Genomic DNA, 123768 nt, shown 5'->3' on the forward strand with positions numbered 1-123768 from the left:
GCTCCGAAGTCCCCCCCCCCCCCCCTCCACCACTAGGCCTGGACCTCCTTTTATACCTCAAGGGGTTACCACATGGGGCCAACAACCTAACCTAACTTCGGTGGAAAAGTATTATAATCTTTGCATTAAATGCATGTCTTGTCTCTTGACTTGGGAAGCCAAGCACACGTCGTCTTGATGATGGGGCCTGTCAAATCTTGCCGCCTGACACGGGGGGTGCCCCTGTCAGTCACCATTTAATGGGTGAAGACTTCTGGGCTCCTATTACACCGGGAAACGGGAGCCTTGCTTTGACCAGAGCGGGAGGACCGACTCCGGTTGGGATAAGAGGATGAGAACCTCTCACCATCACTATTTGATGGGACATGTCAGGCTGCACGCCGCCTGACACACGAGCAGCGCACAGGCGCACTAGCCAGTCCCATCGGTCATTCGACCGGTCACAGACCGGTTGAGTGCACTGCACGCCGCATTTACGCGACCGCTCGGGACGCCATAAATGCGGGTATGTGGGCACCTGGAGACGAACACCTAACCCACCGTACGTGGTGACCTAGAGAGGGGGTCGGGGGAGCCCGACCCCTAGTCACCGGGGGGGGGGGGGGGGCGGCCACCACCCGACCTCGGGCCCGATCCCCTCTCGGGGGGAGCCACGTGGCGTCAGGGGCGGCCTTCTCCCTCTAGTCTCGGCCAGGGAGTGGCCGTCGCCCTACCTCGGGCCCGACCCCCCTCGGGGGAGGGCCACGTGGCATTGGAGGACAGCCTCCTCCATCCAGTCTCTTGGAATGAGTGGCCGCCGTCCTACCTCGGGCCTGACTCCCTTCGGGGGAGGGCCACGTGGCATCGGGGGGCAGCCTCCTCCGATTAGTTTTTGGGGAAGGAGTGGCCGCCACCCCACCTCGGGCCTGACTCCCCTCGGGGGAGGGCCACGTGGTATCGGGGGGCAGCCTCCTTCCTCTAAACCTGATACCCCGGGCCCATATCACCGACACACGCAATTTCTCTCTCCCCTTCAACCGGAAATTATTATTTTAGTGTGGTATCCGGGTATCCGCTGGCAAATAACCTTGTTTTGAGAGTGTTTTTCCCCAAAAGTGACTTCGGGCGGTGTCCTTAAGTTAAAACCACGAAGTCGCGATTTTCTGTAGTAAAATTTGTCTATATGTAGTGGAGTGCAGTACAGTACAACAGACTTTAATGGCAAAATTTGCCTACACGAAGTCGCATTGAATCAATGCGCCCGTGCGTACATGTGGGCTGTGGCTTCAATGCGCCAACTCGGATATTCGCAGCCATGTCTGCATCTGTCGATCCCTTGTCAAGAGCCACGAATCACAACGAAGTTTCGTGTTCCTGATGCTATCAAAGACAATGAATCGTGGTATTAATGGATTGACCGTTTCTTAGACTGAAATGATTGCTTGAGACACGCCATAACGTGGCTCTGATTGTGAATGGCCTAATCTCTAGACTCTGTACTTATTTATGGTATTGGGCCTCGAGGTTCATCAACCACTTGCCTGATGAACGTGTGTTTTACTAGTAGTTCTAATTGTAACCCGTAGATCCTCTTCCTCTAAACGAAAAGCTCCTTAAGAAACTCCCTAACACTTGGGTGCATGTACCGCAAGTCCAGAACTAAACAAAAATGACGGGGGATAGTGCACGATTTGTCACCTTCCTCTAAGCCTGACAAAAAGTTCTGCATACCAGATAAATCAGCTAAACAATTAGATACCCCAAATCTCAAACGCAGTTGATGATGAGGTGAAAACGAGAGAGATTCTCACTGTACATCAGTACATCCTGCCGAGAATCTTGACAGTAAAATGTATGGCTGCGAAGCCCGAAGGAGGTAATAACAAAACTAGTAATCCCAACAAGGCCCTGACGCCTGACTTTTCATTGAGCCGTGGTCTCCGCGGTGAAAGCGACGACTCCTTTTGGTATGGCAACATTCTTACACCCCTATGGCGACATCCTTTGTAGCAAGTCTGCAGGAGTGTGTGGTCTCGCACTCTGGCCTCGGCCTGTACAACGTATCATTTATCTCCCTTTTTTTTAGAGCAAATCGAATCCTTTTTTTCCTGCCCACAGATTCGCACAGCTAAAAGCGAAAGATGATGTATAAATTACTTAGTACGAAACTCTGTCTGTCATTTGGAAATACTACTTTTTTCTTTCTTTCTCTCGCTCTATCTGCAATTCCTGCATTTATCAAACTGCCTAACCTCTTTACGTGCAGAGAAAAAGAAAATGCCCCCCACGTGATCACATCCTGCACTCTATATTGACGGCATTATATCAAACATCCTGTACTTCGTTGTCATCGTGCGACTTCTTCGCGTTGTGAGTTGTGACCCGTGAAGACCGCTATATATACACACGCTACTAGCCCCTGTTGCATTGCATACACATATTCATTGCCTCATTGGTACTTTGGTTAGCTATGGGCTCCCTACCCGCCGCCGACAAGCCGTTGCCGGCGCTCCGGTACCCTCCGGCTCGCCGCGACGACGACATTGTCGACGACTACCATGGAGTTACCGTGCCGGACCCCTACAGATGGTGAGTGTCTTGTCGACGGCTGTTTCCGTTCCTCTGTAATCGATTCTGTCTTGTTTTGAGAGGCACTCTGTTTGTTACGTTATGTTCTGCGCATCTGCTTGTTCTGAATTTTACCCTTTCTACCCGGCTTGAACCATTTCTCTGTTCGTGCAACATGAAAAAACATAGTTCCTAAATTCATGGAAAGAAGTACTGCTTCAGGATAAGAGTGTTAGAATTCCTGAGGTTCAGTTTTTTTTTAATCTCATTTCTTAATAAACTTCGGCCGGCTTAGGGCCTGGCGAAACAGTTTTTTTATATAAAAATATTCATTAGATTATTGACATGTATTATCTACTTTATTGTAGGATAAATTAAATATTTTTTATAAACAAGTTATCTAAATAATACTTTCTCCGTTTCACTATGTAAGTCTTTTTTTTTGTGGGGCACTATATATGTCTAGATTTATTAATGTTAATATGAATGTGGGAATGCTAGAATGATTTATATTATTAAACGGAGGGAGTACAGTAGAAGAGATTTTCTTTTGAAAAGAATGTAAGTATTTTAGCATATGGTGTGCAGTAAGAATGTAAGACGCATTCCCTTGTATACCGCAGTCAAAACACTTGGTAAATCCCAGAATGATAGCGTTTGGAATACCACTATATAGTGCAGACGAAATGCAAATCGAAGCAGAGTGGAACACTTGAACACGATTCTTCCCGTACGTTCTCAGTCCATCCGATCGAAACAAAGCATGACTAATTTTGTTCTTATTATTGTTGGACCGTGCGTGGTTGATGATCGCTGATGTATTGTAAAATTGACCGCGAGTGAAGGATGGAGGAGCTGGAGTCGGAGGAGGTGAAGGGGTTCGTGGACGCGCAGGCGGCCGTGGCCGAGGCGGTGCTCTCCACCTGCGACGACCACCGCGTCCGCCTGCGCGGGCAGCTCACCGCGCTCTTCGACCACCGGCGCTACCGCGCCCCGTTCAAGCGCGCCGGCAGCTACTTCTACCTCCACAACCCCGGCCTCCAGCCGCACAGCGCCCTCTACGTCCAGGTCAATCAAAGCCCCCCACGCGAATCTCGAGGCCACCCAGCAGAGTCCGAGAGAGACGCTAGCTTTCTGCAATCTGAACCGTCGCTTTTGTTGTTGTTGTTGTTGTTGCAGCACGGGCTGGGGGGCGGGGAGGAACCTGACGTGTTGCTGGACCCAAACACGTTCAGCGACGACGCCACCGTGTCGCTCGCCATGTTCGGCGTCAGCCACGACGGCGAGCACCTGGCGTACGGCACCAGCGCGAGCGGCAGCGACTGGGTCACCATCCGGGTGATGCGCGTGCGCGACAGGCGGCACCTGCACGACGAGATATGCTGGGTGAGCTACCCTCTGCCCCCGTGCGTGGCGCACGGTCGATCGTTTCAGAGATCCCTAATATGATTGTGAATTCGAGAAATTTGCAGGTGAAATTCTCGGCCATCGCGTGGACTCGCGACGGGAAGGGGTTCTTCTACTCTCGTTTTCCAGCTCCAAAGTAAGTGCCAACATATAGTAGTGGATTTGTTGAAATATGCTACTCCTACAGTCCTACTTGACATAGCGTCGTTTGTTTGGACGAGCAGGAATGATGGGGCGCCATTGGGTGCTGGGATCAAGACTAGTGTTAATCTCAATCATGAAGTCTATTACCATTTTCTTGGAACCGATCAGTCAGAGGACCTGTTGTGCTGGGAGGACCCTGACCATCCCAAGTACATTTACACCCCTGAAGTTTCAGAAGATGGCAAGGTATGCAGCTATGGCCATGAGTCGATCAACTTAGGACGAAGTTTTGTACAACTCTGAATCTTTTCTAAGCATTGACAAACATGAGCTACTCCTGAGCTGATATCTCATCACTTCACTTGTTGCAGTATGTGATTCTGTCAGTCGCAGAAACTTCAGAACCGGTAAACAAGTTATACTACTATGACCTCTCGGCTCTCCCTGACGGCCTGGAAGGCATGAAGGGAAACCATGGCAATGCCATGCTTCCTTTTGTTAAGCTTGTGGATGAATTTGAAGCATACTACGCACTCATCGCCAATGACGACACTCAATTCACATTTCTCACTAACAAGAATGCTCCAAAGTACAAGCTGTCGAGGATTGATGTCAACGAGCCACACTCATGGATGGATATTCTCCCTGAAGACGAGAAGGCTGTCCTAGAGTCGGCTTGTGCAGTCCATGGTGATAAGCTTCTGGTAAACTACCTGTCGGATGTCAAGTATGTCTTGCAGATGAGGAGCTTGGTTACCGGGGAGTTGCTCCATGACATACCCATTGACATTGGCAGCGTCAATGGGATCTCTGGCAGACGTGACAATTCAGAGGTGTTCATCGAGTTTGCTAGCTTCCTTACTCCCGGAATCATCTATAGGTGTGATGTCAGCAAGGAGACTCCCGAGATGAACATATACAGAGAAATCTCGGTTGGTGGTTTTGATCGCACAGATTTTGAAGCAAAGCAGGTAATTTTCAATAGCATTACGAGCTCTTAGCACGATACCTGAACTTTGTAGAAGTACAATGCATTTTCAGAGTTGCACAATTCCTGTTTGTAATTCAGCTAGCATTTCTCCCTATTTTTTTTCCTCTCCATTTTTTTCAGGTGTTCTACCCTAGCAAGGATGGAACCAAGATCCCAATGTTCATCGTGTCGAAGAAAAGCATCGTTCTTGATGGATCTCACCCGACTCTGCTGTACGGCTACGGTGGCTTCGGCATGAACATGACGCCCCATTTCAGCGTCACCCGCATCGTCCTCATGCGGAATCTCGGGTTCGTGTCGTGCATCGCCAACATCCGAGGCGGCGGGGAGTACGGCGAGGACTGGCACAAGGCCGGGTCGCTCGCGAACAAGCAGAACTGCTTCGACGATTTCATCGCGGCTGGTGAGTTCCTCGTCTCTGCAGGCTACACGAACCCGAGCAGGCTGTGCGTCGAGGGTGCGAGCAACGGGGGTCTTCTTGTAGCTGCCTGCATCAACCAGGTTTTCTCACTGTAACCTCTTCAGTTTTTTCAGTTCTCTGCAGAAGATTGAGCAAGAACTCACTGTGGATTGTGCATTTTTTTTACAGCGTCCGGACCTTTTTGGTTGTGCTCTGGCTCACGTGGGTGTCATGGACATGCTTCGATTCCACAAGTTCACCATAGGTTCTGACTCATCCCTGAAACCCATATACTTGAACTTTCTTTTTCGTTGAAATATTTCATCTCACCAATGTGCTCGGCAACACTTGCATGCAGGCCGTGCATGGACCTGTGATTTCGGCTGCTCGGAGAAGGAAGAGGAATTCCACTGGCTCATCAAGTATGGCACTAGCCCTCTCTCTGACCACCAAGGAATTCTTAATCCTTTTTTCCTTCAGTCACATCATAACTTAGCAATGCCAAACTACTGACGTGCAGGTACTCTCCCCTCCACAACGTCAGGCGGCCATGGGAGAAAGGTCACCGGAGGCAGCAGTACCCTTCCACCATGCTGCTGACGGCGGACCACGACGACCGCGTCGTGCCGTCGCACACGCTCAAATTCCTCGCGGTGCGACCCGTGATCTCTCCTCCTACCTTCGCCGCCATTTTCTCTGGATTCTGATGAATTTTCTCTGTTGATTGGGGGCAGACGATGCAGCACGTACTGTGCACGAGCGTGAAGGAGAGCCCGCAGACGAACCCGATCGTCGCGCGGATCGACCGCAAGAGCGGGCACGGATGCGGCCGCTCCACGCAGAAAATCGTAGGCGAAATCTTTGCTCGTCTGTGTGTGTCACGTTTTTTTCTGCTGATTTAACTGAATTTTGCTCCGTCCGTGGGTGGCAGATCGACGAAGCTGCGGACAGGTATGCGTTCGCGGCAAAGATGATGGGGATCTCTTGGATCGACTGAACAAGCCTCCGAGCAGTTGGTGCCTTGGTGGGTGCTAATGGGTTTAACTTCTTATAGCATATAACCCTATAAAATTTGAGAGTTGGATCTAGAATGAGATGAACACAACTTCTGTATATTTTTGGCTTAAAAATATTTAAGGGCTAGATATGGTTGTGAAAAAAATCCATGGGTCTCACCAATATTTAGAGATTGGTTAGTTGGCTATGGTCATTAGATAGGTGTCTAAAAAAACCGTGATGTGAGAAGGATAAAATTTATTCCCTCTTACACTCGCCATAAGAAGGTGAGACTCAAACCTGGGTGAATGCATTCACAAATATGTGCGCTCACCACGGTTTTTTTTTTTTTTTGAGAATTACACAGTACAACGCAGATAGTCATAACGCACGCACGCAAACTTTACCCCTACGAGCATATTCGAAGATTGGGCCGGCAAATCCATCTTGGAGATTGACGAAGTCACCACAGAATTTGTAATGTAATTGGTCGGGTTTTTATAGTGATTGGCATGGTAACTTTGCATCTTCTATCTTCTTATGTAGTTCGCTGAAAAAAAATAGTGATTGGCATGGTTGATACTCGATATGTACATATATTACGGATTTCATCACCTATTCCTAGATGGAAAACAGTTGTGAAACTATGAATGTATAAAAGGAGCTTGATCATGATTTTCTACCCATATCTGGGAGTGCCGAAGTTTCTCTAATATTTTGAAGACGTATTCATTCTCCTCCCAATCCTAACCTACCATGCGCAGCGTGAGAAAACCATGTAAAAAACCGAACCAGCCCACCCACTGCACCCCCTAGGCTCCCTTCCCCGACTGTGTGAGAGAAAAAAAACTAACAGCGCCTTATCGTTGGCATATTTTCTGAATATGCCAAATGGCATATTTGCAAACGAAAATCAATTTGTGAATAAAACTTTTATATATGTGTGTGTTCTTAGCGATCTAAAAGCAAAGGCTGAAAAATAAATTTCGATGAAAAAACCTCAAAATCAGCTCCAAATTTAACGTTGAAAATTCAAATTTTGGCTGATAAGCATATGAATATGCCAAACGATGAGCCCATAAAGCACCATGTCTTCTTCTCGCTAGAAAAACCATAGTTTAAATAACCAACAGAAATACCGCCTAAAAAGCAATCCAATAGTCCCACCGGGAAAAGACATCTAAAATCAGTTTGGGCCTAAAAGACAAGTATGACAGTTGATTTTATGGGTCTATTGCAATGCAGGTCCATTTAACTAGTGGGGAGAAGGAGAAAGAGAGAAGGGTGTGTTCAAAGTAAAACAAAAGAAAAGTGGCCAAATTGCGAGCATAATTATTCAAAGCTAGATTAAATCATACTATTTCATATGGTAACTGTAGTTGATATACAACCCTCGCTAGAGTTATGGTAGGCAAGATTACAACTATTTTTTATATAGATCAATATCAATAAAGTATAATTGTATTCGATATACAACACTCACTTATATGGTTTAAAAGTACAAATGTATTTTGTATATACATTTTATATACCAATCAATCAATTTCTGTTGTTATAATCTAATAGACTACTACTGCATCTATTTCAAAATATAATAATTTTTAGCTATATATCTAGATAAGAATATAATTGGATGGACAATTTATTACTATATTTTAGGATATTTTAGGATGTATGTAGTAACTTATATTGGATGGATGATTTCAGGTGAACTTGAACATATAAACATTGCTCAAAGGGCACTACCGTATAAACCGAAACTTGGAGATGCCCAGCTCAATATGCAATTCAGGTTCTCAAAATAAAAGAAAATGCAATTCAGTGGAAAAGATCTAGAAAAGTGGTAACCGGCACGCGACCACGCGTACAGAGTAAGCTGATCGCACGCGTACACTATCCGGGCACCAAAACCGCTGCTCAAACCAACAAACCCTCCCGGCCCCGGAAATCCCACGAATCCGCAAACCAGTTCGCCCCCCAAATCCGACCGCCGCTCAAGCCCCACGCCGCGCCACCGGCCGCCACCGCCGCCGCGGACAGCCGCGATGCCGAAGAAGATGGGCGTCAACTCCAAGGCGGAGGCGGCCCGCGAGCGCCGCTCCGTCGCGGAGGCCGACCGCCGGGACCGCGTCGAGCGCGGCAAGGAGGAGGAGTACTGGCGCGAGGCCGAGGGCCCCAAGTCCCGCGCCGCGCGCCGCCGGGAGGAGGACGCCGAGAAGCGCGCCGAGGCCGCCGCCCGCAAGGCCGAGAACCGCCGCCTCGCGGAGGCCGAGGCCGCCTCCGCCTCCGCCTCCGCGCCGTCCAAGACGGCCGCCCGCAAGGCCTCCCGCGTCGGCGCCCCGGCGCCCAAGGTCACCGAGGCCGAGCTCGCGCGCCGCCGCGAGGACGAGCGGCTCCGCCTGGAGCGCGAGGCCGAGGCCGCCAAGAAGCGCGCCGCGCGCACCGCCGAGGAGGAGGAGTACGAGCGCGTCGTCTTGGTCGCCAACACCAACAGGGACGACTCCATCATCGAGGCGAGGTCGGTCGACGAGGCCATCGCGCGGATGTCGCTGGTTGACTCAGAGGGAGCCTTGCCCGCCGACAAGCACCCTGAGCGTCGCCTGAAGGCATCATTCAAGGTATAGTGACCAAACTTTGTGCTTATTTTAACTCAATTGCTGCCCGATAGTGTGGAATCGTGTTTACTTCTCAAAATATGTTGCTTGAAGACAATGAATTGAGCACCTCACTACTACCATGTATGCATATGATACAATGGTAGTCGTTGGTTGTAGACTTGTAGTTTCTACTTTCTACTGTGATTGTAAATCACAACAAAAATGGGAAAAAAATCACAACAGATTGAAGTCTGAATGCAGGTTAGTATGGCATGTATTATTTTTCCTCTCCACTTTGTGTCGTAACTTAATTATGGAAATTGACATGTTATCCCATTTTGTAATAGAATGACAACTGCTAATATGGTACTTCATTAGACAATCTTAAGTTTGATGTAGCACAAACTCGGTTAGATTTGATTTTCCCATATGATTATTTCATTATTTGACTTACTAGGATGTTTGATGTGCAACGATTGAACATTCGGCGTTTGAATTTATTTGTGATAATCTTGATGATAGGCATTTGAAGAAGCAGAACTCCCTAAGTTGAAGGAAGAAAAGCCAGGCCTAACACTGAATCAGTACAAAGACATGATATGGAAGCTATGGAAGAAGTCTCCAGACAACCCTCTTAACCAGGTTTGCTCACATAAAGATATTTAATTTAGCTTGTTCCTGCTTACACATAATCCTTGCACATTCTAGGTTATTGTTGTGTATTTTAATCTGCATGCTCTACCACTAAAACATTTTATTCAAAATTATGTTCCCTTAATGTTGTGAACTCAAAAAGGGTTACGATTGTCAATTGTGGTGGTCTACTCGAATGTACGAAGAATGGATGCAATTTGGGTATCGCATTAAAGTTAAGGTTTTCACTTAACACCACATGTTTTTACATTGGATTGGGCTGTTCTGCTGGCTTAGGATCATCCTAGAGGCGAGTAGGCAGCAGCCTGCAGCTTCTCTTAAGCACCGGCATTCATGACCCCGCCGGAGTTGTTGCGATGGTGCAGAACATGGGCAGGCAACAACCAAGGAAAGAGGGACCTAGGGCAGGCATTTGTGGTGAAGGCAAAGTGTAGGTGAGCAGCATGTCCATGCATGAGGAGAAGAAGAGCGGCTCCGGGGTGAATTGTCATGGATGGTGGGAATGTGCAGAGACATTGGTGATGACGGTGGCTAGGACGCGGACAGGGTGAATCCTCGACGGTGGCAGTGGTGGTGGCTGGATCGTGATTTTCTGACACGAAGGTTAGTGACGGTGGCAGTCAGGAAGCGGGCGTGGCGGCAGCAGCGTGGACACAGGGAAGGACTGAGAAGATGGCCAGTTCATGCTTGCTTGCGTTGTTGCGTTGATGGGTTGGCCCAAATAACCAAACCCCTGGCCCCGTCCAAGGTGCAATGGAGTGCAAAATATGTGGTGTTAAGTGGGAATCTCTAGCTAGACCTAGTCCAGTGTTAAACTTAGGTTAAAAAGATGGCCCAGTGTGAAATTTACTCTTTCTAATATTTGCTTTAACTAAGGAAATCAGAAGTACTATGATTCTTAGATACTTGTATCAATTGTCCATCATCTGACTGGTATTTATATTTAGGCTGCAGAGTGATGATGCATTCCTGCTGAATTGTAGAATTTCCAAGGTAAGTTTTCATGGCATGACCAGACACACATTTTACTGTCAACAATTTTCTTGAACAATAATGCACTAAAACACACTTTTTCTTGATGTGCAGACTTCCAAATGGGTCAGAACTTCATCAGATGCTCATGGACTGAATGTGTGGGAGATGATCAGCTTCTCGGCTAATAATTTACAAAGTGATGCAGTATATATCATGTGAGCTCGTTTTTGTTAGAGATTTTCTTCTGGTTCCTGTTGTGCGTAATGTGGTCGGGGGCACGTTCACTTGAATTTTAACGATTGTCAATTCGAAATTGTGGTTCATACAAGATAGCTATGGCATTGGCTCTCTACCCCAATGTAGGGGACACCTGTTTCTGTTTATATTTGCGGGTGCTTTCCTGCTTTCTCTGCTCATTTCATGGATGGAGTCATTAAGCGTCATAATCCGAGTTCTCACATCGGCAAGCTTGCAGCGTAGCAGTATAAGGGCTGTTCGGGAAGCTTTTAGGATTATGAGAGCCGAGCCTGAGAGGCAGATGGTTGGTAGCCAGCTTCTCAGAATTAAAAAAAGTTGGGTTCCCAGCTTTTGGCTTTTCATTTTCTGGATTCTACAACTTATAACTTCTCAGAATCTGGACCAAAAGCTGAACTGTTTGGGGGAGCGAATCTGAAAAAACAGGTTTCCCAGCTTCTAGCTTCTAGTTTATTTTCTGAATGCTACAGCTACAACTTCTCAGAATCTAAACCAAAGCTGAACTGTTTGGGGAGCTTTTGATTCTGGGTGAAGCTGTAGCAACTATAAGCTTCCTAAACTGGCCCTAAGCCAGTATAAGCATGATTTTTTTTTGGCAACTGTGGCTCATAATATATAGCTGTAAGTTAACATTGGAGCAGCTATAAGCTTCCTAAACAGGCCCTAAGCCAGTATAAGCATGATGTTTTTTTTGGCAAAACTGTGGCTCATAATACATAGCTGTAAGTTGACATTGGAGCAGACTGAGCTCAATTTCTCAAATAGCCTCTCATCAGAAGGTTATACTATAGTAAAATGACATATTTTCTGAACTTGCCTTGTGGTCTTCTGCAGGCTGCGCATTTCATCAGTACAGATAGTGTACAACACCAATAACCAATGATACGAACTGAGCATGATACCATATGACAATAGCATATTACTGCAGGAAGTCCATCTTAACGTCAGTGACATCGAGTTGCAGTATCTCAGTTCTGCAGCTTAACATGACGCCAACACTGCAAGAGCAGCAAGGTCGTTAATATATATGATATGATTTAAAGGAACATGGCGCCAATACAGCAAGAGCAGCAAGGCCATGAACATATTATGAATTTAAAAGGTCGGTTAAAAGGGCTTAGATAAGAAAATATGAGGAATTGAAAATTCAGGCTAGGTTTTTTTTGAAACGAACCTTGGGTGTGTGCGTCCAAGATCTCCGTGCACAAACTCCTTTATGTATGTCCCAGCCTGTATGGACACCAAGGTTGATTAAACCGGAGGGAGCAAACTACAGAATATAAATGCTTTTGATGAATTGCCTTATGACGGATTCACAAAAGCATTTAAGAATTGCAATATTTTTACAAATTGATCTGACATACAAAACCATAATATACAGTGAAGAAGACCACATTCATTCAGCGAAAAATAATAACCCAGGCAATCACAAAAGATAGAACTGACGGGAAGGACAAAATTGCAATGCTTACTTGAGTGCATAGATGCAACAGGTAATAGTTTGACCCGCCAGAAATTTTTTCAATCTCCATCCTGACAGATGGTTTTCTGTTTCTCAGATTTATGGAACATAAAATGGATTTGACAAAGCTGAAATCAGTCTCAACTCACCAGTGTATAATCCGTTTTCTCTCTAATGGACTTCTACGATGTAAGACTCTTATTGGCGTCTTTTGTACAATTTCCTACACAGCAAGCAAGAGTTACTATGTTCACATAGTATCCAAATACCTTAGAACAACAAAGAAAATAGAAAATCAATGACCTTAGCTAAGATCCAAACCTATTCTTTCCAAATATGAAATATATTAGTCACAAATAAGCATGATACATATAAGACTCAGATTTATTCGGAAACAGCATGTGGACATTAAGGCAGAGAAGGTCTTACTGGATAAACATTTGAGGCCAAAGGTTATGACTGTAATGGCCACTGGCAGTTTAAAATTTACAAGAAATCATCCATTATTTCCTGTGATCGCCCATACAGTATTTTTCTACTGTTGTAGACTTATTCTGCACAACCCGTGTTCTGGTTCTAATTTATTAGATCAGGACAATCTTATGGGATATGGCAGCACGTTGCTAGGTGTGAAAAGAAAATGAAAAAAAAACAACCAAAGAACATGATCAAAAGTCAAAACAACACTCTGCAGGTCTTTAGTAGAAAGAAAATATGTTATACCATATCTTTGATAAGAGAAATATTATGTAGGTCATCATCCGTCAGAGGGCGAGACGTCCATATGAGGGCAGCATACTGCTTCTGCACACGTATAGTAGAATTAAGCACTGACAATCAGCAAAAGGTTATCACCTTTCGGCAACAAAGTTATTTATGGCTTCAGACAACAATGCAATAAGTATGAAACATATTATGTTAAATACAATAACAAACTTTGATGCTATCGTTTCAGTAAAGTGATATATCATCAGTGGTAGAGTACCTGCTTCTCTGCTTCTCCTTCCCGCATCATTGTCCATATTTCACTGCCTACCAGCTTGAGATTTCTAACCCTGACCTATAAAATGCTGAAGCATAAGCACATCATATCTAATCCAAGTGCGATGTTGATACCCTTTACTGTGTTCTTACATGTTTCTTTTCAGAGTCATTAATCTTATCTGCTATTTGTTGAACTTCAGTAGCAGATGGAATAGATCGCACATTCAAGACTTCAACTAAGAATGGACGACCAGATCCAAGCATCCGAACCTGCATATATGGTTCATTCAGCATAGAAATAACAACAGATACTCTGATGAAAAAAATAGCAAAAGACACAACTCAAAACCATGGGATTACATCAATATCTTCTCTTCCAGCAGCATGGAACTTATAGCCATCACCTTTGCAGATGGCACGGACATTCTCCCCAATTATCTCCTACAAAGGGGTATGGGGATGTTCAGTTGTACTTTTATTTCTTGGGTTGAGACAGCATATAAGGTATTGTGTCTTACCTCAACTGATGCTTCCCCCATTCTCTCATCATCAATTATCCAACATGACTGGCTGACATTCCTTGAAAGCTGATAATGAGGAACGTTGTCATGAGGGAAACAACTCAGTTGAATCGCACAGCATCAATTAAAGTGCAAACATGCAAAGAAACCTTTAGTTTGCTTCTATGCACTGAGTATGAGGAAACACTTCCAAGTGGCATTCCTAATGGTAATAATCCATTACAGAAGACACTGCTGCAACAAAAATATTTTTCTGTTGCCTAACTTAAGGTTGTCCTATGATTATACAGAACTACATAGTTGTTCCAAGTACGTAATTAGGAGATTAGCAACTACAAAAAGGATTACTGTAGTGTTGCTGACATACTGATGAATTATGCAAGTTAAGACCAAGTATTCGTGGAGCATACCTTCAAGTATCTTCCACCAATATATATGGGTGACCGTTGGCAAGATATCACAAGATGGCAGGGTTCTAACACCTGAAGGGAGATATAAATAAGTGAACCAAAATCAGTAATATATATGTCTGATTTCTTGACCAAATTGGCACAATGATAGAACATTTGGCACCTTTTCAGGTGGCAATTGAAATAAACTACGGAAGTCTTGATCTTGAATGCCTTCAAGGGTCTTGTTGATGAATGCATCTGATTCACTTAATATTTGTTTATCATCATCTGTTGAGCCCCTTTTACTGCTTCCATCTCTTGATTCTGTTGAGACATCAGACAAAACAATAAAATAAAATGTTGAAAAATGACCGCCCATCAACAATGCAGTCTTTCTTCATTAATTTCTATACCTGTTTTTCTTTTACGACCACGGTCATTTGGCAGTAGCCTTAGAAGCTTTTGTGAACCTTCATCATGAGTATAAGTTAAGCGAATTCGAAATGAATTATTACCATGTTTCACATTCTGCACGAAATTAGTCAACCGTTTTGAGATAAGTAAACAAGCAATGCTTGATTTCAGGAGATATTATCAGAAAAAGGCATTTACCATTTGTTTTTCTACTGACGGTACTAGCAATATTCTCAAGGCCTCCTTCACTGACATTGTCTGTTGAGAAAATATTTTTTCATCGAACCAATTTGCACTGCCATATTTCTCTTTCATATATAACCTATTAAAGACAGAAATGCCAGCACGTTATGAAAATGCCAGTGCAGTGTCATCATAGATTTAATATAAGCACACAACAGAAAGTTCCATCTGTGGTTGAGAACAAACACAGTAAATTGTTGAAGTATAATTATTATCCATCAAGACTGAATATACTTCATTTCTCTGAATTTTTTGCTAATTAAAAAAATGTAAATACCTTTCACTTACAAATGGTTGCATTATATATCACCACTTACATAATTTTAGCTTTTAAAAATGATTAATATGTGGCACCCCTTCAGTCACAAACCAATTCATGGTGCTGTATAAAAAAGTGAGGCAAAAATTCTTAGGTGCAGATGGTTACCTAATGGCACGATCATTAGCTGCTATAACTGCAGGCAGTGAAATTTCTAGGGAGAACTCATCGACTTGGTGACCCTCTCTCTGGACTGCTTCAGATATAATTGAAGTAACATTATCGATAGGAGAAACACTACGGAGTGGTTCTACACCATCATCTTGATAGCAGGTGGGCAGTAACACTCCAAAGCAAATAGAGCAGTACGCCTCATCTTTTGACAAACATGAACAAGACCCACTTTTTGCGGAATCGTCATGCTCTTCAAGAAACGAATGCAGAACTGATGCCGTAAGAGAAAGGCATGGTGCTGCATAACTAAAGGCTCCAAAGAACCGAAAGATGCACCGCACACAGACCTGCAAATATTGTGCAAAAATGTTGACAAATTTCTCCGTGTGTGAAACTGAAAAATCATTGGGTTCAGCATGGCATCGAAATGTTCATTCAGTAAAGGGGAGGAAATGGATTCCACAACATAATCGTAGTAATACACGAACAATACGTAACACCCAGTACGCTATCCAAAAATATTTCCGTAATAGGTGAAATCGGAATTGGGGGAAGTTAAACATGGATTGGATAGTGAAAAGTGTGCAGCAGAGGGCATGACTGAGAAGACGAACCCCGACGGAGAGGAGGTGGTGGATGGCGTGGAGCGGTGGGAAGGAGGACGCCGCTGCGCGTTCGAGGATGCTCCTCGCCTCCGCATCCACGTCCGCTGCGGCCGCCATGGTCCTCGACGCGGTTGATTAAACCCTAGTTAATCCCCTCTAGTTCAGACTAGTCCTATGGAGAGAGAGACCTCCTTCCTTCATCTGAACTTGGGCCACCTGATTTAACACTAATCTCAAAGCAAACAAACCTCTCAAAATTTCACCCTTCTTCTTCCTCCCTCCTTGCTGCTCGCCGCCTACCGGCGGCCACCGGCACCGGTCGTAAAGGTCAGAGCAGAGCGAGGAGAAGGGTGCATTCAACACAACAGCGAGGCTCGCAGTCCGCCCATCGCCGTTCCTGCTGCGGTTGGGCGTGAGAACACCGTGATCCTGCCGCGGCCGGGAACGGACCGGTGCAGATCCCACCGTAATGGAGCGGAAATCGCCGCCGATGCCTCGGCCGTCGGGGGCGCCGAGCCGCTCGCCGCCGCGTCGCCGTCCACGGTGGTTGTCGGCCTCGAGGCGAACAGTGGCGGGCTCCGCAGAGAGAAGCTTTGCGCCGTAGAGGAGAACAGAGAGGTACGCTGCTCTACGTTTTGTGCTAAGGCACGTGTCACACAGATGTTCAATGTTCTTCAGAGATCAGGTGAAGGGCGGGCCAAGATCTTCAGAGTAATTCTTTTCTTATTAGTGATAAAACGATCTGCGATCAATTAACTTGCCAATGTTGTTCATAACCAATCCTGACAAAAAGACAGGTACGTGAAGAATCTCGCACGACAAGCACGCCGATGTGCGAAACCTGCTGAATTGCACTCTATATAATACACCATCTGTTTTTAATAGACGACACCGTTAACTTTTAGACATATTTAACCATTCGTCTTATTTAAAATTTTCATGTAAATGTATATATAAGCTTTAAATTATGCTTAAAATACATTAAGTCATAAAACAACTCTCAACAAAATAAATTATAATTATGTAAATTTTTCGAATAAAACGAATGATTAAACGTACGACAAAAAAACTAACGGTGTCATTTATTAAAAACGGAGATAGTACCGTGAGACACCACCACTTATTAGTACCAGCACTAACACTTTGCCAATCCAAGCACACGTACGATGTGCCCTTCTACGGCCGCAGCTCCGCCAGCTCGTGCACGTTCATCGGGTGGACGAACGCCCCGGGGTCGAAGAAGAGCTCGCGCGCGAAGACGTTCGACGCGGCGGCCGTCGGGTGGAAGTTGTCCCAGAAGAGGTAACTCCCCCGATCCAGGCACAGCGGCGCCGTCCCGTTGCACCCGCCAACGCCGCCGCCGCAGCACGGCCTGTCCAGCACCGTAAAATCTGCAGAAAAATCGCTACACCGTCAGGGACCCTGCAACGTTTTCGTATGCCCAGCCACTGGTGCAGCGAGATGAGAGGACGTACTCGCGCCAGGTAGGACCGTGCCGTTGAGGACGAGCTCGGCCATGCCGACCGAGTCGCCGAGGGAGTAGTGCATGCCGGGCAGGTCGGCAGCGAGGCCGCGCAGCATCGAGCCCAGCATCGGGTACAGCTGCCTGGAGAGGCCGTTCGCCGCGCGGGAGCAGCCGTGGAAGTCGAGGTCGTTCGTGTCGTGCGCGACCGCCCTCTGCGACGGGCAGCACCCCACCAGCGACGGGCTCACCACGCTGAATTTCCTCGCCCCGGCACCGTACAGGTCCTGCAGCCACCGTTTCTCATCTTGTTCAGATTTCTTGCATAACTTTTAGAGGGTTCGTTTTGGAGCATTGGATATACAGCTCTGCACCTTGAGGTGGCCCTTGTAGGAGGCGACGAGGCTCTGCAAGAATTCGGTGTCGTTGCGGGTGGTGTTCGACGGGAAGTCGGTGTACTCGAATAGGTCGTTGCTGCCGGTGTTGATGAAGATGAGGGATCTCGAGATGAGATCGGCCGTCCCGTTCCCCATCTTCTGAACGGCCGACGTGAAGCTCTGCACCTGGGCACTCATGTTGAACACTTCCGTGCACTGCTCAGACAAAAGCCATGTCAGTGTGACACACACCAACAATTAAGCGGACAAAAAAAAGACGAGTCAGTGCACGTACCACTTTCCAACCCGTGCTATCTATCAGCCCTGATCCTCCTGACGCGAAGTTGATACCTTTGCTCATCTGTGAAATGATGGTCACGTCCGGCAGGGAGAGGTACGGTGGCGGGCTCTTGTCGAAGCCAAGTTTTTGAGCTGCTCATCGATGCAACGATCAAACCGCCCGGTCAGTGACATTATCTCCAAATCTTACTAGGGAATGCTAGAAAATAAAAGCAAACGTTTCTTCTCGTTTTCAGCTACATACCGAGCTGGTCGGCCAAGTTGTATCCATTGCTGAACCGCCCGGTCGGCGACTGGAACGGGTAGTCGACGCCGTACCTCGGGTAGTTTGCCTTGCAGTTGGCCTTGCAGTTCGCCAGGAAGTTGTTGTTGCCGACGTCCACCGTGGAGTCCCCGAACACGAACATGGCCGGCACCGCGGGCTCCTCGGCGAGCCCGCGCCGCGCGAGCTCGAGCAAGCACAGCGCCGCCACGAGCGCGAATGCTCCGCGGCGGCTGGCCATCACAGCGATCGATTCTCTATGACTCTCTCGCTGTGCTTCTTCACTGCGATGGCGCGCGGCCGACTTGGCAGTGTAGACTTGCAGAGCTCGTCAACGTGCACTTATATATAGCATGCGTGGCGAAGAACGTGACAAGAGAAGAGATCGAAAGATCGTGTGTCAGCAATGCATGAACTGGGACGAGCCTGAACAGCAGCAGGCCAATGTCACTATCTTCGAATCCCTCGCCGCGGTTAATAACACCAAAGGATATCCTCCTTGTACCTTAATGCTTCGTGTTCTTGATCACGTCGACGATTAAAAAAAAAAGGCAACGGAAGCAATACAACTTCAACTTGCCAATTTGCCATTGTGGCTGTGAAAAGAGAGCGCATATCTGGACTGAAACGTGCTGTGCCAGCGCAAGGCAGAATGTCAGAGTACGGGATTATGGTTTGGATTTTCAGTCCGTAAATCCGTTTTCCGTTGCAAACTAGCGACGCTACGTACATCCCGTCGGTATAGGACAATATAAATCCGTTTTCAGTACGTATGCACTTCCGCATCGCAAAAGCATAGAATATATCAGCGACGAACAGGACACAATCGACATCAGTATTTCATACGCATCTAAATACGTACGCTACTAGTTAAGACTAAACAATTAGAGGAATCGCCTGTTCATGTTAGGTATACTGAATCCAGCAGTTCATGTTAGCCTGTTAGGTATACCAATCGACTAATCCAGCAATGGTCAATTAAAACCGAGGGAATAAGCTAGATGATTATGACTTTTTATATAAAAAAACACTTTCAGTAATTATTACTCCACTGAAATAATTGGTTAAATATATTGACTTTCTTATATTATTAGAAAAGATACACTGATTTCATAATTCATAAGCATTTGTTGGTCCACTTGAAATAAATAGCAAATTTCGCTATACCTGGTGGCTGGCTGCTCATATGCATACATTTCACATCGTAGACTATTGTCCGCATCCATGGTGTTTTTTCATTTGCGTAGACGAGCACATGAGCATCGCTATCCGATGCGGAGAAGCGTGTGGAAAGAGACTTTTTTCATCGATTAAGAAACCGGATCTTCGCTTCGAACTTCATGTTCGGCAGCAGCAGACGGGCATGCTGCATTAACTGTTGATACTAACTGAAGGCGTCTGTTCACTGCAGACAGCATCACGGAATCTGGAATTGATCTGGACGGCGACTATACCATGCTCGCTTGGGCAAGTGGACGACAAATGTACACGCTGACATGCACGTACGGCTCATGTCAACGAAGTTCGAAACCTGGTTCTGTTTCAGGTGGTTGGCCTGTTTCCAGTGTCCAAGCGCCCGAGACTCGCAAAGCTACACCACTACAGAAGTACAGATCGGTTCTCTGTACCGCTGTACGTGCCAGCGATTTGAGAAAACAAGGAACTAGCTTACTAGCGTAACTTCCGGTCCGATGGCATATTGGCAGGCCGCGGCAGGCACCAGAGTGAGAAACACGAATAACAGATGAGTAATTGCGACGATTACGCAAGTGACCTGGGCCAAAACTTGGGTAAATCCCTCCTGGCCCAACTACAGTAGCCCGCCCATTTTCAGACTACTCAGACTAATAGTAAAGGGAGGCAGAATCGACTTTTTTCCGAGTCCAATCAAGTTGATGACACTGCACGTTACTATGACTTTTTTCCGAGTAGGTATAATCAGGATGATTTTTTTAAAAAACAAATAAGCAAAAACACTTAACAATAACTATTTATAAAAATAAGCTGAAGTGCATATTTACTGGAGAATGATAATTGTGCAATGCATGGACGGTTGATATCAAAAACGGGAGAGATCTCAACTTTTATTTTTTAGCTTGCCACATGTTGAACTTGGTTGTATGATAACTAGATAGAAAGAAAAGAATAGCGCTGTTAAATCTTGATTTCGGGGGATTTGCAAATTAAACCTGGCAATGTGCATTGGCGAGTAAGAAAAGGCATATAGGCTACACTTTGGTCCCACCCCTTGTTTATATGGAGTTCATTTACGCCTTACAAACTGAACTCACGCTAAATAAACCCAACCAGCCAAACTTGTGATATGGCCGAGTAAAACTTTGATGCATTTGCGTATACGGTATATATACCTGGCCAAACTTGTCATGGCCGAGTAACTCCTGGTGTTGTGTTAGGGTCGTTGACAAGCACCAGCCGGTTTGTCAACTAGTACCGCGACAGGGTTCGGCTTCTGCCGCTCGCGTTGGTGGCGCGGCCGCAGCGGAGCGCGTTGCTCGGGATGGGGAGCTCGTCGCGGAACGAGTGCGACGGCGTGTACACGCGGAGGTAGAACTGCTGGCCCTGATACCTGCGCGCCCAGTCCTCCGACCTGAGGTTCCACATCCCCACATTGTCCAGCGCCACCAACACCGCCGTCCACGCCCTCGGGTACACCTGCACAGCGCCATCAAGCGAGCAATTTAGCCAGTCCGCAATTCGTTTTCGTGTATATCCGCACTGCTCGGCGCCCGCGTCGAGTGAAACGTGGCTGCGTGTGTTACCTGAACCGTGCACCGGGAGACTGCGTCGACGAGGTTGTAGCTCTTCCTGCTCTGCTCGCTCCACACTCCCCTGTCCATCCTGCGACAATGCCAAAATCAGCGAACAGATGAGACCAGATGGTGCGGGCTGCATTAGTCAGGAGGCATGTAACGTGGGCCGTACCCAACTACGAACAAGCTGTAGCCGTCGAGGTGCCAGATCTGGACGCTGTCCTCGCTGTTCTCGAACACGATCTCGAGGAATGACCGGTAGTCGGAGTCCATCACGGCCGCCTCGCTCCGCGGAGCCGCCGCGGCGCCCGCGGGCGGCGCGTCCGGGATGCCGCCGAGCCGGAACACGTCGCTGATCCTGTAGTAGTCGGCCAGCTTGAGCGGCGTGTCGGCCTCCACGAACGACACGCCGTTCACGGCGTACCGCTGCTTGCCGGCGACGTGCCCCGCCGAGTTGGCGAGCCGGATTGTGCGTGTCACGTTGATCGAGCCGTAGTGGTACGAGCCCTGCGGGTTCGGCCGTGGCCCGCTCGCCGTCAGGTTCGTCCTGGGATTGGGAAAACATCAAAAGAAACCCACCGGTCAGTACCAGCATCTGCCGTCCATCGCGAGAAACGGACGGTCAGGATGAGGCGATGCGGCGAACCTGATGGAGCGAGCCTGGTCGAGCGAGAAGTCGATGTCGTCGGCGAGGCCAGCCGGTGGCGGCGGCTCGGAGATGGTGGCGCTCGAGCCGGCGTAGCGCAGGACGGCGGACGAGTTGAGTGCACGCTTGGCGAAGCGGGTGGAGACGGTGATTTGGTAGACGCCGGGCGGGCGGTTGGCGGTGAACAGCACGGACAGCGACTGGCCGGCGTGGACGTAGAGGGAGCTGTAGGTGTTCTGCACCGTGTGCGTGCCCTCCACCTCGACCAGCGTCATGTTGTGGTCTTGGATCCTCAAGTTGAGCGTGCTCTGCAGGCCGACGTTGGAGACGCGCAATCTGTACGTCTTCCCTGCAAAAAGAAAAAAAAAGTACACACTTCCCGTGCTTGAAAATCTCACGGTATGATCAGATTGTTCAAGGTCACTCGAAAATAGTTGTGTTCTACGTAAAGGCAAAAGGCCTCACCTTGCTCAACGGTGAAGCTTGCGCCATTTGGACCTTTGCCGTTAATCAGGATGCCATCAGGGGAAGGCAGCTGCTTTCTACTGTCCAGCATGGCTTGCAGAGCCTAAGCAGCAACAGCAAAACAATCACTTAGTACAAGGATCCATCTACTGTTGATGAAATTAGTGTAACTGCAATGCCATGCCTTGTGGCTGGTCTTGTACCAGTCGCCGATCAGCATGGTGTACTCGCCGGCCGGCGGATCGAAGGGGACGGGGATCAGCGGGCGGCTGCGGATGCGGATGGCGCCAAAGCCGCCGGCGGCCTTGTGGAAGGCGAGCGACGGGAAGTAGAAGAAGCTGCCGATCTGGTCCTTGGCCTGCATTTGGTAGGTGAAGTTCTGGCCCGGCGGGATCGGGCAGTTCGTGCCGGACACGCCGTCCTGCCACGAGTTCTTCCTGTGCTGAAGCCCGTTCCTGCAATTGTTTGTGACTTTGCATTTTTGATTTTTGTAGTTACGGTAAAGAATCGATGTAATTGTGAGGGATGGCATGTTTGAAATAATGCACATATGCGTGATCTAAGATTGTATTTCAGGACCAAAAATAAACGTCGGAGGTGATCTAAAACTAGCATACATAACAAAAACGGAAACAAAGTGGAAACGTATGCCAACAAGGCTGTGTTTAGATTCAAATTTTGGATCCAAACTTTTAACTTTTTTCATCACATCAACCTGTCATACACACATAATTTTTCAGTCACATCGTACCAATTTTAACCCAAACTTCCAACTTTGGAAGAAACTAAACACAGCCTAAGGCAATAACTAAACTCTCTCTCTAAGTTTGTGGTGTATTAGATGCACGGACGCGACTACAAAAGCTAGCTAATCATGTAATCATCCTAATCTGCACGCAAAATGCGTTCCAAAACAAACTTCCACGTTTTGGGTTCCCCATGACAAATCTAGCCTAGTTGATGTTTAGCAGTATATTCAATCAAACCAAAGATAAGTTCATCTACAGAATAGTGCACAGAATTTGTACAAACTAATGATGAAAATGAGCAAGAACGCAGATTGACTGGGTGCAACGCTTGAGAGCGTTTCTGTGTAAAGTGAACTTGCCATGACAGAAGAAACGGCTCCGACAAACGGTTGTGCACGTTGACGATCAAGTTATCATTCGTCTGGCAGTCAATCTCCGGCCCCGGAAATTGCCCATTGATCAGAATACCCTACATGAAGAAAAAAACACACACAAACAAGTACTAAAAGAATTAGAGAAACAGCGTACACATCAACCCTGACCAAAGATGAACAGCAGAACAGATCCATCAAAATCTACACCTGCTGCTGGACGCCGAGAGGATTGATGTTCCCAGTAGTAACCTCCCAATCGAAAAATCTATACGGATCTTCTGCCCGTGCGGAGGAGACGAAGACGAACATGCAGACGCAGACAGCGGCCAGGGCTCCCATGCTTCGCCGTGACGACATGACGCCGGTCGACGCTAGCTGCCGGGAGACGGTGGTACGGCGGTCAGGCGGCGGAGATCGATAGCGCGCGCGGCGCCTGCTGTGGACTCTGCTCCGGGTCCCGTACGTCGCACATTTTATAGATGAGATCTACTGGGACGCAACCGCAACAGCATCGATGTACGTGAAAAAAATCATCGTTATTGAGTTTAGGCAGGGTGGTTTAGTTTAGGAGGAATTTTAATTCTGTTACAAAAGAGATAAGATATTACAAGGGGATTGGTAACAGAATTTGTGGTATGTCTATGGAGCGATGGACGGTCGTAAAATTCGTGGTGTTTCTGTTCATCTTAGCTGATGCCTTTGGGGATAGACGAACTTCCAAGTTCCAATGTCTTATCTGCCCTTTGTTTGTCCGGTTTTGTTCATGTCCTTATATTTTCAACGCGGAACAGTTTTATGGATATCTCTTCTACATGTCCAGCATTGATACGACCTAAATTAAACTGGTCCGGAATAAGTTTTGTGACAAAGTTGTGATTAATTTACAGACCGCGCGTGTACTCATATGTATGCGTAAAGGAAAGGAACACGTACGTTTGTGCTTATTGTTGACTGCATTACAAGGCAGTATTACCACCGATCTCAACTTGGAAGGCAAGGTTAAAAAAAAAATACAAGACAGTTGTAGCCACCGATCAACTGGTAAATTTACAAGGCAAATTTTGAATCCGTATTTGCCAGCAACGCGGACTATCATAGCTAGTATTTTTGACTTGAAAGAAAAACTGGTAAAACTCTTGGGCCTTACTTCACCATGAGATCGTCCAAATGGGCCGGAGCTGCACCGCAAAAGCAGCCCACGGGCTACAAAGCACGCGCGTCACTCGCTCTCGCGGCAAAGCCTCTCTCCCTCCCCCTCTCGCTGTCCGGTGGGCCCAGGTCGTCCCCACACGACAGCGCTCCGCCTCTCCTTCCCGACTCCACCGACCCCCCGCCGAGCTTTCTCGCCTCCCGCGAAGTCGCCACCGCGCGCTGCTCGTCCGTCGTCGCCGCTGCATCCGCCTCCTCCTCGTCCTCCCTACGGCCGTAGGGTGCGGCGGCGGAGGGGGCGACGATGCCGCGCTGCGGGGCCGGAGGTCCCTGCGTGTGGATCCGGGCCCTATCCCAGCCGCAACGCCACGGTGCGCGCTACCGTTGTTTGGTTCGATTTTGGCTGTGGTTCCGATTTCGCTGTGGGTCTTACCGATTTGTGCGCAGGGAGGAAGCCATGGCGGGGCGTGAGGGTCGTCGTGCTGCTGCTGCACGCGCTGTTCATCGGCGCCGTCTTCCTGCTCAATCCGACGCTCCAGAGGCAAATCCACGAGGCCAAGTGGTACGAGTACGACCCCCCCCCCCCCCCCCCCCCCTGAAATTTCTCCGAAATGTTTCCGTCGGAGTTCGTGTTATTGGTTTCTGTTTGAGCTATATGGAGTCGATTTGCTCCTAGCTTCGGGTGGCAACTAGGGCTCTTTACATGGGCAACATTTCGTCGGGTCGTAATTGGCAATTGGCTTGTGTCAGGTCGCAGCCTGCTTTAGTTGAGAGCAAGCATGGTTTTTATGTATGCCTTCTATCTGCAATGCCGTCTGTGAGGATGATGTCGTGAAATTACTGGGCTGAGAGCCTTCCAGCATGTTATAATAGTGTAAATTGTATTTAAGTTTGATATAGAAAAAGAAGGATTGCGTGACATGTTTGGACAATTAGCATGGTGTCCCGCAAATGGTGACATGGGGGCTAAGGGCATATTGCTTGGCACTCATTTGTTTCGTTCATCCTATTCAACACCTGAATTAATAGAAGTTTTAAATGGAACAACATGATTGCCGTATGATTTTCACCAAATATGTTGTCTAAAATTTGTAGTTTACTATGGACATGCCAGGGTAAATCTGCTTCGAACAATGCTGCAGTAGCATTATATCATGAACTTTATAATAATATTAGTGGATAAAGCGGTATGTTATTGACCTTGAAAACTAAAAACAACATATTTTGTTACTTAGATAACAATTCGATATTCCGAACTAAGATAGTATAAGCCATAAAGCATACCGTATACACCTGATGGAAACTGATGGTTTTTGTTTGTAATTTAGAGATTGTTGTCTCAGATGTTCTAGTGCACATTTTATGACTTGGACAAAGTGACCTTCATAGGAACTGAATAACTATGCTACTAGAACATAAGTGAATTATAAATGCCTATTGATCAATAATTCAATAGATACAATGTGTTGCTCCCTTCCTTCCTTATCAAGCTACCAAGGTATTATCGGAACCACAAATCACTTTTTACTGTTAAAAGTTGATGAAAAACGTGTTTATTTAAAATATTATATAGTCCATAGACCATGTGCATATTTCTTTGTTCATCTTGTTGTCCTTGAGCTATATGTGAAAATAGAGCATCGGATCAAAAGTTGTGCCTATATTTAAAAAAGGGAACATGTATGTTTAACAACCAGTGCTGACATGATGATGGCATCAGCAGACCTTTGCCCCTTTCCTATAATCCACATGCACGTACTTCTTCTTCTAGCAGGTCCACGTGTATGTGCTCAGTTCTCATGAGACCCGTGTTAGCCAGCTTTTGAAGTTTTAAAAACCAGCAGTTATGCTTTATTGACACATATTTTCAATGAGGGTCCACTGAATCAATGGCCAGATGTTTTTTTTTCCTTTTTTGTGAGAATTCGTGATTCTTCTCTCTTTTCTTAGCACTTCTAAAAGGCCTTTGACCAACTCTTATATGTAATATGTAGTTTTTTTTTCTATTTTTATCTTAGCACCTCTAAAAGGCCTTTCACTAACTATTGTATATTATATATACTACAGCTGAATGTCAGCTGATGCTGTCCAGCCTATTTGGAAACTGAAAACACTATTGTGTCATTTCTCTGTTTATATGTATATCTAGAAGAAATTCCATCACCCCTCTATTTAATCTTATTCTACAATCTGCTTTGATGGCAGGTACATAATTCTATATGGGTTGCTGGTTTTACTTACCTTGGTACAATACCTATATACAGCCACTTCTTCTCCAGGGTAATTGATCCTTGCGGATGTTGAAGTTTTCCCTAGATGATGACACTTATACGTTGCGTTTACTTGACTCTTGTGCTGTTAGATATTTACCTGATATGTTGACAGCTGGCTCAAGGATGCATGCAACCTTTATTAATACAACAACTCTCTCAAAGTAATGTCTTACTTTATGTTGTTTTGCCTTATGATATATATGTATTTTAAGTGCTGAGCCTGAGTATCGTACACCACTTATTTATGCTAAATTAAATGCCTTTGTGATTAAGAAAAGGCAGGCCAATTCCAAAAGTGGAAGCTTAAACTCTGCCATGAGTCGCAGCAAAATAGATCAGCAAAATCCACAATCCACTACAGCTTTGTTACTACAGCAGACGATGGATCTATATCCTCCTGGGACATCCACCAGGTACACCTGTTTATGTTTGGAATTTATGCTGCTGAAGTGTAATATTCAATATCTTTTGTCATGTAATTTCTGTCCTGTGATACAGTTGTATGCCTCCATTTTATTTTAGGGATTTCACATGCTCTTACTGCCGGCTCATCCAGGTATCTTTGGTTTTCCAAATTTGGCATCCAGAGATAGTATTAACTGAATACAGTGCTCCAAAAATATACAAAAACAAAGATAATTTGACTTGACATAATGTAGGTCTTTCAAGGATGTAACAAACTAACAATCTGCATTTTGTAGGAGGTATGCTTATTATGGTGATTAGTCTTGTGTTATGCCAATGTACTGAATGACAGGACCAGTGTATCTTAGATTATGGCATGTGCCAATCGCCCTATTTTTTTGGTATCTACTAAGTTGAATGTTGGTCTGCCAATGTATGACATGACCAGTTATGACTACTAGCATCCTTTCTCATCAGTGTGTCCAGTCTTAAGACCCCTTATGCTTTCCACAGTCCAAACGATAATGAGAGTTTCTCTGGCTTGATTTTTGAGAAGTCATAACCATCACCCGTCACAATCTATATAATTAGAAAAAGGTAGACACTATCTGAAAAAGAGAGAAGGACACACTGAACTTCTTTTCCTTCATGAACACACCGTGCTATGCTCGTTGTTCTTCTCAATTAACTTTGTAACTGCTCACATTTGTATGCATTATCCATATTTTTTAGTTACTACAAATTTCATTCATACTAGCGTGTCTGAAGTTTTTTGTCCTGTCTACTACCTTTTGCAGCCTCCACGCACCAAGCACTGTCATGACTGTGATAAATGTGTCCTCCAATTTGATCATCATTGTGTTTGGCTTGGAACATGCATTGCTAAAAGGAACTACTGCAGATTTTGGTGAGTTCTGAATTTATATATTGTGCAGCTTAGTTTGAACATATGCTTCTCAGGTGCAGCATAATATCCTGTGTGGTGTATGTCATGCAATCTCTACATAAGCACCCGAGTGTCCTGCTTCAGTTAACATGTGTTTATTGTGAGAAATCAATTATTTGTGTGCTCATCCATCCATTATTTCTTTAGGTAGTCAATTTGTGTCTTGTCTTAATTTTTGTACTCCAAGTCTCTGTGGCCGAACTGTAGATCGAGAAAACCTGTATGAAGATACCAGGTTATAATGGTTATATGCCTTTTGCCTAATTATCAAACCATGCCCTCACACTTTCTTCATCTTGATTCTTATCAAGGATTTATTTGGCTGCAATTAACTGTGCACGGAAGCTGTGCTAAATCGTTGCCATGCCTTTCCTTTAATATTGATCTAGTAGGAATTAGCAGGACTGTGTGTTCCCAGCAATTCATTCAACCTATACCTCCCATCTTCCATAGTCCAGAATTCTAGAAGTCTGATGCTTGTTATTGTGTTACATTTTCTTGAGGAGGTTGGTCAGGGATCATGTTAGTCTTAATTCTTAGGCATCCTAAATGGAAAAAAAAAAAGGAGCTAACATGCCTCATTGAAATGTACATATAACAATCTAATGTTGTTCTATTATATGACTCATCGAAAGTCTTGGCGCTATCCTCAGGACATATTAATGTTTTTCAGGTGGTACATATTCGAACAAACAGTTTTAACTGTCTGGACTGTTGCTTTCTACATTCAGTTCTTTTATTTGGGCATCGTTGTATCCTGGTATGTATTTTACCCCTTTTAGACCCTATATGCACAAAGATTTTTCAGTTGTGCCTTTTAGTTGGTCTCCAGTTTGATTCGCCAGACATCTCATCTGAGTATATTGGTTATTTTTCATGGACAGGTGGAAGTTTGCTATTGGTATTGTACTTTTGGTAGCATTGATATTAATCCTCGTGGTCCTGCTGCCCTTGTTGATATTCCATGCGTAAGCTTCTAGTTTATATGCCTGACACCAAAATAGTTGAAGATCTGAATGTCTTATGTGTCATAAATACACAAACCAACCGTGATCCAGGGTTTACTACTTCGGTATGCACAAAGCTACTGCATGCAGGGGCGCCAGGAGGGGGGTGGGGGCTGAAATTTTGGGATGAAAAAAGTGAAAACTGAACAACTTTTGACTAAATTTGAATAATTCACAAAGAAAAACAAATGAAAAAGTGAAATTTTCGGACGAAGGGATGTGAAATTTTGGAAATTGCAAACCCTACCGTGAACCTTCTGTACAACTCTTGCTGGTTCTGGTAGTTGTATTGATGAGCTTGTTTATATGTCTGCAGTTATCTTGCTCTTACGAACCAAACAACATATGAAATTGCCAGAAGGAAGCGGATTTCTTACCTAAGGTATTAGAATGGCTGAAGATTAGCAATTATGCTTGTGTATATGTATTTGCTTGTCATTACAACACAAGTAATGAATCATTGGAATTGTGCCACTTTCAGGGAGGTTCCTAGCAGGGTTCATCCATTCAGCAAAGGCATTTGCAGAAATCTGTATGATCTTTGCATCTCTAAACAGAGGGGATTTTTTCTGGAAGCAGTGCCCCCGCTGGAGGTACTACAAGCCAGAGCTAGACCTTACACATGCCGAGATGTAATCTCCTGCCGGTGCTGTTAGGAGCTTGGTATATGCTCTATATCTGGACTCACTAGTTTAGTGTAATGCAAATAATATGGTAGCTATAATTTGTGTCTCATTTTTCATGTACAGTGTATGCGCATTTTTCTCCTAGAAAATCTGGATTGATCGATATCCATACCTTGATCTGAGTATGCTCAAATCTGGATTTTTTTTTCTTATGCATTTGTAGATTCAGAAATGGTGAGAACTCTTATCAGCGTACAGGATGACGGATAGAATCCTGGGAATATATGGCCCTGTTTAGTTCACACTAAACTTCCCCCCAACTCCCAACTTTCCATCACATCACATCACATTCAAAACTTTTCTACACACATAAACTCTCAATTTTTTTTTCAAACTACCAACTTTTCCTAAACTTGTCTCTAATTTCAGGAACTAAACACAGTCAACCTTTACTTGTATATTCAATTGTGTGATCCAAGGGCCCGACTGGTAGTGCTCCCAATTCTGGTTCTTGGTGATTCTGATTCCAATTCTCCTGAATGGCTGAATCAGATCGTCAACAGAACCAGAACCAGATGTTTGGCTAACAAACTGAATCCTTATTCTGATATGACTATGAGGTTGTCCTTAGCTTAATTGCCCATATTAACATAGGCAAAAGTACTTGATACCATTTCTAACGTATTCCAATGGTCTGTTTTTACCACGCACACAAACTTCTTTTTTAAAAGAGGGCAAAAGCTTTGTTTCGTATATATTGATAGAGCAGGGTGAAAAAAAATACAAAATGTTATTCACATGGCTTCATCAAAACGAGGCCCGGGAAAGGCTCTACGGAATTCCTCCCAAAGCGGTAAGCTCTCTTAAGCTAGTCGCCCCCACCCAAGTGGCCGCTTCTTCTTTAATTTTGGCGAGAACGATCATTGGTGGTTGGCCCTTGTTCCGAAAGATTCTTGCGTTCCGTTCGCACCACAGCTCCCAGGAGATGAGAATCACTAGGATCTTTATGGCCTTGGTCGAATTCTGCATACTGTGTGTAAGCATGTACCACTACTCTTTGACGGAGGTGCAACTGTCCCAATTCTGGAGATTAAGGTGTAGTCCCGACCATCATTGAATCTCTATCTAGATTCGTCGGGAGAATCTACAGTGGGTGAGAAGGTGGACTACCGTCTCCTGTGTTATGTGGCAAAGAGGGCAAACCTGCTGATTTGCCCATCCTCTTTTTTGGAGCCTATCGGCTGTCCGCACCCTGTTTTACAGGATGAGCCACTTTGGTGGCGCCCAACACTTCCAAATTGCCCAGCACACACAAACTTTTGTTTTTCTTCTTCCCTGTACCGACAGCCATGCATCTTTTTGTTTTTTAAGCTGCCATTTCTGTCCATCTTCCTCATGGACTACATATTTCTGTTGCTATAATCTCTGCTCTATTGTTCTGTATGACTGTATCTCGTTCGATTTCGTTCTCATGTGCTCTACTGTACTCGGTAGTTGGTAGTAATGTTGAAGTGTTATTAGAGCATAGCTTCTAAACAAAATCAACCTATTACAGTTGTGCTGAGAAAAGACAAAATCACCACACTACATTGCGTTTTCCGTCGGTTTCACAGGTTTTGCTGCATTTGCAGTTTTCTCACTGGAAATCCGCAGGCTTGAAGAACTTCACATGCAGGCCTTTCTCCACAAGGCCCCAGAGATTCCCAACTATGAGCACGAAGCTCAGACCCATGCCAAGGCTTCCCAGCCCCCAGTTGGTGTACCACATGGCGGTGCCCTTGGCCGGCCTCATGATCGCCACCCACATGAAGCACGGGTACGCCAGCGTGACCGGCAGCGAGATCCCCCCGAGGAGGCCGGCGAGTTCCGACAGGAACGGCAGCGCGACGGCGATGAGGAGGTTGATGGCGCCGAAGAGGGCGCGGAAGCCGGCGCGCATCCACCACGGGCACGGCCGGTTCTTCTTGTGGACGTACCCGGTCTCCATGTTGTCGAACACCGGCATCGCGTAGATCTGATACGTGGTCAGGCAGTTGACGATCACCAGCAGCGTCGCGGTCCCCAGCACCACCCTGGACACGTCCTGGCTGTGGAACTTGTACAGCGCGCTCAGGATCCCATTTGGTGGTATCTGCATCGAACGAACGGACACACGGGGTCGATGAATTTCACAAGAGAACATTTCAAGTTTTTTTGTTCATCGTTCAGGCCAGATGAGGCATTCTCACCTGGTCGCCGTAAGCCCAGAAGCCACCAACGGCCACAGGGTACAAGCAGAGTGCGATGATGACGTAGGCAGCTTTGACGCCCTTCCACATCGGCACGTGAGAAGGATGTTTCAGAGTTGATGGCATTGTGGCCTGCGAGTTGATGGCCAACATACACTCATCAGTGACCTTATCTTTTCCATCGTTGTCAGTGGTTGAGTGGAGACGGAAAGAGTGAGAGAGAGACTTGACCTGAATCTCGAGCACAAGATTGTGCCCCCTAAACGCGAACGCAATGATGCCGAGGCCATTCAGGATACCAATCGCGCCGTCCTCCTCGTCGGTGGCCCTGACCGGGTCGTAGGACACGCCGGCCACCCTCCCCTTGGCCACGGACACGACCCAGATCATGGTGCAGTACGCGACGGCCGCGGTGGCGCCGACGAGCGACACGCCGGCGATGGAGTTGAGGTTCGGGAGCTGGGACAGCAGCGCGGCGACGCAGACGAACACGAGGTACCACTCCACGGTCGTCAGCGGCCGGGCCAGGCACACCTCCCCGCACGCGATGTTGAACAGCAGCTTCATGCTGCCGCCGCCGACGATGATGAGCGCCGTGCAGGTGCCCGCCGACAGGTACATGACCGGGAGCAACGCCAGTATCTTCCCCCATTTCTCGCCTGATCAAAGGCGAAGGCATGCATGAGAAAACAGAGTCGCCGCAGAAAGAGTCACAGTAAGTCGCCGTGAACTCAAGAGGAAAAAAAACGCACCGAAGACGGTGGTGGCGAGGTACATGTATCGGCTGTACCGGGTGCCACCAGCGACGGGCTCGTGGAGCTTGACGAGCAGCCACAGCGTGTAGAGCTGCCACGCGAACGCCACGGTCAGGCAGATGATCGCCCATGTCCTGCAACACACACACAGCGCGCCATGTCACATGTGCATGTTCCAAAGTTTCCACGTACTCGCTGCTACTACTAGATCACTAGGAGTAGTACGTAACACGTCGAGCGCGTACCATCCGAGAAGGGAGAAGGCGACGGGGAGCACGAGCGCCTGGAAGCCGATGCCGGAGCTGAGGCTGTGGAACGCGGCGTAGTAGGCGTTGCCGCTGCGGGACTCGGTGATGGGCAGCCAGGCGTCGCGCGGGTCGGCGAGCCGCGTCATTTGGCCGACCTCACCCAGGTAGCCACTCACGCTCGCCACCGCCTTCCTCACGGGGCTGGCGATGTTCGGCGTCCCCATCCCCCGCAGCGGCGACGCCCGGCTGCTCGCCGGTGCCGCCGGTGACTGTATCTGCGACGGCGGGGTCGACACCGGCGGCGGCGTCGGCGTCGGCGGAACCGACGTCACCTCGCTCGACATGGCACAGGCACGCCGCTGCTGCTGCCCGCGGCGCTACGACGTAAAACACCACGGGCGGTTTGGTGCGTTTGCTGGGCGGGATGCTTGAATCCCGGGAGGGTTTAAGGGTAGACGGGATTTATAGGTGGTCGTCTCTCGCGCGGTTGGTGATCGAGTGGGCGAGTCATACTCATGGAGCGTAGGTGTGAGGGCGAGCGGCAGGCAGCGCGAGCACGGAGCCGTGTGTATGGAAATTGACTCGAGGGCAGCACGACCGTACTAGTCCCGGTCGTAAAATAGTGGCTCGGCCTGTCTCCCTCTCTCGAGCCAAACACGTACAACGATCGAACAACGTCCCCACCATTATACCGTAGTCGGACGGAGGTAGGCCATCGACGCAGCCGGTTGACTGGTACATGTGCAATGATACATTAATTTATGGGACTGCCCGTCTGCCATTTGACATAAATAAAACACTATAAGAAACTAGCGAATTCTGGTACGTTGGATCAGTTTGAGATTTGTGCAGTGCCCAAACCTAACCTCCCTCCTCGTTCCTCACTCACTATTAAAAAATGATTTAAAATGATTTTTACAAACACTCCTAGCTAGTTCATTTTCACATACGAAGAGATACGTATGTAAAAATATTTTAAGGGTGTTCACTAAAGACCTGTTTAAAAAATAAGATAATTTTTGCATACAAACCTATTAAGAGGTCCGCATGCCAAATCTTCACATCCAGTCGGACGCGCATTCTTCCCTCCCTCTTCTTTTCTCTCTTTTAAGATCATAATTAAGTCCCTCTACTTTGCTCCTCCTCCTCTCCTCAATCTCTCTTTCCTCCCCTCTTCCTATCATGTATTCTTCTCTTTCTATCTCACCCCTCATCCCCTTCTTGACAAACAACGACGGGAGTGACCAATGGGTGACGATGAGAGGGGCGGTTCATCGTTAAAGGCCTCTGGAGAAACGCGCAGTAGGTGGGTGGTGATAGGACTATAGGAGTTTGCGCCACGACGGGTGGATCTACCACATCCAGCCCCGTGACGGGCGGATCCAGCGCCCTTGGCACTTCGACGGAAGGTGTTCCCGCATCGCCATCTTCTCACTGTTGAAACGTCCCTGCCTCCTAACTACTCATTTAGCTTTACCCTCACCACCAACACACGCCCACCGTCCACTGTCGACCCTGTGGCTTCGGTGGTGCCGTTACGTTGTCTCTTCGCCGCCGTCATCCCTCTAAACTTAGAGAACACTCCCCTCTTTCCCCTTACCTCACCCTGTTCCCACCCTAACTCTATTCTAAAATCTAAACCCTAAATTGTCAGGTCACTGTCAGCGGTTAGAGTTCATCCGAATCACCGGAGCTAGTGAAAGAGTCTTAGCACGAATTAATCATGAAGCACATCCCGTGATAAAAAAGTAATTGCAATACTTAAGGAGCTAGTGAAGGAGTTTCATCACGAATCATGAAGCACATCCCGTCGAATACAAAATGGTGATTTTCGCAGATATTTAATTTTTATGCATGCGGCTCACCCAACCGCGCATGCGAAGATCGTCTTCCTTCGTCTGGAAAACCGATTCTGTATCAGTGTTTAGGCCTATATTTTTGTATATTGTTATTTAGCAGTTCCATATAATTATTCGGACGATCTGCATGCATGGTTATCTGCAGAAAACCCATTGATTGCGTCAATGCACGTGGTTTCAAACGACACGTGCTGATCTCCATGCATGGTCCAAAACCCCTCTTTGGTATAAACGCATGTGGTGTGAGCTCAATAGTTACGGGCGTCTGCATAGTGCACAGAGCCACAGACGATCGAGAACGGTAACGAAATCACGATATCACGCATGCCGGCCTTCGATAACATTCTCCCCATGGCTAAACATCAACGACGTGTCCTGCTTCGTTGGTGACTGGTGAGACAGTTGAAATGCAGAACCAGATTTCAACACCCAGGTTACAGAAATTTCTAAGGCTATTGACTAATCCCGTGCATGATTTCAACGATTAGCTACGACGTGGGTGGGAGATACAGGATTGCACGGCACTACACTGTTTTTTAGTGCTTCCGTAGTACATATTAGTCATTTAGTCTAGGTTATAATTATCGCCGGAACATCGAGTGCTCACGTCCATCTCAGCAAAAGGGAAGAAAGATTAGTTAGACCTCGTAGTCAAAATTAAAGGAGGAAAAGATTTGTTTTGCGTACCAAATTTCATTCTTTTTCATTAAAGCCGATAGACAAGATTCCATAAAAGCCATGCAGTACTGTTGCGAGTGGATCCTTTTTGTGAGACATGTGATTGCTTATTTGCTTACCACAAAACAACTGAGATATCATGGGGTTCAAATCTGTACCGTTCTGCCCAACCCAAATAATCTATCGATCGTTATTACGTACTGACGTAGCACTCCAAAATCAAAGATGACGTTAGGTAGCTTCAGCTTGAGTCGTTATCAGGAATCAATGTATGTTTCCACTATTGTATAGCACAATAGCTACTCCCTACTGTTTCTTAATGAGAATGTACAATCCACTTCAAAGTGTGGGAACATTTTCTCCTGAAGTAGTTAAGTAACCTACCCAATGTTATTTTTGAAGGACATTTCCTACTACCAAAGTACGTATAATTAAAAGTTTTTAAACGTCATAGGTCAACGGATGTTCACGAAAAAACAACGTTCGTTCACAATCCACATGAGAGTACCCGGACAAAAACTTAGTTGTACAACTACCATACCTATTTCCTGATGGTTGGTGAGTGATGACCAAGGGCTGGCACAGGTCTCGCACGGTTAGTTAATGCAGTGTTTGACAAAATAATAATAATAATCTGAAGCATTCCAACCTTAAAAGAAAAATAAACGTGTGGTATGGTAACCAAAGCCATTTGTCAGGTGTAGACTTGTCAAAAGGAGCCAGCTTGGAATTTTCCTGAGGCAATGAGCAGCGCATGCTGCATCAGTTCGGTCGGTGAACTGAAAGAAACAACGGGTCACTTGCGCGGCAGAAAGCAAGCATGAAAGAAGCAAGCGAAATAAAGACGAGGAAGTGGAAGGAGATATGATGGAAATGGTCCCTCTTTTTTTACAAATAAAAGGCACATTTCCACGGATTTTGTTTCACTCATGTGGTGTACACCCAAAGAACGACCGTCCTCTGCTGCGTTGTACGAGAGGTAGACACACTGATGCTGCCTGCTTCTGCGAGGCGATGAACGGCAGAGGATGAGAGGAACACCTGAACAAGGAAATCTCTGCGGACAAGATCTGGTCTCTCACGATGTACCTGCACTTGCAGTCTCTCATGGCGTTTGTCGAGGAAGATCTCGCATGAGCTACCTCCTGCACCGGGTAACCAAACGCATCTCTCGTTTACTTCAAAAAGGAAACTAAAGAAGAAAAAGAAAGAAAAGGAATCAAGCGTCGTGACACGGACGCCGCACTTCCTCGACCAATGGCTTCTCCATCTCTCTTTTTTCGCTCCTTTTTTTTTTCTTAACGAGTTACAGGGCACGCTAGTAGTTAGTGCCGATCGACATCGCGAATACACCAAGAATGGACCGTAGAATTGCAGAAATATACTCTCGGCCGTCGACATCCTGCGATTCCTGCCGTGAAAGGGACGCAGTGTGCGATTGGGTTGGGTGTACCTAGGCAAAAGAAGGACATATAGCACATGACAGAGGGCTCAGTCGTGCTGGAGGAAACGGCGCAATCGCACAGCGACCACACCACGACAACCGGGGATTCCAGCAGCTTCGCGGGCGTTGGACTCGTCAGGCGCCGCACGGCGGCGCGCTCTGCGGGTGGCGACGACGACTTCGCTTCCAGCATAAGCACGGTGTGTCACACCTCACACGACAGACGAGACGAGACGAGACGAGACGAGACGCCCTTGCGCTCGGCGCCGCCAATCCCCACGTTAGCCCCCGCGAACCCGACCACGGCGCTCCGGCCCACGCGGAGATGAAGGCTGCGTGTGAATAAGTTCATTTTGATTCCCTTCAGAGCATGCACAATAACACACTATTAGCCGTCTATAAATATATTTTAATAAGATAACAGATGAGAGAGAATAGCAGCAGGCTACAGATCTATAGTCAGCTGCAGCGCGGACTTCAAAACACAATATATGTATGACAGGTGAGACCATATATTAATGGTATAGTAAGTAATTATTGTATGAATCGACTATTAGATTGGCTATAAATGAATTGGAGCTAGTAGTGGGCTATACTATTAAACCTAAGGCTGTGTTTGGAACCCTGGGTTGGGAACCTCTGTCCATTGTATTCCGCGCGCACGCTTTTCAAACTGCTAAACGATGTGTTTTTTTGTAAAAAGTTTCTATACGAAAGTTGCTTAAAAATCATATTGATCTTTTTTTTTAAAAAAGCTAATATTTAATTAATCATGCGCTAATGGACTACTTTGTTTTCTGTGTGCACTGTGCATGTTGGGGATAGATTGTTCCGAACACAGCCTAACTAGTGGTCGAACCTGATTCATATCGTAAACCCTGAAACCTAATCCACAATACCAGATATATCTCGACCCCGCTCCTATTAAAACTGATGCAAATTGATTCTCTCGGTGGTTTTGATAGCGGTTTCATTAACATGGTGTCAACATGGCATCCTAGTCATCAAATAAATTTACAAAAAAAGTTGGTTTGGGGGGAGGGGGGGGAGGGGGTTGAGGAGGGGAGAAAGCGGCCGCGTGTTTGCGCGGCTAGCCCCTTTCCAGCTCCCTCACCCGCTGCTACCTTGCTGCTGTCAGTTGTGTTGCACTGGGCGCCGAGAAGAAGAAAGGGGGAGAGAGAGGTTAGTAGAAAAATATGATGATAGGTGGGCTCTATTTTTTTTAAAAAAATTATTTGATGGCTGGGATGTCACGTGAACGTCACGCCATCGAGATCTTCCTCCAAAATCTTCAAGGTATTCAAATCCGAATTTTATGGTTAAGGGGTCAAGATATCCGGTGGTACTCAGGGATACAAAACAAATTCGGCAACTAGGTGAAGGTGTCAAAATGGACTTATTCCGGCTGTGTGCGCTGTGCCTGTGTGATACTTACGCCACAGGCCCAATATACCTAAGTCCCAGTGTAAAACGGGATGGGACAGTGAGGCAAGGCCTTTTAAAGAAGAGTCCATAAAGCCCATGTCTTTAAGGATTTCTTCATGGACCACTATCCTATATTCCTATATGGGCTGTTAGTAGCACTAACTATATTTCTCAGACTGTAAATACCGTAACCTACCAGCTAAACTGTTTGATTTGAGTCTCTTGTGTCTATACTTCTTTTGCCTCGGAAAGCTGTTGTAATTGCATCTCTTGTGTCTAGGGAAGCTGGACTCTACTAGGTAACAGCAGAATCAATCTGAATATGCTACCTGCGGCCAGAGGAATGTGCTGGCATTGTTTTTGCGCTTGCTTTATAATGTTTGCATCGGTGCGCCCGTATGAATTCATCCGGCAAAAGATTCGACAGCGATCGAGTGACGGTCCATGCCACGCTATCCTCGTGAGTGAACAGAAAGGCACAAGCATAGGTTTTCATGAACCAAATTGTTGTCATCCTGGAGGCCTACTTTCTAGCGTGTACTGTACTCCGTAGTATATATGGATTGGTCATGTACAGATCAAACATTATGAACTAATTTTCCTTTAGTTTACACAAATGGATATATGAGGCCATGAGGGTTTTAGCAGCGAATATGTGAAGGGGGTGGGGGGGGGGGGGGGGGGGATCACTTTTTCCAGTATGGTTCATCAGTGCACAGTGCTTAATGTTTGTACGCTTGTAGTTGTACTAGCAAAGGGCATGCATGCTGCCATGCTTTTCATCTCCTACCGAACGGCGGTTCTTATATTAGCCTCATGCGTCTAAACAAATATGATTGCGATTACTATTCTAAATTACTAGTTTATGTCTTAATCTTTGAGTCGTTATGCATGCTGAGAGTTCAAACATCATCTTTCGCATGTGTACTTCAAACATCAAATCTGATTTAAATATTATCCGGAATAACTTTACGTGACTTTGTTAGTAATATATATATATATATATATATATATATATATATATATATATATATATATATATATATATATATATATATGATTGAAGGATAAATCAAATCAGGCAGATATGTAGTCAAAAGTCAGAACTGATTCGTGGCATCTTTGTGAGGAACAAATTAATCTAGCCGAACGGCCCCGTTTGTTTCTATCTACACAAGACCAAACCATGATGTCATACACGATATTAAACAACTGCCTATCTTATAGTCGTGTGCTCCAAATCTGATCACTAGTCCTAATCAAAAGTCACAGAATTTTCAGTAGAGTACAAGTATATATCCATTTGGGATTTGCTTTGTGGGGGCAGAAACTTGCACACAAAATAAACAAGTCATGCTATCAAGTCTCAACAATTCAATAAATCCACGAATTGACTGATTCTTGGCTGCATCTTTGTCGAACACGTTTAAATACACCAAACCTGAATCAATATCAGCAATAGGCCGCAATGGACGGGCAAAAAACCACTATTTTTCGCTTGGCAACCCTAATAAATGTATCACAAGGAGCACATTTTGGAAGAAAAGCTTCAATCGCAAGTCACAGGATATGATCGTCTACCTAATTGAAGCGCGTACCTTGCTTATGTAGATTAGCTACCCCAAGTCAAAGAAGATGCCAAAAGTTATAATTCGCTTTTCGGCCGATTAAATTACACTCGCTTGTATAAACTGTGCATGTTTTCGATATAATACTCTCAGCTAGATTAATTATAAAATTGTATACGATTGTGATGAGTTGCTGATGACGCGTGTGATGGTGATGATCTTCTATTCGACGTTCAACATGTCGTTTTCCTACCGTGAGCAGCACAGAGTATTTGTGTCCCAAATTGCTTCCACCAACACACAAGTAATGTAAGAAAAACACCCGTCATGGCTTTGAACTTTGACTTTTTCCTTAAATCATTTTGATCATATGCAGAGCTCTACGTATTTACCTCCTATATGCATGCCACTATCTTGTGATATGATGGCATTTCAAACTTGAAAAGACAAATCAGGTCATAAGAGAACTGCAGCTAGCGTCGTTGAGACGAAATTAAGAGACCAGAGCAATGTTGGCTTCACGAGCTATAAGACACTTTTATGGTCTTTTGAATCAAAAGAATTATGGAGAAATATTTATAAGATTAAAATCGTATGAGAAAATTTTCTATGTGATCCTTTGATTCAAAGGATTGGAGTTTATAAAATCCTATAAAATTCCTATAAAACGGCTCATTATACGTAGGTTTTGGAGGAAATTTAGTAAGAGAGATCCAATCTTCTGAAAAAATTCCTTTAAGTTAGGTGGTGTTTGGATCCAGAGACTTAACTTTAGTCCCTATATTTAGACACTAATTTAGAGTATTAAATATAAACTACTTACAAAACTAATTACATAAATGAAAACTAATCCGTGCGACAATTTTTTTAAGCCTAATTAATCTATAATTAGAGAATGTTTACTGTAGCATCACATAGACTAATCATGGATTAATTAGGCTTAATAGATTCGTCTCGCGAATTAGTACAAGATTATGGATGGGTTTTATTAATAGTCTACGTTTAATATTTATAATTAGTGTCCAAACATCCGATGTGATAGGGACTTAAAAGTTTTAGTCCCATCTAAACAGGGTCTCAATCTCTCCCATCTAATCATTACTGTGTTTTCTCGTGTTTTACAATCATCTGTTTTACACTTAGATTTTTATCACAATCCTGTGTTTTTTTCTTTTTTCTTTTTTTTTATTTCTACGATCCAAAGCTCTTAGATGCGTGGTTCTGAGGTTCTTCGGGGTTCAGAGCTCTGACCGTGCATATACTTGCTGTTGCTCGCTAGCCGATCGGTTGTCCAAGGGGCGAACTACACATCGGTCATAGCCAGACCGGAGTTCGTCGCAGTCTCACCTCCCTCTTCGTGCTCGCCGTCGCATTCGCGTGCTGCGTTAATCAAGGCAGCCACATGATCCACGCGCGCCGACCTGCCTGAATTCTAATGCTTCATGTGTATGCATATATCATACTCTGCACGAGTGTGTTTTATAGCGAGATTTCAGTAAAACCCTATGAACAGGTATGCAACTTTGATGTGAACCCTGAAGTCTGAGCATTGTTATTGGGGTGCACCGTGCACCGTGCACGACTACGTTGGGCCAGCCGGTGCCCAACCTCTTGACAGGAGAGGCAACACTAGACAAAACCTTTTGTTGGCACAGAACTGTAATGGATGCTACCTGTCGGCGTGGCCGGTCTGGTCTGTTCATCGAGGTAGCTGGCGAAAGGTTGACGGGCGTTTGAGCGTATAACTGTGCTGATAGAGCGCTGCCAAAATATTAGTTGGGGACAGGCATCATCAGGGATGTAAGTTTATACAAAATGATTTTCCCGTGGAATTTTAAACGAGGCTAAATAGAAATATAATTATTTTTTATATACTACTATTATCTTCTATTTCTATAAGTATAATTACGATTTCTATATGGTACTGAAAATAAAATCTAAATTATTTTGCAGAATTGAAAATACAAGTATATACTCTTAATTATCCTATATTTTTAAAATAGAATTAAATGTAAGATACAAATCTTAGCTTATGCTTTTATAGGTGCATTTCTATTTTGTATACAAATCAATCTGCATCGTTATAATTTATACTCACCAAAATCTAACGGTGTCAGTATTTTTTTTTATTAATGTAGGAATTCCTATGTCTCCAGAGCGAACGTGGTGATCTTTTAATGCTTTCGATCAACGTAGGAATTCATAAGTCTTTAGAGCAAGCGTGGTAGCTTATTTTCAAGCTATCTATGTACACCTCAGGTTTTGAATAGATCGCACCGTTGACTTGTAGACATATGTTTAACCATCTATTAATAAAATTTCTACAAGTATACAAAAAATACAAATAATGCTTACAGTGCTTTTAATGACAAACCAAGTTAGAAAAATAAATAATAATTATATATTTTTAAGTCAAATGCATGCAAAAACAACAGAGAGAGGAGGCAGTAGATAGATATATAGTTAGATGGAGGTTGATCATATATAACAGATAGATAGATAGATAGATAGATAGATAGATAGATAGATAGATAGATAGATAGATAGACCCCTTCTTCATTCTTGAACCCACTCCTGAATATTTTGACTATAACTTATTGGAAAACAAGCCCATCTTTCACTAAAACATATCTAAGTTAGCTCAGACGTAGCTGCCCTTTTTTTGGCGTCAGAGCGATCTCATATATCTAACTCTCGTAAGGATAGGATGAATGAATGAATTTTTGGTGCTGATGAGATCCTATCTTTGGAAAAACAAAGCTTCAGCCAGTTCTATTCTAACCTGACTGACTTCCTCACCACCAGAGTGAGGTTGGCCCCAAGAAGAGGCAAGCCCGTAGATAGATAGATAGATAGATGAGATTTGCTCCGGTTCAACAAAAAGTATCTCGAGGTACCGGTACATCACGGTATCAAATCGTTTTCGATCGTTGGATCTAACAATGCGGTACCTCGAGTTACTTTTTGTTGGATTAAAGCAAATCTCTAGATAGATGGATGGATGGATGGATGGATGGATAGAGGATCTGGTTAGCATCGCTCCAGCATTTACCAAGGTTTGCGTTGGGCTAGGACTTCGAAGCGCGATAGAAAAAGCTCCAGTTGAGGAAAGAACAAATGCCAGAAAATGGTTGGGAGGAGGCCCAATGATGAACGACTACGAGGCGAGATCCAACATCGGGGCCATTGCTAACTGCTGGCGAAAAGATGCCGCACAGTTTCTGAACCTTTTGATTGATTCTCGTCCTACACGCTTGAAGGCGGACTATGCGTCTATGCCCTACGCGGCTACGCCTCGATCACCGAGAGCGATCGATCGATCGCGGGAGCACCGCACCGGCGTTGCACGGCCTCGTGAGATGAGATCGTGCATGCAGGATTCACCCGTAGACCACACAAATCGGGCCCGCACCGACGAGCCAGCCCCCGCCGGCGTGGACCATTGTCCGCCACTCCACCCGATCACAGAAAACACACGCGCGTTTCTGCCATAAAACGCCAGCACCCAAAGCCCAGCGAACGAAAACGTCGCCAACGTAACGTCCAGTCCGCGCTCCCTGCAAGGCTTCAACGCACGGGGCAGTCAATGTGCCCGAACAGGAACGCGCGGCTCTCACGGGCGCCCTCGTACGTGTTGGTGTTGCCAAGCCCAAGCCAGTAGTATATAACCACACGAGGACGACGTACTCGTCACTTGACACAGCCAGCCTACCCGCGGTGGCGCGTTCCCAGGTGATCCTGCAAGACCAGTACACACTACACATCCCACTTCCTCCTTTTAAAACCGGTCTCCGTTTCCCCAAATCGCCAACTCGGCACGGGCAAGAAAAACGGGCAGAAGCGTACGCAACGCCAGCCACGCCGCTCGGCGAAAACCGCGATGGCCGGGTACCGCCGCACCATCTCATTCCCGGCGCCCAGGCCCGCCGCCTTCGCGATCGGCGCGACCGCGAGGGACAAGCTGGCTGCCGCGTACCACGTCCGCTCGGCCAGCCTCCCCTGCCGCTTCCACCCGCTGGTGGTGCAGCTCGACGACGACGTCGCGGCGCTGCGCCTGGTGATCGGCCAGTCTCCTCCCGCCGCGCCGTCCGCGTCGTCCGTCTCGGCGGCGGCGTCGCAGGTCGGGAGGGTGCTCGTGTCGCTCTCGGAGCTGCTGCACCACCCGCAGGCGCAGGAGCCGCTGCGCAGGCTCGGGCGGTCCACGTTCGCGGAGCGGCTGCTCGACGACTTCCTCCGCCTCGCCGACGCGCACGGCAGCTTCCGGGAGGCGCTGGTCGGGCTCTCCGCGCTCCAGGCCGAGACGCGCGCCGCGCTCCGGCGCGGCGATCCCGCGCGGCTGGCGTCCGCGGCGCGCGCGCAGCGACGAGCCGGGCGCGACCTGCCCCGCCTCGCCGCCGCCGCTCGCGCCGTGGTGAGCAAATCACCCGCGCAGCTACCGGAGGACCTCCCGGCCGACACCGCAGCCATCGCGGCCGCAGTCGCTGACGCGACGATCGCCGTGGCATCCGGCTCCGCGGCCGTCTTCTCTGGCCTCTCCTCCCTCTCCAACTCCGCCGCCGCCGCCCGTGTCGAGGTCGCCTCCACGCCGTGCTGGGTCACCGCCCCGGCAAGACTGACCGCCTCGTCGGACGAACCAAGCACCAGCCACCATCGCATATGGTGGGTGGCCGACCTCGTTCGTTGGATGTCGCGCGCCAAACGGCGTTCCGCCAAGAAACAAAACGACGGCGGCGGCGACGACGGCGAGTCGTCCACCGTGCAGCTCCGATCTGAGTCCCGCGTGAAGCCAGAGGAGAAGGCGCGGAGAGCGGCATTCGAGCGCCATGAGAACTTAGAGCGGTGCATCGCCAGCGTCGACAGCAGCGGCGAGAAGGTGTTCCGTGCTCTTGTCAACACTCGAGTCTCCTTGCTCAACATTCTGAGCCCAAGCTTCTGATGCTCGAATTACTCGAGTTTAAAATTTGAGTAGCATTGAAATTTTAGCTTGTATGCTTGGACAACATTTGTATATACTACGAAAAGAAACGTCCCAGAAGCAGTTGTTGGTTCGCAATCGCCTGCATTTTTATGAGTTTTGGAACCGGCGTTCTGAATTATACAAATTAAGACGCACATTTTGGTCCTGTTCTTTCATTCTTTGGCTCCAAGCTATCCTCCAACAAACCTATGGAATCCAAATGAACCACAGTCTATCCAAAGAACCTTCTAGCTAGATTGACCCAAAAAATTGTCATGTGCGAAATGTGATTGCAAAATAGCATATGGGAGCACCAACTTCCCAATACTCCAAACACCATGAACGCCTTGGAGAATTGTGAAAACCCCAAGTTCAGAACCACCTGAGTTTTCTTCCCATGTCTTGATGAAAATTCATACACGATGTTTGTGCTAGGGTGAACAGAACCACAAGACTTGTTCTTGTCCTGTACGCACCAGAAACGACACGAAATTTATGACCATGCGTCGCTCGATAGGCGCCACAATTCCACAAACACTGTTGCTAATATCCAGTATCCAGCAATGACATTCTGTCGCCCACTTGGCCAGTCTTGCAACCGTCGACATTGGCTTACTGCGACATCGTTACAATTCAAAACAAAACAGCCACACAGGGGAATGAATGATGATGGGATATGGATGAGTCCAAAAGAATCATTAGCAGTACAATACGTTTCCCAAGCTCTCATCCCTGTGAGACGAGCACGTGCTGTCGGGTCGTCTCTGCTCGCTGCCGGGGACATGCTGAACTGGTTGAAAATATAATTGGGCGTTCGCGAGGGGAATATATAGCTGGACTGGACGCTCCTGTGCTCGGAGCAGGCACCGCCGGCTCGATGGACAGCTCCGATCTCTGATGCACCCTGCGTGCATGCGTTTGGTGATGAGGGAGAGTGGTGAGAGTCGGTGTGGATTCCTCCACACTTTTTCTACTTGCCCCTGCCAATCCGAGTCGGCTTTCAGATGCCTTTCTGCTTGTAAGCTTGTTCGTGAACTAAAATTGGCAGGTATATCATGTGCATCCGCGACGTGCATGTATATATGCCATCGATCATTTGATCCGCATATGAGGCATGCACAGTGCATGTGAAGTCGTCGTGCGATGATGCACTGGGCGCGCACTCAGAGCAGGTCTGCAGGGGCCGACCGGCGACGAACGCGTGAATAATAATATGACCATTCATCGATCTCAGATCTCCGGTCCGTTTCTTCAGTTATTAACCTGTCACGTCTGCACACGGCTTGAAAACTTGCAATCTCGACCAGGGTTGACGCATTGCAATTGCAAAACTCCAACTCTGGGTCAGCCCGATGTTGAGACCTCGACGTATACGAAACGGGCCAAGAAGCCATGACGACCGGCACGGGAATTAAGCTGTAGTCGCTGACGCGCTTTCGCACGGCGAACCATCGGTCCTCGTCTCCCCAAGTGCGCCCTCGCCCTCGCAGATAAGAACGTCGCTGCTGCCGGCCGGCGTCACATGCGCCTGTGCGCGGGGGGACATGGATGCATGCGGTTCGTGTTTGTTTAAGGTTTTAAGCGAGAGCGAAGCTAAGGCTAGATGGCGTCGCCCTGGCTGGCGGAATAATGTAATGGGAGCGCGCAGGGTTTGGCTGGCCGGTTCCCCGACAGGTTGCTGCCGATCGTTTCACCGTTTCGTGGCTGGTTTCTTTGGTGGCGCTCAGGGCTGCAGCAGCCAGCAACTAGCGCCCTCGTCGTCTCATTGCTTGGCTTTCTTCTCATGCGCTCCGTGGTGGCAGCATGCCAGCACAGGTTGGGTCGTGCGCGTCCCGGCTGCCGTGCCGGCCGTGCCATGTCGGCCGGGATTGGTTGGCTGGTTGGACGGTTGCAACCGAACCGGTGTCATGTACTCATGTCTGGCCTGACTAGTATGGCGTATTTGATGAGGAACGTATGGCCCGTTAAACGCCGAGGACATTATGGGCCTTGGCCACCACTGGCCCAGTATCTTCTGCCAATACTCGGCAACTGGCCCTGGCCTACTAGAAAGCTTTGTATTCCTCGTGTGGTATTTCTACTTTGAAATAAGTTCATTTTAGGTTTCTCATCTTAACATCGAGTTTGAATTACGTATTTAAACCGCAATACTAGAAATGTTAAAACCCCATCTTTCAAAATCGGGTTAGGTAAGGTCCTAAAACAATATGGATGGATGTTTTGACTAACATAGCATCCTAGTCAGCAAAATCTGATGTTATGTGTTAGCGTTTCCCATCTTCTCTCCAGGTCTTCAAGGAAGCATGCGACAAGGAGAGGTTCGGTAACAGGTGGTCCACAATACAATTTTTATTATATTAACTAGCACATATACTATAGTTTTAATCTCGATCAAATTTTTAGGTGGTCTATGGACCACGGTGCCACCTAGCTAGCTACACCACTGCATGGTTGTGCCGAGCAGTAAGCCGTTACAAACGGTCTCCAACGACATGGTTGCACCCAGTAGTGGGTTGCTGGCAAAGTCCGTCGCCTGGAACCTCACCGTCTTCCTCCTTACCATGTCGGCTGACGCATCGCAGTGGGTGTTCCACTCCTATGTGAATGGCTTAAGTGGTGTTTGGGTAGATGTTGTACACCCATATGTCCGTTGTTGCTGCTCTACACACACGCGCGAATGTCATGTTCACATGCTGCCACCGCACTACGCAGTCGTCATCGAGCATAGGGGGCAAGGGGAGTGTTGCCGCTGTTATGGAGAATCCCATTCTCACCACCGTCCGACCGTGCTGTACCCGGGCCGCGCCGCCCATGTCTTCATCGCCATCAGTGCCATCCGTGTGCCTCCTACTCCAGGCGACGCCTCCTCATTCTCCTCTCCTCTACCGCCGTCGCGAGGGGTGCCAAGCACCGTCTCGCGCTCATCATTGTGAAGCTGCTCGTGTCCTATCGCTCCGCACTGCTCCTCTACCACTCACCGCCCACTGATATGCGCCACCCCCGCCGGCGCTCAACTCCTCTCTCATCGGCCAACACCCTTCTCCCTACCACGCATCGCTCTTCTCCCCATCGGTCGCCGCCCTGGAAAAATATGGGGAAGAGAGGGGAAGAGGGGGAGAGAGAAGGAAGAACACTAGCTCGCTAGCATATGGGGCCGCATGAGTCCAACGCTGACTCATTTTGGTTGACCGTAGTTAACTCGTCACGTCAGCCAAAACCAGACATGATAATTCTATAGGACCTCGAGTACCCTGATATTACAAGTTGAGAGACACATTACATCTGGTTTGCGGTTCAAGAATGTAATTTGAACCCGACATCAAGATAAGGGACCCAAAATGAACTTATCCTTCTACTTGAATTGACGCAGCCCAAAATGGCATGTTGGGCTCGAAAGCTGGCCCAGTTTATATCAGCCTAACATCATTCTGTCGTACAGGTATTTATTTTCTCGATTACTGAATGATGATGGACTTAAGTACCCTTCGTCCCTGTTAAGTCTTCAACACCTATATGCACCATACTACACGCATATCATCTGCAGGACCCCAAATGTCCTTCACGGATCATAAATAACCAGTATTATAGCAGTAGTTGAAGAATGAAGTCTCTTTAATATGGTTAAGGTTTAAGGCGCCCAAATACCCAATGGTCCAAAAGCATCCGCTAATCATTTAGGCTATCACCATGCTAGACTGATATCTGATGATTCATTCAATAGGCCAATAACCATGAATACGGACTCATGCGTCTATGATTAGAATCTGGAAATGGTTGCAAAATACAGTGGTTGTTAGCTGTTACACCACTATCTTTTGCTAAAATCAGTAATCAAGTACCTGCATGCGCTTCTTTTTATATTGTTCTCTTGCGGTAGGGTTTGCCGTGTTTGCTCCCCCTGGGCCATGGCTTTACGGTTCTGTTCCGTTGATGATTGTGAGGGCTCCCGGACTCCTGCCACATTATTTCTGCTCTGGCGCAAATTCTTTTATCTTCTTTTTGTTCACGAGTATCTGAAAGGCTGGTGTAACACCAACCACACCAGGCACGCTTGATACCTGCATAATGACTTATGAGTGGATAATGTGCAATAGCCAAATGTATCTTGATATACTCATAGCCCCTCTCTCCCAAACACCCCCTCAGGAGTCTCTTTATTCTTGTTGATGCGATTCATATATGTGATTGGGACAGTATAGTGACATTTTTCAGAATAAAACTTTACCCTTTTGCAGTTAACAGTCCATAGATATAGGAGTATGCTATATCTGATGGTTGCTGCACTGGACCTGCTGGCTGCTGAGTGGTGAGTTCCACATGTTTGGATGGTGCTGTCATTGTTGCTCGTTATGGGAGAGAGCCTTTTCTTTTGGAGCGCTATGCGGATCATGTCTCTCGTCCTTGCCTAAAGATGAAAAGAACCAGAAATGTAGCGGACTAGCGGTAGAGCTAGCATGTTTCTTTCCCTTCAGCCAATTATTGACCACTCAAGAGTCTCAGACGAACACACGGGCGCACACACAAGAGACCATTTTCTCCTTTTCAGTCTGAAGGAGATTGTTCATTGTCGTTTCGTTCACGTATCATTTGCATAATTGCATCTATTATATTATTAAGATAGCTCGAATAGAAGGCACCACATTCGCTGTGGAGGCTAGAAATTTCCACATTAATCGGAGAAAAGAAGAAAAATATAAACCGCTAGATCATAATTGGTCAAAATTACAACGGTGTAGATTGATATCATAAGTCATACGAGACATAAACGTATTTAAAGTATTTAGAGATAGAGAAAGAATCTATTAGGAAATAGACTAGTCAATTTTGGCTAGAAAGAAAAAAAAAGAATCGAAATCATGCCTCCCGAGTGGCGAGTGGAAGCCGTGCTAGACTTGGATTAGCTATTGTATTTCCAGTAGGTGCTGACTAGCTGGTACGTATTGTCCTCATGTCCTGTGACTCATGTACTCTCATGCATGCAGCATACGTGCACACACAAAAGCAAGAAACTAATTAAAGAAGTACATCAGTAAGGCATGTTACTGGATTTTTTTTCCAATGCTAAACTTACAATTAGTTGAGTATATATTAGAAACAATGCGTTTACAGACAGACATGCCGTTAAATCATCATGATCATGGTGGTCATTCGCTGTAGAGGCTAAAAATTCCCATATTAATCGGAGAAAAGCAGAAAAATATAAACCGCTATATCATGATTGGTCAAAATTACAACGGTGTAGATTGATATCATAAGTCATACGAGACATAAACATATTTAAAGTATTTAGAGATAGAGAAAGAATCTAATAGGAAATAGACTGGTCAATTTTTGCTAGAAAAAAAAAGAGGAATCGGAATTCCTGCCTCCCGAATGATTTTCTAAAGAAGAATGGTCTTTTTCTTTCTTTTTTTTTGCTAATTAGAAAAATAAAAATCATGTGTTTCAACTACGAATACAATTTATAAATAAGTAAAATTGGTGATAAAAAATAAGGACTATTGAAAAAAAAGACCATCTAAAACACATGATGAGATTAATTAAGTAATAGCCCTATAAATGAGTAGAGTGGTGGCGGTTGATGGGACATCTAAAAACTATTAAGAAGACATCAAATATAATTCTAAAGACGATTAAAAGAAGGGATGACGGGCAGGCCGCAAAGTAACTGGTCAAGGTGCTCAGCGGGACTTCCAGAGAGTAAAAAAGCCCCAATGATAATAATATTCGATTTTTAAAATCTCAATAATAATAAAAAGAAAAGGCAGCGGGCGAGTCGTGCAAGAGTAAAATGGCAGAGCCACCGATGGTTGGTCGGACTTCTAGAAAGTAAAAAAATAAATTCTAATGATAGTTATGTACGATTTTTACAATCCCAATGACAATAAAGAGTAGACGGCAGACATGTTGTAGAGGAATAGGCAGCGTTTGACGGGACTTCTAAAAATTATAAAAAATCAAACCAAACGAGACAATAAACTCTAAAAACTACGTGGTCCAATTTTTAAATGTTCGGGACTTCTAAAAAGTAAAAGAATAAACCCCAATAATAATCATGTATATTGTTTGATTTTAAAATCTCAATAATAATAAAGAAGTGAAGCAGCGGGTGAGCCATAGAGAGTACAGTGGCAAAGCCGCTGACATTTTGGCGGGACTTCTACAAAGTAAAAAATGAACCCAAATGATAATTATATTCGACTTTTAAAATCCCAATAACAATAAACAGAAGAGGCAGTGGACGGGCCGTACAGGAGTATGATGACAGTGTTTGACGGGACTTCTAGAAATTATAAAAACGAAACCCAACGAGACAATAAACTCTACAAACTATACGATCCAATTTGTAAAGGTTCCAAGGAGAATGAATAGAAACGGTGGTAGATCAAGCAAGCAAATAAAAAAAGTAAATGACAAAAGTAAGTTGTAGTATTGGTGTGACTTTTAAAAACTACAAAATTAGAAACACGGGGATGATAAGGTTTGGTCTTTCAAAGTTTTAAGACAACGAGATAGATATATTTAATAAGTTTTAAGTAAAATCGTATTAAAAAATATATAATTTTATATGGGTACTACCCGCGCAATTGCGCGGGCCACCCAGCTAGTTTCCATTAAGCTATGGCAGATTAGGCTTTCCTAAATAAGGCTGTTAATAAACAGAGACTGCAAGCCTGGAACCAACAGAAAATGTATTATATTTCTACACCACCGGAAAACCACCTTTCACCGTCCAAAAGTACAGGTTCATAAAGAAGGGCAGAGGATAGATGGCAAGAAATTCAAGAGGCGCGATAGCAAGGCACAGCGTTGAGCTTGAGCATTGGCCTGCGCACGCAGAAACTTTAATTCGTGGCAGTTTTGACCCAACTAAATTTTGCCTCTACTCCTATTTTATGTGGGTACGGATCTTTATTAAGGCAGGCATAAAGCTGTCTTGGGGTCCTGATAGATCATACGGTGACCTATCAGAGATAAGAAATATGATGATGCTGGCAACAAATGCAGATTAATGATTTATCCCTGCACGAAGGATGCAGTATGAATTCTGTAATGCATAAATTGCAGTACTAATACTAGCGTTTTTCTTACTCTGTACATCTCTTGAAGTCTCAGTTTGATTTCTGACAAGTGCTCATGGTTGATCCGTTACTAAGATCAACTTTCTTTCTTTAACTTAAAACATGGTGTGCGACTGTCTGCACCTCGTATCAATCTTGAACTTTCCATATGCGTCATCATATTTTTCTAGGTTGATGATGCTCCCAACACCCAACTGGAGATAACTTATTCGCCATTTGCAGTTCACAAATCTGCATTGTTGCTTTGGACGATTGACTTTGTTCAGTCGAGGAAAACTATCAGCATTTTGTATACCGGTCAGCTAGAAACTATTCAGAGGTCGTGCGCACACTGAACATCTTACGTAGTTACATATAGTTCCAGTTCGCGTGCATGAAGCAAGACTTGACTTCTTACCATGGAATATAATAAGGATGCACGTAGTGAGTAGTGAAGCGAATTGTTTAAGTACGTTGCAGTTATTACGATCTGATCAGGGAGAGTTTTGTTACCATGTGAATCAAGAAACTTCTATACTTATAGCGGCCATTTGGATTGACAGTTGCATAGGGCCATGTGTTTTTGAATTGCTGATCTGAAAGCCCTACGCCATCTCACTGCGATCATGGTAGGGTCTTTCACCCACATGATAGAAAACTCATGCCTCCTCAATAGAGTAATCAGATGGTTCATATGCTGATGTGAATTAGGTGGCTCAGCCGCTCAGCTCATGGGGGGTCTCCAATTCTGGGAGTGGGTTTAATAATTAAATGCCGTAACAGATTCAGATCAAACTCGTCAGCACTTTCCAGAACGTAATTACCGTTTAGGTCGGACAAGGACGTCCTCAGTGGAAGATACTGTCGACTGACAGCCAGCCATGGGTTCTGAAATCCTTAAACATTCATGCCCTTTTTTACAACATGTTGGACTTTAATTTTACAACTGAATAGTGTCCTCATCAGAGCGTGATTTGCAAGTTTCAGACCATATGATGCTCCCCTCAACAAGTCACCAATACAATAATAGCACCATTCTGCACGTACCACGGATGCTAATATTTCTTCCTGCCACCACGTGAGCCGCTCAAGAGATCGCTAGCATGGACACTTCTTTTACATTATGAATTTGTGAGTTGTGACTTGTGACCACAAGATTGAGAGGATATGCGGCTTCAATGGACAAACACAAAGGTGATCCTACGAGAAGCTATTGCTCTTTTCTTCTCCCTTTTAGGGTCCCTTGAATCACAGGGGAGAAAAAACGGAGGAATAGGAAAAACACATGATTCTAACAGGAATTGAAGTGTAAAACAGAGGATTGCAAAACATAGGAAAAACACATGAATGGTCGTTTGATTGGAGCGCAGGAAAAACGCAGGAATCGGACGAGAGAGATAGACTCAAAGGAAATTTTTCAAGAGGTTGGAGCTCTTGTTAAATTTCCTCCAAAATCCACATGCAATGTGACATTCCATAGGAATTTCATAGGATTTGGAAAGCTTCAATCCTTTGAATCAAAATGCCAAATAAAAAATTTTCCTATAGGATTTGAATTCTATGAAATTCCTATATAAATCCTTTAATTCAAAGGGGCCCTTAGCCGGTTAGACTGGCTAGCTCGGCCTCATGCCCTCATCAGCTGCGCTTCTTGTTTCATTTGTGTACAGATTGTCCTGGACCAGTGGGTCGCGTTTCTGTCACTCCTACTCCACTGACCAGTGACCACTGCCCATGCTGACCTGCTGCTTAGCACTGTTTGAGCTGCTTATCTAGCGGGTAATAGCCCTTAACCGAGATGGTGGCTAGCTAACTACTAGGTTCTAATTGCCCATCCAAACTTGTCGGCAGACGAAGTCGTTGATATGAATCATAATTAAGTCGGTGCTAATGGAGGAGGGGACGCCAGTACCACGGGCTTGAATTTGACCAATGTTCTACTACCAACAGCAGTAGGGTGATTAAGCAGTGAAAAGTGGCAGTGTGACACTGTCGATTGAACCCCACTGTAGCAAAAAGGGCAGAAAAACTCACATGAACAGAGGAGCTGTAGAATTGATGATTGAACCAGGAAGCCAGAGAAAGTCATGGACGGGAAGCAGGAGCAATGCCTTTCTCTCGCTTCAGTGGTTGCATGGAGTTAAAAGGCATCAGACATGGCAGGTGTCACTGCCTGGGCACCGTAGTGAGAGTGAGACATGCCCAGAGGTAAAGAAAGCTAGCTCGAACAGGTGCAAGAAATGATCGCCACCAATCCGGCCCTCGGATGCCGTCCGAGTTAATTTTATCTGCAGCGTGATCTCCTTGCAGGGTTGCGTCGAGATCCTGCCGATCGCCATGGCCATGGCCATCCTTCCCCTCGCCAGAACTTTGCTCACTTCGGCCATGGCCATCCTTCCCCTCGCCAGAACTTCGCTCACTTCCCAAAGAGGATGGAGGCTTGGAGCGGTCCAACCTGAATCAGTGCACCAACCACGGTGTGACGTAAGGAAGACAAACAGTGAAGACAAAAGCAATGAATTTGCAGGGAAGGGAAAAATCAATGAATTTGCGTTCGGATCTTCAGAAACACGATATTTTTATTAGAGGAACATCAATTTTTCATTTTTTAGAAACACAGTACAAACAGACGTCCACGTGCACACTCATCCTTATGAACGCACACATCAATATACTGTCTCTATAAGCACCTTTGAAAAACTGTACTAGCATATCTTAAGATTATCAATTGTTCATGTATCAGGAATAGATCTCTCTTAATGTTTGTTACCATGGTAATTGTGTTTATTGCCAGGCTATGACAATGGTAAGTGCTTGATAACTCTACCAATAAAAGGAATTTAAGTGAAATATTTTTTTAAAATAAATTTTGTTTGATTTTCTTGGTGTTCATTACGATAAACCGCACGGTTACTGGAACTAACACCACGGTACATTAAAAAGGCAACCACAATATGTTAAAAAGGTAACCTTGAGAAATAAATATATTCTTAAGGTGCACCTTACACATTATGGAAGTTGGCAACAGTAAAAAGTTTCTTATAGTGCACCTCAAGCTTACAACTTGTCATAATGAATAAAAAAGTATTTTCTCTCATTTGCTTTCTCTCTCCCCGCTATCTCAAAGAAGTTGGAAGCCATTTCATATTTTTATTTTGTACCAGTGCCCATGATACAAGATACTAAAGACTATATACATTATGCATCATAGCATTATACGTTGGCATTGCCCTAAACCATTCAGAACTCGCTAGAGTATGGACAACGAATGTATAGTCACTTCTAAAATAGGCCACGTGGCTACCACCACACATTAAAATAAGTTTTTTTTCCACGATACACAATGATTTTAGTGTGTTATCAATTGTCACATGTGTCTTTGTCGCTCTGTATTTCAATCCCCACTCGCCCCTCCCCACCCCCAACCCCTAATCCCCATTTATGTGGGAGTAAAAAAATTACACGTAACACCCTAAAAACCTAAAAATGATATAAATCCTTGCGTCACCCTTCTCCCCTCGTTAGCACACTCTTCTCTCTCCGTGCCTCTCCCCTCTTTTTCTCTATGCCGCTGCCTTTGCCCCCTCTCCTTTGACAAGCTCCTATGCAACAAAGGATCATTGGGTTGTCTGTCCATCATTTGGTCTTTTCCATTGTTCTCCACCTGTCATCTCGTCCTCGTTGTCGTTGGATGAGACGTAGAACTTGGCAGGGTGGCATGCGCCGATGGAGAGAAGCTTAGCAGTAGTGACAGGCTCAACCCCTCACAGATCAAGTGATGGCGTCAACCTCGGCGGCGGATCAAGCTTATATCATGGCAACCCCACTTTTCCTCTCTCCCCAACGAGCACAAATTGAGATGGTGTGGAGTGGCGGCCGTAGTCGAATACCTCGATTGTGAGTCGATGACACGACATATGGGGCAATGACTTCAATTGTAGTTCGAGCAAAGACCTTGATGTATCTAGTCATAAGCTTGGCGGATTTGGTTGCGAGAACTCGCCCGGTTGCTCAAGTTGGTGTTTGATCTTCACTGTTATTTCCTCTCTCGTATTTTATGAGCCACACTTGAGATGATGTCGGATTAAGGTGGCATAGGGCATGAGTGGCCTCGCCCCTATCGAGACAAGTGTGCCCCATGCAAGGCACCAAATTAATTCATTTTCTCTCTCTTCTCTATGGCTCTGTTTTTCCCTCAAGGTTCCCAACCTCGCATTTCTCGTTTTTCAAGCTTCTCAAATTACTAAGCGACGTATTTTTTTAAAAAAAAATTCTATACAAAAGTTATTGTGAAAAATCATATTAATTCAATTTTTAAAATTTTTAAGCTAATATTTAATTAATTATGTGTTAATTCATCGCTCTATTTTGCGTAAGAATGAAGAGAAAGTACACAGCCTATATCTCGTTGCTGACGTGATCGAGCGTGCCCACATGTCACCGTGGATTACTGTTCATGCCTTTAGGATTTTACGGTATTTTCTGAGAATGTCACTAACGCCGTGTTTAGCTCCTAAATAATTCTTCAAACTTCCAACTTTTCCATCACATCAAAACTTTCCTACAAACATAAACTTCTAACTTTTCCGTCACATCATTCTAATTTCTATCAAACTTTCAATTTTAGTTTGAACTAAACACAACTAAAAGTAAAAAAAAAAGAAGTGAACTTCAGAAAACCTACGAGATACTATTCAACATGAAGTATTCCCACCGTCTTAAAATATAAGGAATTTTGAACGGATGGGACACTTTCTAATACAATAAGTCCAAATTTATTATACTCTGAAGTGTTTTATCTGAGATTTAACAGGCATGCTATAGCTGGGAGTACAATCTTTACAATGTTCTTGTTGTTTACTGCAGAATGACATTTATCATCATGTTCATGGAGAATGTGGGGCAATTGCTAGAGAAAACATCATGAGACGGCGCATACCTGCAGGAGAGCCGGCGAGTCGAAGGTACAGGTTCTCACCAACGGCACCGGCTTTCTCCGAGTCGAGAAGCTCCCCCATCCATACCAAGCACCTTGACGGTCACCCGTCGTGAGGATAGTTCTCAAGTTGGCGTAAGCGTATGCCGTGCACGAGCAGTTGCGGTCGCACTCATCGGCACACTCCTCAAAGGTTCTGTTCCTGATGTACAAGAACTTGTCCGGCACCTTCATCCCTGGTAAGGTGAAGAAATGGTCTTGGCCACCGCATCTCAGCTCCTCCTTTCTTTGGCATCCTCTGGAAGAGTTGAGGCTAAATCCATCGGCCGGCTCGAAGCCATCAAGGCACTTGCACTCCTGGAAGCTACCGGTGATGTCGCAGTAGCCGAACGGCCCGCAGGCGCCGTAGTGGAGACAGCCATGGCCTGGTCGCTCGAATGGGCTCGTCCAAGTCGATGATACGTTGTTCCATGCCCGGAAGCTCACGTTCCCGGTGTAGTCCAGCTTCCAGTGTGTCAAAATGCCATCAACTGCGTTGTATATCGCGTAGATCTCCTCGCCATTGTCAACGATCTGGGACCATATGTACCTGGTGAGGCCGGTGGCCGTCGCGCCGTTCCAGACACCGCTGCGCCACGACGGGCTCGCCCCATGCCAGATGACGATCTGGAGCCCCCACTGGTCAGGGTCACCACTGAGGGAGAACTCGCAGGTGGACGGGTCGCGACGACCCCTCCAAGCAACTACGCGCACCGCCTCATGGTTCTTGTAGTTCGTCCATAGCTTGAAGCCAGGGAGGCCAGGGAGGATCGTGTCCGTGGGGTGATCGGGCAACCGGAGCATGAAGTTGCCCGTGTTCTGCAGCACCGCGGTGGCTCCACCACCTCCGATGGTGACCGTGTTCGCCGTGGTCCAGATAGTGCGGCCCTTGGAGTCGGATAGCACAAGCCCGAAGGTGTTGGTAATAGCCAGCCTCGCCGTATGGGTGGTGATTGGGTTGTCGCGGTTGGCGACCCAGACATAGGTGCGCTCCGGGATGTTGTTGTACCATATATACAAAAGTTCGCCGCGCGAATCACGAAGTGAGTTCTTGCCACGAACGCACCCAATACACTCCAATATGTCCAAAAATCATGTTTTGGTGGTTTTTGAACTTTTGCATTCCGGTGAAAAACTTCACACCCACGTGTGCCAATATATGTCAATATTGGCATTAATTGACTATTTTGAGACGGAGGGAGTAATTACTTAGAAATCGGGTAAAAAGTGTTCCGAAAGTGTTCAATCTCTGCATTTTGAAAGTTGAAACAAGCCATGGCTGTCGTTAGCGTATGGCCTATGCAAGCACTTAATAGTCCTACTAGCAGTAGCGTGACAAAAGTAACTGCGCGCAGCGCACTGATGATCATCAATGAAGCATGGTTCCGTCGTACTCTCGTACACCTACTATTCCTGTCGTCCTCTCCACGAGTTTTATCATTACTACGCTGCGCAGAAATACTGAGTACTCCGTATAGCAATGTCCACTGCAGAGGTATTTATAGGTATATAGGCAGCAGAAGTAGCGTTATGTCTTGACGTAACAAGTCGTGCAATTGCTGCGAAACTCTACGAAATTCGGCGACATGCATGACCCTTGCTTTGGCTGTGTTGGAAATTACAAGTTGTGTGTAGGAAAATTTTGATGTGATAGAAAAGTTAAACATTTAAAGAAAAACTTTGGAACTAAATAAAGCGTTAGTTAAGGTAACACGACCAAGAAAATGACTGTTGTATCAATATGGCCCTGGTTAGATTCTAACTTTTTTTCTTCAAACTTTTAATTTTTTCGTCACATCGAACTTTCCTATACACAAACTTCTAACTTTTCCATCATATCGTTTTAATTTTTTAAAATTTTTAATTTTAACGTGGAACTAAACACAGCCAAAGGCTGTATAAATATAATGTCATGGTTTATCCTGATTCGTGACAACTGAAGAAGGGCACGGAGCAACAGGCTGCGTGCGCCGCGGCTGTGCGCCCCGACCAGCCGGCACGTACCAGGCAACCTCCCACACCTGTGTCGATCCAGGCAGGCCGAGCGCGACAAGCGTCAATGCACCGCACGGCCGTTCGGCGCGGCGCGGCCAACCCAAAAACACACGCGCCGGCGCCGCCTTCCCGCCTCTGATCCGATCCGAGCACATGACCGGATTACTCCCCCCGTCTCTCTCCTTCCACGCCCGCACGGCCGCACACCCACCGCTCCGTCATCGTCATCCCGTCCACGACGCGGTCCCCTCCTCCTCCCGACGCTCTGCCGCCGGGTCGCCCACCTTCCCCCGTGGACCGCTCCGCTTCTGGTCCAGTACTACTACTACTGCCCCGCGACTGGATTTCCCCCGTGCGACCCCACCTCCCCACGCTGCGGTACACAACAAAAACCGGCAACAGCTGCCTGCCACGGCCAACGGGCCAAGCCCGCAAACGATAAAAGAGAAGATTCTGACCGCTCTGATGAGCGAAACCCTCCCTCGTCTCCTCCCCACTCCACTCGCTCCCTCATCAGCGTTTCGCTCTCGTTTCGTTCGGTGTTGCCGCGCGCGCGCGCGCCCGCATCATTGCGCCATCACTCTCTCGCTCGCGCTGGTCGCCCAACGCCACCGAACGCCATTATGGTGGGCGGATACTAGTAGCAGGAAGGGCGGAGCGGAGGGGGGAGAGGGGAGAGGGGAGAGGAGTGTACGCTTGCGGCAGCGGTGTACGTTCGTACGTGCGGGCGTTGAGTGATGGGGTGCAAGGGGTCCAAGCTGGAGGACCAGGAGGCCGTCGCGCTGTGCCGCGGCCGCGCCGAGCTGCTGGCCGCCGCCGTGCGCCACCGGTACGCGCTCGCCGACGCGCACGGGGCGCTCGCAGACTCGCTCCACTCGATGGCCGCGCCGCTGCACCGCCTCCTCCTCCTCCAGCTCCAGGCCTCCTCGCCGCAGCTCACGCTGCCTACGGCACGCAAGGGCGGTCGTCCGCGGACCGCCGCCGCCGCCGCCACGTTGTCGCTTCCTCACGGCCGTTCGGCGCACCTCGACGACCTCGGGTCGCCGTCCGGATCCGAGACGGCCTCGCCGGCCGACTCGCCCCTCTGCGCATTCCCCGAGCAGCAGCTCCCCTACCCGCATTACGCGTACGGGTACGGGACGGGGCCCGCGTTCGCGTACCCGCCGCCTCCGGCGAGCTCCCTGCAGTTCTACTACGCGCGCAGCCGCCCTCCGCCGCCGTCGGTCGGCGTCGCGCAGCGCGCGCCGGTGTCGACGGAGCGCGTGTACTACGGCTCGTTCGACCCGACCAGCGGTTACCCGCAGTATTACGCCAACGGCGGCGTGCCGGCCACAGCCGCGCCGCAGCGGATGGCGGCTCCCGCGCCTCCTCGTTCGCCGCCAAGGGAGAGCTCCTGGGCCTTCTTGAACGTGTTCGCGAACTACGAGCCGTACGACAACTACTACTACGACTCCACAGCCGCAGCGGCCTCTGCCGCGGCGTACACGCCGAGCAGGAGCTCGCGGGAGGTGCGGGAGGAGGAGGGCATCCCGGAGCTGGAGGAGGACGAGGACGACTGCGTGTTCAAGGAGGTGGCCAGCGGCGGGTACTCGGCTGGGAGCGGCGGACACCGCAGCCGGCGCAGCTCGATTGGTAGCCTGAGCAGCGTCGCCGAGCAGGAGAACGCCGTCATTGACAATGACGTCGTAGCTAGCACCAGTGAGATATACCGGAGGCCACTGGCACACCGGAATGTCGCCATGCGCGCGCCAGCACAGGCAGCGCAGAGGGTCGCCGGCAACGGCGGCAATGTGGATGTTGCCGGGGAGATCAAGGCCCAGCTTGTTCGGGCAGCAGAAGCAACAAGGGAGCTCGCGCCATTGCTGGAGGTCGGGAAGCCGAGCTACCAAGAACACAGCCATGGTAAGCTACCACCTTTTCTATTCTTTTCTGTGCTGCATTATGTGCTGCATTATGTGACTTGCATTGTTAATTCTTTGGGGTTAGCTTCATCACGGCTGATGTCGTCAATCCCTGTGCCTAACTTGGGGTGCAAAGGCGTGGACTTGGTGGACATTAGAGGAGGAGGGGTAATGGTGGACTCGAAGAGCCTATCCTTGACACTGGAGAAGCTCTATTTCTGGGAGAGGAAGCTGTATGGTGAGGTCAAGGTATGCTCATCTTTGGGACATGATTTGGTGATTGATGATGATGTGCACCGAAATTAGGTGAAACCATAATGCTCGTACATATGCATTCTGTTTTGGTGTCAAACATATAGAGGTAATGCAGAACAAGTTACGACTCTGTTGCTCACAGTAGTGTCACTAGGTCCTCTGGTTTGTATCTTAAAGTTAGTTCTACGCTAGCTCTGGAACTTTGATAGTGTTTTATGTATAGTCCAAATGCCCTTCTGCTTGAACAAAAGTAACAGTATCTGAATATAGCATTGGCATCCTACTAAAGAATTTTGACCCCCAATTTCTTGAGATGTCACGCAATACATTACCTAACTTTCAGGTATCTAAAAGGTTGCAAATGCTGAAAAAAATGTGATATCCATCTGTTGCTAGTCATAGTGTTACTTGATTTGTTTTGCTGGTGGAGGAGCTTTGTTAGCATTTTCTTATTAATTGATCTTGGCATGAAAGGGTCCACTAGATTGTACCTGGTATTATGGGAATTGACTTTGCAGGCTAACGGCCAGATCTTAAGCACTCCTGTGACTAATAGCTAAAAATATAATTACTCTGTTGAGCTCCAACACCGTCTCATAGGTAGCTTGTGGAACCCAGAAAAACACATGAATATGGTTCTGAGGTACCTGTCGGTTTTGTTTCAGTGATGGGGATTTGGCATATTTTTTTCTTTTCTGTTTTGTGTCACAGTTTTATGCAATTATGACCTGCTGTAGACTGGTGCAGAAGAAGTTTGGTCCTGGATGGCGGCAGGTCCATTTAAGCGCTATGTCTAAGCTTTTCAGACCAAAATTCAGTGTAACTGGATAGTTTTGTTCCCTGGGATGCTAGGTTTATAGTTGTTGTAGAGCTGCTTCATGTGAACCAGCGTTGGCCATGTCCATGGATGTGTTCAACCCAATATCCTCTTTGCATAGTATTCTTACTGCTCTATTATATTTCTCTCACAGGCCGAGGAGAAAATGCGTTTACTTCTTGCCAAGAACTCTAAACGACTCAAATTATTGGACCAAAGGGGTGCTGAGGCTCATAAGATCGATGCAACAAGAAATTTGCTGAGGAAATTGTCAACAAAGATTAAAATAGCTGTCCGTGTTATTGCCAAGGTTTCAAGAAAGGTAAACAAAGTGAGGGACGAGGAATTAGGGCCACAAGTTAATGCCTTGATCCAAGGGTATGTCCCCCTTTTAACTCAAGGATAGTTGCTCCTACATTTTTGTTAGGTTATCTTTTTTGTTGTTAATCTGAATGTTCAAATCTGATAGTTTCAGTAAAATTCAAATCTGATAGTTTCAGTAAAATTTCAAGTGTTACTTTGATGTTATGCATTGCGAACTGAATAAATTCAATGAACTGGGGGAAGGTCATGAATTAATATCTATAATTGTTGAATGAGTTAGATTCTTTCATATTGCACATTGAATTGTGAATAGGTGGTATTAAAAGGTTGAAGTACCTGGCTGCCTCTTAGCTGACTTCCCTCAATAACTTTCATCTATGTCTCATTTAGTTCCAGCCCTTTCTAACAAAGTGATAACACTTGATAACACTTTCCAGGTTTATCAAAATGTGGGAGTATAAGCTACACTCTTACCACACACAGTTTCAAGTGATCTCGGAAGCCAAAAACTTGGTTTCTGTCGTGTCACGTGAAAATGGACCTGATCTGGCAATGGAGCTTGAACTAGAGTTGATTAAATGGATCATCAATTTTTCGTCTTGGGTGAACGCTCATAGGAACTTTGTAAGGGCATTGAATGGATGGCTAGCACTCTGTCTTAACTACGAGACTGGGGAGACAACTTATGGGGAACCCCCTTATTCACCCGGAAGAATAGGCGCTCCATTGGTTTTTATTATCTGCAACAGATGGTCTCAAGCTATGGATCAGATTTCTGAGAAGGATGTGGTTAACGCCATGAAAGCTCTTGTGTCTAGTGTACAGCACTTGTGGGAGCAGCAAAATCAAGAAGAGGGTGAAGAACGAATCCTAGCAATCCGAGAAAGGGAAAGATGGATGAAGATGTTGGAAAAGAAGACGCTAGAGGTTAAAAGGGAAGCTGATGAATTAAACAAGAAGCTGGCCCTAGTACTGAGGCGGCAGAGTTTGCATCAGCGTCCAACAATGCAAACATACGAAGCCCATTGTGTTGAAGCAAGCAGCGTACATATAAATTTGAGGTTAGTTCTTCAAGCTCTGGAGAATTTTGCTGCCAACTCCCTGCAAGCCTTCCAAGAGATACTGAGGCAATCTGACAGCTGAAGAAGGTGAGGTTGTTGAGAAGACAGCATGAAAATGTGGTAGGCCGGAAGCAAGAAGAGAACTTCCAGCAGCAACCCGGTTTGTTAAAATTTTGAAGCCAACTCATTAGTCGGAAACCAGAGAATATGGATCAAAACATATGAAACAGACGAGATGGTGAGCACGGTGACCATGCAGATGAAATAAAACTTGGATGGGCTTTGTACGAACATGGAGGCTCAGATGAAGGAATTGAGAATTTGAGATGAGGATTTTTGTGCTGTGCCGTTATAAATTTCTTGCCAGAATTTGGGGGCAGAAGAGATGAGGGTTGTTCTGTCCTGTGTTCAAGCAGAGTTTACCCACTGGCTGGGTGAAGAACCTGGATGCCATGGTTACTTGAACACCACCAGAATACAGAAGTACGAAATGCGGTTCTACATTATGGGCTCTGCTTCTACCTAAAGGATTAAGGTACTGTTTCATTTTGGTGATGGGGGGCATGTACAGTGACTGAAAGTAGTCAGCTGAACGTGCAATAGGAAAACTATTACTACCTCCGTCCTAAAATGTAGCTATTTCTAGCACAGTACTTTGTCCTAAAATGAAGCTATTTTTCTACCTACATTCTCCTCTCAACCAATCACAAGCATTTTTTTCATCTATTTTCTCTTTTCAACCAATCACACACCTTTTTTAATCATTCTCATCTACTTTCTTAACACCCGTGCCAACCTCAAAAATGCTTACATTTTGGGACGGATGAAGCAGTTGATGCACGGGTTGTACATAACTATATATTATGCTGTATTCGCAATGAAGTTTATGAAATAGTATTGCCACTAGGCATTAGTAGCTTGCTCAACGCTGCACGTACACTTTAAAAGGTTTTGTGTGACGCGCTTGCAGCCACGTTGAAACAACAAAGTACGTCGTACATACAGCATAAATGATTTGGTCCCAGTTTGGAGTTCTGTTTCTATTGAATCTGTACCGATCCCAATCGTAGATGCACCTGCCTACATGATCCAACAGAAAAGCAACGAATAACTCTATACGCGAACAAATCTACGTCTTTGCAGAAGATCCATTAATTCATACGGAGAATCAGTACAGCTAGCTTACTTGAATGCTGCGTGCATCCATGGATGATGGATCCGCCTTGATTCCTCAAATCAGGCGTCAACTCGACCGTGCGCTGATCAGCCGATCACCGAATCCATCCACAGGACGCACAATCCGCTGTACCGCACGTAGCACGTAGGTAGGCGGCCGCCGGCCGGACGGACGGTGGAGGCGAGCAACTAACCGGCCAACCGGTGCCGGCGGCACATCAAGGCGTCGGTGCGGCCGGGCAGACAGAGAGGGGATATCATGGGCGGGCCCGGCGCGACGAGCGAGAGCCGAGCCCGAGAGGCATACGCACCGCGTCAGATGTAAAGCCCAACTGAGAAAGAAAGCTCGGTGGAAGCGCAGGGCCCATCCGGAAATGCTACTGGGCGAGCGCCCAGAGCAATCGGGTAGCCCCCGGGGCGCTGATTAGCGACCAGTCGCGCCCCCCGCGGCGCGCGCGGTCACTTCTCCTCTCGTAGTCTCTCTTCTCTACGGCATCTCTACGGCAATGTATATACTATATATACTTGCGTATAATTATATATATAATTTTAATGTAAAAAATTATACACATGTATATAAAGTTTGTGTGTACATATAAAAAACCTAAAAAACACGTGTATACAAACTTTGTATATGTGTATACAAACTTTATATACGGGTATAAAAACCCAAAAAATACACGTATATACAAACTTTATATATGTATACAAACTTTGTATATGTGTATAAAAAATTGGTAATACATATGTATACAAGCTTTGTATACGCGTATACAAAGTTTGTATTTGAACATATACAAAGTTAGTATACGTACGTATTAAAAAAACAGAAAAAGAAACGAAAACAGAATGTACGGAATAAAAACAGAAAAGAGAAACCGAAAAAACGGAAAAAAAGGAACATGCGCCAAAAAAAAAGCGGAAAGAAAAAACAATAAAAACGAGAAAAAAAGGAAACCGTACGGAATTGCGAAAAAAAATCAGCGCGCAGCGCCCCGCCCGCGCCCTCCTCTCCGCGCGCGACACGCGTCCAGTCGCGCGGGGGAGGGCGCGCGCGACTGATCGCTCATTAGCAATCTCGCCCCCCCTCCCCTCCCTTCACCTGGTTTCCTTTTTGGCACCGCATTACTTTTATATTTTAGTAAATTTATGCACCTAAAGTTTATACACCTCAAGTTTACACATCTAAAGTTTAGAGACCAAAAGTTTATATATCTGATTTAAATTTGAATTTGAATTCAAATATTTTTTATATATAGTATTTCTATACATATAAAGTTTATACACCTAAAGTTTATAGACCTAAAGTTTATATATCCGATTCAAATTTGAATTTGAATTATATCCGATTCAAATTTAAATTTGAATTAAAATATTTTTTATATATAATATTTCTATACATCTAAAGTTTATACACCTAAAGTTTATAGACCTAAAGTTTATATATCCGATTCAAATTTAAATTTGAATTAAAATATTTTTCATATATAGTATTTCTATACATCTAAAGTTTATAGACCTAAAGTTTATATACCCGATTCAAATTTGAATTTGAATTCAAATATTTTCTATATATAGTATTCCTATACATCTAAAGTTTATACAACTAAAGTTTATAGACCCAAAGTTTATAAGTCAAAAGTTTACATACCTGATTCAAATTTGAATTTAAATTCAAATTTTTTATACATAATTTTTCTAACTTTTGTTTTTTGTTTTAAATTTTGTTGTGGTGTACTGTAATAGGAAAAGAAGGGGAGGAGGAAGGGGAGAAGGGAGTGGGGGACGGGACCGATCGTTGGGCTCGATTGTCCATTAGGCCCCCCGGGCCCATCGAGCCTGGTGCCCAACGGGGAAAGAAGGGCTTCTCCCCCATCGGCGCCACGCACGCGGAGGCCCAATCTGTAAGTCCGTTCTCGAACGCCTGGCACGATGTGGCGTGAGCCGTGAGCACATCATCCACCATCACGTATTTCACGTGAGAGCGTGCGCACGCGCGGGAATTGCAGTTGGAGAGATGGGTAGCATAGCACGGCGCGGCACGTACGCCGAACGGCTGGCTTACCGGTGAGCACGCACCACGCCAGGGCCGGGCGCGAGGACAGTAAGCAGAAGCAGGATGGCCGCCATGGCGGAGATGGCGTGGCACCGGCACGGCACCGGGGGGTTGGTGGTAGGGTGGGGGAAAGAGAACAAACGTGAGGTGGTACTATTGTAGCAGAGTTTGGCGGCGATCGGAAGAGGTCACAAGAACAGCAGCCAGCAGGCCGTCCCAGGACCCCAGTCACCCAGGTCTGGGCCAGAGGTGGAGGTGTACGTCAGTCCGTCCCCTTCTGTTTCTTCCGGACGGATGCTACTCCCTTAGTTTTTTTTTTCACTGTTTTTAACGTTTGACCATTTATTTTATTTAAAACTTTTTTATGATTAATTATTATTTATTGTTATTAAATGATAAAACATACTGTGTGATTATTTTAAAAATTTTTTTCATAAACTTTTTAAATAAACGGATAGTCAAATGTTGGTCACGAATACCCACGGCTACACTTATTTTGATCCGAAGATAGTAGCTATTTCCTCTATCCCATAAAATAAATCGGTATGTGATACATCCTCTATCTATAATTCAAGTATTAGGACGTAAACATCCACTCAAGTTTCAAGTCAAAAATAGCAGTTCAAGAAACCAACAAGACAACCAGCAATAAGAAGTCTTGGTCTCTCCGCACTCCGCACAATGAATATAAACACAAATATGCCGCTGAATGCCTGGGGGGTGGGGGGGGGGGGGGGGGGGGGGAGAAGAAATTGGTGAAGGTAGGTGGTCTTTTCAGTAAAAAAGAAACTACTATACCAAAACTGGAAAATATATGCTGAATGTATCAGGTAAAGTTCCTCCTTTTCTTTTTTTCCCTTTCATTTTGGTGTCATGCTATGTACAAATTTCACGGGAGCAAAAAACCTAAAAGTTACATCCACTTGTTGAAAGAAAGAAAAAACAAGGGTAATAAGAAAACGCATACCAAAGGAAAAAAAACAAAATAATACTATAGCATCTATTTATGGTACACAGGTAAAATATTTGAAAGAGTAAAAAAGGAACTAAAAAGTCTTCTTTGCCTCTCAGCATTCGCAGGAAACTAACACAGCACTGTACAATTTTCTTTGCGCATACCGAAGGTCTGTTTCTGCATTAGCAAGACACAGAACATTAGAGTGCTGAAGTACAAGTCAAATAGTACACAAATGATAGTCAGCCACTCTGCCTAGTTTGATTCAACTTGTCTCCTTTACCGCAAATTTGTTCATAGCAAGTACTTGTCATTACTCGTTATTGCCGAATACTATGATCAAAAGCCTATCTTTATGACCTTAACCAGACATGAATATATAAATGCATAGTGCATAATTCTTAATGCATCAAGTATTCAAGTGTAACAAATTCACTAATTTTGTATTTACCTGTGTTCTCTGTAAGAAGCCCACACTGATTTCTACAAGTCTCCATAAAAAAACGGAGAATATAAATTACGCTGCAGCTTCTCTCTGCTAAAAACTTCACCAGCAATCCAGTTTAGCTGAAAAACCTAATTCTGATACTATCCATTTTACATGTCTAGTCTGAGACCATGTCCTCCAATTCATGCATGTCTGAATCAGTCTCATTTGAAGAATCCCTTCCCAAGGGTGCATTCTCGCCGTAGTCCAGATCTCTCCAGTCAAACTCACCATCATTAGCACGTTTCTCCATTGCTTCCCCAATCCGATTACTTGGATGAGGCTTACTATGCCCACTTCTTCCCTTTGTCTTTGCGCAAATACAGTCCATAGGGTGCTCATGGAATTCACCTCTTCCAGGTTTTATCTCATTGGGCTCCCCCATAAATCCCTTCTGAAGTGTCTGAACTTTGGACGAAAATGTTTCCCAACTCATGCTGGTTCGATTGAGAAAGAGTGAGTAAAGCTTCTTGGCATTGGGCCTTATGGTCCTCTTGTGCCCAAAATACCTCCTGAAATTCAATTTTCTCTTCAGAATATGACCAGATGTACCCAAACTATTTCTGAGAAACGGGTAAAAACATTACCTTCGACCAGCCAACATTCTGGCCATGTTGCCGTTGTTATTTGTCACAAATACATCACTCTTATCACACACAATATAATCAAGCGCTGCCATGCGAGATGAAAATGAGAGGAAAGGCGCCAACTCCTCCTTGCTAGCTAGAGTTTCCTTTGAGTGGAAGTTTGGGAAGAGCGCTTTCAGAGGTGCCAGCGTCTCCTCTCCACCATACACCTCACCTGATGCAACATATATGTGCACATCCTTCCCAAATCCCAATGCTCGGAGCATGAGGCCAACCTCTTCTGGTGTGAGAGGGCACTTACCGTGCCTACGTTCTCTGTCAGGGTTGCTTGCCTGCATATAAATTTTCAAATGTGTTAATGTAAAAAAACTGAGATTGTCACACTTCAATAAACATAACTAGGGGATATTCTCTTACATGCAGTGTCTTCCATCTCTTACGGATTGCACCGAGTTCTCTTCTCTCAATTTCCCCACCTCCAAAGTAGCAACCAGAGAAGGCGAGCATGTCAGGCTCAAATCTGTCACAGCATGTGTGGATTAACAGAGTTTGTGCCATGCATACTTTATAAAAACACAAAATTTAGGCAAGAAACAAAACCTTAGGTGAAGGGCAATGAAGCGTCCACTTTTGGCTCTCATTCTTTGGACAAGCATTTCGCCCATCTTAAGAATTGGATCTGTGAACTGTAGTGCATGATAATTGACTCTGCACCTAAGCTTTTGAAGGTTAGTCTCCAACCTATTGGAAACCCGGTAGTCAAATTTGGTAAGCTGGACAACCTGCATGGACAGAAATGCAATAGAAACAATCATTATTAAGCATTTCTAGCTGAAAATTCCAAATATAGAAAGCACAAATTGTACTTACATGCTTTTTCAAAAGGGCAGGTAATACTCGGTTCTCATAGCATTTTGCAGTACACTTCCTAGGAATACGCATTTTGTAAGGATATGGTGTTTTCCCATTCCTGTCAGGTACTTGCCGTATGATCTTTACATCGTTTGAGAGTGAGGATATGAATGACTCAACATCAAAAATATCCGCAAAATCACTGTGATACAGAACACAAAATCAGCAGAAGTTACTTCACTAAATTAACCAAGACAGGGTAAAGATTGTGACCTTGCATCTTTCCAGAAGGATTTCTGATCCAGGTTGGGAATGACAAGTGTTGCATTCAGAATACGGGCTGCAACAACAGCATCTATGATCTGAAAACCACATAAGTAGCATTCTTTGAGAGTCATTTATGGGTCGAAGAATATTTGACCCAAAAAAAGGCAATTATTGTGGAAAAAAGAAAACATGATGCACCAACAGGCGAATTTCTTCCAACTTCATTTCTCTATTTACTAAGGACCAACATAAGCACTCGAACACAGCCAAATTAATTTCTCCGAATGCAGTCTAGCACTAATTAACAATGGAAACTCGGAGCAGTAAATAGTAAAATATGAAACAACTGAAGTCATGCAGGGCATTCAAAAGAAGTTTAAGAGTATACTAAGGCCCTCTTTGTTTAGGCTTAGGCTTATTGGCCTAGACTTTTAAGTCAGTTTATTGACTTATATGATTTATAAGCCAGTGGATTTAATGTCCTAAGTTTAGTGGTGGAGTCATACATCTATCTCATATAAGCCAAAAAAAGCTTCTCCAACCTAGCTTTTGGCTTAATAGTGTTAGAGTGGCTTATGGCTTCAAAAAAACCAAATGAAAAAGCTGCTTGTTTGTTTTGGCTTAGACTTTTCGACTTATAAGTTGGCTTATAAGCCTAAACAAAGAGGGCCTAAGAAAAGACAAGAGACACACGGATGCAGTCACGCAGCGTATCAACAAGTTGTTGGGAGTGTAACCAACTGCCAGCCGATCATATCAAAGAGCAGTTGGGGTGAATTACTGATTAGTACTTGCTGGACGCGTGCAACTGAAGAAACGGATTTGGAGCTAGCTACAACAGTATCAGCATCACTACAAGTTCCCGAGTCTCACCACTGCTATACATAAGGTCACAATTCTGCCACTAAAATGCTCCCCAAGCAACATAAAAATTCAGACGTTTTACGTTTCCACTGAAATAACAAGATGATTTTACTTGTCGCGTTGTTCAGCCAATCAAAAACTGAACATTTCTCGATTACCAGTTCGTAACTTCGTACAGTATGATCTTACCCCTGTTCGCTGCTGGTTCAGGCCGCCGCTCGTTGCGATCATCAGATACCGATTCGGCTCCGTGACGGCCTTGGCATCTGCCGGACCATAAAAAGGCGAGCTTTATTGCCACCAAACATGAACAGTGTATAATTCTGGTCTTCTCCCGAACAAAAACTTTCGTACACGAAAACAAAACCAAAAGGTTTGCAAGTAACGCATACCGGCGAACGCCTTGGTCGCGTTGCTGCAGCCGAAGAAGTTGCTGGCCAGTTTCGACGCCCAGAGCTCTTCGCCCAGCTTGCTCCCGCCGCTCTGCGGAATCCAGAATCAGTTAGGCGAATTGGCGATTCACCAATATCCACAAGCAACAGAAGAAAACAAGCGAGAAATTCCTGCACTCACAGGAACGGCAAAATCGACGGTGCCAACTACATTTCGGCGCAGCTCGCTCGGCTTGTTCAACTGCTCCGAGAAATAGGAGGGGGGGAAGGACAAGAAATAAATCAAACATTAATAATACGAAATGGAACCAGATGAAACCGGAGGCGAAACCCATTGCATGAATCAACGACTTCCGCCATCCGAAATCTACGCTTTATGCGGGAGATGTTACCAGGAACGGCGGGTTCGGTCGCCGCACAACACGGTGGCCGCCACCCCCGCCGCCGCCGCCGCCGAGCGGCGGCGACAGGAAGCAGTGGAAAGCGACGACGACGAGCAGCAGTCCCGCCGCCGTGAACGCCGCCGCGGCCGGCGCCACCGCGGGCACCACCCACCTGCCGTGGTGCTGGTGACGCCGCCGCCTCGTCCCCATGCGCCCCTCCTCCTCCTCCTCCTCCTCCTCCTACGCACGCACGCACGCGCTCGCCGGCGCGGCGCGCAGCTCCTCCTCCTCCTCCTCCTTATTGGCTGGCTGCGCCTCGTGCTCTTCCCGCCGTTTTTGATCGAGCGCGCGCGCGTTCCGATGCGCGCGGATTCGCGGCAGAGAAGAGAAGCGAAGCGGACGGAGGCGGTGGCGAGGCGAGCTCAGTTGGGTGGCAACAAATTGGAAAGCAGGTAGAGAAACCAAACCAACACGAGAGGAACTTATACACAAATAACGAAAACCTAAGGGCCAAAGTGCAAAAGTTTCCTTGTGTCCCAGTAAAAAAAAAATAGGGGAGATCAGAGCGAATCTTCACCGATTAGCCATTTGTTATTTCGTTTGTCTGTTCGTTTTGGATCTAAGCCAGAGTTAACTATAGTGATTATTCGGTTTGTTTTTTTGTGTGATGCTTGCATGAACCGATCTGGCTTCTTCTGCGTGTGTCTCTTAGCTACTACACCGAGGAACATGCCGGTGTCTACTGGTAGGATGAGGCGATCAAGCAATATCCGCTAACTTGACGGGGGCATTCCGCAAAAAACTCTCCTGCTCTTCCGCCGCATAATGGTGAGATTACATGGATTTATTTATTTAACCGCTGTAAAAAAAAAAGTCCACTACCAGCACAATTAATTAATTAAATTATGTGCTCATTAATGGTGCAATATGCTATTCATCAGTGTTTAATTCGCTAGGAGTAAACCGATCGATTTAATCATCGCAGACTGCAGCACACGACGTGCAAAACGTGCAAGTTGCGTTTTCTTTTATTTCACTCGTAATAACAGTAGAATTCGTGTTGCACGAACAGTCCATGTGATGGCTGGTTCAATGGCTGTACGACTGCTTAGATAATCCGAGCAAGCAAACCTGCATCCGATTTGGATGGATGATTCGTCCCTGACTCGCCTTTCCAACCATGTGTCACGCAAAAAAGGGCGCGGGAAAAAGGAGTTGGTCGCTCTGATCAGGTTTGGCACATGAGCAGAGTTTTTTTTTTCCGCACATCTCAACATAACAGAAAGAATCATATTTCAAAATTGAAGGGAAAAGATTACAACACAAAGAAAAGGTGTTTTGAATTTTGTAATGGATAGATATGCTCTATAACAGAAGAAAAGGAGCAAATGGTTGTTAAATATATGAGCGTAGCCTGGGTACAAAAGGTTGACACCATCGTGGGATCGTGCTACTGTATAAAATAATTGAATAATTTATTGGGATTCCCTGATGAGAGATTACAGGGTCATGCCATGATGCAAGTTGCATCTGCAGGCTGTAGCTCGACGACGATTGACATCGAGTTTAAAAAAAATACATTTTTTAAGAAGTAAAAACTGCATTGTTGGTACTCTAGGCAGGGAAAACAGAGCACTCCTGTCTCAGTTTGACAGAGTTTTTTTAAAAAAAAAATCATCTGTGACATCATTTAAACCCGTTGCAATGCACGAGTTTCACATTAATACCATTCTTGCACAGAAAATTTATGAAATTCACTCTGGAAATGCAATGCTCACGAGTTAATACTAATCACAACAACTAATAAATATTAGTAGAAATTTGTTCAATACATGCTCTAGACTGGCCAACCCCTAGTCTCAAAATTCGTATGGGGTTTAGTATAGTCAATGTACAGTTAGCATTTCAGCAGTCTAGTCCCCTGCCTTTACCAGTGATGAGAATAAACCTGGCTAGAGTAGAGGTTAGTTTAGAAGATCTGCATGTGATATCGATGGCGGCATGCATATAAAAGTTTGTTACTACTTACTAGTGTGTGGCCAAGCATATAGTGGGGCTAAGTAGACCCTAACAAACTGGACACAAAGGGGCAAAAAATTGACGTGTGGCTGGGTTGATTAGAAGAGAAGTCTCAATCAATCTCTAATTTCAACCAAGCTGGTCCTACCCCCATCAAGTCATGAAAATTTTTCAGCTCTTCTTTTTTTTTTCTCCCACTGTGTTTGAGCAATAATTGGCTTGGGCAAAATTATCTTTTTATGTAGGATCAAAATCATCAAATCCTTGTCCTCCATGTCATTGTATATATTGACTTGATCTTTCTCACTCTTTAATTTACCTCTTCTAGATGAAGCAACCAAGAAATCTGGTGCACTGATTTGGTCACGGTCTCAGACATTGAAAAGAAAGCACTAGAATATTATTTTTTCAAAAGGGGATGCTCTAATTAGTAATTAACATGGCTTAGAGGCTAGGGTGTTCCCATGATCTGCAGTATCAACGGCTAAACAAAACATCCATTACTTAAAAGAGAAGCTCAGTTTAGCTGATCAAGTAGGAGTATCATTTTTTTCCCCCAAGGTTCTACCAAAAAGTCTCATAAAAATGCATTGGAATATCAAGCAGCTGGATGCATGATCAGTAGAAAACAAAAATAACCTCGGCTGAATATTTATGTATATATGATTGCCATAAATTATTAATTATTTGTTTGTGTGTGATGAGAAAGGGAAACGCCAACAAACGACATCTATATGATTATAATTGACAATTCGGCTGTGCCCATGTGTACGTGATTACCTGTGGCCATGTGTACACAAAATTATTCTCTAGATAGCATGCACTTGTTTACGGCCACCCTTTTGAGTTGGCCAAAACTCCATTCAATGGCTGTCTGGTGTGATTCGGGACCCTTTTCCTCCCGTGATAAAAGCCCATTTGGTTGCTAATTAATCAAAACAGGGATGATATGGAGAATTAATTAATGTGCTGCACTTGATGCCTAATTAGAACCATCCATTTGGTCCTTTCCATGGCACCGGCGCCGGTGTGGATACTGAACTTTTCTTGATTTCTTTGGTCACACGAGAGGACGAAGGGATATTTGGGGAGTGCAGAGGTCGGTGGTCTGATGGTCTCTGTCTCTCTCTCCCTGAATCCTTGTGCAAGTGTACACCTGTAACTGAAAAGGCCAGTAAGTACTGTACATGATGATCTGGCAACATCACTAATCACCGAAACGTAATTGCTGCTACTAATGCATAGTACATGATACTGTCAAGCGTGCTCACTACCAGCAGCAACGTACCATTGCCTGAATTCAGGGGGTGCCCATCGTACTGTACTCTAACATCACTTATTTTCGACCGTAGGGAGTACAGTACTACAAGTACAAGCTACATATTCCCATCTTCCTAAAACACGAGCATTATACGTGGCAATATGGTTCCTTTTTTTTTATTAAGATGTAGAGTAGATTCTATCTTAATTTTTATTAGTACGTTTGTCAAACCACTAAACGATATATTTTGTATGAAAATTTTCTATATAAAAGCAGCTATAAATTATTAAATAAATTTATTTTTAAGTTTGTAATAATTAAAACTTAATTAATAATACGCTAATGATTTTTCCGTTTCACGTATCCGACCTTAATCTTCATACATGTAAAAGGGGCCCCGCTACTACTATGCTGCAGTCTTCAGTTCTGCACGGCAAAGCAGAGAGGGACAGAGTGTGCAACGGTTGATGAAGCACAGCAAAATGGAATCCGAATCTCTTTTTTGCTCAGCAACCAGCAGTCACAAGCTCACGGCCAAGAGGCGAAGAGAGAGAGCAGGCCGTGCGCCCGTGCCACCGTGCGAGGCATCCGCTGGTTACGTGCGAATCGGATAAAGCGGAGGCAGTTAGAGTACTACACATGCTGCTGAACCAGCACGTTCTGTCTCGTTAGCTATCAGCCGTTTTTAATTGTACATCGGTTTTTAGTTTTGAGTATATCTATCTGGCTGAAGCCACGAATACCAAATTGCCAACGTATACAGATTTCCAAATTGCCGTGCACGTGACTGCGTGAGCACTCTTGGTAGGTGAAGGCGTGAAGCTGCTGAGACTGAGAAAGTGAGAAGAGAAAACAGCAGATCTACTACAGTATTGTAAAGTGCAGCACTCATCAGTCATCACAAGGGGGTAGTTAGTAGTACTGGCAGTACTGCTACCGTAGTAACTAAACAGAGGGAGACCATCAAAGCAGCATGCAAATGTTCAACTAAACAGGGAAAATCTTTGATTAGCTAGCTAGCTAGCTTTAGGACATGTGCTTCCTTTTAATCTCCTCTGTTATTTTGTCTGTCTCCAGCATGATCTGACATAAATAGACTCGGAGATCATTTCCCTTTCCCCATTGGCAGAGCTTTCGTCCAACAGCAAGGGCGGTCCATCCACAAAGCTTGCTACCAACTCCAACTGACCAATTTCCATGCAACGAGAGGCGACGAGCCGGCGAGGCCCATGGCTGACTCCGACTGAAAGCAAGCAACCTACCAACCGCTGTATTATTATCATCAGTACGTAGTACGTAGTAGTACTAAACATGCCTAATCTACGGAAAGGGATAGGATACGTGCTCGATAAGATCACAAGAACAGGAGAGGAGCATATGCAATTATGCATCATCATCATCCGAGCTAGTAGCACCCACTCGCCGATCAATCATGGAGAGGCAGCTGAGCTGGATTTAATTTACTATACGGCTTAATAATGTTAAACCCAACATCACAAACGATCGAGTAACTTCTACAGACTAACAGGACATTGCACAGGTGTCGTCTCATCGTAAGCAGCTTCATTAGAGCAGGTACAATAGATACCCATACGCTGGCTATATCATACGTGGAAGATGGAAAAATAGAGAGAGAGAGAGTAAAACGGCCGCTAATTTTATCGCCGGCTTGGCACAAGCTCCAAACCTACATGCACGTGGGTAACACAGGCTTGCTGAGAGTAAAAGGCTGAAATGGCGGGCCCTACATATAATAAAGTAAATTTGTTTTATAGCAGATGGACCAACGCGTTTTGTACTGATTAGCTCTTAAATTACCTGCAGATGATGTGTATGAAATTAGAGTCAGCAACAGGCTGCACTATTAAACTTGCTCTTCGTACTACACCTCATCAGTAATCACTGCAGCGAAGTGATCGAACCAAACCAAACCAAAAGCGAAAGCCCAAATGATTCGCGAGGCAGAGCTGACGAGCATGTTGGGAGCACATGGGGGGAGCACAGGATACAGTGGCTTTGCCTGGGGCCGGAGTCATTTGTTGGCTTGGCTACCCACAGCCGCCTCGACCACACTGCAGGCTGCAGGTCTGAAGCATAACGGCCTCGCTCTCGCAGTCGCAGCAGCAGCAGCTTTGCTTGGAGTGGAACCAACAGGAGGGCGATGTCTGATGATTGTGTTGTTGTTGTGTGTTGGATGCGCGAGGAGAGGGACGAAGTGTCAAAGTTGATTGGGATTTTGGAAATCAACTGTTAGATGGTGACACTGGTTTCTGAATTCTGATAAGGTTAGCTTAATAATCATATTTCCTCTGTTTCACAATGTAAGTCATTCTAGTATTTTCCACATTTATAATAATGCTAATGAATATAGATAGATATATATATCTAGATTCATTAACATCAATATAAATGTGGAAAATACTATAATGACTTATATTGTGAAACGGAGAAAGTATAAGATAACAAAAAAATCAGGAAAGGTATCGAAACCACATCTTTGTTACGTTATCAGTTTTGAAGCTAACAGAGACGGAAGTATGGGATAAGTATGATTAACCAAGAGAATTTGAGCATTGCTATACAGTATATGGAAGCATCGCATACGGAGTAATCTTTTTCAGCTTTGCTCAAATCTCCAGCACAACATAGGAGTAACAGCTGCTGTACTTGGCATTTCGTAGTACTACATCAGTACTACTCCGTACATGGAAGCAATACGAGCTTTTTGATGAGCTTCTCAGATCTCCAACATACTGTTCTACTGTACTCCGTAAACATTTCATCATCTGTAGCATTTCATCATCTAGGCGTAGAACTACTACTCCTATGCAACGCCCTGAACCAGTAAACTGAAGGGGGACAGAGTCCAGCTTGGCAGTGGATCGCGGGGAATGATGTAGCTGACAGACAGGTGGGCCCCCACCCCCACCAATGGTGGGCAGGAGGCATAAGAGCAAGTATAATAGTGAGCTATAAGCCTACTATAAGTTTATGTAGAGAAGAGAGGTAAATAAAAGAGAATGATGTTGACTCTCATATAAGATTTAGCTTAACACAAACTCCAAGACAAACACATTAAATGTATAAGTAAGAGATAGAGAGAGGAGAAGAAAATCATAGCTAACTTATAGCTAATCTATTATATGTGTTAATTTTAAGATGGACTAATAGTATAATAGTAAGGAGTGAGCTATATTATTATCCTTGCTCTAAATTAGGCCGAGCCGGGAGTGGGCCCATCTGACAGGGAGAGGAATGTGGCCAGCTGCCGATTGGATTTGGTAGGAAGCAGATTCTGGCATGGCTCAGCTGGCGCCTTTGCTTGTGCTTGGAGTTTTCCTCCCTCTACTCCGGGATGGATGCACCCTTGTGCACATTGGGAATCGGAGCTGCAGATCAGTGCCGCTATTGGTAGGCTAGGTTGCCAAGAACCGAGAAGGATACCCTAGTACTACCTTCGTCCTAAATAAGTACAGCCATGAGTTTTCCTAAATAAGTACAGCCATGAGTTTTCACGTCCAACTTTAATCGTCCATTTTATTTAAATTTTTTTTATAATTAGCATTTTTGTTGTTATAAGATGATAAAACATGGATAGTACTTTACTCGTGACTTATGTCTTTAATTTTTTTAAAAAAATTTTCAAATAAGACGAATGGTCAAAGTTGAGCGCTGAAAACCATAGCTGCACTTATTTTAGGACGGAGTTAGTATACTACTTTGGAGTTTGGGTAGGAGTGGTCGAGTTGAATCTTGAATTTGAGTTTGTTTATCCCAATTTGAGGGCAATGTCAATGCGAGTGGAGTACATATGATTAATTATTCGCTGATGGACCGCATGTGTTTCATTTGTAGCTCCACTCTGTCGGTGCACGCGGCACAGAAAAGAAACTACTCCTAGAGATTTACTTGGGCTAGTACAGCCCATTTAAAACACTCAAACAGGCCCACTAATGGACCATTTGACCAGCCTTTTATTAAGGGTAGATGGTACCTGAATTTCAGGAAAATGATGTCATCTGGCTATACAGAACACAATGCACAGTACCTACCAGGAAAGCAAAGCATAACTATCAACATTTCCTTTACTATCAATCTGCTATTCATCACAATGTTTGGTCTCATTTTTTTTAATTAAAAAAATCAACTGAGTGTACCTATCAATACTGTGAAAAAAAGAAGAAAAGTGTACCTATCAACAAAAAAGAAGATAAAAACAATAACCTATGCACAGAGACTATCGTACCAGGAGTTCTATACAGCACAACATGAACTACTCCAGTTTATGAGCAACAAAATTGGCGAGTAATGCAGAAGGTTACCAGCAAATCCTGCAAACCACCAGAATTGGCGAGTAATGCAGAAGGTCACCTAGTGTGGATTCAAGTGCACCAATCCAGAATGTCTAACATTATTAGTTCTTTACGGCCCAGCGTCGACCCCTTATCTCATAGCCATCAGATGCCAAATCACCACCTCCCCAACTGTCCGCAGCAGCAACCGTGCTTACAGCTCTCCGATGTTTTTTGCCCTTCGTGAACCCACTATCACTTGTGCTACCACCTAACAGAGGATCATCAATTCCACGAACCGGTCTATCTGGTGACACTGCACTCACCCAGTTGTCATCCTGGCTTTTCTTGTTCTTTTTCATCAATTTGTCAAACCGCTTCTCGACTGGCCGTACAGCTTGGTTAACAGTGAATTTAAAATCCTTGATCACCTATAGAATAGTAAAAAGAGGACGATGGCCCACAACAGCACATGCTAATAAGTTCATGTAACCATGTGAAAAATCAAACATATGTATTCATAAAAGGCAAGATTTGTTTGTAGAACTCACATATTCCCCACTGCCAACCACGAAGTCTCGAACACTTTCTTTTATGTTTGTTGTGCTTCTCTCATCTGGTTCCAACTGCGGAAGCTTCAATTTGGCGGGTCTGTTACTTTCCTTTATTTCAAAAGGATCTACAGGGTCCGAGGATACATAATCCCCGAGTACTGAGACGTTTCCTGGTGACTGGTTGGCTTGCAGCTCATAGGGCTTCGCAGGGAACACATAGAGGTGAACAATGGAAGCAATGCCCATCTGTGTTGGCGGGAGAACGATGCTATCAGATATCCACAATATCACAAAAACATCAAGGAAAAGCAGCTTCTTTATTAGGACAAAACATTGATAACTCGTATGGTTCTTGGAAAGATAAGTACCTCTATGCAGATAATGAAATCTTGAATGCTCGATTTCAACTCCAAGCTCTGGGCTAAAGGACTTCTAAGTAGGCCCAAAGAATACATTATTGCAATTACCACCCCTTGCCACCATGTCAAGAATACTATTGATTTGAAAGAAAGAAACTTAGCCAGAGGCTTTATATGTGCCAATTCATCCTTGGTAGCCGTATACCATTCTACTAAACAGTACAGGGCCCAATATTGACTAAAGTTCAGGACTGCAGCAAAATAAGGGTATCTGCATCACAACAAAATGTGGAGTTAAACACAAGTGAGACAATGTGCAAGCAAATCAAGACAATTCAATCATGAAGATGACAGACAATCTAACTTCTGGATGTAATGTCAACTCTGATGCATATATAAGACCCAGAGTACGAATACTGCCCTTTTCCCACATATGAGTAAAAAATAATTAAAGGTATAACTATCTTACCCACATCGCAAATTGAACTCTCCATCACAATATACACCAAAAGCTTCTAGAAAAAGAGATAAGCTAGCCGTGACTGTCTTTATAATCACCTGCATGAGCAAAATACTTAACTAAATCAAACTCAATCTTCCAGATTTAGTAAATAGCAAGAAAAGGAAAAATAGAGTAGTGGAAATACATATTGGAAGATTCCAAATTTGATAATCAGGTAAAAACGCATCCCCAATCTCCAGGGTTTCAATATGAAGTTCACAGGAAAATGATGATGTATGATTCCCTTCTCAGAGGCATGATCCAAGAGGGGTTGCCTGGAACCAGAGCCTCCTTCCCTCTTTAAAAAAGCTATTGTTTTATCCTCCCCACCTACATTTAACCAACCACAGTAAATACACATATACCAGCTAAAACACACAAGGTGAGCTGAACACTAGCACACTACATTGCCTAGGCATGAAAACTTACAAGTAAAATAAAACTACAACAGATGGCCAATGCCACTGAAAGACACAAATGAAGGTATCACAAATTTGGCTTAACAGTGAAACAAGCTTCATCATGTTCAGGCTACCTAAGTATCAATTTATCATAACATCTTAAGGCACCAACCAGTAAGAAGCTTAGCATATGGTGCGATCTATAAGAATATAAGATCGCATTGCTTACATTATTTTTCTGGGAGAGTTACTACACACTAATCCTATGGAGAAAAGCATGCTTTCCAGTTCTAAGATTTATATAAAGGCAGAGCCACAAAAGTAGTCACAAGAATGAAATCATTCATCATTCATTCATGTCATAAGACTGCAATGTTCAAAACATGTCTCGTGCCGTCATGCTTATTCTGAGAAAATGAGCTCGTTATATCTAAACTATATAAAGCAACATCCTAAATATTGGCGCTAAATAAACCCTTAGAGAACATTACACTAAATGTGAAACCACAGTCAAAGGTAGCTGCTGAATGTAACAAATTAGTGGTCATCCTCAATGTATGTTGATATAACTTACCTAAACATGCAGTAATATACCTTCCGAAGCAGTACATAGCAAATGCTTCATAACCATCACGCAAGATGCCACAGTAAACACTGGTATTTGGATTTATCAACGAAACATACTGGTCCAAAAGGAGAACAATGTCATCACACATATCATTGGAATAAGTAAGCACCTATGAAGATTGCTTTGGATGTCTCACCGACTCAATTGCATAGCATGGGACCATCAAGATAACACCGAGAACAAACTTTTGTTCCTGCAGAAGGTAAACAAGGACCCAAAAAAAGTGAGTGTATGCTTGTCAACAGAACTATTTTTAAAATTGATGAGAAGGCGCAGGAAAGGGATGTACATACCTCTGGATTATTGTACGCTGAGAGGTGCTCAAATATAAGGTATATAGAGAGGGAAAGAGAGAGCAGCACGAAGAATCCCGCAACCAGAGTGGCCCAAGTTGGCGTGGTGTATTGCGCCAACAGGGGCATGAGCAGCCTAAGATTGACCTTCATGGTTGTGCAAAAATTTTCTTCCAACTCCTATGGTCTCACAAGACCTCAGAAATCAGCATAATTCAAAATGAAATTCTGCACAGTTGCGGGCATCTCCATATGCATAGCAGCTGTTGAACTCAATACCTAATTCACCCCAAAAAAACAATCAGAAGCTGACAAATTCACATGATCCACGCAGAGAAACTATTATCTGCAGATAGATAATAAAGAGTTCGTATCCTGTATATATGAAAAGCCCCTCAACAACGCAAATCAATCAATAGATTACCCATAAATCAGAGAATTTTCTCTCGGTGCTTCCTGGAATCCACTAAAGTTTAAGAAGTTAGAACTGAGACAACAAGCAACCAACCCAACCACCCAACCAGAACGAGAGCGTACGGGGAAAAGAAGCTAGGGCGACATCGAATCTGTGGCTGCAAGTTAACCAATGGAAGCACACGAAATTCGACCTAAGATCGCTTCGTCCCCTCCCCCCCCCCCCCACCCTGGAAGCACACGGCGGCGCCTTCACACACGAAACAACCTCCCGCCTCCCCCTGATGTAACATGCCCTAGCCCCTACACATGGATGTGAGCAGAAGAGATGGGGGGAGCTCGCTCGTGGAGGGAACCCGACCTGAATAAGCACACGTGAGGCCACGAGCGGCGAAGGCGGCCAATCTACGGCGGCTTCCGGCCGACGGCGGCGCCTCCGCGCGTGATTTCCCGCGGGACGTCGGCGAGGGAGAAGAGGGGGAGAGGAGGAGTCGTCGTGGTCGTGGCTGCTCGCCTCGCCTGCCCCGTGGCCCTGTGGGCCTTAATATTTTCGAAGGGATGGAGGAAGGAAAAAGTACACCGAAGGTCCCTCAGCTTATCATCAGGATATAAAAACGTCCTCGTAAAAACAGATATACGAGGTCCCTTAACTATACAAAACCGGTCACAATAGGTCCCTCGGCAGTTTTTATCTCGGTTTTGTTCTACGTGACGGCTGAGTCAGCGTGGGCCCCACGTGAGCCTCACATGTCAGGGTAATCCACATCATCACCCTCCCTCTTTCTCCTCTTCTCTTTTTCTGGGCGAGGCAAAACGGCGAGTTCAAAGGCCGGCAGGCAAGGCGGGAGAGAGGAGGGCAGCGGTGCCGCGACAGCAGCCTGCGCCTGCAGCGGGGAAACACGGCGACGCGGTGGTGACGATGCGAGAGAAGGGGAGGGCAGTTGCGGCGGTAACACGGCGGGAGCGTGAAGAGGACGGGAGGGAGAAGGGGCGAAGCGGCGGCAGGCGAGATGACGTGAGCGACGGGAGGGGCTCTGCGAGGTTCACCGGCGCTGGGGACGATGATGGCTTGGGGGCGTCGCGGCGCCAATCCTGGTCGGAGGCCGCCTCGGCATGCGCGAGCAGGAGGAGCACGGCACAAAGGCGGTGCGCCGAGAGCGGTCTTGCCCGCCACCGCCGCACTCACCCGCCAACACCACCGCACCGCCTGCTCAATGTCGCCATTGTCGTCCAAGTCGAGCCCCAATGAGCCACCTGCCCCTATAGCTCCCAACGACGGCGACGTCCTCTAGCTCTCGGCAACGACGGCGCTTGGTCCTAGCGAGCCGCCGCCGTCGCGCCTGTCCCTGTCTCCTGCCGCTCCGGCTCTCGACACCGACGCCAACACGTTCCTCTCGCCTCACCGCCACCGACAAGCCGACGCCGACGCCGGCCTCCCCGCACCTCCTCACCGTCGTGGCACTGGTCCTCGAGCGCCCTCATGGCGTCGCTATCCTCGCCACATTCCTCCTGCCTCGCCACCACCGCCAAGCCGATGCCGACGCCGGATTTGTACTTGGGAGGAGCTTGGCGGCCTCCCTGCGCCTCCGCCATGCTTCCCCACTGCGGCGCCACCCTCCTCACTCCTGCCTCACCCCGGCTACCTTGCAGATAAGTGTGAGAGAGAGAGAGATGAGGAAGGGAGAGAAGAGGGGAAAGAGAGAGAGATGAGGCTGACGTGGATTACCCTGATATGTGGGACTCACGTGGGTCCCATGCTGACTTAGCCGCCACGTAGGATAAAACCGGGATCAAAACCGCCGAGGAACCTATTGTGACCAGTTTTGTATAGTTAAGTGATCCCGTATATTTGGTTTTGCGGTTCGAGGATGTTTTTTATCCCGATGACAAGTTAAGGGACCTTCGGTGTACTTTTTCCATGGAGGAAACACCAGGTGGGCCCGGCCCATAGAGAGAATTGGTGGGCGGCGGTTTGCCCAATGCCCCCGGCCCACGCAGCAGCAGCTACCGTGGCGGCTGCGACCAGCGAGGGCAACCACCTCGTCGACGTCTCGACGACGACGACCATTCCGGCGCCCTCCACGGTGAGTGATTTCTCGCCCTCCCGTCCGCCGCTGCTTCCATGTTTCCAACTCCCTTTCGACATCGATTCTTCTTATCCGCCTCCCATGTGGATTCGGATTTAGCTAATTAGGTCTCTTTCCCCCATTATTACCTTTTAAATTGGGATTGTGAGCAGCACAGAACGGCATGGCGACCTCTCCAGCTTATCCTCCCCCTGGATCCGGTGAGGGTTTCTCCAAACCGCCCGCTACAGGTAACGCCGCCTAAACTTGCCCTTAGTCTCAACCCCTGGATACAAAGCATGCGCTTCTTTACCTTTGAAAGTTCAAGAAATACAGTGAATAAGATAAGGCAGATTTATTTGTTTCGCTTTTGGTACAAAGATGTGATTTTTAAAAGAAACTAACAGGGTATAACAGGAATGCCTATTTTCTACTGTGATTTTTCGCTCAGTTGCATCACGTGAATAGGATTACAGTAAACGTGTTCTCAATCAGTATTTGATCTTTGCGTTTAGTCGTCTCTCCGGATCTGAAAGATTTGGCCTTCACCTGGTAATCATTTCGATGCATTCATTTCCCTATCCAGGAGGTTTTTGAACCTTGATCCACTTCAATCTCCAAGCAACAGTCTAAATTTAGCTTCAAATTTTGGGTTACCTGTATTTTTTTTCTTTCATGAAATGGAATTATTTCCAAGCTTGTGGTGGCGTCTGTATTGGGTTTCTTTCTCCAAGTTATATTAAGTTTGGTTTCCAAAGAAGAACTTATATTTGCTTTACTACAAAAAAATCATCGGAAAAGGGCTCTTCTGTTGTACACCGATTTATTTATTTGATGCATGTATATAAATTGCTCTCTAATGCATTATAAAGCAAATAGCAATTGATGTTTACAATGATCAGATCCTTGTTCAAGTGGCCATTGGTCAGACCTCCCAGTTGATCTCCTTCACCGCATCTTGCATAGCCTTGAGCTCCCAGAAGCCCTTGCTGTAGCCGATGTCTGCAAGTCATGGTGCTGTGCTGCCATAGCTGCAGGTGTTCCTCGTTCTTGCACACCATGGCTAATGTCCTGGTCTGACAAGCCTCCACATGAACTGGAATATGATGTCTTGCTCAACAATTGCAAATGGCAGTGCCCTATGGGATGTGAATTCCACGACCTTGTCAATGGCCACAAGACTTATGAGGTTAATTTGCCACAAGTGGCTTGGGTTGGTGCATCTCATGGTTCGCTTGCTGCTGCTGATAATCTCTCTAATCTTTTGCTTTACAACCCATTTACCTTTACCACAATCCCTCTTCCGCCGATCACTGATCTAGGGTGTGTGGAGGCAGTCTATGACAGTGAAGGAAGCATTGTGAGATATCGCCTTGGAAAGCACAAGGAAAGTGATGCAAAATTCCTTGGTGTCTGGTTCTACCAGAAGCTTGTGCTGTCATGTGCTCCTTCTCTAGGTGGTGACTATGTCGCGATGATCATCCACAGCTCTGCTAATCGGGTCTCGTTTGCAAGTGCAATAGAAGGTCGCTGGCGATTGGCTTCAACTATAACCCAAGGTAGCGGCGACCGATACGCTGATTGCGTCTACCACAAAGGCAGGTTCTACACCCTGACTATGTATGGTGTTCTTGAGATGTTGGATCTTGATAATCCATGTGAACCAAGAAAGGAGATTTTTTTCACCGAAAGGAACACGGAAAACCCTTTAGTTTTCCTCAGATTCCTAGTGTCAACACCATGGGGTGATCTTTTGCAAATAAAGTTTTCTCGACGTGTTCATCGTACTAAAAGACTTGAGCTACGGCTATGCAAGATTGAGGTTGAAAATAACAGATTGGTAAGATTAAGATCTGCGGTTGCAGCAGCAGCCCTTCGGGAGCATGCGATATTTGTTGGACAAAATCATTCGGTGTGTTTGCCCATCAGGGATTTTCCAGAGCTTAGGTCCAGCTGTGTCTACTTCACAACACCTTGCTTGTGTAACGATGATCATTTTCCTTCTAGGCGGGAAGGTTGGAAAGGTGTAGGGATTTACGACTTGCAAAATCAGATATTTGAGGATGTTTTCCCTTCTTGTGAGCGTGGGTATTCGACCTATCTCCCTATTTCTGAAGTTTGGATCACCCCCAGCCCCGGCCTTTGAAAGAGTACCACATAGCCTTTTAGAAGTTTGCTGGAAGCGTGGAACGGATCATTGCTGCCGTGTGCTTACATTGACTTCAGACTTGTACTTAACTTATCAATGTTATTGTTATATATATTGTTTTGCCGCCTTTTAGAAGTTCGCTGGAAGCCTGGAACAGATCATTGTCGTGTGCTTACAATGACTTGTACTGAACTTATCAATGTTATAAGCATCCGAGTGTTGTAGCCCATGTTCTGTAAGCCGGTCCACTGTTCAACAACGATTGTAGATTGCCAACCATGTAAAAAAATTGCACTTCAGAGGTGCCCAACTCTTTCAAATTCTTCTCTAAGAAGCAAACCTAATGGTCCCAACAAAGGTCTCGTAAGCGGATTTGGATGAATAAACTCCAGAATGATAGGCTTCATACATGTTGATCCGGAGAATCAACGCATAGAACCACCCCCCTCATTGGTAAGTCCCAGCGAACTTATATATTGTTTTGCCGCCTTTTAGAAGTTCGCAGGAAGCCTGGAACGGATCATTGCCGTGTGCTTACATTGACTTGTACTGAACTTATCAATGTTATTGTTATATACTGTTTGCCTGTGGAAATTTTGCCATATGTGCGCTTCATGCTAGTTTTTGTTGTAACTATATCTTGACATTGATCGCAATTATTTTATTTCTTGTTGTAATGACTAATGAGGCACGCAGCGTGATTTAGATTATTGAGTATATTATTATCATGAATTATCTACTCAATTATAGGGATAAATTAAATGTTTTTATATATAAATAAATTCAACAAATAACTTTAAATAATTGGCCTAAGCAATATTCCACATCATAAGAAAATTTTTAAGAAAACATAGTATTTCTTAAAGCAGATAACAAATAATTTATTTGAATAATTCAATAAATAAGTTGGTAAATAGGACTAACAAATAGCAATAAATGTATTGATTGATTGATTTAATCATTTTTTTCGTTAATCGCGATTGTGCCCATTCAATCCGTCTTTGGTAAGTGGTAACCACTTACGCACACTCGACTATTTGTAGCTCGCTGTCGGCGATCGGGTGATCCATGTTTAACGTTGTTACCTGAATCATCTGCTGGAAATGCTGCCACAACAACGAAATGTTCCTTTGAGCAATGTACAGTCGCAAGATCTTTGATTTTACTAAGGCTGCCCTAGTTTTTCAATATTCTGTCCCTTGTTCAATCTTACTCCCATTTAGTCCTTGTTTGGTCCGCGAGAAGAAAATTTGTGAGTGTCACATCGAATGTTTGACCAAATGTCGGAAGGGGTTTTCGGACACGAATGAAAAAACTAATTTCATAACTCACCTGGAAACCGCGAGACGAATCTTTTGAGCCTAATTAATCCATCATGAGCATATGTAGGTTACTGTAACACTTATGGCTAATTATGGACTAATTAGGCTCAAAAGATCTGTTTCGTGATTTCCCCCTAACCGTGCAATTAGTTTTTATTTTTAGAGTAGAATACACCAACGGTCCTTAAACTTGTCAGGAGGTTTCACTTAGGTCCACGAACTTGCAAAGCGCACATCGAGGTCTTTAAACTTGGTTTATTGTATCATCCCGGTCCAAACCCGTGTTTTACCGTGGTCTTGCCTACGTGGCATGGCACGTGGACGATGACATATAATTCTTTCTCCCTTTTTCCTTTTTTTTCTCCCTTCTCTTTTTTTTTCTCCTGCGCAACCGAGCCACCGCACGCCATGGGCGCCGCCACTGCCGCGGTTTTGCCGAGCAGCCGTGCTGGAGGCGAGCGCGCGACGGCGGCAAGCACGCAGGGAGGAAGACGGCGGCGTTGATGGGGGGGGGGGGGGGGGGGGAGGACAGCGGCGGCGATGGGGGAGAAGGGTGGTGACTGGGGGAGGAGGACGGAGGCAACTGGGGAAGGATAAAGGCGGCGCAGAAGGGCCTCGCGCACTCGCAGCTTGCCGCCCTCGATGCCGCCTGCGCGCGCGCTTCCCACTCACCGCTCGCCACCTCCGGCGCCGCCCGCACGCAGGCTCGCTGCTCACGGCACTGCCGTACTCCTCCCCCGTCACCGCGAGCCCAAGCTCCGCCGCCCACCGCCGATCTCCGGCCACGCGTCGCCTTGGGCGTCGCCCACGCTCCCATCCTGCCCCGTGGCTCCGGGTCAACCAGCGGTGGAGCCAGCAGCACGCCGCCAAGGCCCTCAGCTCAGGTCGACAGAGAAGGAGAGGCCGCTGAGCTCGGCGGGGAAGGAGATTAGCGAAGACGGCCAGCGGCAGTGATGGACGAAGACAACGGCCGGCTGCAACAAGCTTGAAGACGGCGAGGAAATCGGCAACGGGCGGACGCTGGCACTGATGGCGTGACCAGGGAGCAGCCGGACCGCGCAGCGAGCAGATCCGCAGCGTGCGACTACGACGAGCCGAGGGTGAGGTAGGTTGATGTCTGCGGCTGCTACTTCTCATGCTGCCTTGTTGGATTTTTGGATTTTGGATTGGTTGCTTGCTGCTGCTTGGATTTAGGCACTGGATCTGACTTGTTGCTGCTGTTGTTTGCGCTGATGGAGTGGCGGTGGACAACGACGAGCAGCCGAGGTGTTGGATGGGCTCGCTGGTGGCGAGGAGCTGCCAGCGCGCCAGTGTGGACTCGGAATTGATGGGCTAGGGCACCGCCGTGTTGACCGGCGGAGGCACGGAAGAAAAAAAAAAAAAGGAGAAGAGAGAAAAAAAAGAAGGGAGAAGGAAGAAAAAAATATAAAAATTTTATGACATCGTTCACGGGGCGTGCCACGTAGGCAAAATCACGGTCAAACGCAGCTTTAGACCGAGATGATACAATAAACCAAGTTTAGAGATCTCGATGTACGCTTTGCAAGTTCATGGACCTAAGTGAAACCTTCTGACAAGTTTAAGGATTGCTGGTGCATTTTACTCTTATTTTTATCTATATTTAATGCTCTATATATGTGTCCAAAGATTCGATGTGATGTTTTTGGAAAAAAATTGGGAAAATTAATAAGGCCTTTTAGTTAGTGGGTGTTTAGATCCAGGGCTGTAAAGTTTGGACGTGTCACATCAGATATACGGACACACATTTAAAGTATTAAACAAAGTCTAATAACAAAACAAATTACTTCGTCATTACCAAATGTTTACTATAGCACCATATTGTTAAATCATGGAGCAATTAGGCTTAAAAGATTCGTCTCACAAGTTAGTCGTAATATGTGCAATTAGTTATTTTTTAGCTTATATTTAATACTTCATGCAGGTGTTCAAACGTTCAATGTGACAGGGTGAAAAATTTTGGGGTGGGATTTAAACAAGGCCTTAATATGCAGAGGGCATTTCCACAGGAGTACGATCTGCAAAAGTTTGACTACGGAGCAATGCTCAATTTGCGGAGGAACATTGGGCAAAAGAATTGAAAAATGAGGCCTTGTTTAGTTGGGGGAAAAAATTAGGTTTGGTTGTCACATCAGATATATAGACATATATTTGAAGTATTAAACATAGTTTAATAACAAAACAAATTACAGATTCCGCCAGGAAATTGCGAGACGAGTTTATTAAGCCTAATTAATCTGTCATTAGCAAATATTTACTGTAGCACTACATTATCAAATTATGACGTAATTAGGCTTAAAAGATTTGTCTCGTAATTTACACGCAAACTGTCTAATTAATTTTTTTTTCATATTTAATACTCCATGCATGTGTCCAAACATCTGATATGATGGGTGAAAAGTTTTTTGTTTTGGGTTATTTAGTTCCCAAAACAAAAAACTTTTCACACATCACATCGAATGTTTGAACACATACATAGAAACATAGGTCTTGTTTGGATCCAAGGGATATTTTATAGCCTTCCCTCAAATAGTCCAAATAGCCTAAAAAGATCCAAAAGGGTGGGCTATTTGAGGGATATCTGGAAATAACCCAAAAAAAAACTATCACACCTAAGGAGTGCTAATTAGGGCTATTTTAGGTGGGACCCACTGAAAAAGTGTCTTTTCTCTTTATCTCTCCATATGAAAGTACATAAAGGCCAAATAGCTTTCAAAATAACCCTTGGATCCAAACAATTTAGGACCATTTTTTTTGAAAGGTTATTTTTTCTTCGCTAAAAAATAGCTCTTAAAATAACTCTTGGCTAGTTCTTTAAACATGCCAATAGTTTGAGTCGTAAATCGTAAGGCATTAGAATTTTGAATCCGAGTAGTAGTGCATTTGTATAATTTCTTTTTATGTTTTTTCTCCTAGATAAGCACACACTAGTAGTAACTAAAAACAATATGGCAGGACCCTATCTGACCCCGAGCTGGTCGGACCTTCCGACCGATATCCTCGTCATCCTGCAACGCCTTGAGCTCCCCCAAGCCCTGGTTTTTGCAGCCGTCTGCACGTCATGGCGCTCGGCCGCCGCAATCGCCAGTGTCCCGTGTTCATCCACGCCATTGCTCATGTCTTGGGCTCATCTCCTCGAACAGAGAGAAGCCCATCAGGTTAAGGTCGGTTCAGCCATGACCTGCAGCTTCCACCATCTCCTCGATGCCCACAAGTCCTACGATGTGAGTTTTCCCCATGGATGCTTTGTGGCATGCTGCGGAGCCTCCCATGGCTGGCTGATCCTCGTAAATGAGCTCGCCAATCTGGTCCTCTGCAACCCGTTCACCTCGCGCGCGATGCCTCTGCCGCCGATCACCGATTTCGCTCGCGTCGAGGGGGGATGCGAAAACGTATCGTTTCGCTGGAGACCGGGTTTATGATGCGGAGCACATGGCAACATGGTTCTACCAGAAGGCGGTGCTGTCTCGCAGTCCATCGTGATATGGACTGGGTTTCTTTTGTTAGGCCAGGAGGAAGCAATTGGCAGGTGGCTTCAACTCTGGATGTTAACGGGAAAGATCGGTATGCCGATTGCGTGTACCACAATGGGGGCATTCTACATTGTGACAGTTCTGGGGATAGTGGAGAAATGGATCTTGAAGGACCGAACGGACCAACGAAGGAGGTTATTGTTTCCAAAATGCAATATTTACCTGGACTTCTTACAATGCACCTGGTGTCTACTCCGTGGGGTGACCTGTTGCAAGTGCGTGCAATTTCGCGAGGTCAAGTGAAGAATGGTACGAGACTCCAAGTTCGCGAGGTTCATCCTGATGGGAGCAAGAAGGTATCACCAAAATCAAAATCAACAATGGCCCTAAAAGAACATGTGATATTTCTCGGGTTGAATCACTCGGCATGTTTGCGCACCAAGAATTTCTCGGGGCTAAGGCCTCGTTGCATCTATTTTTCTGCTCCTTTGATGAGAAGCACATGTGATCTCCTTTATATTTGTCATGGATGGGGAGGCGGTAGGACCTACGACATGTTTCCCCCTCTGTGTACGTAAAAAGGCTATAACCCCTTTCCATCCGAGGTTTGGATCACACCAAATATGTAATGGAATAATCTACTTTAATCTCAGAAATATTGTAATTTGTCTACTTTAATCCTCTTACGCATGAAGTCACATATTTTACTTCCGAAGTACTCACTCCGTTTCAAAAAGAGTGTCTTTGCAGAAAACCAATGGCATACCAGAAAAGGAGCTAAAAGACTGCCATACATGGCAAAACGTTGAATCACAACATTTCTGTAATATTTTCAGTAACAATCAGCTGGAAATATTGAGTATATATCGTCCATGAAAAGGCACTAACAAGAACAATAAGTGTGCTCAGCGAAGCTCCTAGTTACAGTGCTATATACATAGTGTAACTGTGAAATTCAGATGTTCAATTTTTGGGATTCCTTTGAAGTTGGAGCACACACCAGCTAGGACATACTCTCCTCAAAAGGCAAAGTTGGATCATCAATTGGATGAGCGCCTTTGGGCAATATATTTCTGAAATAAAAGAACAAACCAAAACACCAACCTTGAGCATATTTTGCTATTAATATGGAGTAACACCATTATAAAGCATTATATGAACTAAAATCTAAAAGGCTGTTAGAAGATGGATGATTACAGTAGTATTGGCTAGCTACAAAATGCTATACGGCACTTCGACCAACAACGTTAGACTACTTTAGAATACAAGATGCAAGTGTCTCTAGTGATTCATCTCAAACTGGATTTAAACAAAAAAAAAAGCCTTCATGGATTGTGATATGCTGGTTGGTATGGTGCTAAAAAGTTAATAGGATTCATTAAGAAATGTGTTCGATGGATTAAAGCATTTCTTATGACAGCTAAGACCAGCAATTATGGAACATAGCTCCATGTTAGTTATATTTCCCTTATGAAAAGTCTCTAAGACAGAATAGCCTGTTTATTACATTTAACATCTGTGCTCATCTCGATAGAGGGTCTTTTCACAAGTGACAAAGCAATATCTTTCGTAAGCCACCTAAAAACCCTTATCAGAATCATCCACAAGTTTACTCCAAAATGTAGATTACAGTTTGATCATTCTACAGTTACTTTTCTTTACTAGTTGTACTATCACATACCGGGTATTATTTTCTTTTAGTTGGTATAAAGTAAGGGCACTCCTTCCTTTCAACGACAAAAGCTCTCCTATGGTACTTCTATAAAAAATGTAGAATGATAATAAGGTTCAGATTAGTGTATTTACCAATATCTCATCTGTTGATGGGCGATTGGAAGGAATTAGAGCTGTCAATTTCTTCAGCAGTACACTGTCACCACTCCACTTCCAGTCCGCTGGATGTATACCTTTTCTCAAGTTTGTCAAAACATCACGTTGCTCATGTCCAGTTTTGAAAGGGTAGAACAACTCGAAAAATATAACACCTATACTGAATATGTCAGTCTGAAAAGGGATAACCTGAGTTATTAGGTACTCCCTCCATACTCGTAAAGGAAGTCGTTTAGGACAGCGACACGGTCTCCAAAACACAACTTTGACTTCTTATTTCTATAAAAATATTTATTGAAAAGTGATATATGTATACTTTTATGAAAGTATTTTTCAAGACAAATCTATACATATAATTTTTACATTTTCAAACTTAACAACTTAAGAGTTATTTATGATTTATATTCCCAAGGTTTGACTTAAACATTGTCCTAAACGACTTACTTTATGAGTATGGAGGGAGTAGGTATTGCATGTGAATAAAACTGTCATAACTGAACAGTTTGTCCATACGCATACCTTTTCAGTAACATGTTGTCCTTCCTTCAGCTCGGGGGCACTATACATTGGAGTACCACGGTCTGGAGTTCCTTTCAATTCATCAATCTTATTTGTTGCCCAACAAGCATGGCCAAAATCAGCGATTATCACTAAACCATTTGATCCAAAGAAAATATTGCTTGGCTTTAAGTCCCTATGTACAATGCCCTCATGGTGAATACACTGGACAGCTCTTGTTATTTCTTCAAAAAGCATCCATGACTCTTCTGTATTTATTTCACGTGGTCCAAAACGAAGATCATTCCTAAGGGTCCTGCAGAATAGTTTCAATTTCATGTCATTGGTTTAACACATGCAAATGAGAGTGATATTCAGGTTATCACACACAAGCATGCAAAGCATCAAGTGCGAAAGTTGTATGGCTAAATTGTGAACCCATTGTTCTAAACCCTGTAACATGTTTCATACCTGAGACAATGCTCCATTAGAATGATCACATATTTATCCTCACTGGAACTTGACAGATCATCTTCGGTGGAACAGGATTGATCATTCTCAGTCGAACATGATAGATTCTCACTAAAATATGGGTCATCATCAGTGATCCAAGCCTAATGCAAATAAGTACAGTCAGATCATTCATAGGTTTCCAATTGCAACTTTGCAACATATATGCGAAAGACATTTTTGTTACGAACTTATAATTTACCTGGTAGAAACTAACTACACATGGGGCTTTTAGACAAGACATGATTTTCACTTCCCTGTAAACACATAAGCAGTTACAATAGACTTGATAAGCATGTTTGAACTTTGAAAAAGATCCATCCTGAGGGGAAAGCCACAAACCTAGGCTCTCTATTGTTGATTGCGTCCATATCATCAAAGTTTTCTGTTATTTGCATAATTTTCATTGCATAGTGAACTTCAGGGATATCATGATGTTGACACACACTGTCACGAGCCACACATTGAAAGACTTTGCTTGTTGAACCTCCACCTGTTACAAATTTCTTTCTGAGAATGGTTGTGAAACTTTTTAATTCAATAATTTATGAAAATGCATACAAATTGCTCACCCAACAGCTTAATGACTCTATAGTCATTTGCACTAATTTTAGCACATATTAGCTTCTTGAGATCGTCTGAGAATTCCTACAAGAAAAAGTGAAAGGACATAAACATAATACTAAAAAATTACCTTCCAACAGCGAAGCAATTAATTAGTAAATACAACTATTTACCAAGGGACCTTCGAATTGTAAAATAGAAATAGAGTCCTGAGACCAAATGGCGGAGACCTGAAATAAATTTCAATTTCTATAATTCAAGAAATAATACGTTTAATCTTTAGGAATTCCATTTATGGTCCAAACCTGAGTTCTGTCATCATCAATTTCAGGTGCAATTGCAATGGTTTTTAGCACTCCCTCCTTCTCATTCTGCTGTAGCCACTTCACACGATATCCTTTTGTGAATTCCCAACAGCCATCGCCTTGCAAAAGTTACAAGACAAAAGAAGAGAGATTGAAACACAAAAGAACTTTCAGTTTTTTTTTCAGTAATTATTTGATCTTATTCCTACCGAAAACAGATAGCACAACACGCGGAATTCCTGGCCACATCCGTATCTGTACTGAATAATACTTGTGCCCATGTCCCTCTTCCTCTTCCGTTTCGTCGCTACTCCCGGAAATCTCCTCCTCCTCCTTCTCCACCCGCTGGTCTTCCCTCCTCAAGGGAGGGGAGACGAGCGATACCCCTGACGTCGGCAGCTTCAAGCAGCAGGAGATAAACCGCCGCTTCCTTGCCGGGATTAGCATCCTCTGCTTCATCCGTACCGATGGCGCTGGCATGGGCTCGGTGAGGCAGCAGAGGAGACGGCGGGTGGGAGAGGCCAAACCGCCCCACCTCAACGGCGCCACCCTCTCCGTCGAGCAAAAACATGAGCAGCGACATCGGCGGCGGCGCATCGGTAGCGGCCTCCTCCGCAGACACCGCCGAAGCCGGCGCAGGGTGCTCTGCCGCAGCAGCCATGATCGTCGCATGAAGCACGCCGAGCGGATGCGGTCGGGGGTGGGGGATGGGGGGGGGGGGTGGGACTCGCGGCGGGAGAAGGGGAGAGATGGCGCAAACCCTAGCGAGAAGATTGCCGCCGCGTTGCGAGGTAGCCGAGGAGGAGGAGGAGAGGGAGGCGCCGAGGCGGGAGCCGGGAGGCGATGAATTGGGGGAGAAGAAGTGGAGCCACACGGATTCTTTCTGTGGGACCCATCAGCAGTCACCGAGTCACTGACATGTGGGCCCGCTTAATAGACGGCCCACATGTCAGTGACACAAAGTTAGAGAGAAGCAAGAATATGAGATGCACAGGTGAGGCAGATTTTAGTGCCTGAATAATCAGGCAGCAACTCAATACTCCCTCCATCTCGAAAAAAAGCAAATGAACATTTCTAGTATAATGAATCTGGACAGTGCTTTATTTAGATTCGTTGTACTATGAGGTATCTAGGTTGGTTTTTTTTTGGGCGGAGGGAGTACAACATACTGAACGCACCAATTGGAATTTTCATTTTTTTTAAGAGGAATCTGAAAGTCTCAACATGCAAGTTATTTTCTTCATGCTACGCAAGAACACATGTAGATTTACAAGAGATTCAGCTTACATAGGCTGAATGCCTGAATCATTTATTAGCCCCCCAGTATAACTGAAGGACTGACCACCACCCAGATTATCCATCATTCACACCAAGTTTACATTACCACAAAAGAGCTGTAGTAAGGTAAATCTGCTGCACTTTTGTGAAGCATCAACATGCTTGCTGTAGTTGTTCTGAAGCTAAGTTAAAAAAATCTATCCAGGGGAATAGATTCATTCAACAAGGCTGCTTCTGAAGGTTGTAACCTCCTGCTCCTGACTCGAGCAAGAAGAGAGCAGGCTCCGTTTTGGCTGCACACCCAAACTTGAACGTACTGTATTTCCGGTGCACGCCGGTGAGCTTGCCTGCTCCGGCCTTCTGGTGGAAATCTACCATCATCCTAGAACACTCACTGAAAAGGAGAACAAGAGAAAGAAATATGATCAGCTCAAGTATGATCACCATACATCTGAAGACATAAATGCTTGTAAACGCAGGCAGGGAATGCGAAGGCGAAGTGCTACTTACAGAAGCTGCTCTCCGGTATATCTACTATGTAGTTCGCAGGTCTTTGTCCACTGCTGGCAACGAGTGAGAGCACATTGTGCTGTGTAAACTGCAGCAGCAGCAAGAAGCGAAGGTCGGTACTTGAGCATTTGGTATTCCACCAGGGAGAGCTCCAGAATGAAAAAGGAAAGTAGCTGTAGCTGTGATTGACAACATGCATTATATTGGCTGTTGGGAGCTTTGTTATTCAAGTGATGAAAAACACTGATTTTGTAATGTTAGGATAAATCACCTGCTTGTCAGACTGAGCTGCCTTCAGAAACCGTCTCATAAAAACGTAAGGTGTTGGTACAGACATGTTGAACTGGAGTGTGTTTAGGATCAACTTTTCCTACTCAATGAGGAGATTTACTTGTTTAGTACGACTGCCAACAGGCCATGGCACTCTAAAATAAAAGAGGACAATATGCAAGCACACACAAATATGAAGAGATAATAAAAAAGGATGTAAACAGAGATATTAATTTGGATGTCATAGAAGCATTGGTCTATTTGGATATCTAAGGACTTGTAGCATTGGTCATGAAGTCAATGTAAGTGCATACTGTATTGAACGAAATACCATTTCCAGAATTTGTCCTTTTGTATAAGCCCGGTCAGAAATTAGCACTAGATCCTCGACGACAGGGACTGCGACTTCCTCATATTTGCAAGCAAGAAGCATAGCTGTCACTCCAACTAGCTGCAACTTCTTCCTTGGCACAACTTGTTTTTCCAAGAATCTGTCTACTATGTTAACAGTAAGAAAGAGAGTCTCATCCATCAGCTCAAACTTGTGATGGACCTGGCAAGACACCAAATAAGATATCAAATTCAAAGATTGAATCTACTAAAAGATAAGAATGATTCTGGGTCTGCATATGCTTCTCTACCTCAATGAGCCAATCAATCAGAATTGCTCTCATCTTTTCATTTATGTCTCCTTGACTGGACATGTAATCAGGCTGCACACAACTCATTTCCTGCGTAAAGCCCCATGTTTGCAATGTAGTTAAGACTGTTGCCTGAAGTATCAATCTAATTTGAGGATGTCAATCTAACTTATTTATTTTCTATGGAATGACAAATTTTGCTTATACAAACATATTCACGTATTACACAATCTATAGCAATCAATTCAAGATTACGCAAACAAAACGATAAAAAGAAGGTATGCAATGTCTGACACTGAAATGACAAGAGATTACCTCATTTTCTCTATAGAACTTGTACAACTCTTCGACGTACTCGGTTGCTGCAAGCGGATTCCCTGAGTCGGCACTGTCAATGTCCATCATGGACTCATCCTCATCAGTATCATTGCATTCATCCTACAAGTCCAAATGTAACAGTAAGAGAGACCATCGGTTTTACACAGCAAGTCAACTGATCATCACACAGTATGCATACCACGGCAATATAGTCGTTCGATTCGCACGATTCCACATCGTCGTCAACTGTGCCATCGGGGATGGGGTTCTTCTGTGGATCAGGGCAGACGACCGCTGCATCAGCCACGGAAACCTGATGGTCAAGCTGTTCTTTTCGCGTCAAGGAGGCCGCGAAATTCCTGGATCACTCAGAGCGAGCGTACCATCATCAGATCAAGGCTGCAAGAAACACATCAGAGCGGGCAGCAATGGCGCACACGTCCTAACCTCGTCATAGGCCGGTGGCTCACCACCAATGCAGGCTTCTGCTCTTCCTTCCCACTCTTCCTGACAAAAGCAAAAAAACAGACCACAAAGGATTGGGATCTCGATCCAAGAAGCAGCGAAGAAAAAGACACGATCTTTTTTATCTTTTTTCACGAGATCTCCGAGATTCTCGGCGCGGGGGGAGACGGTGGTTTACTCTAGCATCGGCTTCTTGGCGATCGCGGACGGGTGCGGCGGCGCCCCGACGAGGTTGTTGATGTCCCTGAGCGGCCTCCGGTTCCCCATCTCTGCACCAACCCAGGGAGCAAGAATCAGCAGATCAGCAATCGGGGACAAAATCCAAACCAAGAACAACCCGCGCCGCCGGCCGCCGACCCACCTCCGATCCCCGGCACGGGCTTCCCCACCGCCGCCAGCCTCCGGTTCTCGCTCGCCCTATCCATCGCAGGTAAGCACGATCCACACGATCTACAGGCGGAGGAGAGCCGAGACGCCCATGGCGATGGCCTGCGTGGGATCCAAACGAACGAAGTAAACACCACCACAGCGGCGGCGTCTAATAAAAGCGACGAGGCGTACACCACCAGCAACGTCTCCCTCTCTGACTGCGTTGGGATTCGAAGAGGGAGAGAGAAATTGGGGGAAATTTGACTAATATCGTAACCTGTTTTTGGTTTGGATTTGGTTTTGGATTTAATTTGGGGGAAAAAAAGGTAATCAGCGATGGATGGGCGACGCGTTCGTACTAGTACGAGAAAGGAGGGGGGGTTTGTCTGCGAGGTTTGAAAGGAGCGGAGCACACACAGAGGGGGGCCAACGGCTAGTGGGCCGCCCGCGCCGACGCACGCGGAATGGGAGCCGTTGGATCGGGGGAACAGATCGGGCCGGCCCCGCGGTCGTAACGGTCGCCCCGCGCTTGGTTGCGTCGCCCATGTGCTTTCAAAAATCGCACGGTCGGTCCGGTGGTGCGCCATCCGACCCGGGCCGCATCGCGTCGCGTCCGTTCGGTTTGTGGGCTTTGTGGGGGTGATGTCACGCTGACCTGCGGGCCCAGGGTTGGTTTCGAGAAGCGTGGCGAACCAGCGGCACGTGGATGATGACGTGGGGACCAGCGGTGGCTAGTTGGACCAGTGGCACGGTGCTGCTGCTAGTAGCTCTCCGCTTCACTCCAGTAGGCGAGTTCGAGTGGAAGTTTACTTTAGCTCATTTAGATTTATCCTAAAATAAGTTTTCGAGTAAATTTCACTAAACTACATATATTTTAATCAAATTATCACAAAACTACAGATTTAAGGAGATGTATCACAAAAATACAGATTTAGCACTAAATTTCTCAGAGAACTACAGATTTAATGTGGAGTATCGCAAAACTACAGATTTAGTAACAAAATTATCACAAAACTACAGGTTTAGTGTCAATTCAATCACAAAACTTATGCATTTATAACTCAAATATAACACTAGTGCTAAGGATTTAAATTCCAATATATGTAGTTTTGTGATAACTTTGTTAATAAATCTGTAGTTTTGCGATACTCCACCTTAAATCTGTAGTTCTCTGAGAAATTTATTGTTAAATCTGTTTTTGTGATATATCTCCTTAAATCTGTAGTTTTATGAGAATTTGACCAAAGTATTTGTAGTTTTGTGAAATTTACTCTAAGTTTTCATTATATTGAATTTTGTAAAAGCAGTGAATAATTATTAGGAATAGATAAAACGAGAAATTGTTGTATTAGGATTTGATAAGGTATGACCGCATAAGTATTCTAGTTTTTTTTTAATATTGGTATGCAAAAGAAAAACTTATTTTTGAACTAGGGGAGTACTTGAGATATTTATTATTGTTAGTATGCATCTCCAAACTCGAAAGTGCTTCAAATTTACGGGTTCATATTTTCATTTGACTTTGATCATAATAGATACTCGTATATTGCTATACTAGGTGACATGCCGTGATAAAGATGATTCATCAAGAGTTAGTTTTAGAGGAGAATTAGCGTTGGAAAGTGAGTATACTAAAGAATGGTACTCCTACTAACAAATGATCTGTACTTGTGGCAAGCTTGCACTGTTTCGGGATTACTTCCTCCATCCAAAATAAATACAACTATAGTTTTCCGCGTTCAACTTTAACCGTTCGTCTTATTTAATTTTTTTTAAAAAAAATTCAAAACATAAGTCACGATTAAAGTAATATTCATGTTTTATCATCTCATAACAACAAAAATGCTAATTATAAAATTTTTTTAAATAAAACGGACGATCAAAATTGTATGCGGAAACTCATGGCTGCACTTATTTCGAAGCGAAGGTAGGATGTCAGTAAATTAATGGGGCAGGCAGCGACCTGCTGCGCTGTCCCTGTCGAATTTGACTGATTGCCATCCATGGACTGGTTGATTTGAAATCCTGACAATGTTTGATGCGAGGAGCCGCATGTATCTGCCATTAAATCCATTATGAAGGACAGTCAGAGGAGCCGCATATTAGTCCTTTTGTCAACAGCTTATGTTCAAGTACTGTAGGAGTAAAAACAAGCTAGGGTTAGTAGTACTGCAGGAGTAAAACCGCAGGAAAAATACAGAAATCAGATGAGTGACAGATTCAAAGAAAATTTTCCAAGAGATTTGAGTTCTTGCTAAATTTTTTCCAAATTTATATAGTATTCTCCATTCCATTAGTCAAAGGATAAGATAAAATTCAATCCTTTCTTTCAAAGGTTTTCATATGAAGTATTTTTTACATAATTAAAATCCTCCACAATCCTATGTTTTTCTACAAATCAGAGGTACCCTTAGTTTTGACATCAACGGATCAATCACACAGCGTAGTTTGAGCGAAAGACAACATTTAAAAAAAAAAGGACTTACAGGAAAAGCTTCCAAATTTACAGTCTGGGCCTCTGGGGAAGCAAGGTGAAAGGAACATCATTTTTTTTTAAGCAAGATAGACTTGTGAATTTGACTGATCCCCGTGACCACAGGATAGAGTTCGAAAAATAGAATTAACCCAGTGGTGTTGTGCAGGGTTCGACTTACCGTCGGTAACCGCAACCGCGCGGTTACCGGCCTTACCACGGGGTACGGTAATATAAATACCGCGGTAAACTCCTTAAATTCAAATAAATTTAAAAAATAATTTAAATTTTTGATAAATTTTGCACGGTTTCATACGGTTTTTCGCAGTTACCGCGTGGTAACCGTGCTTACCGCCGGGTCACGATGACCCCGTCCCCGGCGGTTTGGAAAACCCTGTTGAGTGACTTGAGTCCAGTCCTAAATTGCTACCCCCATTTTGAATGGGCGATGAAGGATGAGATGAGGTGGCAATGTAACACTGGAGACAATAGTAACAGACTACGTAACACAGTTCTCCACCCATTGGTGTTTGGTTGGGATGGACCAATGCAACAAGTTTTTACACCACAGTACCATACAGCTACAGAATGTGTGAATCCACAAAAGGCTCAAACATTGTCAACTCATTCGCCGTTCTCTTGTTCTCGTTACATGAAAGCAGAGCGTCATGCTAGAATAAAGCGCCGTCACAAATGCACCGCACGAACCAACTCAAACTACTAATGCGAATAAGCCACCCCGCTGCTACCCTTTTCCGTGTGGAGACGCTATCTAATCTAGTTTTGTAAACTGAGCTTTAACTAATGCACAACCCTTTTTCCTATGAATCTAAGTATAAGAATAAAATGGCTTGCACCTCTAGAAATACTGTACACTGCACTGCTACTTCGCACCAGGAGAGATGGATGACCACAGGGATGCTCTGCGAGTTTCAGAATGGCTGATTTCCATGTATCCCTATCTGGTGTACTGATGTTCAATTGGGTGAATTCTCCCGTTGTCAACTTTACTCGGACGAAGCTGAAGGTTGACTCTGTTCGAGAGGTTTCATCACCTTTGAAGGGGGGCCACACAAACTCAGAACAACCTGAAAAAAGTAATTCAAGGTATGAAAACTGTGTTTATGTTCATGTGCAGACGACAAGAGAGGACGGGTGATGATTCAGAAGCTAACCGGTAAGAAGATAAGGCCATGCAGAAAGCCTATGATGACAAGTGCTAAGTACATTTGGAAATAGTATACCTGTCATTTGGATAAACAAACAGATCCTTTAAACTAAGCTCCAATCCGAATACAGTGCTAAGAACTGTCGGTTCAGATGTAAATACCACAAAAACTTCAGATTTTGCAAAACGTAGGACAATAACTCCAACAAGTTTGGTCAAGGTGATTCCGCTGAAATATCAAGGCGCATATGAGACCAAGATAATACAAAGCTATAAATACGGCAACCAGAATACCAGATGCAAAAATAGAATAAACTTCTTCAAATGATTGAGCTTGTGTTTTCTTGCTCGGGTCAATATTCTCTCCACAGCACAAGCAGGAACTAGATGGCTAACCTGAATACAGAAGCCCCCATCGTCGATAGAGCTTGCCTTGCACGGCTTTCTCTATTTCCAATGCCTATCTGCATCTCAAAGAATGTCATCAAGGGTTTCAGAATGACAATGGAAAAGAACAGCTAAGACAGAGAAAGACACATTAACAGCTAAGTAGGTTTACATTCAAACCTATTTCTATGGTTCTACTTTATTGGGTAGAAGTATGAATTTAGTGCCAGGAGAATTGCTTTATCATTTTCGTAGCTCCAGTGTCATACAGACTATCAAACTGAAGTTTAAAATGGTACAAAATCGAGGTGACTAGGAGCTGAAGTCTTCAAGCTTATTACAAGTGCACACCACTAACGGTTTCTGTAGAAGTGGACTAAGTGTGGTACTTGATTCTCTCTGCCAAATCTTCCAAATACTATTTTCAAAACAAAACTAAGCACAGTAGTACTTAAAAAAAAGCATCTTGACTAAGGGCAACACTTTCCAAATAATCACAGAACTCAGACATACTAAAATATATTTTAGAACTGGAAATTCCAAATTTACAACGAACCTACCATGAAGGCATGTGTGATATGAACACAGAATTCAACAGCAATTCCTATTGACATAACAAGGTTTACAATAGAAATTGCATTGAGCTGAATGCCAAGGATAGCCATCATTCCCTGCCAATAATATGTAGGAATTTTGCTGAGCGATCATATGGAAGAAAATTGAAACTGACGTTAGTATTTTCTAATGGAGATTGCAACAGAAATAATGACATCTAAAAGTGACTATCTAGAAATGTTTTAGAAAAGACTATGAGCAGTATTGTTACTGACGTACTGTAACTCCCTAACACTTACTAGCTTTGCATATACAGGAAACCAGTAAACATAGGTCAGTAATGCAACCAAAGCAATGTAGGGTGCCTTCATGAGATTTATGGGTTCTTTTATGCATCAGCACAGTTATTCCACAATGTAGCATCAATTTAACTGGTGCATACTTTCGCTAATATATGAATGAATCTCCCTCCATCCCAAGATATAACAACTTCTAGAGTTCTTTGTCCCAAATATAACAGCCTAGTACTTATAAAAGGTGACTTTTACCACTAAACTACCCATACTACCCCTACTAGCTCTTGGCTTTATTATGGCCCCAACTAGTCTGGGCCTATACCTCACCCCGAGGAGGCAACCAAGTCCTTTTACCCCTCTCCTTAAAACCCGTGCCAAAGGCTAAAACTTGCTATCTTTTGGGATGGAGGGAATATAATTTTGGTATCGATATGATCCTATTTTTAAAAGAGCTAATCAGGTTACCGAATCACAACATGAACCTACTTCGTTTTTAAAACTACTTCTGATTTAGCACATTTATATTCAATACAGATAGCTAATTGCTATGAATTTAAACATACCATCAAATCCAGTACTATCATGGCCAGCACTATTAAAATGATTATCGAAGCCCACAAACTGAAATCAATAGGCAGAATCAATTATGAAATCAAGCTGATTGAAGAGAAACGGAAAATAGTTAGTGCTAGGTTTTCCAAGGATGATTCTGACCTGCTTGTGACTACGAAGCAAACGACAAACACTGTACCTGCCATTTGTTTTGAACAAAAACGACTATATCAGATAAAAGTTCAACAAACTGAGATAGATCTTGTTCTTAGTAACTAACCAAGGCAAACACATATGTTCATGATAGCCGTCTTCCATACTCCCAGGTATTGCTCAAAGAATATGTAAAATACTGAATATGGGAACATTTGCATCTGCACAGCCAATATACATTGAAAACATTATTGTAAAAGCATAGTTGAAAAGATAATGAGCACATCATAAACCTGTAACTCTTGAATTTTCTTTCCAAGGACATGCAAAAGGATGTAACTCTTGAAATAGATCATAACTGCAATAATTTAGTTTCAAATCTAGGCATAATTTTCTCAGCAGAAGGCCAAAATAATCAGCATGACCCAGTGGCTGTTTACTATTGTATTAATTAATTATTTACAAAGGAAACTTACTCTTCTGGGTGTATCCTACCGTTTAAGGGTTAAAAGCACATAATCTAATTCTATAAGCCGCAGGAAAATGTGTATCAAGAAAGCAAACAATTCTAACATTCGGTAGCTAATTGTCCAAAAAAATGATATTTGAAATTAGTTCTTCCTATACATCCATCAATAACCATCCTTCTATATGAAACAGTTAAAGGGAAGTACCTGTAATTCTTTGGACATTTTAGAGCTGAAGTCCCGTGCAGCTTTCATAGAATTAACATAATCACTCTAGATAGGACAAAAGGTAGAGCACACATATTTACTTACATTTGACAATGTTGGAATTGGACAACAACGATGATATGGCAGGTTGCATTTCATTTAAATGCATTACCTGTTTATTGAGAGGAGTATGGTATGTTCGAAATGCTGACGCTTGTATAATGCCATTTTCATAACCTGAAAAGGAAATAGGGTAGCAAGTATGTTCAGAGGAAGTATTACACTGTAACTGAATCAATTAAAGTCGTTTTACATCGTATAAATTACATGCAAAAATCTCAAAGGCAGCATAATAATAAGGTAGATTATTGCATATACTACACACCGTTAAGGTCCAAACTTGTAGAATAAGCTCCTTTGCCACCCTTAGAACAATCACTTGACGGAAGTGCGTCAAGAAACCATGGAAGTTTCTCTTTGAATTGAGTTGTGGATGGGCGTCCATTATGCAAGTCTGATCGTAAGAAGCACTGAGACGAGCATGCAAAGTAGATCAGACATGATTCCCTCGCAATTAAAATATACTACGAACTATATATAGTCATGTGTGGATTGTGCCTAAAATAAATTACATCCATTAAACATAATAGGACACGGCAGTACATAATGTGGCAAACTGTAATTAATTGATCAGATTATTACCGTTGTACAATTATTGCATGCTCCACTTGCACTACATGAGCTTGAGTCTTGATCATGTTGACAGCATGGAGGCTGCGAATCAGAATTTGAAATATTACACACCATAAAATAGACTAGAAAGTGCAGGAAAATCATTAGCCTTGTTGGGTTATCCATACTGTTGATATAAAAAGGAGTAGGTTAGTTTAGTTCCAACTAATACAAATATAGTAAGGATGAATTACTACCCTAAAATAATAAAGGTGAAATCTTGAACCTGGTCATCTGGTGGGCAATAACTTCCATTAACAAATTTCCGACAGCATCCAAACGCTTCAGGAGACATCCATATTAGGAAATCATCAAGCCATGAGGCAGCAGGTTTAGCAATGTAACTTGTCTCGGGAGATAATGATTGTTTTGCTATCTGCATTGTTGTAATCATCATGTTATATAGAGTGTGGTATTTCCAATCATTGAGGATCTGTGGTTAGATCACTCATCTCTGGAATGTGTCATGCAACTAAACTGAACTACCATCATTCTGGTGCTAGAATTTGTATTCATCATACTGAAAAAGGACTTTATTGAAACATCAAAACACAACCAATTTTATACCTCGTTTAAAAGAGAATTTGAATCACACTGGTTGATTGAACATATCTTATTTGTATGTTCTGATGCTGAGCTGTAAACAATATAAAACAAATTAGGAACCAGGTTAAATTTCAGTTAATAGTTAATCATGCAACTCAGAAGAGCTGAACAAAATAGCTCATGCAAAAACACGGAAACTTAATTAATTTTTGAACTCTCCCCATTTATTAAGAAATCTAAAGAGAAACTTTGTAGAATGGATGGGGGAAAGACACAATGATGTGCAACGGGATTATTTAATACCTGATGTTATTTTAAGAAATATATGTGCTGGGCACAAAAATCATACACAACAGGGAGTAGAGTATTTGACGAACTGAAGAAACTATAACAGCAGTAGCATTGATTATTATATTACTGTTTTCCTTAAATTATTTGGAAATATTATGTGTTCTAAAAGGACATACAGGGAAGCATTGCAGCCATTCTCATGAAAAAACGGTTTACCTATAATTGAAGTTCTTTATGACAAAATATAGTGGTGGGCCAACTTTCATGTATGTTGCAAGATCATCAAAATAATCCTGTCAATATTATAGTGAGAATGATCCTGAAACAGGCAGATGATTGGAGATCCATAAAAACTTGGCAAGAGAATAGGCGTGGAAGCCAACCTGTAAGTAGGAATCTCGTGGTAGAACAATTTTCTGCTCCAATCCTGGTTGCAGTCTAGTGGACAATGCCTATTAAGTAGGTGGAACACTACAAGTGAGAAATAACATAACTTCGTAGGAGCACACAGGAGACATAAAAATATTAATATTAACAAGAGGATAGATGATCGCACAGTTCAACTAAAATGAAAATAACTAAAGCAATGAAAGGATTAGGAAAAAGATGAAGCCATCAAAAGTATACGGCAGATGTTCTTCAATAATGTGGCTGTGGGATTTATTACTACTCCCTCCGTTTCATATTATAAGACTTTCTAGCATTGCCCACATTCATATAAATGTTAATGAATCTAAACACATATATATGCCTAGATTCATTAACATATATATGAATGTGGGCAATGCTAGAAAGTCTTATAATATGAAACGGAGGAAGTACATATTAACACAATACTGGTTTCTATCTTAAATGCATAGATATGCAGCCCTCTCATGTGTATTCTCTATAAATATTTGCTAGAACATCGATTGATAGTAATTAAATCTTGTATTCTGTAGTAGGTACCTTAGAAAAAAAAAACAAACGCCAAAACCCATTCCCCCGTAATCGTTCTAATTAAGACATCAAAGAAATAAAAGTAAAGTTTGTCCTATGTGTTCTCTTCTTTTCTTTTAAGGTAGATAAGTTGTCAGTGAGGGCATCCCTTCCAGAAGTCAGAAGGCTACACTTTGTCTCGTTCATTCATTTGGTCCAGATCGCTACATATAAATTATAACTCATATGTTCATCTGATATAAACTACTTAAAGACGCTAGCTAATAAGATTAGTAACAATAATCAATAACCATGATCCTGTGAGCATAAAACAGGAGAACTTACTATGCTTGCAAATGAAAATCCTACAAACACAGCAATCACAACAAACTTCACTGCCCGATAACCGAGAATTGGTGCATGGACATTCTACAGGAAAAAAGAGCAGTGGAAGTTTATCAATTAAGAAAAAGAAAATCTTCAGAACCTAAAACATGGCTAAAAGGTAAAAACTGAAAATATGAGAATGGAAGCATTTGCTCTGGTGCAAAATGTATAGATTTACCTTCATGTATCGTGCAAGCAAAGGAAGCCCCTGGTGGTTACCACCTAAAGTTTGCAACACATTAAAAAAGCAAACCATTAGAGGAAAGTCTAAATGGCCAAACATTTACCCCTTTTTGTTGCTTTGCAAATGCAAGATTTTGTTGGCTACTTACCATCAGAAGCAACAACACTCGATTTTACTCTCGCACAAGGCATACAATCAATCCTTCCATCTTGAGCCCTCCTGAAATCAAGTACAATAAGGGCCACAAAAGCTGAAACTTGGAGAAGGAAATCCAGAAGCACCGCCAATGCTGCTCAAGACACGGTTGATTGAAATAAGCTCCAAAAGGCCAAGTAGCGTTTCGTTTTATAAAAAATGCCAAGTAGAGATAAAAGCAAGAGATATAAGGAAACTAACCAGCGAACATGGAAAATACTCTGGTCGCAGGCATTGGATTGATTGCACTCACAGCAAAAGCTAAAACTTCAGCCAAACTGGCCAATGTAATGGATGGTCCAACTTCCACCAATGCAGTACTTATCCGTTCTTCCAAATCCAAGCCATCTGGTTGGCGTTTGACAGCGTGCACAAGGATACACATGTTGTCCACACCGACCTAACCACAATCAGAATAGCAAGTTTATTTCGCAGGAAATATCAATCTAGCACCTTACTATGAACAATAGCTGCATTCAGCAGCAATTGCTGCGACTCCGATGCAGCTGCTGACACAGCAGCGCAACAATACTAGCAATAGAAGCACTGTTGCAGCAGCCGCAGCCACAGCCACAGCAATTGCTTCTGAACAGGACCAATACTGCAAAGTCTGTATGCACATAAATGTCACCCAGCTTGTCTAGTGGTACAATGATCTGGTACCTACCTTTTGAACAAGAAGATATCAAAATGACTTTCAGTAAGAAAAAAAATGGTGGATACAACAAGAAAAGAATTTCCTAAAAAGATAAACAAACGATTCCACGGCAAGCAATTCAAAATAGACACCAACTAGTTCAGTATGTGGAAGAGCACTCATAGTAAAATCAAATATTATTAATCATAGTCAGCAAGAATTAAGCATGATAATATCATATGAAACCAAATTTTAGCAGATGATTCAATAATAAGCATGATGTAGCTATATTGCATCTCAAATGTTTAGGGCATAAAATATTTTATTGTTTGATGTAGTAGATAAAGGAAAAAACAGAAAAGAACGTTATAGGATTGAAGTGCGTAAATTAGAGAATAAAGTACCAAGATAGAAGACTTACAGCCAATACTAGAAACGGGATTACTTCCATTATGATTAGAGTTGATTTCACTCCGATTGCACTGAAGAATCCCATTGATCCTAGAACTGAAAGCATCACCAGGACAACCCCAGACAAGCCAAGAAGGACCTGGAATCTACCTTGTTAAATGTAGGCAAAGTCCACATGCCCAGTAACACAAGAAATATTTGCATAGTAAAGTATCACAAACTTATGGTATATGATTAGTTTTCAGCTAGCTTTTATAAGTAATATTGACAATATCTCTAGTATTTAAGTAACACAAAGTTTAAAATGCCAATAAATATAAATCTTTTAGATGATTCTTATAATACTGCAAGCATAAGAAACAAGTTTCTGGTTTTCTGCGTGAATGATTAAAAGAAGTTGAATGTGTCACGTCCATACCTTTGATGAAACAAATAGTGACAGCAAATGAGAAGGACGGTCTCCGAGAGTGAATGATATGTAGGCAAACATCACAATATAGCTAATCTGATTTCAATCAGAGGGGCAAAAAATAAGAAAACAGCTGAAAATTATATATGTTCCACAATGTGGAATCTTGGATATGTGAGATATTTACCACTATTGTAATTGCATCAGCTGTACTCTCTCTGTTTAATTCATCTTGGATAGAACTCTCGGATGAGAAGGACATTGTAAGATTGTGTGCTAATACCATTGGCAATATTTCTTCCTGCAAAAAAATTACAATTCCTTCTTCTTGAAAGGTATATAGATTGATATGACCAGAAGATGATTATTACTTCTTAAGGTCAAAGAAAGAATCTACAAAATATTGAAGGTGAAAAAACTATATAAAGAGAATCTGCAAATACTACAGGCTATAAATCATAATAGAGAAATCAGTCCCAGAAACAATTTGAACCACTTTCATACAAATGACATGAGCGGACAGGTAACTACATTTCCTAGATCAAAGCATTTAGGAGATTCCACATGCCATCTGAATTAACTCACAACAGCAGGAAAGGAAAACCAGAACAACTATATAATAATGTTCCTAGCTAATGTCCTGAGCAGTGATTGATATCTTGATAGAGGAATTTCTCACCCCACTATTACCCTGGTAACCAAAATAATTTAGTAGTTTCATAAAAGAAGTGTTCTATTTTGTTAATTTGGATTTGAAGTTTTACAGAAAAGGAAAAAAATGTGGAGGCTGCCTTACTCAAACCCACAGCCTCTACCACAAGTACTCAAATACCATCAGGCCAAGTTACTTTCCTGTTGTGATTTAGGTTGCTAAATATTTTATAATAAAATCTAAGATTTTTTTAGTTCTGGAATTCCCCACCAGTTCATACAAATAACCAAACCACCAATAGTGCTAGTTTTCAGCAGAGAATGTTTTCCCTGATACAAAGCCCATAACTCTTAAAATCGTAGTATCTGGGTTCTTCACATTTCCATAATCTCGGAATATGCGGAGCCATGCATAATCAACTTTTCTCTAATGTGCTTCACAAGAATGTGAACATTTGGATAGTTTACAAACTAATGATCAACCAAATGCAAGGGCAGTGGGTGCTGGGAAGTGGGGAAGTACTGTAACGGAATCTGCTTATAAGAAATTGTAGGGAGCTGACTTGTAAAGAACAGAAATGAGTTAATGGTTGGACTGATACTGTAGGAGATCTGCTAGCAGAGATATAAGCTTATAAACTGACTGAAATTGCTCACCTTGACAAGATTAACATATGCCCTTTCCCAAGCCACAGCTTTTCCATTCTCCTGTCCTATTGTCTCAACCTTGTTGTTCACAGGATATGTTATTACAAATGCAGAAGCCTGGCAACAATGGGAGGTTGATAAGAAATGGTGCATAAGAAGAATGAATCCATGAAAATGTTTTCAACACAAACGTGTAGAGGATACTACCTCAGTAAAATTGTTTCCTGGAAAACCACCTAATATGGTACTAGGATCAATAGGTGACTGAAAAGTACTCAAACATGTCTCTTCAGTAGTGTAATGCTGCAATACAGTATAAATTGTTAAGTATTTAGAGAAACCATTTACAACCAACTGACAGAACACAATCCAATATCCCAACAATATTGTTTAGTGTGGTGTCTGCATGCACCATCATCAAAGTTGAAAAATAGTAGTTTGTACACTAGCATACGAGTATGGGTAATTGTGGTATTATGCAATTGTAGAGGTAGTCTAGGGTTGTCTTGTACTCATGTAGTAGTATTCTTTTATATTTTCCTTTCGGAGTTTAGACCGTATTGAATTAAATCTTCCTAACAACTTAAGCAATAAATACTTTTATTAAAAGTTCATGTTGTATCTTGAAATAGGAAAATATAACAAAATTGAAATTACATAAGTTGAAATCTCCAATTTCAGTGAGATTATAATTCAGATTACCAGAAAAACATGGACCTGTGGAGATTTCAACTCTAGAGATATACCTGAAAACAAAACTTAGCATGGTCTATACCCGAATCATCATACTTTTTAGGATCCAGTTGGAAATACTGCAATGAAGAAAATATCAGTTTAATATTTGTGTGTGGTAAGCATAGGATTACAAGGGATAGGAAGGATTATGTATATTCAAGACAGAATTGAGTTGATTTCCATGTATGAACTAGATAGTAGATACTAATCATATTATCAAATCATCATTTCATCACCTGTAGAACACTTTGTGTAGCACATTCTGTACCAAGCGGCTTTAAGCAGATGTCAGCAAGAGATACTGTTGACCCAGAATAATTTGCACGCAGATCATCAATCTTTGCAATTAAAAAGAGACATGAGAACCACAAGGGAAGGTGCAGTATGGAATTCATCAAATTACTATAAGGATATTGTACCTTTTTCTGAATCTGAAATAGTAATTTCATATTGTTGTCATTGACTATTGTAGGAGCTTCAGAACCACCAAATGCAGAAGTGGCTAATACAAGCTGCAGTTAGAAAATAATTGACAACAAAATTTACGGTTTAGAATATCCAACCTCAAATGGAAAATAGGACCAAAAAAGCATGGATAAGAGATTGAAGTCAACACGGGAAAAATAGTTAGTTTATTTGCTGGAAGTCATGAACTAAGTTAATACAGTGTAATAAATGTTAAACTAAAACAAAACAAATTCACAAGAGATGAAAAGACCTGCTCAATCCTATAGAATGGTGCAAGATGACTATCAAAATATTGCTTCTCATCAGCAGCCCGACTTCCAGAACTAACCCAAAGCTGCAAACAAAGGAAGAGGTAAATCATAAATCAATGAAATGTAAATTACGCCAAACGTGTTTAGTTCTAAATGATGTCAATTCAACTCTTGTACCATGATGTCATTGTTCTTAACAATGTCAATTCATGTGTACCACGGTTGTAATTGTTCTCAAAAAGACTCCTACGGGGAGCAATGACAGGTACTAGATATATCTCTTTATATGCTTACAAGTTACAACAATGCCACAGTTACAGCCTTAAGGACAATCCCGTCATAAAGACACATGAAGTATGTACACGTACAATAAATTATAATTCTACTCAGTTATTCTCATGTTTCAATTTCCACACAAGTGTAACATCAAACTAATTGACACAACTAAAATTGAATAAAAAACAGAATCATTAATTATGTATGATTGTTGCTGTTCAGCAATAGTAAAATAAGAGTTGTTACTTTATACCTTCTCTGGTCGTATTTCAACCTTGAAACGAATTAGACCAATGCATAATAGGGTAGGGACAAGCAAGGATACAAATAACACAAGAAGAGGATGTTTAGCAACAAATGTCCCATGCTTCCTGCAATACTTTGAACAGGTTAATACAGTACCTAACACCAGCAATAATATAACTTTATCAATACATTTTTTTTAAAAAAATATCTGAGTATAACTGGCAATAGTATCCAACCTAAAGAAAGTTGACATGTAAGTTTGAATAACAGAAGGATGGGCTGATTGGACAGGAGCGGATGCAGCTTCAGACACCTGATATGAAAAGAGATCCATCAAATCACATAACAGATTTAGAACATATAAGAACTGAAGTACTATCTTGGAACTATGCAGGAATCTTTTGGAGAATTGAAGACCTAAGGAAATGCTAGAAGGAACCAGAGACAAATAGTTTGATAAGCAAGCAAGGTATAAACTTAGATAGTAAAATGACAGAAAAGAACCTGAGCAGAGCTATCAGGAACCTTGCCATTGTTGCTTGAGTGGATCTTATCTTCTGCATTTTTCAATGGTTTTGTGTGTGAGAAGATGCCAGATCTTCGTGTTCTGTGTAAGAATGCCCCAAATAAAAATATACACAATAACACAAGGTATACAACCACCAGTGAGAAGTCCAAGCATTTGGCCTGTGGATATCAAAATGAATGACAGTTAACGACTACTTGACAAATAAAATCCATAACTTTTTAAAGATGAAAAAAAATAAAAGAGAAACCTCTATCACCAATAATCCAAGATTATTTATGCTTCCAAATTTTAAACCCATAAAGCAAAGTTGATACTCTCGAGTCATAAGATCAATAATATGGCATGTCTTGTAAGAGAAATGAGAATTGAAAACTGACCATCCTCTATGTAGAAAGGGTGCAATTCCGATCATCCTTTACATGTAGATGAGGTGCAGTTTAACATTTAGAAGACATGGAAACCAATTAATTTGTCATCACCAAAGATGGTAGCACGTGTTTTATGAAAATTATGTATAACCATCTACAGAGTGTTAGTCAAGAGTTAAATCTTTTGTGCTTCCACAGGCACATGGTAAAGGTGTGTGGGCACTGAAAATCAACACCCATTCATCTATATCTAGTCCATAGCGTCAGTATGACAGCACACATGCAGTCCATTTGCATTCTATCACATATGTGTTTGACCCATGTGACTTGCCATAACCAAAGACCACTTGGCTAGTGCCAACTCAATTAACAAGGAACCTCTGCTCCTCATCTATCAGTAATACAAATTTCCTTTTACTTACTAGCAAAAGTAATACTGCAACATTGTAAACTGTTAAAGAAATAGAAAGGATGGTATATTAGGCTTAAATCACTTCTGCATTTGTTCATAGATGTCAATAGCAAGATAGTGGCTACCTTCAGAGAACCCATTTTAACTGAACAGGAGGTTTCTGTGTTCAACTGAGGCAACAAGGATCCCGTGCAAACAGAAGAAGAAGGACAATCACCACATGAACAGCCCAAAGATGGATCTCCACAAGAATAAATTGTAGCATTCAGCGGCTTCACCGCAGTCGAACCACTAATATCGGATGGAAATGTTATCAAATAAGGTGAACCAATCTGATTAAGGTCGGCCTGTCGCCCAATAAATGCCATCCACTCTGCAATAGCAAGTATAGAAACCACTAATTATAAATGAGCCATATTAGATTGTTTAGAACATACGCATCCTAATTGCATAGTTTACTGTCAACCTGGTAGTACCAAAGCTTAAAAGTATATATAGAAAAATGCACATATAGATGGGTTGATAGACAATAGTGCCAAAAATGAGTTTTCCATAAAGAGAAGGAAGCAGGAAATGTAGCTGCAATTGGACATTTTAATAAGCATCAGGACAGAAGTACTCAAGTGCACACCCTCTTACCTTTGTAATTTTTAGCGCCTCCACCTAGGAAATCCATTGCACGTGTGTTCAGTGTGCCAAATTTAACATCCTTGCAGGAGTTGTATAGCTCTTCACCATAGGTACTTGTTACATAGTAATCTATGCCATTAACAGTCATAGTATTATTAACCTGAAATAAACAGAGAGCAGTATAGCTTGTAAATTTCAATAAGGATACAAAGTTATCAATCCATATATCATTTGAATATGTTTAGCAGTAAACAATGCAAATGAAAATAAATTATATGCACCAAAAATATTTGAAAAAAGGCCCTCAGAAAATCTCGTAAATACTGCTACGCAGAGAATATTTGATAAGAAAAGAGAGACCTGTTTTACTGAAGTCACGTTAATGAAGAGGCTTTGGTTTGGGGAACAAGACATTTCACAAAAGAGATTCAAGAAATTCCTCAGGCATGCTGGGCATCCAACAAGAAATGGAATAGCCTGCAGAAACATTGAAGTTACCAACTGCCACAGAATTGACTCTATTGGAGCATAGCCATTTAATATAGAAATTGTGAAGGAGATGCTATATCATTATACATTGAAAAACTAATCAACTTGTTCAACTCGGAAAACATTCATTAAGAATATATCAGAATACCACAATATAGTGAAGAACATGGCATGATCAACTGAGATAAGATTTCTTAAGAATACATTGGAACTGCCACAGCAGAATGAAGAACATGGTCTGTGAATAGAATCAAATAGATTATTGAGTTATATGCAACAGGAAAATGAACTCAAAAGGTAACCATTTAATTGCATCATAAGTTCATAACTTGCTAAGAATTACATAAGGAATAGAAAATAGCAAAACAAAGACCAATAACATCAAATCATAACCATTAGGATAAGAAATTTGTTGACATTGGTTCATTTGCTTCTAGATACAAGTCAACCTAGAAACTTCTTGAAATGTATTCTTTGATCAAAAAACCAGATTTAGTAAGTGACCATTGATTATTATAACTGGAATGAATAACATAATTTATTGAGTAAATAAGAGTCTCATGATAAAACAAAGGAAACATGTCATTAATAGGGTAGGCTCATGTTTGGCTGGTTATGGGTTCACCAATAATTGTTTTGAGAAGTAATGTGTGGATAATGAATGCAGTGAAAATTCATCCGGCATTCTGCCAAAGGTTATGTTATATGCAATCAGTGTGAGTGAGCTGTTATTTTAAGACAACTTCCCTGGGTGATCATATTTCCTAAAATGATGATATGAATATATGATATGGCATAGTCCATATTCTCCTCCAATGGCCAGATAGACTGTTACCTGTTGCACCTGTTGATGTAATGTGTCAAACTGATCTACCGTACAACAGACATCGCCAGTGATAGTTGGGCACAAACTCTGAATCCTCGCAGAAAACAAAGTGTCTGGCTGGAAAGGCAACAATAGCATTTCATAAAAAGCTAAACCATATTGGCATAATTGTACATATTCTATGCAAAGTTAAGGGAAAACTATTATGATTTCTAACAGGACCAAGAGAAAAGTAGTAGGACAGTGATTCCCTTGCTATGTTATATTGACAGCACATAACCAAAGGGTTATGATGTATTGTCACCTTAACAGCTTTGGTTGCATTCACGCAGTTCAAGACCTTCCCATCACTTCGCTGTGCACAAATACCGTACATGGAACAGTATCCTTCTGCAGGTACAACCCTACGGAAGCAAACACAACAAAATTAATATGGTACCTTATGTAAAAAAAAATGAATATGGTACCATAATACATGCTAAGCGCAGAAAAATATAGTCCTAATGCAGGACCTATCAAGTAAGTGATGATCTAACAAATGATACTCTTGGTTGAACAGAGACCAGTCTTGACAAATTACCTTGAAGTACCATTAGATTGCTGGGCTCTTGTAGGAGGCACGAGAAAAACAAGCTGCATCACAGGAAAATGTAGTTCAAACAGTATTATTGAAGTCCAACAATTAGATAAGACATGAATAAACTGAAGTACAACCATTCAACATCTTGTATTGATGTGCGCTACTACTATGCAGTAGGCATTGGTGTAAACCGGTTAATGTTTCAATCCATCGAGGGGTAACGTGGCTAAAATTTTTGAAATCCAAAATATTTGAAGCGCAAACTTTGTGATATTCAGCCTGATATTTTGACAGAACTAATATCATCCTTAAACTTCAACAGGCCTAGGAAATATAGCCAAGTTGTGAATTATTATGCCGCTTTCACTACATATTTAGCTAGCCAGTTTAAAATAAATTTCCAATGAAAATACGAGATAATTGAGAAATGTGAGGGCAAACATCAATCCCATAAAACCTAAAATTCCAATCTACTACGTGGCAACAGCACACATTTCAATACAATATATGAAACGAAAACAAAAATCCAAACAGAGATTAAAGCACCGCCATGCTACAACCAATAGAAAAACGCAAAGTGAACTTAAAACAACCGAATTAAACTCCAGACAGCTCAGATGAACCAAACGGTAGGCTGTAGCAGAACACATGACGATCGCTTCAATACCAATGAGGCAAAACACACACACGTAGTTCCAGTCTTCCAAACTCCGATCCAGGACCACCGTTCATACCAGAAACTACTAGCGTATATAAAATTGGCCGAACATTGCAGCAAACATGGAGTCTCGGATGCTTCCAAAACTCTTAACCAATCCAAAAGCAGCATCCAGAATTCCAAATGGATATGCACACTAACGACAAAGCAAGGTAAAAAAAAAAGAACACGCAGTAAAAATTTGAGCGAACAACTTGGAAAAACGACCTAGTAGGAATAAAATATACTCGCCGTATGATCGAACCGAAAACCTCAGCCATGAAAATTAGGAAGGAACGGAGTTAACAACTCCTGACAGGGACACGAAGGATTCAAATCCTGATCAGCAGCACAAAAATCCCAACTCAAACTAGCAGCCGCGACGCAAACTCCCAAGCCCCTCGAGCGGCGACGGCGACGGCGACGGCGGCCGCCTCCTCCGCCCCGCAACGGCGCAACACCATTCACGCCGAACGGCCAACACCACGCGCGCTAGCCGCGCTACCCGTCGAACCGGTGGGGGAGTGGTGCTCACCTGCATCAGAGCCACCGCCACGGCGGCGAGGGCCGGGCCGCCGCCGCCGGCGACGCCTCGCCGGCGCCGGACGAGCGCCATCCCCTCTCTCGATCTCGAACTCGAACTCGAACTCTCTCTCCCAATCTCGTCGAGCGTGGGCGCGGAATGCCGCAGTGGGAGGAGGTGGAAGACTAGGCGAATGGGGTCCACAGGCGCTCTGGCGCCGGGATGGAAGGTTGGACTTTCTGGACTAAAAACTGGCTCCGCCGATATATATACCGCCGAGACGATGAGCGGTGGCACCACCATCTCACGCCGAAAAACAACAAAGGAAAAAAGATTTCGTTCCTGATTTATTAATTATTAATGTGTACTAGTAGTACTGTACTACTATTTTATTGTGGGTGATATATACCCTCTTGATCTTTGTTAAGCAGGCCCGCATGTCAGTGGTCCAGAGTTCCAGAACGTTAATGCGTGTTGGCGCGGAGAATGTGGTGGGGGCCCATCCGTCGGTGGGATACCCGTGGAGACCTGATGCGTTTGGGAATGGAATGGTGGGTGAGATTGGTAAACGAACTGGATTTGGATGTGGCCTCAATATAACGAAATAAGTAAACTTTTCAAGGAAAAATGCTCAGTGATGGTGCCTGAACAATTCTACTTTGTATTTCATTTTATTATATTGTTCCTTTAAAATTTGCAACAGGCTATATCTTTGTCCCAACAATTTTTTTCTCCTATTGTTAACACCCTGATAGATTCACGCCCATATGTGGTTCTCATTTTTATAGTGAAGTTACCACTTACCGTTTCGATGAACTGGCACCAACATTAAGGCTGGGGAGTTTCCAGCTTCCTTTGCAATGGAGGAATTTTGTAAGAATTTAGAGGAAATTAACTAATTCGATAAAAGACCTTACAAAAATCCTAAATTCAAAGGAGCTCTCTACTTTCCAATGGGGTATGGGTTGCACCAACAATATCTAAGGATGCCGAATACAGCAACTAAGCCTTGAGGATATGTAGGCTAAGTTATGATAACCTTGTTTAGGATGCTGGACTTTCTTATGAACTAGATAAAACCCGTGCACTGCTATGGGGAAATTGTAGTATAACGATAAGTAAATAGTTTAGGATGCTGGACTTTCTTATGAACTAGATAAAACCCGTGCACTGCTATGGGGAAATTGTAGTATAACGATAAGTAAATATGAGAATGCAAGGTGAATTTGCTTTGTGTGCAAACGGTTTGACTTCACGTGCTTTACAAAAATTTTATCTCCATATATCATCCAATGCTGAAATATTAAGATAACTTCACAAGAGATCCGAAGGCTAGAAAATAATTAAGGTAATATAAAAAAATGCTAGGAATAAATAAGGTGATGCAATTTGGTTAATAAATATTACAGCCAGTGAAAGTATGGTTTTCCAAATATGCATGTCGCCACTAATTTTTTCTCGATTACATGAAACTATGAAAGACTCATACGCACACATATATCACTACACACATACACCACTCACGCACCCACAAATGCACCTCCTAACACAATGAAATAGATAGAAACCACCATCAACTCTCTAGCCTCGATAAATTAAATTGACAGTCCACGCAGTAATGTAATATTTGTAGACATCAAGATTTAAATACGACTTTACTACCGTACTACTGGTGCTTCCTCTTCTATTTTTTTAAATAAAATAACACAACAATAAGTGGGTCTGTTTGTACATATTAGACAGGAGTACAAACAGCACAGGCCGACTTAAAAAAAAGCCCAAACAAAGAATAAAATATTGAACCTTTTTTAAGAGAACAATGTTAGTACACTATAGTAGTCGTCAAAGATAACGGTGGCGTCTTCCCCCTTACCATGCAATTGGAATGCGCTGAATGACTGAGATCTCTTACATACAGGGTGTGTTTAGTTCACGTCAAAATTGGAAGTTTGGTTAAAATTGGAACGATATGGTGGAAGAGTTGGAAGTTTACGTGTGTAGTAAAGTTTTAATGTGATAGAAAAACTGAAAGTATGAAGAAAAAATTTTGTAACTAAACTCAGCCATACAAGAAGTGAAGCATTGATTTCGACAATTTGATTGGTCAGATACGTACCGTTTGCCGGATATTAGGAAAAACTGATGCGTTTTTCATGTTGCTCATTGACCCATTTTAATGGCGTGTGTCAGAGAATCATAGTCCATCAGTTTGATCAGGAGCATGCTAGCTACGCTTATCTGTACGTGTCAGAACTCACTACGCTTAGGGCACACCTGTAGTCCTGGTTCGATTAGAACAAAATTTTGTTCGTTAGCTGCAATGTGTAACATCGATCATAGGACATGATGTAGAGAAAAGAATCTCTAATCACATGCGTCCATCCGTCTCCTGTGCAGTCAGCCAACGGCTGCAAACCACCTTTTCACCACTCAGTTCGACTCTTCTTATGTGGTCGATTTTTACTCTGACACATAACATTCATTTTTTTTCAAGCATGGTTTGATTTTACTCGTACACGGGAGATGCTCTTATTTGTACGTGTCAGAACTCAGAAGCCATGATCTCAGCAAGCAGAAGAGTTTAACCTTTCTTATAAAAGAGAAATATGTGAAACTGATTGTGTGCACTGTCATAGTGCAGAGGCCTAGAAATATTCTCAGAATGACTGGGATCAATAAAGTTTTCATTATCTAAAAAAATGATACGCGAAACTGTTGGCATACAGACAGAAAATGGTGGTTAATCATAAGCTAGCTCTCTAATCTCAAAACGTCAGCAGCTGCTGTTCAATTTCTAACCTTCATCAAATCATCATCGAGGTAATGGAGCACCCTCTTTCCTGCCTCCCTGCATTCGCGCTTCTTCGCCAAACAGGCGTACGTCAACAAAGCTCCATGACCATCGTGCATGCAGCATTGCTAGTGCTAATGCTACTAGTAATGATTTGCCTTTGCACCAAATACGTTCGTGTATGGAGCGAGTCCCTTTCTTACCAACCAAACTCCAGCTCCCCTTCCGCTCCATCGTGGTGGATGGGTGGGAGGAATGGAAGTGCAGTGGCCCTTAATTTGACTGTCTTTATTCTTTCTGCCTTTCTGGAAGGCCATTAGCCCATTAGTACTCCATTGCGAGTGCTTTAGAGCAAGTCTAATCTAATAGTCAATTCATACAATAGTTGCTTACTATACTATTAATATATAGTCCCACCTATCATACACACAGTGTGTCTTAGAGTCCGTGCTGTAGCTGGCTACAGATCTGTAGCCCGCTGCTCTTCTGTCTCATCATTTATCTCATTAAAATATATTTACAGCTGGCTAAGAGTCTGCTATTGTACGTGCTCTTAGTACTCAAATCTCAATTTGCGCAAACAGTATCTTAAGCCAGCTCGTGCTACGAAAAAGGCAAAGAGCAGCAGTGGTGCAGTGGCAATGTGGCATGATTCTGTTGTGACGACGACCGAGCGTCCTCGTCGACGTCATAGAACTGCAGTCACAGGCAGCAAACAGCCGCCGTCATTCTTTTCTGTTCCTTCGGGTTAGCCCTTGTTCGGTTCAGAGGAGATTGGAAATGGTTGGAGAGTTTGAGAGGGAATAACTCCATAGCACAATAGTTGTTGAATAAATCGTCTCCAATCTCTCTTTTACGGAGATTAACCGAATAAAGCCTTAGAGATATTTATTTATTTACCACCTTAGATGTTACAATTAATAATTTATCATCTAAACCATATATCATAAACATATAAGTGATAAAATATTAAACGCTAACTATAAGTGACAAATAGTTAAATGCTCCTATTTTAGCTTGGAGTTGCAAGCAAACTATTGTACTATCAGCTATATATTTATGTATGTCTGCCAGATAAGGCCATGTAATTTTTACATCATTAGCAAGATTATTCACTCCACGATTTAAAAAATGTTTTCCTATTCTGAAAATAAAATTATTTTTAGGCTTCATATCTTCCCCAAAATAGGTTCACGGATCAATGAGTTTTATTCCCTCAATACTCTTAGCGTTTGGAGGATGGGTTACGAACCCCTCATCTCTGACAAGCAAAACCATGCATTAACGCATGATTAATTAAGTATTAGTTTTTTTTCAAAAATGAGTTCATATGATTTTTTTAGAGCAACTTCCGTATAGAAAAATTTCGCAAAAAAACACACTATTTAATAAATTAAAAAACGTGCGCACGAAAAAGAGAGAGGTGAGTTGCGAAGGTGGGCAAAAGAACTCAGCCTTAGCTTATCAGCAATGCTTATTGCTAAAGCAGATAATAAGGTAGGCTCGTTCTGAAAAATTTCTTCTACTGGTATATTCTTTAGAATATTTAGTTCATCTTTATAACTAATCGGATAATTGCAGCAGTACTGTTCAACAATCTATATTAGACGGGGGGCTTAAACCATGAGGATCATAGCTAGGCTGCTATGACTTAGCCAGACGAGCTGCTCTCCCTGCGTATGTGGTGGTTGATCTGATCATCCAGCTATCAATCAGGTTGCCATCCCCTATAATTAACAAGCTGATGCAAGTTGCAAACTAGCTAGGCCCCGGGAAAACCATCGATCATCGCAGGTACTCCCGCTCAACTGTTTCTTCCTCCTCCATACTCTCAAGTCTCAATGGAGCAGCGGGTACGTAGCCCTGTACTAGTACGTATGTGCAGGGACTTGAGGTCATCACTATTCACTCACCAACACAGAACACAACACCGACGTCGATGCTTGATGGACGACTGATGTGCAATTAACGAGACCATTACAGTAGCATCCAATCGAAGATTCAAAGAAGGAAGCGGGACACAAGGGAACCAGGGGCGGATCCAATGAGAGTGCAGGGGGACTCGAGTCCTCCTACACCCATAAGACCTATGGATACCTCCGAAGCATCCTCTTTAATTTTTTCACCATGAATAATAAACTAAAGATCCTTAGATGGCTGAAACTTGAAAAAACTATGTAATTGAGTCTCCTAAATTTTTTTTTTCCTGGATCCGTCTCTGAAGGGGAAAAAATATTCATCCAATCACAACCCTCCACCATTTATTTTTCCCACCTACTTTCGCTACTCATCCAATCCCTTCACCACTCACTTCTATTTACTTTCTTAATAAATGTGTCCAATCTTAAAACTTCTTATATTCGGGGAAGTAACATCTCATCGCCTTCCATTTTCTTCTTATGGTGGTGGTGCATGTCCCTATCGCTAATTGGAATTTGCTAGTGCCGTTTGGAGCTGTCCCATTAACAAACTGGATTCGGCGCACGCAACCACATTAATCTGATCAGGAGAGTCAATTAAAGATTTCCTGTGTTCGCGTGCGTTGAGTCGTCCCAAAGATTGATTTTTTTTTTCTGGGCACACTAGCTCATAACATGCACCACAGTACTTCAGGATGTGTTTAGATTAAGATGCGTAAAAGTTTTGGCGTGTCACATCGAATATACGGACACACATTTAAAGTATTAAACGTAATCTAATAACAAAACAAATTACATAATCCGCTTGTAAATCACGAGACGAAATTATTAAGCCTAGTTAATCCATCATTATCAAATCTTTACTGTAGCACCACATTGTTAAATCATGGCGCAGTTAGGCTTAAAAGATTCGTCTCGTAATTTACACGTAATCTGTGTAATTAGTTATTTTTTTCGTTTATATTTTGCTTCATATATATGTCCAAACATTCGATGCAATAGGACGTAAAATTTTACCGGGGGATGTTAAGAGGCCCTCAGTCATTTTTT

General features: G+C 43.9%; 14 protein-coding genes and 2 pseudogenes across 22 annotated transcripts; 6 read left to right on the forward strand and 10 right to left on the reverse strand.

Moving 5' to 3' along the window:
• Positions 1-2400: 2400 nt before the first annotated feature.
• LOC127772126 (uncharacterized) lies at positions 2401-6849 on the forward strand. Of its 2 annotated transcripts, none has more exons than XM_052298114.1 (12): positions 2401-2568; positions 3393-3615; positions 3727-3933; positions 4020-4090; positions 4179-4344; positions 4470-5069; positions 5210-5590; positions 5679-5754; positions 5848-5911; positions 6010-6142; positions 6224-6337; positions 6421-6849. In XM_052298114.1, the coding sequence occupies exons 1-12, from the start codon at positions 2450-2452 to the stop codon at positions 6484-6486; spliced, it is 2220 nt and encodes a 739-aa protein (XP_052154074.1). In that variant the 5' UTR covers positions 2401-2449; the 3' UTR covers positions 6487-6849. The 2 variants fall into 2 exon arrangements, with proteins under 2 accessions (XP_052154074.1, XP_052154075.1); XM_052298115.1 differs by lacking the exon at positions 2401-2568 and adding an exon at positions 3260-3277.
• A 1502-nt stretch (positions 6850-8351) lies between these two features.
• Positions 8352-11094, forward strand: LOC127771170 (uncharacterized). Its single transcript, XM_052297009.1, has 4 exons — positions 8352-9103; positions 9605-9724; positions 10684-10729; positions 10823-11094. Exons 1-3 carry the CDS (start codon positions 8531-8533, stop codon positions 10693-10695), a joined length of 705 nt encoding a protein of 234 aa, XP_052152969.1. The 5' UTR covers positions 8352-8530; the 3' UTR covers positions 10696-10729; positions 10823-11094.
• A 668-nt stretch (positions 11095-11762) lies between these two features.
• LOC127771169 (uncharacterized) lies at positions 11763-16619 on the reverse strand. Of its 2 annotated transcripts, XM_052297008.1 has the most exons (16): positions 16269-16619; positions 16030-16192; positions 15410-15762; positions 14938-15061; positions 14739-14853; positions 14507-14649; positions 14344-14415; positions 13931-13999; positions 13773-13853; positions 13563-13682; positions 13414-13488; positions 13152-13232; positions 12578-12651; positions 12439-12499; positions 12141-12196; positions 11763-11964 (listed from the first exon to the last, which is right to left on the reverse strand). In XM_052297008.1, exons 2-16 carry the CDS (start codon positions 16135-16137, stop codon positions 11886-11888), a joined length of 1611 nt encoding a protein of 536 aa, XP_052152968.1. In that variant the 5' UTR covers positions 16138-16192; positions 16269-16619; the 3' UTR covers positions 11763-11885. The 2 variants fall into 2 exon arrangements, with proteins under 2 accessions (XP_052152968.1, XP_052152967.1); XM_052297007.1 differs by having other exon boundaries at positions 16030-16619.
• A 175-nt stretch (positions 16620-16794) lies between these two features.
• LOC127771953 (GDSL esterase/lipase At4g16230-like) lies at positions 16795-18662 on the reverse strand. Its single transcript, XM_052297912.1, has 5 exons — positions 18404-18662; positions 18155-18291; positions 17857-18075; positions 17496-17769; positions 16795-17411 (listed from the first exon to the last, which is right to left on the reverse strand). Exons 1-5 carry the CDS (start codon positions 18660-18662, stop codon positions 17197-17199), a joined length of 1104 nt encoding a protein of 367 aa, XP_052153872.1. The 3' UTR covers positions 16795-17196.
• Positions 18663-20495: 1833 nt separating this feature from the next.
• On the reverse strand, positions 20496-23881 carry LOC127769915 (L-ascorbate oxidase homolog). The gene is made up of 8 exons (XM_052295575.1): positions 23634-23881; positions 23412-23521; positions 22488-22758; positions 22304-22406; positions 21839-22187; positions 21365-21739; positions 21202-21280; positions 20496-21094 (listed from the first exon to the last, which is right to left on the reverse strand). The coding sequence occupies exons 1-8, from the start codon at positions 23781-23783 to the stop codon at positions 20867-20869; spliced, it is 1665 nt and encodes a 554-aa protein (XP_052151535.1). The 5' UTR covers positions 23784-23881; the 3' UTR covers positions 20496-20866.
• Positions 23882-24702: 821 nt separating this feature from the next.
• On the forward strand, positions 24703-30414 carry LOC127770675 (protein S-acyltransferase 10-like). 4 transcript variants are annotated; one of them, XM_052296482.1, is made up of 12 exons: positions 24703-24946; positions 25023-25137; positions 26781-26855; positions 26938-27009; positions 27127-27261; positions 27347-27404; positions 28051-28160; positions 28873-28959; positions 29084-29167; positions 29523-29588; positions 29688-29869; positions 29956-30003. In XM_052296482.1, exons 1-11 carry the CDS (start codon positions 24880-24882, stop codon positions 29860-29862), a joined length of 1044 nt encoding a protein of 347 aa, XP_052152442.1. In that variant the 5' UTR covers positions 24703-24879; the 3' UTR covers positions 29863-29869; positions 29956-30003. The 4 variants fall into 4 exon arrangements, with proteins under 4 accessions (XP_052152442.1, XP_052152441.1, XP_052152439.1 ...); XM_052296481.1 differs by lacking the exon at positions 29956-30003 and adding an exon at positions 30056-30414 and having other exon boundaries at positions 24704-24946; XM_052296479.1 differs by having other exon boundaries at positions 24704-24946; positions 29688-30003.
• Positions 30415-31326: 912 nt separating this feature from the next.
• LOC127770674 (lysine histidine transporter-like 8) lies at positions 31327-33583 on the reverse strand. Its single transcript, XM_052296478.1, has 5 exons — positions 33061-33583; positions 32813-32949; positions 32292-32719; positions 32061-32192; positions 31327-31963 (listed from the first exon to the last, which is right to left on the reverse strand). The coding sequence occupies exons 1-5, from the start codon at positions 33405-33407 to the stop codon at positions 31469-31471; spliced, it is 1539 nt and encodes a 512-aa protein (XP_052152438.1). The 5' UTR covers positions 33408-33583; the 3' UTR covers positions 31327-31468.
• A 10061-nt stretch (positions 33584-43644) lies between these two features.
• LOC127771522 (uncharacterized) lies at positions 43645-45368 on the forward strand. The gene has a single exon (XM_052297442.1). It carries the CDS (start codon positions 43918-43920, stop codon positions 44971-44973), a length of 1056 nt encoding a protein of 351 aa, XP_052153402.1. The 5' UTR covers positions 43645-43917; the 3' UTR covers positions 44974-45368.
• Positions 45369-56941: 11573 nt separating this feature from the next.
• On the reverse strand, positions 56942-58041 carry LOC127770915 (G-type lectin S-receptor-like serine/threonine-protein kinase B120; annotated as a pseudogene).
• A 1443-nt stretch (positions 58042-59484) lies between these two features.
• Positions 59485-63959, forward strand: LOC127771603 (protein ROLLING AND ERECT LEAF 2-like). The gene is made up of 4 exons (XM_052297535.1): positions 59485-60927; positions 61012-61175; positions 62153-62376; positions 62760-63959. Exons 1-4 carry the CDS (start codon positions 59763-59765, stop codon positions 63463-63465), a joined length of 2259 nt encoding a protein of 752 aa, XP_052153495.1. The 5' UTR covers positions 59485-59762; the 3' UTR covers positions 63466-63959.
• Positions 63960-67439: 3480 nt separating this feature from the next.
• Positions 67440-71843, reverse strand: LOC127771902 (O-fucosyltransferase 6-like). The gene is made up of 11 exons (XM_052297847.1): positions 71412-71843; positions 71201-71260; positions 71020-71110; positions 70817-70893; positions 69770-69858; positions 69515-69698; positions 69245-69426; positions 69062-69164; positions 68645-68976; positions 68022-68569; positions 67440-67747 (listed from the first exon to the last, which is right to left on the reverse strand). The coding sequence occupies exons 1-10, from the start codon at positions 71610-71612 to the stop codon at positions 68176-68178; spliced, it is 1713 nt and encodes a 570-aa protein (XP_052153807.1). The 5' UTR covers positions 71613-71843; the 3' UTR covers positions 67440-67747; positions 68022-68175.
• Positions 71844-78749: 6906 nt separating this feature from the next.
• LOC127769387 (protein LAZ1-like) lies at positions 78750-82647 on the reverse strand. Its single transcript, XM_052294945.1, has 9 exons — positions 82487-82647; positions 81712-81990; positions 81555-81611; positions 81365-81473; positions 80535-80719; positions 80357-80445; positions 79897-80158; positions 79526-79774; positions 78750-79405 (listed from the first exon to the last, which is right to left on the reverse strand). Exons 2-9 carry the CDS (start codon positions 81862-81864, stop codon positions 79097-79099), a joined length of 1413 nt encoding a protein of 470 aa, XP_052150905.1. The 5' UTR covers positions 81865-81990; positions 82487-82647; the 3' UTR covers positions 78750-79096.
• Positions 82648-84086: 1439 nt separating this feature from the next.
• Positions 84087-86660, forward strand: LOC127769479 (uncharacterized). Of its 2 annotated transcripts, none has more exons than XM_052295064.1 (3): positions 84087-84209; positions 84365-84442; positions 85094-86660. In XM_052295064.1, the coding sequence occupies exons 2-3, from the start codon at positions 84376-84378 to the stop codon at positions 86335-86337; spliced, it is 1311 nt and encodes a 436-aa protein (XP_052151024.1). In that variant the 5' UTR covers positions 84087-84209; positions 84365-84375; the 3' UTR covers positions 86338-86660. The 2 variants fall into 2 exon arrangements, with proteins under 2 accessions (XP_052151024.1, XP_052151023.1); XM_052295063.1 differs by having other exon boundaries at positions 84102-84209; positions 84370-84442.
• A 5347-nt stretch (positions 86661-92007) lies between these two features.
• LOC127772082 (uncharacterized) lies at positions 92008-95530 on the reverse strand (annotated as a pseudogene).
• A 547-nt stretch (positions 95531-96077) lies between these two features.
• On the reverse strand, positions 96078-99051 carry LOC127769376 (cyclin-B2-1). Of its 3 annotated transcripts, none has more exons than XM_052294931.1 (10): positions 98704-99051; positions 98521-98611; positions 98325-98384; positions 98077-98236; positions 97875-97997; positions 97560-97649; positions 97250-97471; positions 96920-97018; positions 96649-96821; positions 96078-96532 (listed from the first exon to the last, which is right to left on the reverse strand). In XM_052294931.1, the coding sequence occupies exons 1-10, from the start codon at positions 98765-98767 to the stop codon at positions 96358-96360; spliced, it is 1257 nt and encodes a 418-aa protein (XP_052150891.1). In that variant the 5' UTR covers positions 98768-99051; the 3' UTR covers positions 96078-96357. The 3 variants fall into 3 exon arrangements, with proteins under 3 accessions (XP_052150891.1, XP_052150890.1, XP_052150892.1); XM_052294930.1 differs by having other exon boundaries at positions 96649-96827; positions 98704-99047; XM_052294932.1 differs by having other exon boundaries at positions 96370-96532; positions 96649-96736.
• Positions 99052-101773: 2722 nt separating this feature from the next.
• Positions 101774-118233, reverse strand: LOC127770981 (uncharacterized). Its single transcript, XM_052296743.1, has 39 exons — positions 118021-118233; positions 116789-116841; positions 116513-116612; positions 116218-116325; positions 115254-115370; positions 114903-115053; positions 114389-114636; positions 113459-113641; positions 113191-113267; positions 112962-113079; positions 112432-112515; positions 112133-112225; positions 111950-112051; positions 111725-111790; positions 111186-111281; positions 110988-111095; positions 109867-109980; positions 109689-109775; positions 109281-109409; positions 108424-108622; positions 108176-108316; positions 108022-108065; positions 107802-107885; positions 106922-106990; positions 106755-106831; positions 106269-106338; positions 105928-106077; positions 105672-105743; positions 105355-105499; positions 105142-105206; positions 104970-105035; positions 104423-104516; positions 104305-104341; positions 104154-104211; positions 103300-103410; positions 102749-102816; positions 102515-102581; positions 102360-102428; positions 101774-102272 (listed from the first exon to the last, which is right to left on the reverse strand). The coding sequence occupies exons 1-39, from the start codon at positions 118099-118101 to the stop codon at positions 102192-102194; spliced, it is 3882 nt and encodes a 1293-aa protein (XP_052152703.1). The 5' UTR covers positions 118102-118233; the 3' UTR covers positions 101774-102191.
• Positions 118234-123768: the final 5535 nt, after the last annotated feature.

This window comes from Oryza glaberrima, chromosome 4 (assembly GCF_000147395.1).
Source record: "Oryza glaberrima chromosome 4, OglaRS2, whole genome shotgun sequence".
In the NCBI taxonomy this organism is placed as follows: domain Eukaryota; kingdom Viridiplantae; phylum Streptophyta; class Magnoliopsida; order Poales; family Poaceae; genus Oryza; species Oryza glaberrima.

Excerpts from the sequence above, each read along its gene's own strand:
- LOC127770674 (XM_052296478.1), bottom strand. The coding sequence starts at position 33,407 with ATGTCGAGCGAGGTGACGTCGGTTCCGCCGACGCCGACGCCGCCGCCG. Across the intron at positions 32,950-33,060 it reads GCCTTCTCCCTTCTCGGATG|GACATGGGCGATCATCTGCC; the intron begins GTACGCGCTCGA and ends TGTGTGTTGCAG. Across the intron at positions 32,720-32,812 it reads CCTCGCCACCACCGTCTTCG|GCGAGAAATGGGGGAAGATA; the intron begins GTGCGTTTTTTT and ends GCCTTTGATCAG.
- LOC127771522 (XM_052297442.1), top strand. The coding sequence starts at position 43,918 with ATGGCCGGGTACCGCCGCACCATCTCATTCCCGGCGCCCAGGCCCGCC.
- LOC127771170 (XM_052297009.1), top strand. The coding sequence starts at position 8,531 with ATGCCGAAGAAGATGGGCGTCAACTCCAAGGCGGAGGCGGCCCGCGAG. Across the intron at positions 9,104-9,604 it reads GCCTGAAGGCATCATTCAAG|GCATTTGAAGAAGCAGAACT; the intron begins GTATAGTGACCA and ends TCTTGATGATAG.
- LOC127771603 (XM_052297535.1), top strand. The coding sequence starts at position 59,763 with ATGGGGTGCAAGGGGTCCAAGCTGGAGGACCAGGAGGCCGTCGCGCTG. Across the intron at positions 60,928-61,011 it reads CTACCAAGAACACAGCCATG|CTTCATCACGGCTGATGTCG; the intron begins GTAAGCTACCAC and ends CTTTGGGGTTAG. Across the intron at positions 62,377-62,759 it reads GTTAATGCCTTGATCCAAGG|GTTTATCAAAATGTGGGAGT; the intron begins GTATGTCCCCCT and ends AACACTTTCCAG.
- LOC127770981 (XM_052296743.1), bottom strand. The coding sequence starts at position 118,101 with ATGGCGCTCGTCCGGCGCCGGCGAGGCGTCGCCGGCGGCGGCGGCCCG. Across the intron at positions 115,371-116,217 it reads TACATCAACAGGTGCAACAG|GCTATTCCATTTCTTGTTGG; the intron begins GTAACAGTCTAT and ends ATGTTTCTGCAG. Across the intron at positions 112,226-112,431 it reads CATTCTATAGGATTGAGCAG|CTTGTATTAGCCACTTCTGC; the intron begins GTCTTTTCATCT and ends TTCTAACTGCAG.
- LOC127771953 (XM_052297912.1), bottom strand. The coding sequence starts at position 18,662 with ATGGCCAGCCGCCGCGGAGCATTCGCGCTCGTGGCGGCGCTGTGCTTG. Across the intron at positions 18,076-18,154 it reads ATAGCACGGGTTGGAAAGTG|TGCACGGAAGTGTTCAACAT; the intron begins GTACGTGCACTG and ends TTGTCTGAGCAG. Across the intron at positions 17,770-17,856 it reads CCTACAAGGGCCACCTCAAG|GACCTGTACGGTGCCGGGGC; the intron begins GTGCAGAGCTGT and ends CGGTGGCTGCAG.
- LOC127771169 (XM_052297008.1), bottom strand. The coding sequence starts at position 16,137 with ATGGCGGCCGCAGCGGACGTGGATGCGGAGGCGAGGAGCATCCTCGAA. Across the intron at positions 14,854-14,937 it reads CGTCAGTAGAAAAACAAATG|AATGTGAAACATGGTAATAA; the intron begins GTAAATGCCTTT and ends AATTTCGTGCAG. Across the intron at positions 13,233-13,413 it reads AAGGAGAAGCAGAGAAGCAG|AAGCAGTATGCTGCCCTCAT; the intron begins GTACTCTACCAC and ends ATACGTGTGCAG.
- LOC127772126 (XM_052298114.1), top strand. The coding sequence starts at position 2,450 with ATGGGCTCCCTACCCGCCGCCGACAAGCCGTTGCCGGCGCTCCGGTAC. Across the intron at positions 5,591-5,678 it reads TAGCTGCCTGCATCAACCAG|CGTCCGGACCTTTTTGGTTG; the intron begins GTTTTCTCACTG and ends TTTTTTTTACAG. Across the intron at positions 5,755-5,847 it reads ATTCCACAAGTTCACCATAG|GCCGTGCATGGACCTGTGAT; the intron begins GTTCTGACTCAT and ends ACTTGCATGCAG.
- LOC127770675 (XM_052296482.1), top strand. The coding sequence starts at position 24,880 with ATGCCGCGCTGCGGGGCCGGAGGTCCCTGCGTGTGGATCCGGGCCCTA. Across the intron at positions 27,010-27,126 it reads AATACAACAACTCTCTCAAA|GCAGGCCAATTCCAAAAGTG; the intron begins GTAATGTCTTAC and ends GATTAAGAAAAG. Across the intron at positions 29,168-29,522 it reads CCCTTGTTGATATTCCATGC|TTATCTTGCTCTTACGAACC; the intron begins GTAAGCTTCTAG and ends ATATGTCTGCAG.
- LOC127769915 (XM_052295575.1), bottom strand. The coding sequence starts at position 23,783 with ATGTCGTCACGGCGAAGCATGGGAGCCCTGGCCGCTGTCTGCGTCTGC. Across the intron at positions 23,522-23,633 it reads CTCTCGGCGTCCAGCAGCAG|GGTATTCTGATCAATGGGCA; the intron begins GTGTAGATTTTG and ends TTCTTCATGTAG. Across the intron at positions 21,740-21,838 it reads GACCAGGCTCGCTCCATCAG|GACGAACCTGACGGCGAGCG; the intron begins GTTCGCCGCATC and ends TCCCAATCCCAG.
- LOC127769479 (XM_052295063.1), top strand. The coding sequence starts at position 84,105 with ATGCCCCCGGCCCACGCAGCAGCAGCTACCGTGGCGGCTGCGACCAGC. Across the intron at positions 84,210-84,369 it reads CCATTCCGGCGCCCTCCACG|AACGGCATGGCGACCTCTCC; the intron begins GTGAGTGATTTC and ends TGAGCAGCACAG. Across the intron at positions 84,443-85,093 it reads CTCCAAACCGCCCGCTACAG|ATCCTTGTTCAAGTGGCCAT; the intron begins GTAACGCCGCCT and ends TACAATGATCAG.
- LOC127769387 (XM_052294945.1), bottom strand. The coding sequence starts at position 81,864 with ATGAAGGTCAATCTTAGGCTGCTCATGCCCCTGTTGGCGCAATACACC. Across the intron at positions 81,474-81,554 it reads CATGCTATGCAATTGAGTCG|TATGTTTCGTTGATAAATCC; the intron begins GTGAGACATCCA and ends CTTTTGGACCAG. Across the intron at positions 80,446-80,534 it reads AATTTGGAATCTTCCAATAT|GTGATTATAAAGACAGTCAC; the intron begins GTATTTCCACTA and ends TTGCTCATGCAG.
- LOC127771902 (XM_052297847.1), bottom strand. The coding sequence starts at position 71,612 with ATGGGGACGAGGCGGCGGCGTCACCAGCACCACGGCAGGTGGGTGGTG. Across the intron at positions 71,261-71,411 it reads GACCGAACCCGCCGTTCCTG|TTGAACAAGCCGAGCGAGCT; the intron begins GTAACATCTCCC and ends TTCTCGGAGCAG. Across the intron at positions 71,111-71,200 it reads CCGTCGATTTTGCCGTTCCT|AGCGGCGGGAGCAAGCTGGG; the intron begins GTGAGTGCAGGA and ends TGGATTCCGCAG.
- LOC127769376 (XM_052294930.1), bottom strand. The coding sequence starts at position 98,767 with ATGGATAGGGCGAGCGAGAACCGGAGGCTGGCGGCGGTGGGGAAGCCC. Across the intron at positions 97,650-97,874 it reads AGTTCTATAGAGAAAATGAG|GAAATGAGTTGTGTGCAGCC; the intron begins GTAATCTCTTGT and ends GGCTTTACGCAG. Across the intron at positions 97,019-97,249 it reads AAGGACAAATTCTGGAAATG|GAAAAGTTGATCCTAAACAC; the intron begins GTATTTCGTTCA and ends CTCATTGAGTAG.